This window comes from Schistocerca gregaria, chromosome X, assembly GCF_023897955.1.
Source record: "Schistocerca gregaria isolate iqSchGreg1 chromosome X, iqSchGreg1.2, whole genome shotgun sequence".
In the NCBI taxonomy this organism is placed as follows: Eukaryota; Metazoa; Arthropoda; class Insecta; order Orthoptera; family Acrididae; genus Schistocerca; species Schistocerca gregaria.
The window spans coordinates 770,323,561-770,467,739 of record NC_064931.1 but is presented as its reverse complement, the minus strand read 5'-3'; the positions used below and the strand labels follow the sequence as shown (position 1 = coordinate 770,467,739).

General features: G+C 41.9%; 1 protein-coding gene across 2 annotated transcripts; it reads left to right on the top strand.

Annotated features, from left to right (window-relative positions):
- The first annotated feature begins 41,065 nt into the window (after positions 1–41,065).
- Positions 41,066–142,703, top strand: LOC126298616 (phosphatidylinositol 5-phosphate 4-kinase type-2 alpha). 2 transcript variants are annotated; one of them, XM_049990023.1, is made up of 9 exons: positions 41,066–41,702; positions 41,883–41,980; positions 73,139–73,249; positions 85,357–85,495; positions 97,808–97,938; positions 120,911–121,079; positions 136,266–136,566; positions 136,706–136,918; positions 141,530–142,703. In XM_049990023.1, the coding sequence occupies exons 1-8, from the start codon at positions 41,568–41,570 to the stop codon at positions 136,891–136,893; spliced, it is 1,272 nt and encodes a 423-aa protein (XP_049845980.1). In that variant the 5' UTR covers positions 41,066–41,567; the 3' UTR covers positions 136,894–136,918; positions 141,530–142,703. The 2 variants fall into 2 exon arrangements, with proteins under 2 accessions (XP_049845980.1, XP_049845979.1); XM_049990022.1 differs by having other exon boundaries at positions 41,163–41,702; positions 141,533–142,703.
- The last annotated feature ends 1,476 nt before the right edge of the window (positions 142,704–144,179 follow it).

The following is a 144,179-nucleotide window of genomic DNA, read 5'->3' as shown; positions in this document are numbered from 1 at the left end:
GTTGCTCCTTTCATATTTGATGAAGGTTCAATGTAAGCAATCTTTGCATCTCTCTTCTGACAGATGTTATCCACAATATCGCTACCCCTCGCAAAGCGCACAAACAATCACTTGGAAAAACACAAAGCATGTTCAAGCCTTGCGTTATTCGTTTCATTCCAGTATTTCAACCCTCCACCAGAAGAATAACACATGGTTTCATCTCCATCACCGGTATAAAAGAAACCAGCTTCACTTACTTTGTCAGGAAAATGCTTAATAGCTAATATCTTAGATCTTATCGTATACCGTGTTGTATGCAACCAGTATTAGAAGAATTCATTAAGCGATAGTTAGCGATGGGGTAATAGAGCAAAGCACTAATCCATGGAGTGCAACTGTCATAGTTGTACTGAAAAACTCACCAGATAGGACCAGAATATGTACTATCTGTTGTGTCTACAGACATCTTGACAGCAAATTACACTACTGGCCATTAAAATTGCTACATCAAGAAGAAATGCAGATGATAAACCGGTATTCATTGGACAAATATATTATACTAGAACTGACATGTGATTACATTTTCACGCAATTTGGGTGCATAGATCCTGAGAACAACCACCTCTGGCCGTAATAACGGCCTTGATACGCCTGGGCATAGAGTCAAACAGAGCTTGGATAGTGTGTACAGGTACAGCTGCCCATGCAGCTTCAACACGATACCACAGTTAATCAAGAGTAGTGACTGGCCTATTGTGACGAGCCAGTTGCTCAGCCACCATTGACCAGACGTTTTCAGTTGGTGAGAGATCTGGAGAACGTGCTGGCCAGGGCAGCAGTCGAACATTTTGTGTATCCAGAAAGGCCCGTACAGGACCTGCAACATGCCGTCGTGCATTATCCTGCTGAAATGTAGGGTTTCGCAGGGATCAAATGAAGGTTAGACCCACGGGTAGTAACACATCTGAAATGTAACGTCCACTGTTCAAAGTGCGGTCAATGCGGAAAAGAGGTGACCGAGACGTGTAACCAATGGCACCCCATACCATCACGCCGGGTGATACGCCAGTATGGCGATGACGACTAAACGCTTCCAATGTGCGTTCACCGCGATGTCGCCAAACACGGATGCGACCATCATGATGCTGTAAACAGAACCTGGATTCATCCGAAAAAATGAAGTTTCGCCATTCGTGCACCCAGGTTCGTCGTTGAGTACACCATCGCAGGCACTCCTGTCTGTGATGCAGCGTCAAGGGTAATCGCAACCATGGGCTCCTAGCTGATAGTCCATGCTGCTGCAAACGTCGTCGAACTGTTCGTGCAGATGGTTGTTGTCTTGCAAAACGTCGCCATCTGTTGACTCAGGGATCGAGACGTGGCTGCACGATGCGTTACAGCTATGCGGATAAGATGCCTGTCATCTCGGCTGCTAGTGATACGAAGCCGTTGAGATCCAGCACGGCGTTCCGTATTACCCTCCTGAACCCACCGATTGCATGTTCTACTAACAGTCATTGGATCTCGACCAACACGAGCAGCAATGTCGCGATACGATAAACCGCAATCGCGATAGGCTACAATCCGACCTTTATCAAAGTCGGAAACGTGATGGTACGCGTTTCTCCTCCTTATACGAAGCATCACAACAACGTTTTACCAGGCAAAGCCGGTCAACTGCTATTTGTGTATGAGAAATCGGTTGGAAACTTTCCTCATGCCAGCACGTCGTAGGTGACGCCACCGGCGCCAACGGTGTGTGAATGCTCTGAATCATATGCATATCACAGTATCTTCTTCCTGTCGGTTCAATTTCGCGTCTGTAGCATGCCATCTTCGTGGTGTAGTAATTTTAATGGCCAGTAGTGTATTTTTAAGAAGCAGTTTCTTCGATTTACGGTTCGATAACACTCTTTATCTTAGAGAAACCGGGAAGAAGGATGTATGTCCTGTGCTTGAAATATATTTTTTACATTGGAATACTAACAGCGCTACATTCCACACGACTGATAGGTTGGAAACGAAGGCGGTCTAACATTATAGCCCATTCTTGAGTGCGGAACGTTGTAGCTCTAGGGGTGCGTATGTTTATGTTCTCTCTTACCAATACCTTCCAGGCACTGATCGTAGACTCTAGAGCAATACTTTACAGTATGCTCTGTGACTCTCATACACATTTAGATAGATCATAAATTAAGAATTGTGCTCGAGGTGTTAGAAATATGTAGAGCTCTGTCTGGTACACTTTGATGATATATATGTTCGAGAATTAACACTGAATGGACGTACTGCACAGTCATCTATCTACACTCCTGGAAATGGAAAAAAGAACACATTGACACCGGTGTGTCAGACCCACCATACTTGCTCCGGACACTGCGAGAGGGCTGTACAAGCAATGATCACACGCACGGCACAGCGGACACACCAGGAACCGCGGTGTTGGCCGTCGAATGGCGCTAGCTGCGCAGCATTTGTGCACCGCCGCCGTCAGTGTCAGCCAGTTTGCCGTGGCATACGGAGCTCCATCGCAGTCTTTAACACTGGTAGCATGCCGCGACAGCGTGGACGTGAACCATATGTGCAGTTGACGGACTTTGAGCGAGGGCGTATAGTGGGCATGCGGGAGGCCGGGTGGACGTACCGCCGAATTGCTCAACACGTGGGGCGTGAGGCCTCCACAGTACATCGATTTTGTCGCCAGTGGTCGGCGGAAGGTGCACGTGCCCGTCGACCTGGGACCGGACCGCAGCGACGCACGGATGCACGCCAAGACCGTAGGATCCTACGCAGTGCCGTAGGGGACCGCACCGCCACTTCCCAGCAAATTAGGGACACTGTTGCTCCTGGGGTATCGGCGAGGACCATTCGCAACCGTCTCCATGCAGCTGGGCTACGGTCCCGCACACCGTTAGGCCGTCTTCCGCTCACGCCCCAACATCGTGCAGCCCGCCTCCAGTGGTGTCGCGACAGGCGTGAATGGAGGGACGAATGGAGACGTGTCGTCTTCAGCGATGAGAGTCGCTTCTGCCTTGGTGCCAATGATGGTCGTATGCGTGTTTGGCGCCGTGCAGGTGAGCGCCACAATCAGGACTGCATACGACCGAGGCACACAGGGCCAACACCCGGCATCATGGTGTGGGGAGCGATCTCCTACGCTGGCCGTACACCTCTGGTGATCGTCGAGGGGACACTGAATAGTGCACGGTACATCCAAACCGTCATCGAACCCATCGTTCTACCATTCCTAGACCGGCAAGGGAACTTGCTGTTCCAACAGGACAATGCACGTCCGCATGTATCCCGTGCCACCCAACGTGCTCTACTAGGTGTAAGTCAACTACCCTGGCAAGCAAGATCTCCGGATCTGTCCCCCATTGAGCATGTTTGGGACTGGATGAAGCGTCGTCTCACGCGGTCTGCACGTCCAGCACGAACGCTGGTCCAGCTGAGGCGCCAGGTGGAAATGGCATGGCAAGTCGTTCCACAGGACTACATCCAGCATCTCTACGATAGTCTCCATGGGAGAATAGCAGCCTGCATTGCTGCGAAAGGTGGATATACACTGTACTAGTGCCGACATTGTGCATGCTCTGTTGCCTGTGTCTATGTGCTTGTGGTTCTGTCAGTGTGATCATGTGATGTATCTGACCCCAGGAATGTGTCAATAAAGTTTCCCCTTCCTGGGACAATGAATTCACGGTGTTCTTATTTCAATTTCTAGGAGTGTTCAAGGGTTGCCAAAGGTGGTAGATGTAGCTTTCTCCAACTTCTACTCAGTTCCGACTAACATTGGAACACTCACATGCGCAGAGCTGAAGGGGTGGTAACGCAGGGTCTGAAGGGTAGTTGCAAGGTACATAGGTTCTACCTAATCCAATGTTGGAATTTTACTGTAGCAGATAGGTTCGAGAAAGATGGCTCGTTTTTGAGATGTGTGAGTGCCGGAAGTATGATATGCCATCGAGTCAGAATGCGTTGCACATATCTGTTTCATACCACGCTCCTTAGCCGAATCACTTTCAAAATTTAGTGATTTTAACACGAGATTGCATCGTGGGCTACGTGTAAAAGCGCTGCTGGTGTGATAGTATACACTCCGGCGATCATCGTCTCAGTATTTGTCTGGATAGAAAAACCACACCATTCGTAGCTAATGCCATACGCGGATTTATACAACCGGTATAGCTTTTAACATGGATACTTGCGTGCATCTGTAGAACCAAGACCTCTTGTAACAGTAACATACAGTAGTTTTTGAGATTGGGTTTTTTAACATCTGGCGCTTTGTACGACGATCACTGTCTCGGTATTTGTCTGGAAAACCCATGTGATTCGTAGATAACGCCATACGTGGATTTATAAAGCAAGTATAGCCTTTAACGTGGATACCTGCGTCCACCTGTAGAACCAAGACCGCTTGTGACAGTAACATACAGTGGTTGTTGCGATCGGGTTTTTTAAACATATGAGACGATTACGGCTCTCTTTCTAAGACACAATGGTATCACTCACAAGAAAACCTTATGAGGCATGCCCACCCATCCTTGATTTTCTTACAGTATTATTCTGTACCGTAGTCAGTCATTGCCGAAGTATTATTCTTAGTAGTACGGTTTGCATGATAGGTTTGCCTTAAGCATCAGCCTTATAAAGTATGCCGCGAAAATGGTATAATATTATGGCGAACGATGCGAAAATACGCGTGTTCTTGTAATCCCTGAGTCTGAAGATGTGTGTAGAAAAGCAAGCAAGCAAACAGATCCGGACCAGAAACAGTAACGCGTTTGTGGCGAGGGGAAACGAGTGCGAATTTGTACAACAGTTCTGAGAGTAAATTCTGTCCGCTGATAGCTTTTTGGTCTCCTGTCGCTTGTCAATGAAAGCAGACCTCGCATGGAAATATCCAGTGCTGCGAGAAGAATATTTGGTGCTGTCTGTCTTAGCGGTATGTGTACAGATGATGTAAAAGGGATGATTTTGTATGGCGCAGGATAGGAAATGTTGTTTACTATATCGACACGGTACGTGGTAATATATTGCCGGGTTGTAGAGTTGTTTCACATTCTAAAATTCAAGCTCCTATCCTCAGTGGGAGAGCAGTGTAACTGAGTAAGAATCTTTCGTATTTTACGATATGTAGGGTACGTTGCAGTGTTTAATTGTCGATGCAATATGGTGATCTGTACAAGATACAATCATAGTCCTCTGTTCATTCGCAAGGCATCCATTGTGCCGGGATGTAGGAGTGTCTACAAAGTGATGTGAACAAGATGGAGACAAGGTATTTATGGAAAGTTTTGAGAAAGCAAGTGTTGAAAGACAAGTTGAAGCATACAATCCAACTCTGGCGGGGATGCCATCACTCATCCGCCACTGTGGTATTAGGACATCTACAGACCTGTAGCTGTAAGGTACCGAAAATTACGGCCATTTCTTTCTCTTGCTAAGAATTCTGTTTGCTTCAAATTCTGTTTGCGTAATTGTTTTTATTTCCTCCCTCTGGCTTAGAGAGTGCTCTCTTTCCGAACTACATGAATGCTTTTACGATTAACGGTGTTTTCGCGAGCGTGCACAGGCTTTTAGCGGTGATACCATTTGCGTATGTTGAAAGCAGGAAGGGTAACACGTGATGGACAGGCTGCCACGTTATTCTGCGTTATTTTCACAAGCAGGTTCTGTTAGGGCAAGAATTTCCGTGCATACAAGCCGAGATATCACGAAAACTCCTACAAAAGCGCACGTTAAGTATTTCTGGGACACTACGCAATATGCGAGAGTTTGCCATAGATACTGAGATTCCTTCCAGAACCACAGCCGTCAAGAGGAGACATTACCTATACATCGATCGGTGTCAGACTGTAACAGCAATCGTAATATTCAATTGTAGTTACACTGGTAAACATGGTCCTGGCAAACCATATTCTTGTAAGCCTTGTATGAATTTGATGATCTGAAGACAACTATTGCGGTGTTTAAATGTCAGTGCAATTTAGCGATCTGTGCAAAATAATTTTACCGCTGGAAGTCTCGTCTGCAGAAAACAAAGACGAAAGGATCGCTAGCAATAACGCACCCTGTGCTATTCTGGGAAGCATCGGAACATCTTTCTCGGTGCTGAATCATACAACTGCTATGCGTCATCGTGTATGGGACCAGCGTGAGCGCGCCTTGGAGTTCTGTGACGTCAGTATAACACCCAAAGAATTCTAACTGTATTCGCGAAAATAGACCCAACTTTCGCCTGCAGCAGAGTGAGATCGATGGTTCGCTCTGGCTTGCATAATAATTATGTAAAATGCAGTACAATAGTTTAAGGGAATGGGTGACAAAGGAGAATGCATCAGAAATGGCGTTGAAAAGCATGCGAAATACGAAAAGCGTACCAGAAAATGGTGAGAGGACATAACTGATTACTTAATTCGCTATCAATGGTGGTAGAGTATTTTAAGGAAATGGGGGTGACATGGAAAACCACTTAACAGAACAATAGGTTAAGTGCCGACAAAGGCCCAAACATTAGGTTCAGACACCCAGTGTACAGTGCCAAACATTAGGTTATGTATCATGTTTGCTGCATGTAATTACTTCTTGCAAGACCTACATGTTTCCAAACAGCAGAGAATGATGAGCAAGAGAAGTCCAGCTTCTCAAAATCTGAATTTTTATACATGAACAATATACCCTTAAATTTCCTGTTATGAGATCCTTCCACACTACTAATTTCCATATATTCCATACAATGTCTTGAATCCCCTAAATTGTTTAAATAAACAATATTCCAAATAATGTCTAAATTGTTTAAATCAGGGGTCTCCAAACTATGGCCCGCGGGCCAAAACCAGCCCGCGAGGTCCAGCAAACCGGCCCGCGATAGCTGGCCGGACATCCCCGGTATCCGACCCGCAAAATATTTGAGGTGGTACCTATACTGCCAACAATTGAGTTTAGAGGCCTATCGCGACCAGTACACCGCGACATTGGCTCTGCTACTCGCTACAAGACTACATAACTAAATTTATTGATGCGCCGCTTGAAATAACAATGCGTTGACATACTCTGCCTCTCTTACGTCTTGCAGTGATGGTGTTGCTAACAATGATTTTGAGATTTCGTTAACTTTGCAGGACGCTTTCGTGAAGAATGTGCAGTGTCATACTTTTTTGTCGGTGAAATCCGCCAGAATGAAATACGCCAGACTTCGGTCATATACGTCCACCAATAAAAATTATGTAATTAAATAAAAATCGTAGTTCGTTTCAGTGCTAGCTACTCCCACAATCTTAGATTTTTGCGATTTCATCTTTCCTTTAACCTTATATTACGATGATCGTGGAGTGCTAGGGTGCTTTAATCCCACTAGGTAGATATTGGCCCTTATGGTTTCGTGGAGGAGTCAATGTGGCCCACGGACTGACAATTTTCGAGACCCCTGGTTTAAATAATATTCCATACGTTGCAATCGAATACCTTCCAAATGATCGATAAACTGGGTCTTTTTCCCGCCAATACCTAGGAAAAGGTGGCGGTCGGAGTTGCCCTTTTTTCCCGCCATTTTATTAGGTTAGTAAATGTTGCATTGTCCTGATGGAATCTTAATTTCCTGCCAAGGGGACGTGACAGGGGGGCGTGGCACTTTACTGCCAAAAGCCGCCATCTTGGATAATGGTACATGGGTCATCATCTGATGTCATGACCGCCATCTTGGATGACGTCATGTGCTGTGCACGTTAGTACACGTTAGTGCACGTTAGTACCATTAGGGCACGTTAGTCCGCCAACATGGGTTGATAAGGGGATGTAGCGGTCGGTTGAGGATCGTGGTGGAGTCTTTAACTATTTCCTTCCAAGTACAGGTGGGGGGACAGTCGCAAAAATTGATTCCAAATCCAGGTGGGCGTGGCACGCACGAAAATCTGACAGAATTTGAATTTCCCGCCTGGGTGGCATGGCAGGGGGGGCGTGGCACTCTCCCACCAGAGAGGTTAACTAATTGATCAATTTAACTAAGCAGTCAATCAAATTGGTAAGAGTGAGAGGGGGCCCTATTCCAATAACTCGGGCCTGAAAGTGTACCTGTAGCAGCGATGGGGTGAGGGGTTGGGGGAGGGGGTGTTGAGAAAAAACCGTTAAGTGCCTGTCAATCAAAATGAAATTGAGGTGACATGGAAAAGCACTTAACAAAAAAAAATGGATAAAAATGGCTCTGAGCACTATGGGACTTAACTTCTGAGGTCATCAGTCCCCTAGAACTTAGAACTATTTAAATCTAACTAACCTAAGGACATCACACACATCCATGCCCGAGGCAGAATTCGAACCTGCTACCGCAGCACTTAACAGAACAATAGGTTCAGTTCCTGTCAATCAAAGGTGAACAGTAGGTTCGCCCCTGAGTGCATACCTGCCCCTGATGTAGGCAACCCACACTAACTAAATGACCTCCTACGAACATTGCCCCATTACTGTCATTGACAGTTCCTGTCTCTCTGTAACTTCACCATATCAGAACAACATCGCTTTGGTTCACTCCAAGACGCCTGGACACTTCCCTTGTTGAGAGCCCTTCCTTGCACAATGTAACAATGCAGACGTGATCGAACTGCGGTATTGACCGTCCAGGCTTGGTTGAACTACAGTCAGCACGAGCCGTGTACCTCCTTTCTGGGGGAATGACTGGAACTGATCAGCTGTCGGACGACCCCCTTCAAATATGTGCTGGTCATGCGTGGTTGTTTACATCTTTGGGTGGGTTTAGTGACATCTCTGAACAGTCAAAGGAACTCTGTCTGTGATACGATATCCACAGTCAACGTCTATCTTCAGGTGTTCTGGGAACTGGGTTGATGCAAAATTTTTGATGTGTGTATATAGCACAGATCTTAGCAATAGTACTCTCCTGGGATACGAAATGATGTTTACTACTCCCACTTCTTACTGGAAGCAAATTTTACACAACTGACCATTATCAAAAGCTCTCCCAGTCACATGATGTTCTGTTGCTCCTTTCATATTTGATGAAGGTTCAATGTAAGCAATCTTTGCATCTCTCTTCTGACAGATGTTATCCACAATATCGCTACCCCTCGCAAAGCGCACAAACAATCACTTGGAAAAACACAAAGCATGTTCAAGCCTTGCGTTATTCGTTTCATTCCAGTATTTCAACCCTCCACCAGAAGAATAACACATGGTTTCATCTCCATCACCGGTATAAAAGAAACCAGCTTCACTTACTTTGTCAGGAAAATGCTTAATAGCTAATATCTTAGATCTTATCGTATACCGTGTTGTATGCAACCAGTATTAGAAGAATTCATTAAGCGATAGTTAGCGATGGGGTAATAGAGCAAAGCACTAATCCATGGAGTGCAACTGTCATAGTTGTACTGAAAAACTCACCAGATAGGACCAGAATATGTACTATCTGTTGTGTCTACAGACATCTTGACAGCAAATTACACTACTGGCCATTAAAATTGCTACATCAAGAAGAAATGCAGATGATAAACCGGTATTCATTGGACAAATATATTATACTAAAACTGACATGTGATTACATTTTCACGCAATTTGGGTGCATAGATCCTGAGAACAACCACCTCTGGCCGTAATAACGGCCTTGATATGCCTGGGCATTGAGTCAAACAGAGCTTCGAGGGCGTGTACAGGTACAGCTGCCCATGCACCTCCAACATGATACCACAGTTTATCAAGAGTAGGGACTGGCGTATTGTGACGAACCAGTTGCTCGGTCACCATTGACCAGACGTTTTAAATTGGTGAGAGATCTGGAGAATGTGCTGGCTAGGGAAGCAGCCGAACATTTTGTGTATCCAGAAAGGCCCGTACAGGACCTGCAACATGCGGTCGTACGTTATCCTGCTGAAATGTAGGGTTTCGTAGGGATCAAATAAAGGGTAGAGCCACGGGTAGTAACACATCTGAAATGTAACGTCCACTGTTCAAAGTGCCGTCAATGCGAACAAGAGGTGGCCGAGACGTGTAACCAATGGCACCCTATACCGTCACGTCGGGTGATACGCTAGTATGGCGATGACGAATACACGATTCCAATGTGCATTCACCGCGATGTCGCCAAACACGGATGCGACCATCATGATGCTGTAAACAGAACCTGGATTCATCCGAAAAAATGAAGTTTCGCCATTCGTGCACCCAGGTTCGTCGTTGAGTACACCATCGCAGGCACTCCTGTCTGTGTTGCAGCGTCAAGGGTAATCGCAACCATGGGCTCCTAGCTGATAGTCCATGCTGCTGCAAACGTCGTCGAACTATTCGTGCAGATGGTTGTTGTCTTGCAAAACGTCGCCATCTGTTGACTCAGGGATCGAGACGTGGCTGCACGATGCGTTACAGCTATGCGGATAAGATGCCTGATCTCGGCTGCTAGTGATACGAAGCCGTTGGGATCCAGCACGGCGTTCCGTATTACCCTCCTGAACCCACCGCTTGCATGTTCTACTAACAGTCATTGGATCTCGACCAACACGAGCAGCAATGTCGCGATACGATAAACCGCAATCGCGATAGGCTACAATCCGACCTTTATCAAAGTCGGAAACGTGATGGTACGCGTTTCTCCTCCTTATACGAAGCATCACAACAACGTTTTACCAGGCAAAGCCGGTCAACTGCTATTTGTGTATGAGAAATCGGTTGGAAACTTTCCTCATGCCAGCACGTTGTAGGTGTCGCCACAGGCGCCAACTTTGTGTGAATGCTCTGAAAAGCTAATCATTTGCATATCAAAGCATCTTCTTCCTGTCGGTTAAATTTCGCGTCTGTAATACGTCATATTCGTGGTGTAGCAATTTTAATGGCCAGTAGTGTACAATCGATAGAGACCCGATTCCAAACAACCGATGCATACCCGATCCTAAGCATCATAAAAATATTAACAATCTGAGAACTGCAAGTACTTCTCTACCTTTGATCTGAATTGTGGGTACCATCAGATATAAGTGTACCCAGAGGACCGTCCGAAAACAGCGTTCTCGGTTCCCTGCAGCCATTTTCAGTATCGTAGGTTGCAGTTTGGCTTGAAAAATGTTCCAAAAAAATTTCAGCCTTTGCTGGACAAATGTGGGGTGTTTAAGCTGGAAAGTAACACTGACACAGACACAGGGTCACGACGTTCCACACCGGCAAGCAGCGAACAGGCTGACTTGGAATGTAAGCAGTATGACTCGCAGCAGCGTTATGGTATGGGTTATTTGGTGAGACAACGTGGTTGGGGCTGCGAGTAGTAGTGCCTGCAAAGCTAAAAGAGGAATTGCTCGTGTCCTGTTAGTGCATGACCACGCACTGTTAGAACACTAGGACTGTAGAACAACGAATAGGCTAGTAATGGAACGCTACTGTGAATGCAGCGGGCAGATATAAGCCATAAGTTAAAACCTTTGACGAGACTACCAGTCACAGCAGAGCCTGTCAGAATGATTGGGTTGCACGTCCTCAGGTCGTTAAACAAGACTCCAGCTTAAGAATCGATTTGTATAACCGTTGTTGATCATTTATCTAGATATGTGGAAATGGTTCAAAAATAGTCCAAATGGCTCTGAGCACTATGGCACTTGACATCTGAGGACATCGCCGCGCGGGATTAGCTGAGCGGTCATAGGCTCTGCAGTCCTGGACTGTGCGGCTGGTCCCGGCGGAGGTTCGAGTCCTCCCTCGGGCATGGGTGTGTGTGTTTGTCCTTAGGATAATTTAGGTTAAGTAGTGTGTAAGCTTAGGGATTGATGACCTCAGCAGTTAATTCCCATAAGATTTCACACACATTTGAACAACTGAACATCTGAGGATATCAGTCCCCTAGAACTTAGAACTACTTAAACCAAACAAAGGACATCACACACATCCATGCCCAAGGCAGGATTCGAACCTGAGACCATAGCAGTCGATTGGTCTCGGACTGAAGCGCCTAGAACCGCTCGGCCACCGTGTCCAGCAATGTGGAAATGATTTCTATTACTAAGAAATAGGCAGCAACAGTGCCGAAAGCATTGGTTAACAGCTGGGTGCTCAAATTTGGTGTGCCAAAAACTGTAATCGTTGATCAAGGGACAAATTTTATGTAGGACGTTGCTATTGCACCCTGAGGCTACTCGTAGGTCGCAGAGGTTACATCGTACAGCAGAAAAGATGCTGAGTCACTATGTGGGCATACAGCATAATGATTGGGACGTATATTCATCCTTCGTTGTGACTGCATATATGCTGAAGCGCCAAAGGGTCTGGAACAGGCATGCATATTCAAATACAGAGATATGTAAACAGGAAGAATACCGCGCTGCGATCGGCAACGCTTACATAAGACAAGTGCCTGGCGCAGTTGTTAGATTGGTTACTGCTGCTACAATGACAGGTTTTCAAGATTTAAGTGAGCCTGAATGTGGTGTTACAGTCGGCGCACGAGCTATGGGACACAGCATCTCCGAGGCAGCGATGAAGTGGGGATTTTCCTGCACGCCCATTTCACGAGAGTACTGTGAATATTAGGAATCCGGTAAAACTTCAAATATCCGACATCGCTGCTGCCGGAAAGAGATCCTGCAAGAACGGGACCAACGACGATTGAAGGGAATCGTCCAACTTTACAGCAGTGCAATCCTTCCGCAAATTGCTGCAAATTTCAATGCTGGGACATCAACAAGTGTCAACGCGCGAATTATTCAATGAAACAGAATCGATATGGGCTTTCGGAGCCGAAGGCCCACTCCTGTACCCTTGATGACTGCACGACACAAAGCTTCACGCCTCTCCTGGGACCGTCAACACAGGCACTGGACTGTTGATGACTGAAAACATGTTGCTTGGTCGCACGAGTTTCGTTTCAAATTGTATCGATGGGATGTCCTGTTGTGGCACTGCTGCATGCTTGTGGGGGCCTTACACGATATTTGGCACGTGTACCAGTTTCTTTGGCTCTTCAGTGTAATTCAAAAGTGCATTCTGTGACAGGGTTTTCACCATGTGAGGTAGTTAATGAGAGGTACATGTCATCGCTACTCGACAAAATAGGGCCAAGAAATGGCAAGGATGGGGAGTCCGTTAAGGATGTTACTAAAATGGTGAGGTAAATTTGGAAACGTGTGCATGGAGCAAAGACCAGAGCCCTGAAACGTCAAGTGCGGTTGGGAAATCGTGTGGTCAGAATACCACAGCATAAAATCGGACAGTGAGTAATATCCTTATGTTCCAAAGGGTAAGACCAAGAAAATTGTCACTCGTTAACAAGGGCCCTATCAGGTTGTTGAAACAACTTCGGCGGTAAACATAAAGCTTCAATTACCGACTAGTATAACTATTGTTAAAATGGGACATCTAAAGCCGTTTCGAGCTCCAAATGTTTTGAAATAGGTGTCGTCATCCACTGGAGGTAGACGCTTGGGTAGTAGGATGGAAAGGATGAACAGAAACCTTGCACAACGTTTACAGGAGCTTCTGCATGGGTTGAGGCCAAGGACAAAGAGGGAATAGTCCATGTTTGGATTAGTGCATACATGTTCGTTAGGAACATAAGTAATTGTTATACCAGTTGAAAACGAGAACAGGGGGAAGAAGTTTTAACTTTTATGTTCATTTATGTGTAAGTTAGTTATTTTGTGGTTGAGTTTTCTTTTATACACTCCTGGAAATTGAAATAAGAACACCGTGAATTCATTGTCCCAGGAAGGGGGAACTTTATTGACACATTCCTGGGGTCAGATACATCATATGATCACACTGACAGAACCACAGGCACATAGACACAGGCAACAGAGCATGCACAATGTCGGCACTGGCGCCTCAGTTGGACCAGCGTTCGTGCTGAACGCGCAGACCGCGTGAGACGACGCTTCATCCAGTCCCAAACATGCTCAATGGGGGACAGATCCGGAGATCTTGCTGGCCAGGGTAGCTGAATTACACCTTCTAGAGCACGTTGAGTAGCACGGGATACATGCGGATGTGCATTGTCCTGTTGGGACAGCAAGTTCCCTTGCCGGTCTAGGAATGGTAGAACGATGGGTTCGATGACGGTTTGGATGTACCGTGCACTATTCAGTGTCCCCTCGACGATCACCAGAGGTGTACGGCCAGCGTAGGAGATCGCTCCCCACACCATGATGCCGGGTGTTGGCCCTGTGTGCCTCGGTCGTATGCAGTCCTGATTGTGGCGCTCACCTGCACGGCGCCAAACACGCATACGACCATCATTGGCACCAAGGCAGAAGCGACTCTCATCGCTGAAGACGACACGTCTCCATTCGTCCCTCCATTCACGCCTGTCGCGACACCACTGGAGGCGGTGTCCGTAATTTGCTGGGAAGTGGCGGTGCGGTCCCCTACGGCACTGCGTAGGATCCTACGGTCTTGGCGTGCATCCGTGCGTCGCTGCGGTCCGGTCCCAGGTCGACGGGCACGTGCACCTTCCGCCGACCACTGGCGACAACATCGATGTACTGTGGAGACCTCACGCCCCACGTGTTGAGCAATTCGGCGGTACGTCCACCCGGCCTCCCGCATGCCCACTATACGCCCTCGTTCAAAGTCCGTCAACTGCACATACGGTTCACATCCACGCTGTCGCGGCATGCTACCAGTGTTAAAGACTGCGATGGAGCTCCGTATGCCACGGCAAACTGGCTGGCACTGACGGCGGCGGTGCACAAATGCTGCGCAGCTAGCGCCATTCGACGGCCAACACCGCGGTTCCTGGTGTGTCCGCTGTGCCGTGCGTGTGATCATTGCTTGTACAGCCCTCTCGCAGTGTCCGGAGCAAGTATGGTGGGTCTGACACACCAGTGTCAATGTGTTCTTTTTTCCATTTCCAGGAGTGTATGTCAATGTAATGGCAGACCTTTTGGAAGGTTGAGGAGAGTGATGGAATTTCTCTGTTCCCAGTTTTCCGCAGCTTGAAGTGAAAGATGAGGAGAGCGTTGCATCTCTTCACCAAGAGTGGAATGGGGCCACTGTCGATTCTACCAACGAAAACCGGAGTACTTTATGCAAGGCGAGATGATGTACTCACACGCCTTCGTTGGGTACTGAAGCTGAGTCTGAACACTTGGGAAATGTGTAATGGGCTAAAACGTTTAGAAAATGTGTTTGTGGAGTTACGGAGGGACAGTGAAGAGAAAGACATACTAAAAGAAATGAGGAGTGAGTATGGTAGTAGTGGAGGAACCTACATTTCAGCACAGTCTGCGTTGTTGCCAAATTTATTCAAGATAGCGGTCCCTCCACCATCCCCCGCCTGCCCCTGACGTAGATGCAGCAGTGTCGCACTTTGATATCAAATTAATTGACTAATTAATCAAATGGGTGAATTAATTACCCCTTCCCATCTGGAAAATCGCGGTCCTCCTCCTTTCCCTCATCGATATAAGCGTCAGATTAATCGACTTATTAATTAAACTGATCAGTTAATTACCCTCTCCTCATTGGGAAATCCCCAGCCCATTGGAGAGTCTCTACGCCTTGCCCCTCCCAGCTATCCCAACAGTTTGCCTCTTCCCTTTCCTCCTATCCTCCAACTGGAAAAATGGTGGGAAATTAAAAAATCGGTGGGAAATTCAAAATCAGCAGGAAATTCAAGTTTTCATGGTAAATTCGAATTTTAGCGGTAAATTCAAATGTTAATTACATTGAGTTGTAGAGAAAATAATAATAATAATGTATTCTTCATTTACAAAAACAATTTACGTATCGCTGGCGTGGACGGATGTACGTTAGTCTAATTCGTCATCGTTGGAGTACTGCCGCAGCCTAACTATGATATCACAATACTAGATGGCCGACTCAGAATACTGCCACAGTCTAACTCCCCTCCTCCTGTTGGCAGGAAATTCAAAAATCAACAAAAAATCAAGTTTTTTTCCTCTGGCTGTGAAGCATAGGAATTGGGGAAGGGAAGTGTTGCCATTGACTGAGCACTACATAGTAGCTCTAGCTAGTCTTGTCAATAACTACTGGATGTAGAGTAGAGATTTTCACTATTAGTCTTGCACTAGAGAGTTGCTCCAGCCAGTCTAACCAACAGTCTAACTTGTGTGACACATGAGTTGCAGGTGTGACATTTATGTCGTTGGTGTAGGTGACGCAAAATTCCCTCATCACTAGTTTCATTATAATCTAATATCTAGATTCCCTACAAACGCTGAACTTGAGTATTTAAACCTGAATGGTACTCTGTTGTACACATACTGTTCCCCCTCAAATAGGAAGGTGGTGTACTTTCAACACGGTGCACCAAGTTCAACTTGACTTAAGCTAGTAGTAATATCGAGGGTCGAAAGCCAAGTTTTTCCTGAGAACTGGATGTCTTTGATCAGTTCAAGCCTTGCTCCATCTGTTTCAGTTTGCTCATTTAAGGTCCTTGCACCAAGGCAACAGTGGACCGATCTATCCTGTTTTGCTCAACTGTGAGAGCATTACCATATTCCGACATGGCCCATGAGCTGCTTCCAGCTGCCTCCATCGCCTGTATTGCTTCCCTGGTAGCTTTCCAGTACTTCCTTACGACTGAGTACTCCCTCAAAAATGGCTCTGAGCACTATGGGACTTAACAGCTATGGTCATCAGTCCCCTACAACTTAGAACTACTTAAACCTAACTAACCTGAGGACATCACACAACACCCAGTCATCACGAGGCAGAGAAAATCCCTGGCCCCACCGGGAATCAAACCCAGGAACCCCAGCGTGGGAAGCGAGAACGCTACCGCATGACCACGACCTGCGGACTGAGTACTCCCTCATTGTCAGCAGCCGATCGCACATGACTCTATACCTGGGAACCATCTGCCCTGAATTGATCCCAGCCCAAAGTCAAGTAATCTTGGATACGCCTCCTCAGAATGCTGATCAGATCTCCTTCTGTGTTTGCCACATTTACCTTTGCCTGACTGCTCGTACACTGAAGTAGTGTAGCTGAAAGAGAACGAGCACAGAGTGCTTTGTTGTCAGCTATCCCTCTCAATTATGACATATTTAATGAAATCGTGGGTTGATGTCAAATTTCTCCCCCTCTGGCATAGCCAACTACCCTATATACAAAATGGTAGGAAATTAAAAGTGGTGGGAAATTCAAATAAATGTTGGGAAATTCAATACAGCCTGGTCATCCCCTATTCCTACAACTTCATTGCTGTAAGTAGAGCTGTTGTCCTAGGAATAAAATTCCGGGAAATTCAACAATGCATCCCATTGGGATGAAATTCAAAAATGCAAGTTGGCAGACATGGATATACTGGCACAGGCTGCATTGTTGCCAGATGGCGATCTGGGAATATGATCACACGCTGCATGGTTGGCAGATGGCTGACCTAAGAATATCACCACAGTCTGTGTGACATCATGCTCCAAGATGATGTTCCAAGATGGCAGATCTGGGAATACAAGCCCTGGTTGCATGGTTGGCAGTCGGCTGACCTAGGAATATGACCACTAGCTCTGAGATATCACGATCCAAGATGACAATCCAAGATGTCGGACATGAGTGTACAAGTACAGGGTCTATGACATCACAATCCATGATGGGTAACCTGGAAATATGAGCACAGGTTGCACATTTATCAGTTCTTCCCTGTCCTATGATGTCACAATCTAAGATGGCTGACATGAAGATACGAGCATAGCCTACATGGTTATCAAGTAACTTGTCTTCTAAGTTTGGAATCCTATCCATGCAGAAAATTCAAAAATTGCCAGTAGCTCACACATATAGCGTACAGCACAGGCTATTTCAAATTCAGTTCACCTGACTTTAAAGTCAATTTGAACTCAGTTAAAATCAAATTCAGTTCATGTTCAGTTTATTTCAATTTAAACATAGGGAACCACAGTTTTACTAGCCTGGCTGTCCAAAGTTTGAGCAATTGTCACTCTGATGTCAAAGTTTAAACGATATCACCCACTCCACACCCTTGGATATCATAGTTCAGACGTATTTCACCCTAAGTTTGGAGCTCACTTACCTTAAATTTAAAACTATGTGCTGTCTGGTGGTAATAGAAAAATGGTTCAAGTGGCTCTGAGCACTATGGGACTTAACATCTTAGGTCATCAGTCCCCTAGAACTTGGAACTACTTAAACCTAACTAACCTAACGACACCACACACATCCATGCCCGAGGCAGGATTCGAACCTGCGACTGTAGCAGTCCCACAGTTCCGAACTGCAGCGCCTAGAACCGCATGGCCACCTCGGCCGCCTAGTGGTAATAGAAATGAAATATTTATATCTTTATTTAAGCAAACACCCACTCCATAGAGGGCATCTGCAAGTGCCGTCGTGGACACTTCAGCTGCTGCTGCCATCACTGCCACTGCCGCAGCCACCACCACAGCTGCCAGCATTGCTAGCCTTTTCCACTCTCCCCAAGGTCTTGCACTGTGCCAAGCACAGGAGACTGGTCATGCCACTGCCACCACTGGAATATTTCTGATTACAGTCACAAGTATGTTGTTTTTTGATGGCACTATAGTCATAGCCCATGCGATCCAAGTTAAAATGGTGGGAAATTCGAAAATATAAGTAGAGTTCATGTTTTAACACACATTGAAAAATGGTGGGAAATTCAAAATAGCCCATACAGACGTTTTGCAGCTGCTGCTCAGATGTATTAGGCACTGCATCAGCTGTCAGGGAGCTATCGTGCTAAGGGAAAACTAAAAGAAAGAAACAAGAAAACACACATACACAAACACATATATAGTGAATATTAATAACAAAATAAACACTGAGGAAGACTAATGTGTTACTACTTACAACTGACTGTGTGAATCAGTTTTCTTTTGTCTGAGGGTGTCAAAACATAATACCAAAGCATTTTTGCGGTATTAAAGAGAGTGAGTCTGATAAGGTGCTCAACCATTTACTCCATCTTGATGCATACTCACATGTTTTTTATCCTGTTAACGAGGGGTTCAGATTCATCCCTATTCCTCCAGATATTGCCGCTAAACAGCTGTGTACTAATGTCCATAATCCTCTCCTTGACAAAGCACTGTCTATGCAGGAGGAGAATTCTTGTGTATCCGCAGGAAGCTGAGGGCTATGCCGAAGGTAGAGGACCTACTGCCAGAAGGGCCTCAGCCAATGGATCAGACTAAGACTGTCCCACAACGTCCCATTTTTCCCTATCCACTCTAGTCCTACCCTATTCCCTGACCCAACCCAAGGTGTGATGCGATGCATGCTGAGGGGTGCTTGGCACATAGGAAGATGTGTTGCAAACAGAGCCTCAGGGATACTGAGCGACCTCCTTGAGTAATTAGTCTTACACTGCATGGGTGTGGTGTGGACCTTCTAGATCCACAAATCTCGTGGGACCAATATGGACATGATGATAGAAAATAAATAAAAACAAACTGAGGGGCAAATTGAGACCTCAGATACCCAAACATCGGGGACAGAACCGATGGAAGGCATTCCGCTACTGAATCAGGCTCTAGACCTGAACCAGAAGTGGGAACTGTAAGGCCATATCCTGCCTGAGCGACAGAAGCGAGCGACTTCTGGATATGCGACACTCCAGCGACAGTCAGCAGCATTGGACGAAAAGCGACCATGTCGCACTACAAGATGGCTGTTTAGAGCCAACGAGCTGTTTCTATAAAACGGCGTCCCTAACCTCTAGAATACTGTAGCTTGAGAGTAAGGCTACAAAATAATGTTTACTTATGAAAATAAAGCGAAAAGGAATGCTGTGCATGAAATTTACAAAGGGAAGAACCTCCATGGAGAATTTCATAAATATCATCAACTATGAAGATCACCAGACAAATTCTTCGAATACACATGAATGAGCAGAGGAGCATTCGACTATCTCATCAATAAATTAAATATGAATGTGTTTTTACATGATCAAGAACTTTTAACATCCAATAAATGCGAAGGAATGACTATTACATGACTAACTATGCTAAATACAAACATAAGTACACAGATTCGTCCTGGGGAACGAAAGCTAGCTGGGGTGCAGGGGTAGCGTACACAGTTTGTGGTCACGTTTTGGGAGAGGTCGTGGGTTTGATTCCAAGCTGTTCTTACAATTTCGCTGACTCAGTTACAATCTGTATACTAAGTTTTATGTAAACTGGTTACACTGCATCGTTAAGTATATTTTTAAGGTCTTTCCAAAGAACTTGATCTTCACACCTGTCCCAGTATATCACACACATTTAATTCCTAGTAAATTACAATGAACCATGAAATTTTACTGATATTTGATGTTGCGAACGTAATTCATAAGCAGTCAGTGTTAAGGCCAAGCGTTTCAATTACTCTAAATAGTCTGTAAAAGTAAAGCTTACGAAATTTTTGAAAAGAAAGTCAAGCGTTTTGTGTTATGATTTGTCTAAAAGTATGAAATAAAAAATATTAGCGAAACGTTTAGTGAACCTCGTTTCAATTAGTCTAAATAGTCTGTAAAAGTAAAGCTTAGAAAATTATGAACAGAAAGTCAAACGTATTCTATAATGATTTGTTTAAAAGAATGAAATAAAAATTGTTAGGGAATCGTTTGGTGCACCTCATTTTCTGTTCATGATTTCGAGCATCATTCAAAGGTATGTAGAACGTTTCTCTGACCTACTTATTTCTTTTACACAAATCATTTCATAAAATATTTGACTGATTTCTTTCAATTTTTTAATTTCAAGTTTTATTCAGAAAGCATGATCTTACTGACTACTTGTTTTTGCCTTCCTCACGTACTAGATTCGAAGAAAGCCTTTTTGACATTTAAATACCACACCAATGTATCTTTTTATGTACAAAGTAGCTAGGTCTTGAACAGATGAAATTTTTGACACTTCATTTACAGCAGCTTTTTGTGAAATATTTCAGTATTGCCTCAGCTTATTAATTAAGTAGTCGTTAATTACCCTGATTACTTTCAAGCAGTTAAATATTTTCATGTCAAACTAGAGATCATGGTGGTCGCTTTGATACCCCGTTTACCTGTTGCTCTCCCTTTGTTTGCCTATGAAAATTTGGACAAAATCTCATAGTGTAAGTTATAGGGCGTCTTGTTTTCGGCTCTGCTCACGCGTTTACAAAAACGTATCGAGTGTTAATCATATGATAAAATAGTCCTTTCTGGGTGCTGTAATTTCTAAAAATCGTCGTTTCGATATCTTGAACCTTTTATGAGATACGACGATTGTTACGAGCATTTGATTCCCGAAGCGCAGGAAGGGTTCGGACGCACCATGAACGACCCGTCCGCGGATACAACCAATATCTCAAGAAAGAAAAGAGATATCATTCCAGTCTCAACTTTAAATACAATTTAGATATATTGGTTACATTTCATATGCAATAATGTATGACCTTAAATGAACTATACGGAAAGTCTACGAATTGTGATTTTACCTCTGCAAATTATTAAAACTTTCGTGCAGTCGTGTACTCAATTTGGTGCAGCACCGTAACTATGACGAATAACGAAAATAAATTCAGACCTTTATCGAGCGAAGATATAGGTTGCGGAAGAATAAAATTTTTTCACCAAATAGTTTTCTTCAAATCGTATGTCAAGTAATTTATAGCTGCTGTCGCGTCCTCTCCACTGCTTTGCCGAGAAGACCCATGGCTGTCGCTCTCTGTCGTGCGTAAAGCAGCGACAAGATTCAAACGTCGCCAGTTGCAGTGGGAGACAGACAGCGACACAGATGTCGCTCACATAGGACACTTCCGTAATTACACCTGCGGTTGTGTTTTGTCACCTGAAGCTGTCGCTTGCTGTCTCTCGCTTCTGTAGCTCACGTAGGACACGGCCTAACCGAGAAACTAGACCAGATTAAGATCAAAGGGTTGTCTGGGGCCTAGAGGAGGAAGCTACTCAGGGAACAGAGGAAAAAGGAATGGAAAGAATGACTTCCTGAAGACAAGCAGAGGGGATTAAAGGGACTAGAACCTAAGACCATCAGGAAGAAACTGCCTCAGATGGAATGCGACACGCAGACCCCCACAACGTCAAAGACAGGTAGTAAGTGGATAAGGGAGGAATCGAAGACTCTCCTCCCTGGATAAGCGAGTCCAGAAAAAAACCGAGGCAAGAAATAGAGTAACAGACCTATAGTACTGCAGTCTCGGTATTTAGGATGGCAGTTATCCAGGAAGGTTATCCACTGGTGGCCATCACCTCACAGCAGCAGGAACTGGTACAGATGGCCGTCTTTGAAAAGATTTGGGGGGACGCTGGCCAGGACCCAACTTCAGGAGGCTCTATCTAGATTGTGGTGAGCTCATTTTTGTCTGTGAGGCGGTGCACACGGTGGAATGGCTCAAGGACAAGGTGCCCATGATATTCCCGTGGGAAGATGCGAAGCTGCTGGCTAAGACAGCAGCGGAGCTTCTTATGACCATAAAGATATCATTATGGGTACCTAAGATCCTTAAAGAAGTCTCTCCCAACACTCTGTTCGGGAAAATAGGGGCCCAGAACCCAAAAGTCTTGACAGAAGACTGGAGAGTGATTAACCAGAAGGTTGCTCCAGAAGGACGAACGCTGATGGTTGAGGTCAGTGAGAAGTCCCTGAAGGCGATGGGGAGCAGGACCTGAAACTGTTTTTAGGGTTCTTGCAGGTCACTGTAAGGGTTCTCAAAGACCTCAAAGATGGCAGCAAGATGGAGCCTGGAGGTGCTGAAGATTAATCTGCAGCACAGTAAAGGGGCCTCTGTTGCCCTGAGTCGCTGCCTGGGCAGATAGGAAGTGGATGTGGTCCTGATACAAGGACCATATTTATACAAAGGAGGTGTATCGGGCCTCGGTGGCACTGGAGGTAAGCTGATGTATGCTAGGAATGTAACAAACTCCAGAACATGCATCTATGTAAGAAATGGCATTTCTTTCATGCCAATGATGGATTTCTGCTCTAGGGACTTAGTGACCATTAAAATGCAGCAATGTGAGGAAGGTATCATGAGAAAAGTTATTTTGGCCTCAGCATACCTTCCTTATGAAGAGAGCTCTCCTCCACCTTTGGAGGTGAGAAGACTGGTAGAGACTTGCCATTGGCAAGGTGATCAACTGCTGGTGGGATGCGATGCCAGTGCCCACAACCTAGCATGGGACAGCAGGGACACCAACAGTAAAGGTGAGTACCTTCTTGAATTTCTTTTAGCTAACAACTTAGAGGTCCTGAATAGGGGCAATGAACCTACAGTCAGGAATAGTAGAATGGAAGAAGTAATAGACATAAACTTTGGTTCCATGACAATGGGTAGCTATGTCAAACAATGGCATGTGGTGTTGGAGCCACCCTCGTCAGACCACATGTACATCAAATTCAAGGTTGAAATGGGAATCAGACAGACCATGACCTACAGGAATCCCAGGAAAACAGACTGGGAGACATATAGGAGGGACCTTGACTTAGGCTTATCGGAAATTAAAACCTCCATAAGAATCCAGTAGAATTTGAGGAAGTAGCAGAGGCTGTTACCTCAGCCATAGTGACCTCATATCAGGATATCTGTACAATCACCAGGAAGTGCACAAATAGAAGTTTTCCTTGGTGGAATAACAAACTGGAAATGTAAAGAAAACAGGTATGGCCAGACGAAGTGGCCGAGCGGTTCTAGGCGCTACAGTCTGGAGCCGCGCGACCGCTATGGTCGCATGGGTGTGTTTGATGTTCTTAGGTTAGTTAGGTTTAAGTAGATCTACGTTCTAGGGGACTGATGACCTCAGCAGTTAAGTCCCATAGTGCTCAGAGCCAAAACAGGTATGAAGACTGTTTAATATTGCGAGACGTAAAGGACAATGGGCTAAATATCGTGAGGCCCTTGTCAATTACAATTTTGCAATCAGACAAGCAAAGGAAGCATCCTGGAAGGCATTCCGTGAGGAAATGGAGGGTGCGGCTGCACAAGCCAGACTTCACCAGATTCTCACTAGAGTACCAACCAATACAGGAGGTACATTGAGGAAGGAGGATGGGTAATATACAAAGACAGCACATGAGATGCTGGAATAGCTCCTCAAAACTCACTTTCCTCAATATTCTCTGTCGGACAACACAGACCAGCTTGTGATCCCAGAGAGACAACAGTTCTCAGGCACTCGAAGATAGGACTGCGAATCGGCCAAGTAGTGTGTGAACTTCAACAAACTCCAGTGGGCGGTAGGAACATTCCAACCGTTGAAATCACCTGGCCCAGATTGAATTTTTCCAGTTCTCCTGCAACAGGCATGAGGAAAGCTCACAAGAGTCCTATGCAGGCTATTCAGGGTTAGCCTAGCAGTAAGAATCATTGCCAATGCTTGGAGAGCAGTGAAGATCGTCTTCATTCCAAAGTCACAGAGAATTGATCATACCAAGGCCAAGGATATGAGACCAATCAGTCTGTCCTCCTTTATTCTAGAAACATTGGAAAAACTGGTTAATGTATATGTTGGGGAGAGGAGGCTAAGCAGGGTCCGTCTACACTCAAACCAACACACATACCAACCAGGTAAATCATGTGAAACAGCTCTCCACCAGCTTGTTGGGAAGATGGAAAAAGCACTTCACTTCCACGAAATAGCCCTCTGCATCTTCCTGGATATCGAGGGGGCCTTTAGTAACACGACCTTCGATTCCATGGTAAGGGCAGCAGAGGTGCATGATCTGCAGACTACTATATGTGGGTGGACCAGGGCCATGCTTAGTGGAAGGAAGGCTGAGGCAACCATGATGAACGAAAAGATGGTAATTAAGACCACTAGAGGCTGCCCACAAGGAGGAGTTCTGTCTCCTCTATTGTGGAATCTAGTGGTGAACGAGCTCATTGAGGAAATAAGTCCTAGACAATGCTTCTGTCAAGGATACGCAGATGACCTTGTCATAGTAAAACTTGGCAAATTCACTGACACAATTAGGAATATGGTACAAGGAAGATTGTACATTGTGCAAAAATAGTGCATTAAACAGGATCTGAGAGTTCATCCGAAGAAGACTGTTGTGGTGCCATTTACGAAGAGACATATTCAACGCTCAAGTTGGAATATAAAGCTCTTCGATGAAACTCTACCTGTGAAGGGGATAGTGAAATATCTAGGGGTAACCTTGGATGAGAAGCAAACTTGGATCCCTCACATTAAGAGCATCTGCTCCAAGGCAAAATGTACTCTAGTGGGTACTAGGAGGGCTTGTGGCAAAAACTGGGGCCTAAGCCCCAGGTGTATGCACTGGATATACACCATAGTGGTTAGATCTAGGATTTCCTATGGGGCTGGAGTGTGGTGGAAGAAGGTACAACAGTGGATTGCTGCTAAGGAGCTTGCTAAGGAGCAGAGATTGGTCTGCTTAGCAATAACAGGCGGAATTACCAGCACACCAACCGCTGGAATGGAAGCCATGCTGTAAATGCCTCCACTTCACTTTTGGGTCAAGATGGAGGCAAGAGCTGGGGCACACATACTTAAAACTGGCAAAAACGGGGTCTCATTTGGATATCCAGAATCACACACTAACATAATGAGTGAGGAATGCCTGGGGAAATGCCTGCCGACTATATAATAACTCCCAACTGCTTCAACAAGACTTACGACATAAGAATTGGAAGTAGGGAGCAGTGGGAAAAAACAGTTCGACACCATACGGGGGACATCGTTTGATTCACCGATTGTTCGAAAACAGACCAAGACGTTGGGGTAGGGGTGTACGGGGTTCAGCCAATACTGGAGAGCATCATCTTGCTACGAAAACTGGCCTCTGTATTCCAGGCTGAAATTACTGCAATCAGGGCATGTGTGGAGGAAAATATGCGTAGGTGCTATAATAACTGTAGCATCTACATCTATTCAGACAGCCAGGCAGCCCTGAAATCATTGGCAGCACCTGCAACAAGATCTAAGATTGTTGCAGATTGCCACAGGTTTCTGGTGGAGTTAGGGGGAAGCAATAGGGTAAACCTAATTTGGGTCCCTGGCCACTCAGGGATCTGTGGCAATGAACAACCCATAGATTGGCTAGGATGGGAGCAACAACTACAATTATTGGACCGGAATCTGTTCTGGCAATCACCAAGGTTATGATAAAATTAGAACTACGGAACTGGCTTAGGAAACAGCATGTAGGATATTGGACCAAAGCCCATACACAAAAACATAGTAAGGTAATGATGCCCAAGCCATGCTTTAAAAGAAGCTCTATAATCCTGGGATTGAACAGGAAAGAGATCAAACTCATGACTGGACTGATGACTGGCCATGGTAATTTCAAAAAACACCTACACACAATGGGTATAACAGAAAAGGACCCTAAATGTAGATCTGTTATGATGGTGAAGAAACTGCATCAGACTTAATCTTCGAATGCATGACATTGGAGTATAAAAGACACAGAATCTTTGGGACAACTAGACCTGAATAAATTGTGTCTAACATAAAACTGGTAGAGGGGCTCCTTGCACTATTTAAGGGTACTGGTTGGCTTTACTAGATATACAGGGAGCCACACTACATAATAAACCTAGTTTCGGAGTGGGCAGTGTCGGGTCAGGCCTAAGCTGTTTTAGCTTCCCTGTTAAAATTAAACAATCAATCAATGTCCAGAATACCAAGAAGGGGTATAAATATTGCTTCATGAGGTCTCTTCTGGCTTGTGTTAGGAACTACCTAAAACACCCCTGCGTTATGGATGCATTACAACGACTAATGTCTATGGGCATTATAACTTTGAAGGCATCTCATTCCCCATCACAAATCCAGCCCAAATTCGAGAGGCAGAATCCTAATTACTAGGTGTGTGTTTATGATCTGGATATAGACGAGAAAAGTAGCAACCCAGGAGGTGTGAAGCATAAAGTAACTGGACCGCTCTAATTTTCTAAAGTAGCTGGTCTCCATCCTAAACACGTAGATCTACTGCTGTTTTCCTAAGACGAAAAGCAACATCTTAACTGGATCGAAAACAGGTCCCACCTACTTTCCACCCAAATGCTGAAACATCATGGGACACGCAAACAAACTTTTCGAGGCATTTTTGTCAAGCATGTGTCAACTCTTTTACGAAGCATGATTATTTAGAAAGACATCTAACTGATGGCTCGAGCCATGAACCGCTACATGTAGAAATGCTACCCAGGATAAGAAGTTCTTAAAGTTTAAGAATGCCCACCACAAGGAACGATGCCCCTTTGTTGTATACGCTGACTGCTTACTAATTCCTGTGGCATGTTGTGAAGGTGATGCCTCTCACGCCATAACCCATACTATATGAGGAAACCTAATAATCCTGCAACGCGGTTGCTTTCTGTGCTCGTTAAACTTGCATGGGGTGTTAAACGGCTATATAGCGGAATTATTCCAATGAACAACTCGCTGGAAAATGGCGCTTCCCAAAATCCTTACGATTTATGCAGGAACCTATTCAGAAACCTTCTGAGATGATGCATCAAAGGGATATGGATATCATTCAACTTGCATTTCTCAACAATGCAAAATTTCAGCTTGTAATGGAGAAGAGGGTCTTTCCATACAGATACTGGGATTCGATGGATAGACTCCATGAAACTACATTGCCTGATATAACCACGTACACCAGCAAACTCAAGGTCAGAACAGCTGTGGGATATAGGCATGTAGTGAATGTTAGGCAGGAGTTCAATATCCCTAATTTAGAGATACATGCTGAATTGTATATGGAGATAGATGAATGCTTGCTAGCAGATGTTTCTGAGAAATTCCAGAGTGTGTGTCTTCACACATAAACTCTGCATCCTCCCTTCTATTTCACTGCGCCAGAGCTTTTGTGGGACACAACGTTAAAAAAAGACGCATATCAACAACAACTGCTGACTGATGTTGAGGTATTACATTCTTTGAAACGTGAGACTTCTGTGGGACTTTGGCAGTGCATCCCTAGGCATAGCAAATTGAGTAACTCATGATAGAATGAGGAGGAGTACAGGCCATCTGATGATTTGAGTTATATCTTTTACTGGAATGTAAACAATCATTGTGGATAAGCCATGCAACAGAGTTTGCCATTTGGAGGTTTCTGGAGGGTATCCAAAGATGAAATCGTTGGACTGAATGATAAACTCCGCAGTGTGGCTGCTGATGCTGGTAGGGAATATGTCCTATAGGCAGACCTGGAATACCCCAATGAGTTGTGTGAGGAGTATAGTGACTTGCTGCTGTGCCTGGAACACCCAGTCCCCCAGTCCTGTGAAATGGTTCCGACCTTGACAACAACACAGGGGAACAAGCAGAGATTCATTCTACACTATAGAAACCTCTCAGGTTAGGGATGCTACTGCTTATAATTGAGAGGGATTATGTCACCAGGCCGAATTTTAAGTGGACCACAATTTTCAGTGTAGATGCAGGTGCTATCCTGTGACGGGCTAAGGGAGTGCATCATGTGGCCTCACAGATGCTCACCTTCGAAGACTATAAGGACTGTCTGTTTGCTGATGGTGAGTCTCCTCACATCTCTTTCGACCACATGACTATAAGGTGCATACTGCACTGCTACTGAAACACTTTGTCTGTGCAGATGGGGTAAAATCATTCTGCATTCATACAATCTCTTTGTTTTTAATTTACCGTTTCTGATAATAACCCATGAGTTAATTTGTTGTATCTGTATTATTATTATTGTCATTTTATTGTTTCTCACTATTATAGTGGGGTGGAAGCAAATAAGAACAAATTTATTTTATAGAACATTTTCATAATTTCCACACAGTCATTCAGCTTTACAGAAGTATCCAAATAATTGTTTTTATACAGGGTGTTACAAAAAGGTACGGCCAAACTTTCAGGAAACATTCCTCACACACAATTAAAGAAAATATGTTATGTGGGTATGTCTCTGGAAACGCTTAATTTCCATGTTAGAGCTCATTTCATTACTTCTCTTCAAATCACATTAATCATGGAATGGAAAAACACAGCAACAGAAAGTACCAGGGTGACTTCAAACACTTTGTTACAGGAAATGTTCAAAATGTCCTCCGTTAGCGAGGATACATGCATCCACCCACCGTCGCATGGAATCCCTGATGTACTGATGCAGCCCTGGAGAATGGCGTCCACAATACGAGCACGAAGAGTCTCTACATTTGGTACCGGGGTTGCGTAGACAAGAGCTTTCAAATGCCTCCATAAATGAAAGTCAAGAGAGTTGAGGTGAGGAGAGCGTGGAGGCCATGGAATTGGTCCGCCTCTACCAATACATCTGTCACCGAATCTGTTGTTGAGAAGAGTACGAACACTTCGACTGCAGGAGCTCCATCGTGCATGAACCACATGTTGTGTCGTACTTGTAAAGGCGCATTTTCTAGCAGCACAGTATCCCATATGAAATCATGATAACGTGCTCCATTGAGCGTAGGTGGGAGAACATGGTTCCCAATCAAGACATCACCAACAATGCCTGCCCGAACGTTCACAGAAAATCTGTGTTGATGACGTGATTGCACAATTGCTTGCGGATTCTCGTCAGCCTACACATGTTGATTGTGAAAATTTACAATTTGATCACGTTGGAATGAAGCCTCATCCGTAAAGAGAACATTTGCACTGAAATGAGGATTGACACATTGTTGGATGAACCATTCGCAGAAATGTACCCGTGGAGGCCAATCAGCTGCTGATAGTGCCTGCACACGCTGTACACGGTACGGAAACAACTGGTTCTCCCGCAGCACTCTCCATACAGTGACGTGGTCAACGTTACCTTGTACAGCAGCAACTTCTCTGACGCTGACATTAGGGTTATCGTCAACTGCACGAAGAATTGCCTCGTCCATTGCAGGTGTCCTCGTCGTTCTAGGTCTTCCCCAGTTGCGAGTACAGTACATACTGACGAAACTAAAATGAGCTCTAACATGGAAATTAAGCGTTTCCGGACACATGTCCACATAACATCTTTTCTTTATTTGTGTGTGAGGAATGTTTCCTGAAAGTTTGGCCGTACCTTTTTGTAACACCCTGTATACTCTGAATTCGGCCTGACTTGTATTCAAGCCTATAAGTGCGATTACTTCATGGGCATTCCTACAGTAAATTTGTCCTCCACTGGTTTTATACTTACAGGCTCAGCACACTTTCATAAGGGGGAAATGCAGACATTGATGCATTGCTCCTTTTTATATATATTTATACTGTTATTGCACAAATACTCAACAAATTCATACTTTGCTCCTCTCAGATATGGGCCCCAGAGGCTCAGTCTGTCTGCAGTAATCAATAAAGCAGCGCAAAAATAACTTATATTAAACACACTAGAATGTTTAATGTATATGGTCACATCCTCAAATTTTAACTCAAGAACTAGCCCATCATCCATACTGATAATTGATGCCGCACCCTTTAACATGCTAATGTAATGGATTCTATTCAGTTGTCATGTATCTGTCTACAAACTCCATCTTACTACACATATAGTCTCACTGATACCATGAATACGCCACACTGGTACCAAGACATTGAACATTCTCTATTTAAATCAACACATCAAAGTCACTGTGAGATGCTAGGACAGAATTTACACTGTTAGTCCCACTGGCAGTTAAATTGTACATACTGACAAACAGCAGTATTCTGTGAGACTCAGATTCAGAGAGCTGCTACTGCTGTGGCTGCACTATAGCGTAGTCGAATGGCATCAGGCCTGTCAGGTTGAGAAGACATGCTGTGAACTGTGGCTGCTGTGGTGCTGCAGTAAATGGGTGCATGCTCTCAACGATCACTGGATAATAGTCTGTAATAAAGTATGGCAAGATCAACAGGGTCCCACACTTTAAGTACCTAGGTGCAGTGCTCGAACCGACAGCAAAGGAGAAAATTGCCCAGAACACTAGGTTATTAACAATGAAGAGAGCCTTATACAAAACACAGTGTATTTACAATGAGAAATGTCTGTCCACCTGCACCAAAATTCGTCACTACAGCACTGTTATCAAACCTGAGGTACTATATGCTAGTGAGGCCCTGATGTTACACACCAAGGCTGACCTTGAGAAATTTCTCATACAGAAAAGAAAAATCATTAGGAAAATTATTGGGACAAGACTCACAGACAGTGGATATAGCCTTCACTCCAGGGACACCACAGAGAAGTTCTCCAACATAGCAGCAGACATTAGAAAGAGGCGACTAAAATTTTATGGGCACATAAGCAGACTCCCACAGACCAGACTCACCAATACAATCCTCAGTTTACATTCAGAGACTCAAGACCACTACACCCTGGATGACACAAGTCAAAATTGATCTGCAAAGAGCTCAGACAGATCAGTGGACGTCATGGACACAAGGTGTACAAGTAGGAAGTGATTTCAGAGAAAACAGCACCTAAAGCCTAAAGTTTAAAGTGGATGGAAGGAAAGTAGAGAGCCTTTAGTGAACGAATGAAGGGGTACTGGAAGAACAGGAAGAATAAGTAGTCATGAATGTTTCACATGGTCTGACAAAAGGCCTGTAGCGTGTGCGATAATAATAGTAATAATAATAATAAGAAGAAGAAGCAGAAGAATTAGATGTAAATTGATACAATACATACCAATAGTCTTCTTCGTATGTGAATGCTGCTGCTGCTACTGCCTCAACAGCAAGTGATGACACACATACAGTCATATTATTACAAAAAAGAATGCTCAAAGGATGGGGAACTGAACTCGCACACTACTGGGCAAAGAGTGGTTGCACTGGGGGTGGGAGGTAATTCATGCTGACAACTCACATGCAAACTGCATACCACTGGCTATGCATTAGAGCAAGGATGATGGGGCAGGGGACGGCAGGGTCACAGAGGGTGCTCCCCTTCCCTCTCCCTCCCCTCCTTGGTCTTTTCACATGGCTGCATATCAGATGATGTAACATGCACAGTTATCTCAGCTGTAATATTACAAAACAGATAAAAAGGTACTGAGGGATGCTGCATCAGCATTTTTGGCTTGTATGCTCATTGCTCCACTACTAACGGCTTCCTGGGGTCCTTGTCTCAGACAATGGACCACAGTTCATGCCAGTCAGCTTTCAACGGTTTTGTGCTTCAACAAGATGCACCATGTAAAGAACCAAAGAAGAACGGCGCGTTTCGTCACAGGGTTACTTGGTAAGCGTGACAGCGTTACAGAGATCGTTAGCAAACTCAAGTGGTAGACTCTGCAAGAGAGGCGCTCAGCATCGCGGCGTAGCTTCCTGTCCAGGTTTCGAGAGGGTGCGTTTCTGGATGAGGGATCGAATATATTGCTTCCCGCTACTTATACCTCCTGAGGAGATCACGAATGTAAAATATGAGAGATTCGAGCATGTGTGGAGGCTTTCCAGCAGTCGTTCTTCCCTCGAACCATACGCTACTGGAACAGGAAAGGGAGGTAATGAAAGTGGCACGTAAAGTGCCTTCCGCCACACACCGTTGGGTGGCTTGTGGAGTATAAATGTAGATATAGATGTAGATGTACTGCTCCTTTTCACCCTCAATCTAATGATGAAGCTGAAAGGTTCATTTGAATGTTGAAAAACACACAGAGAATCTCCATTCCTCCCACACATGGCAGCAAGCCTTAAAGGTCTCCCTTTCATTTACCATTCATTGCCACATGACAGAAAGTCGCTGGCAGACTTATTACATGGTTGTTGTCACCATATCCTGTTGCATCTTCTAAAGTCACTATGGGCAGAGTTTGTTCTGCTTGGTCTGACAAAGTTTCAACTGCAGCACAAAGTTTGATTCTGAGTTTATGGCAAGAAACAACGCTGGGAGCACAGTGAAAGGTCTCTGTTGGATTCCTTTCATGTTAATTTCTTAAATCTGTTGTCATTTACGGCATAAATTCCTCTTCTAAATTTACTGTGGCGTTTCTGACTATCTGCGAGGAGATTGAGCAGTGGAACGTGTTACTTTTACACATAAACAAGAACGATCTGTCACACTACTACACTTTAAAGCACAGTTTATATCTAATTCATACGTGTAATTCATGTCACACAGTCTCATACGGAACCTACATCCGCTTTCTTTTATATACAGTATGTGATAAGATACTGTCATCCCCCTTCCCTTCTGTGTGAAAGAATGAATGAGCAAATATATTTCTAGTTGCATGCTGGATGGTAGTAGACAAGCCTGTCTGCTAGAGAACAGTAGGACCAACGTCGGTACAGGTAGCTACGCTTTCTAAAAGCAAAGAGCTTTCTATTCTTAGTATTGTCCTGTCCATCCCTTGTCATGTTGGTATAGGAAGCTGCCTCTCTGGTCACTTCCGTTTTGTATACGGAAGCACCCTTGGTACGAGCGCAGGCCAGTCTGTCCGTGGCGAGCGTCTGAAGTGGTAAGATCTCCGGCTAAGCGCGTGTCTGCTAAGTCCGTAGGACAATGGATTTCTTAAGTTGAGCCTAACTGAAAATTTAATCACCTTTATTTCAGGTTTAGCTCTAAAATATATAATGTTATCTTAAATTGCAACGCAGTGTGATTCGAGTGTAGAGTTCAGAATATCTTCCGGTAGTTGCTTTGTCACTACTTTGTGAGTAAAGTGGAACCACGTGTTGATCAGTAACTCTAACTGAGATTATCAATCTTAAATGCAAATGTGAGTGAATTTATAACGTCTCGTCTTGACAATATTTTTCTATATAGCAACTTTTCTTTATGTTCATCCCACATGGGGTGTACTTTGTGAGACCAGTACTACGTGCTTATACAATTGTTTCACCCATCAGATTATAGTAAGACGATAGTAACCAGTTCAAGGTTTTTCTTTTGTAAATTGCTTTTCGATCTAATTTATTTTAATTATCAAAATTATTGTGGAGTTACACTCTTTGTGTAAACCAAGTTGACCACGTGAAGCATGTGGTGTAAGTATCAAAGTATCTCTCAGCTATTCTTTTCGGGAAGATTTCACAGAGACTTAGTATGAATTTAGTATACCAGTGTGTGGTAATTACATGACGGACAGGATTGCGCTACGAACGTTACTTCTTTGGGTGAAAATTGAATCGCTTGGTTGTGGTTAATTTCCTCTTGCATATGTTTCAACGTTATTCGTGTGTTATTTTATGAATGTAGTGTTGTATTCAGTCTCTCAATCTTGGCTCCATATTTGATGTGTTCCATAAGATTACAAACTCACATTTTCACAATCCTAAATAAGGCACCAGCTTAGTTAGGACTCAAGTTTAACATGCTGAAATTTTAATGATCGATGTTAAAATAAATTTTCAAATATAAACTGATTTATTTCTTTTTATTTAAATTCTCTTTTTTATATATGTATCACTGGTTTTCGTATGACTATTAAAAGATTATAATTAATGTTAGTCTGCTTGGAAATTTGGTAAGCTAGAATGGATACCTGGTGAAACAGTTGCTCAGTAATACAAGGTTAACTTCCTCAGATAGCTCACAGCTTTTAACCCGCTTTTATTGTCTATCAGCACCGCTTTCACATCAAATCAATGCTACAACGTTTCAACAGAATCGTCAGATAAATCTTGCTTCATTTGTCTTATGTCATTAAAGTTTCCTCTTGAATGCACTGGAATCACCAAAATCAGATGTGACACTCTTGTGTCAACGATTCTGCCACAGAATTTTTGCCCATAGATTGCTGCTACGAGCCACAAACGCTGACACAGCATCCCTCAGTACCTTTTATCTGTGATGTAATATTACAGCTGAGATAACAGTGCATGTTATATCGTCTGATATGCAACCATGTGAAAAGACGAAGGAGGGGAAGGAGAGGGCCGACCGGTGTGGCCGAGCGGTTCTAGGAGCTACAGGCTGGAACCACGCCACCACTACAGTCGGAGGCTCGAATCCTGCCTCGGGCATGGACATGTGTAATGCCCATAGGGTAGTTAGCTTTAAGTAGTTCTAAGTTCTAGGGGACTGATAACCTCAGCAGTTAAGTCCCATAGTGCTCAGAGCCATTGGAACCATTTTTTTTTGTTTAGCACGATCGTATCGCTGACGTATTAGAGAATAATCTTTGCCACTGTTGGCATAGTGACTTAGAGTTGTTTACATTTATCGTAGTTTTTCTAGTGTTAAAGTAATAAAAGTTATTCTGAACAATTGCATATTATTCTATAGTTCGGGTTTACTAGAAAGACAAGGCACAGGCACCCATGGAGGTGCTCGAAAATTGATTCGGGGTATACGACGGTCATTTCTGGGCTTCTCATATACTTTGATAAGTTGAAAAATTTGCTACACATGCATGGACATCGTATATTGCGAGTGCGTTAGTGAAAAGAATTTGAATATGTGCTGCTAATAGATTACTCATATTTAAAGAAAGAAAACAAAGTTACTGAATGGAACCGCTTCATATGTTTCACATAAACATTATAGATATGCTTTTAGCTGATTCAGTGAATGAATCAAAAGGATATATTTGTTTGTACTGTATTTTCTGATATAAGAGGAGCAATTATTACACCATGGTTGAGCATTTAGGTTGGAGAAATGAAAGAAAACTTGTAGAAGACATTCACGTTCTGAGAGTGAGTGACATGCCAAACACTGGAGGAAAACGCACTGCATTATGTTTCAACTGTAGAGGCGTCGCCAAAAATAATGACAAAAAAACCTCGTTTAGAGTTAATTGTGATCGATGGAACATGGGAAGCCATCAATACAGTATCAATTGCATCTGATATGCAAGGGACAGATTTGCGATATTTGCAAGCGGAAAAAAATTGTTTCTGGATAGATAGTGATAATGTAGTAACAATTTCTGAAACTTGTCAGGTTGGGAAAGAAGGAGAAATCATCGAAACAGATATCAATAGCTCAACTGCTTCAGGAAGTGCAGTGCCATCTGCCCTGCCGACAGAAGTCCTAAGCCTGGCGATACAGACAGTGATTTGTCGTGGCTTCTGAATTTCAATGTGAATTCGCTGTTCAATACAAATGGCCCCATTAATGGCCAATGCAATCGTCCAGCTAATAGTGGGCGACCTGTGGAAGCTTGCAAGCCGGGTCCGCCACCGGCCGTGGCTTCCCCGAATACGCCGACAGGACCTCGGAAGCCGCCGTTCACCTATACGGAGCTCATCGAGCAAGCCCTGCGCGAAAGAGCGAGCTCACTCTCTCCGGTTATCTACTCCTGGATATCGGAACGTTTCTCATACTACAAGGCGAACGATGACCGATGGAAGAATTCTGTGCGCCACAACCTGTCCATCAACCATCACTCCCGCATCGGGGCAAATGCAGTGCGAAGTGCCCGGTCATTCTAACACTTCCTCTGTGCCAGAACTCGTCGCTACTAATTGGTGCTTACAACAATGCGGGATACACACATGTGTGAGCCACGCAAGAAGAAGTTTCTCAAATGCAACGATTCGTTTGTTGTAGTTAATGTGACAACATCAAAGAAGGACGCATCTTTTCGGAGCATACTTCAACCCTTTTCGGCAATTACTCGCCCGGCGAGCGCCACCAGGAAGTGCTTTCACAAGACACAGTATCACATCCGCAAGAAGCCCAGCCAACCAGTTGCATTCCGTCCAAGACGTCTGTCTCCAGAAAAACTACTTGCGACGCAAACGGAGTTTGATCGACTTTTGGCAACAGGTATAGTAACTAAGTAAGACAGTGCGTGGGCTTCACCCATCCACATGGTTCGCAAAAAAGACAATTCTTGGAGGATATGTGATGATTATAGGGCACTCAATTCTCGGACAATTCCTGTTCGGTATTCTGTTCCCAATGTGATGGATTCCAATTATAATATCGGCAATGCTACCATCTTTAGTGTGATAGACTGTGCGAGAGCGTACTTATAAATTCCAAAGGCACCAGCAGATGTTCAAAAACTGCAATGATCACACCGTTTGGCCTGTTTGAATACAAATACAACTTTATGCCATTTGGTCTTAAAAACGCGGCCCAAACTTGGCAACGGTTTATGCATCAAGTGCTACGAGAGCTGCCATTCGTTTTTTGCTACATGGACGATGTTTTAGTTTTCTCCTCATAAACAGAAGAACACAAAAAAACCTACAGCTGCTTTAACAGCGTTTTGAACGCTATGGCATCTTAGTTAACGAGGCAAACTGTGCATTTGGGAAACAGGCAGTCAAATTTCTCGAATATGTGGTCTCGGCAGCAGGTCCATCACCGCTGTGGAAGCAGTTCAACGGATGCCCCTCCCATTAACATGCAAAGGACTTCGCTGATTCCTCGGCATGCTCAACTACTACTGCCGCTATTTACCTCACTAGCGACAGCCCAAGAACCACTTACGGCTCTACTCATAAGAAAAAATAATACAGGAAACCGTGTAATACCATTGACATCAGAGGCTGAATCAGCGTTCCCTAGATTAAAGGAACATTTGTCACAAGCTACCATGCTGGCTCACCCAATAGTACATTCGTCCTTGGCGATTATGGTCGATGCAGGCCAGACAGCAGTAGGAGCGGCACTACAACAGGAACTTAATGGTCAATGGCAGCCACTCGCCCTTTTTTCAAAAACCTTGGACCAAAGGCAGCAAAAGTGGAGCAGTATCGACCGCAAACTGTTAGCCATGTACCTTGCAGTCAAGTACTTTCCGCTCATCAATAGAGGGTCAAAATTCCACAATTTTCACAGACCATAAACTGCTAGTGGCCATCTTTAAGCTTGACACAGACCCCGCTTCACCACGGCAATGTAGACACATAGAATACATCACTCAGTTCACAACGGATATACGTCACATAGCAGGGAAGAACAACCTGGTAGCAGACTGCTTATTACGCAACTGTGCTAGTCTGAACGCCATACAATGATCAGATATAGCAACAGCACCACATGAGCCTTTCCTGCGCCGTCTCCTACAGGGCCAGTCAACGGCATTACAGCTTAAACGCATTTCGATTCCGAATGCGCCAGAAGGAATTTGGTATGATGTGAAGAAAGGAAGACAAAGGCCGCACATACCAGAAGAATACCGCCGAGAGCCGTCCGGTGTGGCCGAGCGGTTCTAGGCGCTTCAGTCTGGAACCGCGTGACCGCTACGGTCGCAGGTTCGAATCCTGCCTCGATATCGATGTGTGTGATGTCCTTAGGTTAGTTAGGTTTCAGTAGTTCTAAGTTCTAGGGGACTGATGACCTCAGCTGTTAAGTCCCATAGTCCTCAGAGCCATTTGAACCAATACTGCGGAGAGATCTTCAAGGTCTTACACCATCTTTCTCACCCGGGAATCCGAGCAACAGCAAGACTAGTATCCACCAAAGTAGTGTGGCCAGGAGTACAGAAAGGCTGCCACGACTGGGCACGCGTCTGCTTAACGTGTCAGCGCAATAAAATCGGCAGGCATGTTTTTGCACCAGTAGCTCAATTTCCGATGCCATCAGCAAGATTTATGCACCTTCAAGTCGACGTTGTGGGACCACTTCCACATGCTGAGGGCCGCCAGTATTTACTTACGATCATCCACCGTTTCACTAGATGGCCAGAGGCCTACATCATAAGAGACATATCAGCCGAGTCAGTAGCAGAAGCACTGATATGTTCCTGGTTGTCTCGGTTCGGTGTACCACACGACATTACCATGAATCAGAGCAGACAGCTCGAGAGCCAGCTTCTTAAGGAACTTTTGCAGTTATGCATTTTCGTACAATTAGTTATCATCCAGTTAGAAACAGGATGGTGGAGGGGTTTCACCTCACCCTCAAAACTGCTCTAAGGCGTAGTACGTCTGAATGGCCCGAAGCACTGCCTCTGGTCCTCCTCAGATTAGGACCAATCGTGAAAGAAGATTTACTGTGCTCGCTCCCGCAGTTAGTTTATGGCGAAGAGTTGCAAGTCATCCACATTAACTTATATTTTTCTACGTTTAACGCTCGCTGTCATTTATCACACCACCTAGAAATTTTATTTAAGTCATCTTGTACACTCCTAGAGTCACTCAACTTCGACAACCTACTGTATACCAGAGCATCATTGGCAAACAACTGCAGATTGCTGGTCATTCTGTCTGCCAAAACATTTAATCATACGCGAATAATAGAGATACAATCACACTTTCCTGGGACACTCCTGATGATGCCCTTGTCTCTGATAAACATTCACTGTCGAGGACAACATACTGGGTTCAGTTAGGTAAGAAGTCTTTGAACCACTCTCATGTCTGTGAACGTATGCCCATATGCCATGTGCATATACTTCCTTTAACAGCCTGCAATGGAGCACCATATCAACCAATTTCCAGAAATCTAGAAATATGGAATCTGCCTGTTGCCTTTCATCCATAGTTCTCAGTACATCATGTGAGAAAATTGCAATCTGAGTTTGGCATGATTGATGCTTTCTAAAAACATGCCTATGTATGGCCATAACCTTCTTGGTCTCAAGAAAATTTATTATATTCGATCTGTATACATGCTCTGCTTCTATACAATAATGTGGTATATTATTCTATCGATTGTTGGCAACACGAAGTAGTTGTTAGATTAGATTAGCTTAGATGTACCTTTCGTTGCAGTAAATGCATAGTGCAGAGAATATAAAATATGTATTGACAAAATAAGTACAGATATGCTAATGTACCATGCACAGATCACAAATGAAATTGCCCTTGTGGATGTGGAATTGGTGAAAAAAATAATTCTTAACCCTATGATATTTAAAAGGACACAAAACCTGTCACCAAATATTAAATGTTCAATACACTTAGGAGCATATGATAGTTCGTAGGCTCTTGTAACCACATATCATAATTAATTACAATGATCGTGTTACTGCACAAAATTTGTACAGAAATCAGGTAAGCAATATTCATATTATGTCACATTGTCATTAACATACATGCATCATTGGTATAGTTTTGAGCTTGGCTTGATGAGTTACCCCACAAATAGACATGTATAACATTAAGGAATGCAAGTAAGCACAGTATGCTGGCTATTTTATTTTTATATCATCTATGTCTGACAACATTTATGTAGCAAATAGAGATTTGTTTAGATACTTCAGCAGTTCTGTGGTATGCTGATCCCAGTTAAATTTATTATCAAGCTGTAATTCCAAGAATTTAACACTGTCAAATTCTTCTATCTGCTTGTCATCAAATTATATTCATATACTGGCAGGAAACGTTTTACAAGTTCTGAATTGCATATCGTATGTTTTTTCAATGTTTAGTGAGAGCGAATTGGCTAATACCCATTTGTTAACGTCGATGAAAATTTCATTAGTAGATCTTTCGAAAGCTGTACTTGATTTACTATTTACTGCAATGTTTGTATCATCTGCAAACAAAAACATACTTCGCGTCTGGTAATGTTAATGATGGAAGGTCATTCATACATACAAGTTAAAGTCAGGGCCCTAAGATGGAATCTTGAGGGACACCATATGTTATTGGTACCCAGTTGGATGTTGCCTGATAGCTTAGTATACGTCTCTTTAGTTTTGACACCCTTTGTTTTCTGTCGAAAATGTAGGATTTGTAAGTACTTGTCCAACGCTTGTGCTGTATAACCTAAACATAAATTACGAAAATACTTAAATGTTTCAGTCTTATTTGTTGCTTCTTTGTACTAGGTTGGACTCCGAACGGCCGTCTTATTGAATATTTCGGCCCCAGTGAGTCTGTATTGAAAATTTCAGTATATCATTTACCTGGGCATATTCAATCGGAAGTTTTTTATTGTGTAAATGTAATCATAAATCACTCTTGATCATATCATTTAGTAAAGCTACTGAACACTGGCCATATAATCTAGAGTACAACGTTTTAAATCCTCATTCTCTGTCGTGATTTATGTATGTAATTGCAGTGCCTACCTACACATGTACATTCCCCTATGCACGCTGGAACATTCATTAAAAATGTGAAAGTCAACACCTCCACTGATTCTTGTCATATTTTACCTGTTATTCGACGGCGATAATGATACTACTGACAGAACGAAAATCATGCACAGAATGAATTTATTATCTGCTGCTCTTTAAGGGATATTTATGTCAGTAATTTTTGAAATTGCTGGCCATCCAACAGCAAATATTGTTAAGAGGGAACGCCACTGAGTTTTAGATGGCAACGACAATTCATGTAACTCCGAGCGTAATTGGTCCATTTTTGTATAGAAATTAAAGATGTTAGTTCCTTCAGTTTAGTTTAGAATTTAAATTGAAAGCGAGTCTTTTTTGTGTATTCGAAAAACAATATTTATTAGCGCTGCTATTGACTTACGCAAAGTTTGTGATTTGAAAATTACAATAATAGAAAAGGACTGCATAAAGAAAGCTCCTCTAGTGATATGAATATTTACGCTTTAATGAAAATCTTTGAAAAAGCGAAATTGATTTTCACTGTGATGTGACTGCAAAATCTCTTGGTTGTTGAACTCCACGAAAATGTTGATACTGGATATCTTTGATTAGTTTCTTAGTTATCTGGGATTGACGCAGTTAGCAACCAAAATAAAACAATGAGATGTGATTAGATGTGTGCGTTTGCTTCCCAAACAAATGACATAGTGCGGTGTATGCAGTTGTTTCGCGTTGTGGATGGAGGTTTCATACATAAATACGAAATGCATTATTTATAGTTTTCTCTGAGGGAACTTTAGTGTGCAATCACTTTTGGTGTAGTGCGAATAGTGAATATAATAATGAGCGTCACTCAAGTTCAAGGAGGTTTGAGTAAACTAAAGAAAAAACACTTTAGAGTTAAACATCAAAAAGTCAAGCTCTTTAGGGCCAATGAACCGTTGTTGTCAGTATTTATGTGGGGTGTGAATCATACTGTAAGTATTGTTTTATATTCAGATAGTACAAAATGTTTTACGTCAGTTTGTTGTGATCTCTAATACTAAACGTGATGTGTTTTAAGCGGTCTTTTGTTGACATGTGTATATTGTGTTAAGCAAGTTCCCACCCTTCATTTATACTTTTGCCGTTGCTATTGACAGTGTGTATGCTTTCAGATTAACGAACTAAGTCATGTTACGATCCCGGTAATGCTACTGCCAGATGATTTCCGAGCCTATTCCAAGTTGAAAGTGGACAACCACTTGTTCAACAAGTAAGTTTCCCAACAGTTCTTGGTGGTAGAGTTCTATTAGTAATTAGCATGCCAACAGAACTCTTGCTACCTGTAATGCATTCTCACATGGGACATTTTTGTCTTGAGGACTGTGTCAGTGATGGTTACTACATTACCAGCAGTAACTGTGCAGTTTTGCAGCATATATTTCACTCTGAGTTTACGGGCTGTCTCATGAATTGTTTTTATAGTACAGAGTCGGTCCCTTGATGTGGACCGCTTTTGAAACACAGTATTTGTAAATATGTGAAGGTTTTGACCTAATTTTGAATACTACATTGACTGTTCAATGTTCTTCTCTTGCCAGATAGCACTAGGTTCTTACACAGTACCAGTCCTAAAATTGTAAATATGTAATTTTTTGTTACTCTCATTGGCAGTGATGTCATGATCGCTTTTACTTGGCAGATTGTTAAGCTATAATAATCATTTCATGTACAGGTAACATTTGAGAGATTAGCTGCTTGTTAATGTGTGTGTCGCATAGGACTGTATGTAACACTGGTATGTAAAATATTTTATTAAAAACAATTAGGTTGAAGTATATTGTTGGTATTAGTTACTTGACATATTGCGTCAGTGTGTTTAAATAAACTCTTAAGTGCCAGATATCACAAAGAACATGTTTTCTGCTTTGAGACAACTGACAGTCAAGTCGAACTTCTGTGTGCAATGTTTGAACATGAGAATTAAAATATGCACGAATGCAGTACTGTAGTTTAAAAAAAATGAAAACATGTGGCATTAATTATCAAATCAAATAGAATTTACATTTTATACTGTGTCTGGCTATAGCGGGTGGAAATCTCCATGTATTTTTAAAGCTGAATTTGGCGTCTTCAGTTCACACTGAGTGTAGCTCCAACATAATAACTTAGGGTAAGAGTTATGTAGTGGCACCTCCTTTTCTTGCATTTTTCATGGTCTGTTGTGATACATGTATACCCAACAAAATTAATGAAAATTCTCTCTTATCACATGCTGTGAATGTATCTTTCTGCTATAGTTTCTACAACATAAAGTGTCGTAATTACAGACATAGTTATCAAGCTGTAGTAAAGATCAGTGGGTTGTCACAACATGTATTTTATGTTCGTATTCTGCCTGATTCAACTCTCGGCCAAATTATCACATTGCAACCTAATTTAAACCTTGAATTAAGCTGCAGGGTTTTCTGTCACCACAACCAACAGAGTTTATCGAAAGGCATTCTTCTGATGCAAAATTTGTTAATGGAACTATGAAGGGGGAAAATGATAGTGTTAATAGATGCGCTATGTGTCGCTCACTATAACATGGGTTGTGGAGTGTAGATGTAGACATTGTGATTACAACATGGTAGTGGCAAGGGGTGGGGGCAGGGGGTAATGTTGCTTTAATGCAGCCAGATGTGTTTGACAAGGCTGAGCATGTATCTACGGAATATGCAACACTGCAAGAATGTAGCACTTAAGAAACAACTATGATTGGTTGCCACCCTCTACCACTCAACTCTTTGAAATGTCAATCATGAAGCTATTTTGTCATAGTATATTGTGTAGATATTAGTGAATAAATATAAGGGGCTGTATAATTAAAAAACATATCAAGTGGAGCAGCCAGTAGCCCAGTCCAACATTCAGTTACACAATATGTAATATGAAGAATGTTTGTGAATTTGATGGTGTGCCACCTGGAGTAGTAGTGGGGGAGGAACTGGAGAAATTGGTGTGTAGATGTTTAGGGAGCAGTCAGAGTACTGAAGAGTAGACCATTAATTACTGGGAACAGTTTGTGACAGTGGTAAATGTATTTGATATTCCATTATCATTATTCATATTTAAAGAAATTGCTTCACAACTTAATTGATGGTCTCAGAAAGTGTATTTAAAAAAATATTGGAATCTAAAACTGTGGTAATGATGGTTACGTATTGTTTGCTTGAGAAGAACTATAAGCAATAAATAATAAGTATTCACGAAAACTGCTCAAAGTAATGTGACTGACAGTGTTCAGAGCCATGAAGGAACACAAATAATTACACAGGAATTATTTCATTATTTGTTTCCGAGGGTGTGTAACAGAAAGATACATTTAGATTACAAGCAGTAAGGGTGGATGGGTGTGGAGTATAAATATGACCTCCTTATGAAATAAACCAATCTTCCACAAACACATATTATGATTGTTATTTGAGTAAAGACATGGCAGCAGCTCATGGACACAACTTCAGTTTGAAATTTGAGAGGTCTTATAAATTGGATCTAGTAGTTATGTTTGAAGGCTGTTGTAGCAGCTTACAGTGAACCCATTGTCTCTTGCTCTGTTTTAGGTATCCTAAATTGTCTGTAATTATATACCCCAAGAGAAAAAAGGGCACACCACAAAGGAATTATCTGAATGGGGCAGAAATCAGTTGATGAGGTTTACATGTACAGGCAAACAAATGTTTACACCTTCAGAAAAAATGGACGACTGTTTCATTCAAGAGAAAGAGCTTCACAAGTTGAGTGAGTCAATAATGTTTTGATCTACCTCTGTCCCTTATGCAAGCAGTTATTCGGCTTGCCATAGGTTGATAGGGTTGTTAGATGTCCAAGTGAGAGAAGGATATTGTGCCACATTCTGTACACTAGATGCATTAGATTGTCAAAATTCATCACTGGTTGGAGAGCCCTGCTCATAATGCTCCAAATGTTCTCAATTGGGAAGAGATCTGGTTAACTTTTATTGGCCAAGGTAGGGTTCGACAAACACAAAGACAATCAGGAGCATTATCTTGTTGAAATGTATGTCTTGGATGAAGGACAACTAAATGGGGTATACAATATTGAGGGCATACTACTGTGCCACTACTCTGACCACAATCTATTGGTTATGACCTGTAGATTAAAACTGAAGAAACTGCAAAAAGGAGGGAACTTAAGGAGATATGACCTGGATAAACTGAAAGAACCAGAGGTTGTACAGAGTTTCAGGGAGAGAGTAAGGGAACAATTGACAGGAATGGGGGAAAGAAATACGGTAGAAGAAGAATGGGTAGTTTTGAGGGATGAAGTAGTGAAGGCAGCAGAGGATCAAGTAGGTAAAAAAACGAGGCTTAGTAGAAATCCTTGGGTAACAGAAGAAATATTGAATTTAATTGATGAAAGGAGAAAATATAAAAATGCAGTAAATGAAGCAGGCAAAATGGAATACAGACGTCTCAAAAATGAGATGGACAGGAAGTGCAAAATGGCTAAGCAGGGATGGCTAGAGGACAAATGTAAGGATGTAGAGGCTTATCTCACTAGGGGTAAGATAGATACTGCCTACAGGAAAATTAGAGAGACCTATGGAGAAAAGAGAAACACTTGTATGAACATTAAGAGTTCAGATGGAAACCCAGTTCTAAGCAAAGAAGGGAAAGCAGAAAGGTGGAAGGAGTATATAGAGGGTCTATACAAGGGCGATGTACTTGAGGACAATATTATGGAAATGGAAGAGGATGTGGATGAAGATGAAATGGGAGATACGATACTGCGTGAAGAGTTTGACAGAGCGCTGAAAGACCTGAGCCGAAACAAGGCCCCCGGAGTAGACAACATTCCATTGGAACTACTGACGGCCTTGGGAGAGCCAGTCCTGATAAAACTCTACCATCTGGTGAACAAGATGTATGAAACAGGCGAAATACCCGCAGACTTCAAGAAGAATATAATAATTCCAATCCCAAAGAAAGCAGGTGTTGACAGATGTGAAAATTACCGAACAATCAGTTTAATGAGCCACAGCTGCAAAATACTAACACGAATTCTTTACAGACGAATGGAAAAACTAGTAGAAGCCGATCTCGGGGAAGATCAGTTTGGATTCCGTAGAAATGTTGGAACACGTGAGGCAATACTGACCTTAGGACTTATCTTAGAAGAAAGATTAAGGAAAGGCAAACCTATGTTTCTAGCATTCGTAGACTTAGAGAAAGCTTTTGACAATGTTGACAGGAATACTCTCTTTCAAATTCTAAAGGTGGCAGGGGTAAAATACAGGGAGCGAAAGGCTATTTACAATTTGTACAGAAACCAGGTGGCAGTTACAAGAGTCGAGGGACATGAAAGGGAAGCAGTTGTTGGGAAGGGAGTAAGACAGAGTTGTAGCCTCTCCCCGATGTTATTCAATCTCTATATAGAGCAAGCAATAAAGGAAACAAAAGAAAAATTAGGAGTAGGTATTAAAATCCATGGACAAGAAGTAAAAACTTTGAGGTTTGCCGATGACATTGTAATTCTATCAGAGACAGCAAAGGACTTGGAAGAGCAGTTGAATGGAATGGATAATGTCTTGAAAGGAGGATATAAGATGAACATCAACAAAAGCAAAACGAGGATAATGGAATGTAGTCGAATTAAGTCTGGTGCTGCTGAGGAATTAGATTAGGAAATGAGACACTTAAAGTAGTAAAGGAGTTTTGCTACTTGGGGAGCAAAATAACTGATGATGGTCGAAGTAGAGAGGATATAAAATGTAGACTGGCAATGGGAAGGAAAGCATTTCTGAAGAAGAGAAATTTGTTAACATCGAGTATAGATTTAAGTGTCAGGAAGTCATTTCTGAAAGTATTTGTATGGAGTGTAGCCATGTATGGAAGTGAAACTTGGACGATAAATAGTTTGGACAAGAAGAGAAAAGAAGCTTTCGAAATGTGGTGCTACAGAAGAATGCTGAGATTAGATGGGTAGATCACATAACTAATGAGGAAGTATTGAATAGGATTGGGGAGAAGAGAAGTTTGTGGCACAACGTGACCAGAAGAAGGGATCGGTTGGTAGGACATGTTCTGAAGCATCAATGGATCACCAATTTAGTATTGGAGGGTTCAAATCGTAGAGGGAGACCAGGAGATGAATACACTAAGCAGATTCAGAAGGATGTAGGTTGCACTAGGTACTGGGAGATGAAGAAGCTTGCACAGGATAGAGTAGCATGGAGATCTGCATCAAACCAGTCTCAGGACTGAAGACCACAACAACAACAACAACAACTACTGTGCCATAAGGGTGCCGTATATTTCAACCAACGGGATCATGCTATGATACAAAATGGCATCCCAGGCTATCACTCCTAGTTGTATGGTAGGTAATGGCCAGGCAGGTATGCAGCTTCTGCCTGGTTTGTCTCCAGACTTGTCTTTGCTGGTCATCAGGGCAAAGTGGAATTCATCAGGCGCAATTCAGAGTTACTGAAGACAGTAATTCTACTCCAGTCGATGAGATTGCAGGCTGAAAGTGCATGATGCCACTGCAAATGCTCTTGTTGGTGTACATAGGTCAATGGTAGATGGTGCAAGGGTTGCTGTGAGCTCAGCCCCTTTTCTGTGAGCTACCTATTAATGGTCCTTGTGGTCACTGAAGTACCAGTTGCACATTGGATCAATGATAATGCTGAATTTATGGTTTTGAGTGCCTCTCTGATTATTGCTTGGTCCTCATGTTCTGTCATATCTCTAAGTTGACCGCTTTCTTCTTGATCATGTGTTTGGCCGTGATTCACACCTTCCTGTCACCTTTGTTGAAAAGTGACATTGCTCCTATTCAAATGCAGGGTGATTTGCTGATTAGTCCAACCGGCTACTTTTATCCCAACTACCACATCCTCTCTTAAATGCTGACATCTGTCACATTGTTCAACTGCCTGCCTGTGAGGCATATCCACTGTCCATCTGAGTTTCCGGTATGGAATTCGCAAAAACTTTATGCCCTGGTACCAACATGTTCCCTGTTACATCCTTGCCAGTTGCGGAGTGAAATTGTGCTGCAGTATCACACATGCATCCATTTCTGCCAAAGTTTATAATTTTGCATTTACCTTCGATATCTGTAGGAGTATCGATTTGTGACAAATTAGCACGATTTGTGACGAATTTGCATAACTCCTTCGTGGTGTGTTGTTTCTTTTTTCCATAGAGTGCATTTTGAAATACAATGACAAAGTCTACAAATGACAACCTTTTTAGCCCTGATTACACCATTAACAAACACAAAATATGTTTTGACGAACTGTAGCCATATTGTGATGTTGCAAAGAAGTAGCTTATGCTATTTAACTGTTTGTGAATTCTTCATTACTTTCACTGTTGCATCTAATTTGAAAGTTAAGTAGTTGTTATTGTGGTCAGTCATAGTCAAATTGTATCCTCCCCATTTCAATAACCTACATCTTTGTTTGTTAATCAATCTACCTATCTTCTTGTCAGTGCTGTGTGGTGTCAGTTTTTCAGTTCCATATAAGGCTACATGCCAGGCAAATAATTCTGTAACACTTAAATTTATGTTTAATGTTAACAGATTTCTCTTTTTTAGAGATTTTTTCCTTGCTATTGCCATTCTGTGTTTTATATCCCCTCTAATTTGGCAACCATCAGTTACTTTGCTGTCCTCATTATAAACTCACCTACTATTATTTTGTGTCTCATTTCCTAATCCAAGTACTTCAGCATTGCCTGATTTCATTTGACTCCACTACTTTATTCTTGTTTTATGTATTTTGGTGTTCATCATGTAACCTCTTTTCAAGACATCTGTGTGAATTAGAATGCATCTGTGTGAATTAGAATGCCATTGGTAAACCCTAACATTTTTTATATTTTTTCCCTCTACTTTAAAGAAGTGGCATTTGGATAAGTTGGAAATTATTAATTTCCTGTCTTCCAGGTTTTCTTCTCTCTCTCTCTCTCTCTCTCTCTCTCTCTCTCTCTCTCTCTCTCTCTCTCTCGACAACATTCTTGGTAGTAGACCCCACCTAGAGCTCTGAAAAGGAGGCTATTTTACCCCTTGAATATTTTAGGCAGGGTAACCCTCATTAAACTGTACATAAAGTGCATGAAATTGCTTCCTGCAGCTAATACATTTAATTTTACTGTGTGAAGTATGTATTTGGGGAGAGGGGCGACTTGAAATGTAGTTCTTACCAACCTGACATGTTTGTCTTACAAGTGATGAAATACACCTGGAGTATGTTGCTGATATTTCTCCAGTACTGTGCAAATCCAGATCATATTTGGGTTGTATTGTTTGAGTTCTGGAACTGAAATTGCACATTTCATAGATTGGCTTCAGGAGGAGCTATGATATAATATGGTCTAGTGCTTGGTCTTTGAACTTTTCACCACATTATCAAGATAGTAATTGCATTAATTGTGAAGAATTTCAATAAATTGTAAGTGGCATATAAGAATTTGTGTCTCTTTCTCTTCACTATCTCCTGCAGAGCATAGAATTGAACAATTGTCATGTTTATAGTAGTACTGTTTATTTGCACAGTGATAACTCCCAGAAAAAGGTTCGAAGATCCCTTAAACTGTGACACTCAGCTCATTGAAATTACTATTACTTCATTGTGCTGATTGTTCCATCATTGCTGGATATGATGTAAAGTGCATTACAAAAGTGGCATTTCATCGTGAACAGTGGGAGAGAGCACTGACTGCAGTGTGCAGACTCATTATGTCCAACATGTTTGCCAAGCATGAAACTTTTGTTCTCTTAAGTCTGTTGCTGGAGATAGTTTAGTAAACGTTATGATAATTGTTAAAATATATTTTCTCAAGTTTTAAATATTTATTATTGATAAGAGTTATCAATGTTTTAGATTTTCTGTTATTTATGTTGACATAAATTTGCCTTTATCAGGGATAGAAAGTAAGTTTAAACAGAGAGAGAGAGAGAGAGAGAGAGAGAGAGTAAAAACCACCAATGTTTGTAAGTCCCGTTGTGTGCGCACATGAAGTTACTGTCTGTACAGTAGAGTAAATATGGTGCATATGACATATGTTATAAAAACCATAAAGGGGCTCTGTTTAAGATTGAAGCATGTTTCAAGTCAGATGAATCCACAGGGGCCTAATGAAAAACAGCTAATATAGTATTGTGTAATATTGTATGCAAACCTCATTCCATTGCTCACCTGTGTGTCCGCTTGACGCTCCTGCTGTGAAGTTACGGTGGCAGCTCTGTGTATTATGTTTAAATGGTACATTTCTTGGTGACTGCCCAAGGCTGGTATTCGAATCCAGATCTCCTGCTCACTAAGCAGATGCACTAACCTCTATGCCACTCTGGCATAGTGGCTTCTGGATTGAGGAGGGAGCCATGCTAGGGTAGTCAATGCAGTTGTGCCAAGACACTGCCACAGTGGTGTAGTGGTTAGCTCATCAGCCTAGTGAGCAGGAGACAGTTCCAAATCTTGGTACAAAGTTTCGTTCGTCACTTGTGTCTGCATATGTACATCATAGATGTTTGAGACTTGAAAATGTCTCTGAATCATAAAGTTTCATTTGATTAAAGCACCTGTGTCTGGGTTTCAAGTAGGATTCCCCAATTTTGTTCGATGCTGAGCTGCTATTCCGATACAGATGGTGAGCCTCTGCTATGCTGTTTGAGTTTAGGGAGAATATCAAGTGGGCTGAGGGATGCATGCCAGGGTAGTCCGTGCTGTTGTGCAAAGCCACTGTGCGAGAGCAGTGTAGTGTGTAGCGCATCTGCCTAGTGAGCTGGAGATCTGGGTTTGAATTCCGAGCTTGGTACAAATTTTCATCCATCCCTTCAGTTTACATACATAAACAAAATTAAACAATGTTAAAAGGCCATTAAATCTGTAAACCATCAGGCGAACACACCTTAACTGCAAATGAAAAAAACAGTACAATGTAGAAGAATTAACAAATTTATCCAGTTATATGAGTGTCCTCATGGGTGAGGCATGATGACTGTGGGGTGCATTGCACTTCATATGTCTTACAGCCGCATGCTGTTCATTTAGTAATGCTGTTTTGGCGTTATCTGTATTGAGTTACTTTGAGAGACAGTATGGGGCATGAGGCATGGATATCAACAGCTGAATTCCCTAGGTATCCTTTGCCTTCCTATATGTATCATGCTAGTAGTATTCGACATGTAGCTGCCTGTGGTTATATGGTAAGTTACTTTTTGCAATTTGGCAGAGGGCATTTCAGTTTTTTGTAATGTCATTTATGCTCTGATGTTGGCTTCGTCAAGCCCGTGCCACATCTCTGGCTGTTCATAGTAGATCGTGAGGTGCCAGTTTTCCCTGTATGAGTACATATTTGTGAATTTAATTCTGTGTCTGGTCAGGCCCTTTTTAACTTATCATACTGCTTGACCCCATATCTTACATCCTCACCCACACAGGTTGGATAAATTCGTTGATTTTTCAATGTGACTTGTGCAGTTTTGTCGTGCTCAATGGAGGTATGTTCTATTGATGGTTTACAGCCTTAACAGCTCTTCTAATGTTAATTAATTTAGTTTAGTATCCTACTTAATCATCTTTAGTTCTTATGACACCACATGAAGATGGTCTCCCTGTGGGTCCGTGGGTTAGAATAGTCCCAAGGTATTCCTGCCTTTCGTAAGAGGTGACTAAAAGGAGTCTCTCACTTTTTGGCCCTATGAGTTCAGGTCCCATTCTATGGTTTGATCCGCCACTTTAAAAATTCTACAGAAGAGCGGGCCATAAGGGGAAGGATGCCTTACGTGGTGCACGAGTTATCCATAGTGCCATTAGATTAGATGTCCTGATTCTCTTGTCATGGCTTTGCATCTCCACCTGTGATTCAACTATTTGGGCGAGGACACTTCCAGTGTCTCCTGTCCACTTTCGCCCCCATGACAATATTGGATTTCTCTGCGCCCAATATCCAGCACGGTAACCAGCCCGTTGTGGTGGGGCTGTCATGTACCCATTTTGTGGTAGCCCCCTGACAACTCAGGGATCACACTGCTGATGATGCCTGAGCTGTAAACTCCCCACGTATGCCAAGGAGTAGATGCCTGTCTTCCTGGGGCATCAGAACTTCTGGCAACGGCTGTCATGGTAGTTGGCTTTTGCTGTGACTGGGTGGCGCCCATGGGGAGAGCCCCTGATCGGAGTGGGTGGCATCAGGGCGGATAACCCGCAATGAAGTGGACTAAGTCATCTCTTGCTGGCGACTGTACAGCGCCAGCAGTCTCTAAGAATGGCAAGATCAAATACAATGCTGACAGGTACGACCCTAAATCGTTTTCCTCCCTCGCTATACCATGGGAGGAACGTAGGGCTACAGAAGGGAGAGAGCCATATTCGCCTCAGTTTTTAGTCTGTAGCAGAACTGATGGAGACTCCTTTCTACCTATGAAGCCTCAGATTTTCATTGAACACCTATAGGATAAGTTTGGAGAAGTGACAGCGTTGTCCAAGATGCGAAACAGCGCAGGAATGTTCAGACAACATCCCCAGCCCAATCCCAAGTGTTACTCACCTGTGACAAGCTGGGTGATATTCCTGTTTCTGTCAGTCCCCAGAAAAGCCTCAACATGATTCAGGGGATAATTTTCCATCGCGATCTCTTGCAGTTTGATGATGAGCTCTGTGCCAATTTAGAACGGTGGAGTGCTCATTTCATCTGGGGCATTTACAGGGGACTCAAAGACAACAGGGTTGCTACCGGTGCCTTCAACTTGGCTTTTGAGAGTGATTCGTTGTCTGGAAAGGTCAAGGTGATGGTTTACCGCTGTGATATTAAACCATACACATCCCTCCCCTTATGTGGTGCTTTAGGTGCTGGAGGTTTGTGCACATGTCTTCCCGCTGCACTTCCAGGGCCACATGTCGAGACTGTGGACGAGAAGTGAGAGAGGAAGCCAACTAAGAAGAAGTCTGCTAAGAAACAGGATCCCCTGGTGGCCACATCACCACCATTCCCTATCAGTTCTACATCTGAGGATGCTGTGGAGATCTTACAGCATCCCCTGTGGACCTGGATCTCACTGATGCCTCATCCACCATAGAAATGGCTTCAAATACTCAGTTGGTCGCAGCAGGTGACCCTGAGGCGTAACCTACCTCCTTGCACGCTTCATGCTTTCCCAGCCTCGCGATAATGTCATCCTCCCATGGAATTGTGGCAGTTTTTCCACCACCTAGCTGAGCTACAGCAACTCTTAAGGCTACTTTCTGCATTGCCCTTGAGGAAACCTGGTTCCCAAAAATGCGGACCCCTCCACTCCACGGCTATAGGGGATTTTACAAGAACTGAAGTGACTATAATAGTGTGTCAGGTGAAGTTTGTGTCTATGTCTTGAACTAAGTATGCAGTGAACCTTGACTCCTTCAAACCCCTCTTGAAGCTGTGGCTCTCAGAACCAGGATGATGTAGGAAATAACTGCCTGCGAAGTATATCTTCCTCCAGATGGTGCAGTACCCCTGAATGCATTGGCTGCACTGATTGATCAACTCCCATAAACCTTTCCTATTTTTGGGAGATTTTAATGCTCATAACCCCTTGTGGGGTGGCTCCCTGCTTACTGGCCGAGGCAGAGATGTCGAAAATTTACTATCACAACTCGACCTCTGCCTCTTAAATACATGTGCCCCCACACATTTTAGTGTGACACAGGGCACATATTTGGCCATTGATCTCTCGGTTTGCAGCCCTGGCCTTCTTCCATCTATCCACTGTAGAGCACGTGACGACATGTGTGGTAGTGACCACTTCCCCATCTACCTGTCACTGCCCCAGCGTCAGGCTCATAGATGCCTGTCCAGATGGGATTTAAACAAGGCAGACGGGGAAGCCTTCATCTCTGCTGTCACCGTTGCATCTCCCCCACATGGTAACGTCAATATGGTGGTTGAGCGGGTAACTACAACAATCGTTTCTGCGGCGGAAAACCCGATCCCTCGATCTTTACGGTGCCCCCAGAGAAAGACAGTCCCTTGGTGGTTGCCGGAAGTCGCTGAGGCAATTAAGGAGCTTTGGTGAGCTCTCCAGCAGCATAAGCTGCACCCTTTGCTTAAGCACTTCATAGCCTTTAAGCGGCTCTGTGTCTGCATATGCCAGCTTATCAAAAGATGGAAGCAGGAGTATTGGGAGAGACACATCTCGACCATTGGGTGCCCTACATCACCTTCTAAAGTCTAGGCAAGTTTTTGGGTACCAGTTCCCAACAGGTGTTCCTGGTGTTAACATAAATGGCGTGTTATCTATTGAAGCAAACTTGATTGCCGAGCACTTTGCTGAGCACTATGTTCGCGCCTCTGTGTCGGAGAATTACCCTGCAGCCTTTCGCATTCTCAAACAGCAGATGGAAGGGAAAATCCTCTCATTCACGACACACCTCAGTGAACCCTATAATGCCCAATTTACAGATTGGGAGCTCCTCAGTGCCCTTTCACATCGCCCCGACACAGCTCCTGGGCCAGATTGGATCCACAGTCATCTGACTAAAAGCGACATCTCTTCGTGATCTTCAACCGTATCTGGTGCGGTGGCGTCTTTCCATCGCACTGACGGGAGAGCACCATCATACCAGTGCTGAAACCTGGCATAAACTTGCTTGATGTGGATAGCTATCGGCCCATCAGCCTCACCAACATTCTTTGTAAGCTGCTGGAATGTATGATGTGTCGGTTGGCTTGGGTGCTGGAGTCACATGGCCTTCTGGCTTCGTGCCAAGGTGGTTTCCGCCTGGGTTGCTCTACCACAGATAAGCTTGTGTCCCTTGAGTCTGCCATCCAAATAGCCTTTTCCAGACGCCAACACCTTGTTGTGCCCAAGTTGGTGCCTCCTATAGCCCCCTCCCCCCCCCCCCCCCCATATCCAGGAGTATGGGGTCCCACAGGGCTCTGTGTTGAGAGTATCTCTATTTTTAGTGGCCATTAACGGTCTAGCTGCAGCTGTAGGGCCATCCGTCTCTGTATGCAGACAACTTCTGCATTTCGTACTGTTCCACCAGTATTGGTGTTGCTGAGTGGTGCCTACAGGGAGCCATCCACAAGCCACAGTCATGGGCTCTAGCCCGTGGCTTTCACTTTTCGGCCGCAAAGTCGTGTGTCATGCACTTCTGTTGACGTGGCACTATTCACCTGGAACCAGAACTTTACCTTTCTGATGATCCCCCTCACTGTAGTGGAGACATATTGATTTTTATCACTGGTTTTCGATGCTCAATTGACTTGACTTCCTCACGTTAGTCTGCTTAAGCGGAAGTGCTGGCAGCACCTCAATGCCCTGTGCTCCCTGAGCAACACCAACTGGGGTGCAGATCGCTCTATGCTGCTGCAGCTCTACAGAACCCTTGTTCAATCCTGCCTTGACATGTACCGAGGCCATGAAGTGGTTTACACCGATGGTTAATGGTCATGTAGGCATTGTGTATGTCCATGGAGGACATATTGAACAGCATTCTTTGCCAGATGACTGCAGTGTTTTCACTGCAGAACTAGTGGCTATATCTCATGCTCTTGAGCACATCCATTCATGCCCTGGACAGTCGTTTCTTGTATGTGCTGAATCCTTAAGCAGCCTACAAGTTGTCGACCAGTGGTACCCTTGCCATCCTTTGGTGGCGCCCATCCAGGAGTCTGTCTATGCCCTGGAACGGTCCAGTTTAGTGGTGTTTGTGTGGACCCCAGGACACGTTGGAATTCCAGGCAACGAAATTGCTGACAGACTGGCGCAAGAGGCTACACGGAAACTGCTTATGGAGATCGGCATTCCAGTGAGTTACCTGCACTCGTTTTTATGCCGCCAGGTTTTTCGGCTTTTGGAGACAGAATGGCGTAGTCTCAGTAGGCACAACAAACGGCGTGCCATTAAGGAGACTATTAATGTGTGACAGTCCTCCATGCGGACCTCTTGCAGGGACTCTGTGGTTCTCTGCCAGCTCCACATGGGCCACGCTTGGGTGATGCACAGCTACCTCTTGCGCCATGAAGACCTGCCTCAGTGTTGATGCGGCGCTCGGTTGACAGTGCCCCATATTCTGGTGCACTGTCCCACTTTGACTGCCCTGTGATGAAATCTTCAGTTACCGGACTCGTTGCTGCTAATTTGATCTGATAGTGCCTCATTGGCTGATTTACGAGGGTAATCCCAAAAGTACGGTCTCCTATTTTTTTATAAGTACATAGACCTGTTTATTTCTACAATGGTTTACATCTTGAATATGTATCTATTTTTCGACATAATTTGTGTCTATCCAATTTTGTAGATGCTGTGGCAGTTTTTGTATGCCCATGTCATACCAGCTCGCCGCCATGCTGTTCAGAAAACCATGAACCTCTTCTTTCACCTCGTCGTCGGAGCTGAATCGCTTTCCGGTCAAATGTTCTTTTAAGCTAGGGAACAGATGATAGTCACTGGACGCCAAGTCAGGACTATAGGGTGGGTGGGTGATTATGTTCCACTGAAACTGTTGCAGGAGAGCAATGGTTTGCTGAGCGATGTGTGGGCGAGCATTGTCATGGAGAATGTGTACGCCTTTGCTCAACATTCCTCTTCTCCGGTTCTGGATTACCCATTAGAGTTTTTTTCAGAGCCTCACAGTACCTGTCAGCATTAATTGTGGTCCCAGCGATTCAGCTCCGACGACTAGGTGAAAGAAGAGGTTCATAACTTTCTGAACAGCATGGCGGTGAGCTGGTATGACATGGATATACAAAAACTGCCACAAGGTCTACAAAAATGCAACGACAGAAATGGTGATTATGTAAAAAAAAAATAGCTAAATGTTCAAGCTGTAAACTGATGTAAACCATTGTAGAAATAAACAGGTCTATGTTCTTATTAAAAAAAAGGAGACCTTACTTTTGGGATTACCCTCGTAGTTTTACGCTTTATTCTTGAGGGTGGGATTTATCATTTGATCTAGGCTTTAGCACATGTCCTTTGTCCCTCTGTGTCCTCCACCCAAGTGCTCTTAGGATGGAGGTTTTAATGTATTGCAGAGTGACTGGCTTCTCCTTTTTATACTCATGGTCAGCCAGCCATGGTTATCTGGTTCTTTGTTTTAGTCTCTTCTCCCTGTTACTTGCGTTTCTGTGGTTTTCTTCTTTCCTTTTGTCCATTTAAGTGATTGTTGCCCTTCTGTTGTTCTTGTAGTTTTTCCTTTTTCTCTGTTTTGTGTTGTCAGTCTCGCTTGTTTTCTTCTCACCCTTGTTGCATTGTTTTATTCACAACGAGGGACCAATGACGTAGCAGTTTTTTGCCTTCCTCCCTCTTTTAAACCAACCAGCCAACCTGAAGATGGGATTAGTGTCCTGAAATGCCGCCTGGAGTGGCCAAGCAGTTCTAGGCGCTACAGTCTGGAACCCCGCGACTGCTACAGTCGCAGGTTTGAATCCTGCCCCGGGCGTGGATTTGTGTGATGTCCTTAGGTTAGTTAGGTTTAAGTAGTTCTAAGTTCTAGGGGACTTATGACCTAAGATGTTGCGTCCCATAGTGCTCAGAGATGGTATACATCCCTTTATCCAAGTAAAGGAACTCCGATATTACAACTACAGTGGATTTTATTCACTACGGACAATATGTTTTATAGCTTTATCACTGTCTATTATTATTATTATTATTACTATCATCATCGTCGTCATCATCTATATTGGCTGAAGGTTACATTGAAGACACAATGAGCTATAGGTGTAACAGTACAGTGTTAAAGCAACTTTAAAGTTAAATTTACAGAGTAAACTTAGCTGTGGGGATAACCAATATGCAGAGGAGACTGTCTCCATAATAATATTTGACCTCTTGGGCTTTTAGTACCAAGTTTGAATATGTATCTCAGCTTCATTTAAATATTCTGTATCAGTTTGTAGTAACTTATAATGAATCGGTAGAGTAAGGTGGTTGCACTTGTAGGTAGGGGAAAACCCCTTGCAACCAGTTTCCTGTGCAGTACTTCTTGTACTTCTTTGTATGTAATGTATGTCAATGTTACATTCACATGGCAGATATGAATCATGTAAATCAAAAGACCAATCTGTATATTTAAAAAAGACCAGGAAAAATATAAAATTATTTCAAAACTTGCTTTCTGTATAACATACTGTTGTACAAATTTGTTTCCTGTCATCAATTTACCAAAAAAACGCAATAAACAAGTAAATTACATACAATTTTTTTTAAGTATTACTGATGTAGGATGCAGTAATTGCAGTAAAACAAACACTTAAATGTTTTGAGTCAATCCACTTAACATGTTTATAGTCTAGTGTCTCCCTGTTTCCCTCAGCATCTACGTTTTCCATCAGCTCACTTATGTTTCAAAAGAGGACATGCAGAGGTTAGTAGAGGTTAGAAAAGATTAAATGCATGAAGCATACAACAGCTACCACCTTAATACCTTGGCCAAAGATCTGGCTGAGGTGACAAAAAAATTCTGGTCCTATGTAAAATCTGTAAGCGGGTCTAAGGCTTCCATCCAGTCACTCACTGACCAGTCTGGCTTGGCAGAAGTTTTAAATTCCATGTTTAAGAAACTGTTCATGCAGGGGAATTGTACAAACATATCGTTGTTTGACCATTACACAGAGTCCTGTATTTTTGTGAACAGTGTACACAATTTCTCACTTCTCTCCCTTGCTATATCAGTGAGTGTGTACTGTAATTTTATCTGGTTGACAGGATAGTTCTGCAAGTCATGGAAGGAAGCTCTTAATAGTTGGGAAGGACTGCACATGCATGACTAGTACTGTAGTGTTGCCCTCACATTGTCGATGTCAGTGTAAAAGGTTTGACTTTGTTGATGGAGTCGCAACCTCACCTCTGCTTGCACCGCTTCATCACTATCCAAATGAAGTCTTCAAAGGTGTTCTTTAAGTTTTGGAAACAGTTGAGAGCCAAATGGGGCCAAGTCTGGACTGTATGGACGATGATCGATGACAGTGCACCCAAAGCGTGCTGTTCCCCACACAATGACACAATTACATTACACACTGCCATGTTACACATTACAATTTAGAGCTACATACAATTTGGAGCCCTGTAGAGGCAGAGGGCTGCAAATATGTAGACATGAAGAATAAATACGTAGTACGTTAATAACATATTTTTTGTTTAAAAAGTTAGTGTGTCACACAAAAAATTCGGAGGCATTACTTTTCAGCGTTTCCTCGTTCTTGGAGGCATAATATCCTTAACCACTAATGGAATGCGTCTTCAGCAGTTGGTTGCAGCCATTGAGGTCTTTTGGGATCTGTGTGACAAAATGTCTTTTAGAGATGGGCGCTAGAGTCATGCACAATGCAGGTTTCAGTCTGCCCAACCTGTGCCATGTGCATGCACTGTATGGGGTGAGCTAGCTGGCTAGCCCATCAGCCTGTCAGTTCACCAGCCCACTGCACTACATGCTCTGCTTCCAGATTTATTGCTCCAGCTTTCTGCTTGTGCTGTGAAGTGCATTGCTTCTGTTTGCAATGTTCTGAAATGTGTGGGGAGAAAATACAGTTTTGACAGTATATTCTACTTGACTTCTATTATGTGTCAGTGGATTCTTACGTTGTGATTATCAGTGATTCCACCCACCAAGAGTGCAGTGACTTACATTCCATCCATATGCTTGATTGGCACTGTTTGGAAATTAACAAGTGAAGTTGGAAAAATGTATCCAGAACATTGGTGTCACATAACCTCCTGTAATTGTAAAATATATGTTGTTGTTACTGTAACTGGCTGGCAGTAAAAAGGATGGGTGAACTGGCAATGAAGTGAAGCATGCACACTCAAAGATTCCACCTGCCCTTGCATAATTAATTAAAATAACAAAGATACATATTCATTCAGGGCATAATGCTGGAAAAGCCGCAGGCTGGCCCAATGAATAACTTCAGTACATTGCTTTGCAGGCTCGTTAGCAACAAGCCGGCAAGGGGTGTCAATGCAGTTGAGCTGACTCAGTGGGCTGCACTTAGCCTTGCAGTTGTGCAAGCCAGCTTGGCTGGCCTATGTACCATACTGACCATATTGCAAAAAAAAGGATCAGGCAGGCTGAAACCTGCCTATGTTTGTCTCTAATGGGTGCGGCTGATTTAAAAGTTTTACGCTGAAATATGAATAGGTCTTCTTAAGAGGTGTTGAATTATTTTGTAGTTGACAAATTTTCAAAAGAAATACATTTCAGATTTAACTTTTAAAATTTTAGTGGAGTTTGGACTGACAGTTTGAAGCTCATGATCTTCAATTCCTGGTGAGTTGTTTTCCCCAACCACATCTTCAGAATTCGCCTTTCCAATGAGAACACTGAATTTACTGCAGAGCTGCATGCAATTGGAAAGGCAATAGAGTAGATGACGAAACATCAAAGCAACTACTTTCTTACCTGCTTAGATTCCCTTAGTGCCATATAAGCTGTACGCCAAATGTACCCAGTAGAAACAAAATTATCCAGAAATAAATCTACATATATACTTCACAAGCCATCTTATGGTGTGTAGCAGATGGTATTTTATGTAACATTCTCATGTATCCCATTTCATGTTAACCATGAGTGTTGCGAGAGAAGAATAATGGCTGTTCCGTCCCTTTTTCTAAACCACACTGTCATGTACAACACATATCTTGTAGTTTCTGCCACTGGAATTGAATGATCCTTTCTGTGATGCTTTTGTGCTTATTAAATGAACATGTGCTCAAACACGTTCACATATCCCTCTTGTTTTGTTCTGCTGTGTTTTGTCTATCAGTTCTATCTGGTAAGGGTCCCTGACTGCCAAGCTCCGGTATATGTTGAATGAAGGTTTTATAAGTTATCTCCTTTGTGGGTGGACCACACTTCCTGAGAATTCTTCCAGTTAATCTCTTTTTGGAATCTGCCTTTCCTATGTTTGGTTTTATTTGGCTGTTCCACTATATCTTGCTCTACACACATACTTCCAGGTATTTAATTCATACGACTGTCTGTAGTGGTTATTTGACAGCTGTGTTATCAGACAGTAATGCGTCTTCTCCCTTATTTGTGTTACATTTGTTTAAGTTGAGAGATGAGGAAAAACAAAAATTGGCTGAGAAGAGACTGCATCATAACAGGTACATTACAAGGGAAAGTGGCATGGAAAAGGACCGGAGGGGCAGTGCAGCTGCAAAAATAGGTTTGTGTAATCATGATCTTACAAAACTGTCTCTGTAAAAATCTTTGGGAAAGTAACATGCACTACTTAGTCCACGAAACATTTAAATTGTCAGACAAAACAAAAATTTATACACTGATACTCTGCATTCCATGGAAGGTGCTGGACCACCTACAAGCTGAATGGTAAATTATTGTTCTGAAAGGAAGCCACAATGTTGTGTCACACATTGGCATGCAGGAAACGACATTTGCGGCCTCCATGTTTTGGCCCTTGTTAAAAACTTTAGACATCATCTGGTGAGAATGCTAGATATTTTTCAGCATTGGGAAGTTGTATAGGGGCATGTTCAGCATTCATCACAAATTACTGTCCATTCCAGAAAAGTGTGACCTACTACCATGTTATTGTTTATGTAGCCAAGAAATGTCATTGCTCTCTGGTGCTTGTGGTTGTTTATCAGGTTCTTTGGCCTGCAATTGACACTGACTCCTGCAAAATTCAGTTACCCAAGTCCTTTATTTTGCACTTTAGCATAGAGATTATGGAAACTCTCTGTAAATGTTCCCATGTTATTGGTCTACCTGCATCACATCTCAGACATTTGTCAGTATCGTAGTATTTACTAGTGATACAAATTGATGCTTAACAAAAAGGCTGACACTGCCAACACCTGTGCCGACAGGCTGACCAAATAGGCTATGCGGAAACCACTTCTGGAGATGGGCACCTCTAAACCTGACCTGCGTTCTGACTTATGCCACAGAGTTTTTTGGCTTTGGGAGACGGAATGGCATACAGTACGCGCAACAGACTGTGTGTCATTAAGGAGACTGCGAATGTGTGGAAGTCTTCCATGCGGGCCTCTCAGAAGGAATCAGTTGTCCTCTGCCGGCTCCACATTGGCCACACTTGGGTGACCCATGGTTACCTCTTGCGCTGTGAAGACCTAGCTCAGTGTCAGTGCGGTGCCTGTTTGACAGTGGCCCGATTCTAGTGCACTGTCCCACTTTGACTGCCCAACAACGAAATCTTGGGTTACCGGACTAGTTGCCGCTCATTTTATCTGACAACGCCTCATTGGCTGATTTAGTTTTACGTTTTATTTGTGAGGGTGGATTTTATCATTTGATTTAAGTTTTAGTGCATGTCCTTTGTCCCTCTGTGTCCTCCACCCTAGTGTTTTTAGGGTGGAGGTTTTAATGTGTTGCAGAGTGGCTGGCTTTTCCTTTTTATTCTCGTGGTCAGCCAGCCACTGTAATCTGGTTTCTTGTTTTACTCTTTTCTGTTTCTAGTGTCTGTGTTGTTTTCTTGTCCTCTTTTGGTCCGTTTAGTGTTCATTGCATTTCCTTCGTTCTTGTGACTTTGCCTTTCTTTTCGTTTTGTGTTATATGTCTCGTCTGTTTTATTCTCTCACTTGTGGTGTTGTTTTATTAGGAGCGAGGGACTGATGACCTCATAGTTTGGTCCCTTCCCCCCTCTTTTAAACAAACCAACCAACCAACAACACCTAAAGACATGTACAACGTGGAGATGTTGGTATGATCTTGGGCACCTTCCACATTTGAAGCATTTCAGTCCAAATTCCATTAAGACTATGTGCTTCCACTCACAAAAGCAAACTACAGCTTGTTAGTCATCCCGTGTAGAAGACCTTACCACATACTCCATACTTGGCCATTACCTCATTCTGTTGCATTCAGGGTGGTCCTACTACTCTAACTCATGATACCTACCATAAGATAATGAAACTACTTGTTTCGTAACTCCCAGATCTTTGATCATAGTAATACAGAAAAAAAGGAAGAGTTGCATACAGGTTTCCATTCTCCTCTTGCAGTTACATGATAGGCATTGAAAACATATGATACTCGGGTGGATTTGGGTATTTCTGGTGTCAGAACAGAAATGTATTCTTTCTACATCACAACAGTCTCCCTCTCTGGCTGTGTGGGTGGTTGGATGAGAGAGAGAGAGAGAGAGAGAGAGAGAGAGAGAGAGAGAGAGAGAGAGAGAGAGAGTATATTGTTATTATTATTATTATTATTATTTTCTGCACGATGCAATTTCAGCTGTGGAGATATTTTCAAGTGAATGAAATACATTTCAAGTATAACATAGTAAAAATGCGAAATGCAAAACAACTGTTGATATTTAGTTGAAAGAACAGAAAGAAGACTGGCTTGGTATAACCCATCAAATGGGCGTTCTTGAGCTACAGTGTAGGGTTTCATCATGTCAGACAAAGGTAACAAATGTAAGGGATTGGCCTAACATCAAATAAAAATTAAGCATAAATTTAATAGAATTAAAAATAGTAGGCATAAGGTAAAGGGCAAAATCAAATATTAAAACATTTACCATATTACCAGACTTTACAATTAAAAACATGAGACCAAGTGTTGAGCAGCAGTGGTGCTATGTAACACTTGGGACTGTAAGTATGTGTATTGGACATAGAGTGGACAACTTGCGGCCAGAAATAAATTGAAGCAGCAATATATACCCTGTGTTACTGAGAAAATGTTACAAAAGTATTTGTTAACATATGAAGGCGACAGGGCAGTGTATGAATAGCAGGGACGGAAGAGAGAATTAGCTTCCCCACCCCTGCAGTTAGGGTTCGTAGGGAGGTCACACCTACATTTCTCTTAACATAGAAAGAACACAGTATTATAATTACTAAATGTTAAAATAAAATATTAAATGTGATAATATTTTTGTGAGAATTTTGTTTTGCACATTATACTACAATAGTACAAGATAAGCCTGTGCACAATTTCACGTCTTCTTCCTCCACAGCAACAGCAGTGATGGGACTTCTGGATATAACAGTAGTCAATAATAGTTAAATCTGACAATATTTTCTTGACTATTTTTTTCCATCACACTTTGCTAAAATAGATGAAAGATAAGTCCACATACATTGTCCTATCTTCATCCGTAACAGCTTTAGCATTGAAAGAACATTTAGATAAAACATGAACCCAGTAGTACTTAAATTGTACTCAAACTCTGCTATGTATCACATGAGGCAAGGCAAAGAGTGACATGAGGAATCAGTCGGAGGACTCCATTGAAAGCTGTATGGCATGTCACGTAGAGACAAGTCTTGTACCTTGAGAATACAGGGGGCAAGTCTTGTACCTTGAGAGTACAGTATTTAAAGCACTCACATAATTCTTCACAACTTAACAGGTGCCTGATTCATGATAGAGAACTAGTCCCTGCCATTATACTGGATGTGTCTCATAAAAGTTGTCAGACATGTTTTCTCTGGTGTTTCAGCAGATTTTTCAGTTTGGTTTTTGTGGTGTGTAGTTGGAGTCAGTCCAGCCAGTTATTGTTCATCAAGTCTTTGATGCGACGCCCTGTGTCAACAGAAAGTGTCAGTTTTTTTACCCGTTATGAACAAAATGATAAGTAAAGCAGAATTATTCCTGTTTGATAGAGAAATCCCAAATTATTGTAGTGTGATATTTCTTTCATTGAAGTATATTAACAGGGACAGTAAAACACAAAGAGTGTCCAGTACTCCAGCAAAGTATCGCGTCCCACCCTGGCCCACGCTGTCTGCTACCACCAAGCAGTAGTGCTGCTCAGTTGCTGCTGGAGTACTATTTATTCTTCATATTTCATTGTCCCTATTAATAAATATTGATAAAACAGTATTATACTATGCTAATTTGGGACTGCTCTATTGAATGGGCACATAGAATTCCACTTTAAAAATAAATTTGTTCATAATGGGAAACAAACTGATGTTTTCCCTTGACACTGAGCTTTGTATGAAAGATGTGATGAGTAGTATTCATTTTTGGGACTGAATCGAGCTACAAATTACAAAAACGATATTGCAAATATCTGCCAAAGCTCCAGGGAAAATATGCCTGACTTGTAAGGTGTGTGTGTGTGTGTGTGTGTGTGTGTGTGTGTGTGTGTGTGTGTGTGTGTGTGAAGTTCCAGTTTCAAAATGCTGTGTAAAGAGAACCACTGCTCAAAGTGATGTCAAGTTCGAACAGCACCGTATTCACGCCTGGGGAAACATATCATACTAAAAAGTAATGAAAATTTAACCAATAGATAGTGTGTGTACTGTCTCCATAAAGGTTTACACACTGCTGATAAAGCTTTTACAAGAACAGTGGCTATGTGCTAGTGGCTGTGCAGAAGTTCAGGACAACCAAGACTATGAGAAAAGGCTTTGGTCCGATGTCTGGTAAGGGTCTGGCAAAAATAATTACAGAATTCGAAAAGGCAAGTTCTTTTGAAGTGCAGTGTTGCAGAAGGAGAAAAGAATTGATCTGACATCAGTTAAAGATGTGGTTACACTGTTGCAGGAGAAGTTGAGCAGAAGTGTGGTTTAAGTGGTTTGCCTGAATGTCAAGAATGTCGGAGATGCCTGGGAGCATGCCGCATAAAATCGTGTGAAAAATCCTTAATTGCTATCCATATAGAATCATTCATGTTCAGGAGCTGCTTTTTGCTGACCAGTCAGCAAGACAAACATTTGCTCTGGAATTTTTTGCTCACATGGAAGCGGACAGTGAATGGCCATGGAACATGCTGTGGACAAATAATGCCCCCTTCTAGGAGATGAGTCCTGCAGGTCCTGTTACCTGTACCATCATGAGTAAACACTATGAGAGTCGTTTGCACACTGACAACATTCAAATTATTCAACAGACTGGTTCTGTAGGTAGAATTGTTTTTCTGTACAATGGCACTCTTCCAAACATTGTACAGTCAGTGAAGTGTCTGCTGAAGAGGAATTTTTGAAATGCTAGAATTATCAGCTATCATTTCCCTACAGCCTGGCTGTCCAGATCATCTGATCTTGATCCGTGTGACTTCTGGATGTGGCGTTATGTGAAAGATCTTGTGATCAGCTCTCCAGTTACGAACATAGCTGAACTGAAGGTAGGCATTGTGCAACACATTCTATACATGACCCCAGAGACACTCTATTCTGTTGTGGAACATGCTGTTTCTCGATTTCAGCTTGTGGCAGAAAATCATGGACAGCATATTGAACATGTCTTGCACCAGTGCCACGACAATTAGAAACCTGTGTCATTTTGTTTTATTGCAGTTTTTGGTGCCAAGACAGTTAAATACTGATATTATTTTGGCTTTTACATGGTTTTTTGGCATCAGGAAAATTAAAAAATCAATATTTCCTATTTAATGTGGTGCGACCTTGTCCTGGTAGATGGACTTACCTAACTAACTGTGCCATGACTGTTGACTGATGAACTTGCGCAGTCATGCACACTGAACAGTATGGATATATTATGAGCAACTCGAACCATAGCCATTGTATTGCGATTCATCTCTCACTTCTAGCTGATTCCATTTTATGGTAAGGAGCTTATGGCACCATCTATTTCTAAAATTTACATTAAATTATTTTTGTTCCATGATGTTTCTCCCTCTGTCAATAATTTGTTGCTGAAAATGTCATTCAGACCAGTTGTTCTCTTCCTACAGCATTTTGGAACTGGAACTTTAATTATGGACACACACACACACACACACACACACAGTGTGTATCATAAATAATGGTGTGAACACATGCAGTTGAAAGTACATGATACTAGAAGCAAAAAGTAAACAATTATTAGAGATACTTTGATAGAAGTACAAGTGTTTTGAACGAACAGGACAACAGTTACTGACAGTACTCATAGTTAAGGGAGGTTTTCAAAGTTTCATTCATGTACCAGAATGCAGGGCTGTACCAGTCACTACAATAAGTTTCGAATCCTTTCAAACATGCCGAGACCAGTTTGATGTTCTTGATAATAATTGACAAGTCTTCTCTAATTCTTCAACCATTTTGACTGGAATGATTGATGTACACTACTGTTTTAAAGTGGCCGTAAATGCAGAAATCATGGGTTTCAGCTCAGCTGATCTTGTGTGTAAGCCACGGTACACGTCCTCCTCCCCCAAATCATCTTTCATCATATTGGCACATTAGATGTCATCTCGTTATAGCAGCAAAATGTGCCGGTGCTCCATCATGTGTGTGCCACATCCTCTGCCGTTGCTCTAAGGGAACATCATCAAGCAATCTTGCAAGATGATGCCACAGAAGCCGAAGGTAATTCTGTCCATTGGGTTTGTTTGGTAACATGTACAGATCAATAAGACAATCACCTGTACTCCGTTCATCATAAGAATAAACCTCATGTAAACATTACACTATGTATTCTTCCACATTTGCTGGAACCTCATTGCATTTTGTTTCACGTGGAGTGAGAGCCAAGCTGCAGCGAATACCGTCAAGTACGGTAATGAGGATATGTTTTATGCTGTGCGTTGTGTGTACATAGACTCAGAGATAGTAAGTATGGTGCAACAGCTTTACCGGTGCATTTAACTTGGACACCATCAGCCAGGCAAGTGACCCAACTAATCTGCAATGATGTGAACAGTTGTACTAAATATGTAAAAAGCAACGAGCAGAGAATAATATAGCTTTGAATGTCATTTAATTTTTAAACAGAAGGAAAAAATACGTGGTAAAACTCAGATTATATGCTTCTCCGGTGACCAGACGGAAAACATAACATGCTCTCAATCTTAGCTAACATGTTATTGTAATTAAAAAGAAAGAGTTATGAAAATTCCTGATTTTAAGAAGGGTAATTTTTCTGTATCGGCTATATGTGACATAAAAATGCACTACTGTGATTTTTCCATCTAGTTAAATATTGAAGCCACTGAAGGTATTACAGGCGGTCGTCTGGTAATCTTTGAACTGCTTCCATATCAGACTCAGAGGAATACATTACATACTACCACGTTGGTAACAGGGCAATCAGCAACAGAATCCCAAGCCACCAAGGAGTCCACATTTCCTCCTCCTCTTTTATGATGTGCTGTTCTGCATTTTCACAAAGCTTCGTGCATTAGTTCCTGTACATTTGGCAGCTTAGATGTCTTATTATTTCTAATGACAAATCCTTTAACTTCGCTCCAGATCAATTTTATTGGGTTCAGATTGCAGTGTTATGGAGACAACTGTAAAACGCAGCATTTATATCGTTTACTCGACACTGTGAAAATTATTGTTTTCCATGTTTATATGACGCTTTTCACTGTGGCTCGTGTGAGACCACAGCTGTCCTAGAAACCAGTGGTCATATTCTAACAAAGAGTATCTGATTTTTCATTTTTTTCAAAAAAATTCAATTGTATAATTTTTCTAAACTTCAAAATCTTTATCAATCTTTTATAAAGTATCAGTAATTAAGAATGTGTATTTGGAATGAAAAACAGAATTTTGCATATGATATGTAATTAGAAACTGCAAGACCTGCATTTTTCTTGAAAAAAAATTATGGGTAAGTAGGAGTTAATTACCATACATTTGATAAATTTCATATTTAAATGATTTAGGTATTCAAACAAAAAAAAAAAAAAATTATAGAACACAACAGGTCTCAAACCGTCACCCTCCAGCACACTCGTTTGTAAATCTGCCACACTTACACTTATGCCATGAAAATAATTAAAATACTCCTCCTTATATTTGTTACATATTCTTGAAAGCAGTCAGAGCTGGTTTTTTCTCTGTAATCTTGTGAAAAACATTAACAACAACTTGTTTCCAGCAGTTAACAGTGTTCCGCACGTGTATTTCACTACGAGGTAGGAAGCAGTCTCATCCATTTTTGCGGTACATTTGAACAGCGAACGACTGGAGCACAAGTAGCGCTTACGGAGACTGTAACTGTACACGATTTTAGAAATAAAAATTATGTAGCTAAAGTATGATTAATAAAAACATCGATGGCTGTTAATACATTAGAATGTCTTAAAGTTTCATTTACAGTGACATAAGATATGTAATACATAACTTGGACCTGCTTCCAAGAGCGGAACACCACCAGTGTATGAGGGTTATGACTGCTGACCAATCATCGTGTTTGTTTACATCAGGTTTATTCTTACGATGAACAGATTATAATACCCCTAACCACACGTACAGTGAATAACATCACTGATGTAGAGACTAGTGCACAACATGTAGGTTGAAGCCTAGATGATTCCAAAAATGAGAATTTTGATTACTAAACATACAATCATGAGTACCTTGCTTCATCTGTAAATAAAATGTAATTATCAAACATAGTGTTGCCTGCAGCTTGTTGTATCTACTGACAAAATGTTAGTCTAGGATTAAAGTGCAAGTCACTAACAAGGGAAGCTCCCCATTGTACCCTCCTCAGATGTAGTGGTAAGTTGGTCGATTGGATAGTCCATCAAAAACTGAACACAGATCGGGCATGAAAATAGGAAGCAGGTCTACTGAACTGTGGAAAAAAGAAAAAAAACTGGAACAGTTAATGGTCCAAATTTAATATCTGCAATATTGAGCAATTGTTGTGTGGTCACAGTGTTGGATTGCGAAGCAGAAGATCCAGGTTCAAATCTCACTCAGTCCAATATGTTTATTTTTTCATAAAATTACGAACTTTCCATCCAGTCATTGACGTGTCTGTTGGCTGTATTCAAATTTGTGTGTATGTCATGGCGTAATGTCTGTCTGTATCACAGAATATCAGCCATGTGGTAAGAATATATTACTATCGCAAGTAAAAGTGATGAATAGTGACAGCAAGCGAGATGATGAATAGATCTCTCACAGAGATGAAAACAAGAAATAAACAGGTGTGAATTATGTTACAATGAAGGAATTCAAGAGTCTAAACTTCCAAAATGGAATGCTAGAGTATAACATGTAGTGCATGCGTAGAACAAGTAGGAGGTACGTACTTCTGGAGGTTTGTTTGTTACATGTCGCAGTTGCAAACTGTCATTATGCCCTGATGCATATACAAATTTGAACATAGCCAGCAGACACATCAATGACCAGACGGAAAGTTCGTAATTTTGTGTGTGTGTGTGTGTGTGTGTGTGTGTGTGTGTGTGTGTGTGTGTGTGTGTGTTTGTGTGTGTGTGTGTGAGAGAGAGAGAGAGAGAGAGAGAGAATGAATTGGATCAAGTGAGATTTGAACCCAGATCTCCCATTTCACAGTCCAACACTGTGATCACACAACCATGGCACAACGATCATTAACGTTGCTCATCATTGCAGATATTAAATTTGGACCATTCACTCCTTCTGTTTTTCTTCTTTTCTCCACAGTTCAGTATGCCTTCTTCCTGTTTTCATGCTTGATCTGTTTTTAGTTTTTGATGGGCTATCCAATGGGCCAACTTACCACTAAATCTGAGGGGTTGTGATGGGGTGTTACCCTTGTATGATGCTAAACTCATTGTAGGTGATACAGGTACATTGCATTATTCTCCAAACACTACTGTGACTCATCCCAGGAGTGAGTGTCAAGTCTCCTTGTCGAGATTCCTGGAGAGTATTCGTGCAGGCCTGCATGCTTGCAGTATTTGCAAAGCCCCCAGTTCAATCTCTCTGAGGCACTGATGGACCCTCATAAACATTCGACTCTCATGGTGCCTTCGGGCAGGGTATGCTTCTTGGCACAAGTATGCAGCATGCAGCCTCCTGTGCATTGCCATTAGTCCCACCATGCATGAAATGCATATCTGCATACTTGTTACTGTAATGTTCACCAACACTTCCACAACACAACTGAACAATTTTTGCAAACAACTGACAGGAGTGGCGCTCTGTGTATTGTACAGTCATATCCACTTTGTTTGCCACTCTGTGTGTTGAGAATGAAAAAGAAAACTACACAACGGTCTGGTGTGTGGTGTTTACATAGAATCTTGTCAGTAGTGGCTACTAACCACAAAAATTCACAGTCATATCGCAAATGATTCATTTGCAGACCTATGTTTACTGGGACTTTTTTGCTTAGAGGATCATGTACTTTCGTCTGCATGCGTTGCCACCATTAATTTTGATATCTCTGTGTATTTTTGTTTACCTTTAATTGGGTATCGGAATTTTTTACTTTGATGCTGCTGTTAAGGAGAGTGATTTTTTTTTGTGTGTGTGTGTGTGTGTGTGTGTGTGTGTGTGTGTGTGTGTGTGTGTGTGTTTCATTACATTATAGGCCTAACGTCATTATATATTGATTTTTAAATGTATTATACACAATTATTAAAGTAACTGAGTCATCGTATATTTTTATCCAGAGGTTCTTTCATTGCTTCTCTCTAAACTGTATGTACAGAAGGAGGAAACACTAATGTTTGTTTCTGTTCCTACCTTCATATATTGCACTATGTCATCTTTGGAGGCCAACAAAAATTATTGTAATGTATTAGAGTGATACGCAGAGTGTATTGTACCCCTGAGCTTTATATCCTACCAGTGGTCCACAGGGTGTTGTACATAGTTCAGTATGCTCTTACACTCATAAGTGGTGTGCTACTTCACTGTTATTCAAGAAACACTAGGTGTTATGCTTGTAATTGTAAAATCTGGTATTGTGCGAAAATGTTCTCATTTTTTGTACGCCTACCATTTTTAATTCTAAATAACTTATGCTAAATTTTATTGTATAATCAGCTTATCATCATTGCGTGACTTAATGAATACCTTGACTGTAACCCAAGTACTACTTACTGGTTTATACTTTGTTTGTCTTCTGTTTACTCCTTTGACTAAACAACCAATGATTGTTTTGTATTTTATATTTTAACTGTGTTATGACTTATATCACGTTTGAAGTATACAGTATGAATGTGAAGCAGTGGAATATTTTAATCCAACCAATGACAGACTGTACAGGGAACATTGTTCAGAAAATTTGTGGTAGCTGTACGCAGTATTTCGAGTTAAGTTTTATTAGGTAACCAAATCTCCATTGAGCTTACTGCATTTGGTGGGATGTGATTTCAATTATTTTATACATTTAGAAGAGAAATTGGTGTATGCCTTAGTATAATACGTTACAGATAACATATTGACTCATCAGAGATCTTATCTCTTGAATTCATATTTTGGACTTGGACAACAGCACAGCAAAACATAAGATGGCTCCAAATTTGGGGACTTGGATGAGTAGAGTACTAGTTCAAAATCCAGGTCTTACACTATTGCCAGCCAATGTGCAAGCAGGTGCAAAAATGTTTTTTGTATGCTATAATAATGTCTGTTGTTTATTCTTCAAAAAAATGTACAGACAGTCTCATAATTTTGGGAAAAGCCAGTGTTTATTCATGAAAAGGTAATCAGTCACATCAACACCTTGTGAGTTTCAAAGCAGCCAGAATGAGTTTTCTAAAAAAGAATGATTTTTTAAATGCATTTTCACTTTCATCAGTTGACTGTTGATGTGTCTGATTGCTATAATACTGGATTTGTGTTTTGCCTACAGTCACATAACAATACTTTGGATTATATTTCCAATTTTTCAAATGTGGCTTTGGGATGTCCTTCTTAGAGTGTTTTTGTTTTCGACCATTTTGTTTGAAGAAAACTATTTTGTGCATCTGGCATGTCCAAAATCTGCAGTGTTCATAGTACTTTTGTAATGCCTTTGCCTATTAATGAATAGTCTCAAGTGGTGTTGCTAAGTCTCCATGAGCTTCCTCAACACAGTTTGTATCTGGTTTGCAGCCCATCTTTGTAAATAAAAAAAAGTTTATTGTTGAAGAAGATGCAAGAACAGTCAACTTGGTTGCATTGTGTTGACAAAACTAGTTGTTAAATAAATTAAGTCATTTGCAGCTTCTCAGCAGTCATGCCTTCTTTTTTCAAGTTACAAGAGTCAGTTGTACCTAATGATGCTGGCAATGAAAATTCCTTCTAATTCATTTACATCATGGATTTTCCCCACTCAGTGTTGTGTAGCAGTAATTTTATTTTTATTAATTCTGAACAGAAGACACCCTAGCCAGTATATTGTCCTCGTATTTTCATTTTATTCTAATGAGAGCCCTACAGTAACATTTTTCATAATGATTTTCAGCTCAGTACAAGAGAATAAAAAATATATATAGACAAAAATCCTCAAGTTAACTGCTGACACTAATACTATTGCCACGCAGTTCAGTGCCCGTGACAGAAAAGCTGTCACACACCATAAGGGACTTTTATTGTAAAAAACACACACACAAGTGTAAAATGGAAGAAATGTATGACTAGGAAAGGGATACATGAATATTATAAACTATATCCCACTTGGGACTTTCATTATTAACAATAAATGCAGTAGTAACATGATGAAGATAGACAAATTAATGAATATTACAGTTATTTATGTCATTATGTTCTGTGATTTCACAGTGTTCTTTGTAATTTATATTAAACCACAAATGCCTTTTTTTTGCAGGGAAAGTATGCCCAGCCATTTTAAAGTGAAGGAATACTGTCCATTAGTTTTTCGGAATCTCAGGGAAAGGTTTGGCATCGATGATGTCGACTACAAGGAATCAATGACACGGTATGCAGATATGCACTTGAAGGTTTCTTACCAACATTTTTTTGTCTTATATGTTGATTCTGAAGGTGTGTGGAAGAGCAGATGTCATAGTGTAGCTTCTGTTGTGCATATGATTGTCAGCAGACTCATTGCAGGAGTCAGTTGTGTAAGATTTGCTTTTTGGAGATGTTTCCACTTATTCTTCAAATTGTTCATGTATATATTACTCTGAAATAAAATGCATGTGTATGTTCATAGTTTTAACACATTTCAAGTGAAATTCTTACACATAAACAGTTTTTCACTAAAATCGCTATTTTTTCATAATTTTTGTAACAGTCTTTGAACTTACTGTTAATAGAGTAAGTAAGATGTTCTTTGAGCTGTCTTTTGTCAAGAGTAATTATGGAGGAGTTTCGTCAATGTTTCCTTTCACATATAATATTGTAACTTACTCGCTGTTTGAGGTAAATGTACTTAAATGAATCTGTTTATATCCTGTTTCTGTCCAATTAAAATTAAAAACTCTCATGACCATGTGACTATCAAAGAACTATTATCAGTATTCATAAACAGATGGTCTTCAAAAAACAATAATAATGAGTAAAAGACTAGTTAAAAGGAACTTCTCCAAATTTAAACTAATTTTGTATTGTTAAATAAAAGATGTAAAAAATAAACTGAAATAATATAGTGTATAGAAAATTCCGATGTAAGTCATACATTTTGAATTGCTACTTTTTTTCTCATCTTATGGAGGCTTTGAAAATAGTGGTAACAGCTACGAGGTATGTTTGTTAAGCTAATTCCATTTTTATACTAAGCAAAAAAGGCATGTGAACTTAAAAACAATTTTATTATTACATGAAAGCAAAGTCAATAATTTACTTCTTAACATAATTTCTGTCAATATGAAGGCACTTTTCCTAACAACAAACAACAAACATGTGAATTCCATGATCATAAAAATCTGCTGCCTAATTTGCCATTCACTGCTTTTGATGGCATTGTCATTGTCATGGTGCTGACCACATAAATGGGGAAATATGAGGAAATGCATTAGATAAGAATGATATTGTAAAGCGTCTGTTTTCTTGAACTTTTGCATCAACCTTCTGCACGAAGCCCTCAGTAATGACAGATCATTGTCCGGTTTGAACTTCTTCATGAACATTATTAAGGCTACCTCTAAACATTCTAACTCATCTTCTTACCATTCCATCACTCACAGCAATTTTTGCATAAATGTCACTAATCTGATAATGAATTTTGATTGTTTCCAAATCTTTTGCACACTAGAGTCCAGATACTTGAAAATGGCCTACGACAAAAATAGTACAGTAGTGCAACAAATAAAGTAAAACTGACAATTGCTGGAATGCAGTCATTTAAACATTTCAGGGTGTTGGTTTCAACTTAGTGTGGTTTCTGTGGAACATCCAAGTTGTTAGAGAGAGTTCTCAGTTATGACAACTGGGAAAAACCTTGAGGTCTGCATTAACATAGAATGCAAGTGCTATGCTCACAGTACAATATAATTTGAAAGAAATAGCTCCAATAGAATGTGTTCTTAAGTCTTACGTTAGTGGGAGTGGGACAGATTTGAGGTTCTCCACTGTGAGAACTGTTTGAATTGTCTTGCTTAAATCCTTGTCGCTATGCGTGTATATTAGTAAATAAGATGATGTCGAGATTTACTCATATGAATATTGAAATATTCAGGTTAGAGTGTCTCAGAATTAACGTAGTTGGTTACAAGCTATGCTTGGAAAATATTTATTGAAAACTTTGAAACAGGCAGTGATGTGACCACCTATTTGTGGACGAACAGCTTATTTTATTTTGTGGCAAGTGTGGCATAAGACATTACATGGTACAAAATACACTGAAACATTGTCTGAAGATTTTTTTGGAATTATAATTTTAAAAATACATGCGACATTAGACAAGAATGTTACGCAGTGTCAGAAGCTTCCATTCCAGTCTTAGTAAAACTTCATTTGCATTTCTTCAGTGTAATTATCTGATATGCTCCAGTTAAATCAAAAGTGTTCACCTTTATTTCTTTAATTAATGCATTGTTAAATTCTATTATACTTTTTGTCCTCCAACTGTATCATAGTAGTTGCAATTATAGACAGACTTATTACTCACTCTTTTAAGACAACGGCTTACAGGCAAGATATCTTTCTTTTCTCATTCATTGCATTGCACTGGCAAGCATTCATTGTTAAGTGTGGTAGATTTACCAAAAAAATCCATTTCAGATCCTGTTGCAGGAAAAGTGTGAAGCAGGTTTGATGCGATGCACATCTTGCGTGATCAGAACTTGGGATGCAGCACAACGAGGGTTCACTTTCACCTGAGAACTATATTAAAGTAAGCATTGGGAAAAAAGTCAACCAGTCTGTAGTCAGTGGCATTGACATGACTGTGTACATTATAATACAAGGAAAAAAGTGTCCACAGCCTGTTCAGTAGTGTTGAAGTTACTAGAGGCTGTGCTGCTGGAAAAGAGAAGCACACCTGAGTGCAGCCTTAATTATTATCTATAACATTGTGTTTCCTTGTAATGTGTCTGTCACCACTTGCCCTAATTATGGTTTAACTAATGCAAGAAGTATATTTGAAGAATGAGCATCAATTATTTTTGAAAAAGGGAATATTATTACTGTGAAGTAGGCAGAAATTAGTTTATACAATATAATACATTAGTCTCTTCAGCATATGAATATCATAAATAACTCCAGATTTGTTTTATTTGTTGTTACTGGTAATGGAAACAATGTTAGACTGTATTTTAGTAAGAATATAGAAATTCTGTCGTGCTTCGTAACATTTCTACCATTACACATCATACATTGGAAACAACTAATGTGAAATTTTGATGTCTTATAGTTTTATGTGAAAAGCTTAAAGTAGTCTTAGCCACAGGTGAGGCTGTACAGATCAGTCACTTGCCATTACAGTTATATTTTGTGAAAAGCACACAATTAAGGGGTTCAATTTTTTTTTATAAATTATAAAAGTTCATTTTTCATTTGACATTGTCACTCTGAGAAGTAGATCGAATGAAGTCCTAGCAGGACTTGGTTGCTTTTGCACTTAGTTCAGATACAGGATACAAGCTCATTTTTTGGCTGTCATTGGAATGAGCTATTATATACCATTTTACTTTAATGGTATTTGCATTTCGATCGAAAACCAGTATTAGAAGCGTAGTCTAAGGGATTAAATGCTAGAAAAAGTACCTGCCAAATGTAAGTTAATGAGATTTTGCGAATTTTATCTCACATATAGGGACCTTTTGTAGACGTCACATTATAAGTGTTACCAAATGAGAAATTAAAAATATTGGTGCTTTCCTGTGTATGATGAAATTCTGAATTTATATCTACAGGTGCTGGAATATAGATCAATTTTATATTCTCAGGCAGAACCTCACACTTCAGTAATAACTTGTGGAAAGAAGTTTTGTAATTTCAGGAAAACAAAGAGTACAACATTATATGTGTACTCGTACAGAAAGTTGATCTTTGGAGGTTACTAGGAATGTTAACTTAGATATCCAGTCATCTCATATGAATGCTTTAGACAATGAAATTGTCTAAATAGGCTATAGGGTTGGTGATGAGCAGTGAGTATGCACCTAAACCTTGAACATTATAGCTCAACTTGAGCTCAACTTCCATTTCTCTCTCTCTCTCTCTCTCTCTCTCTCTCTCTCTCTCTCTCTCTCTCTCTCTCTCTCTCTCACACACACACACACACACACACACACACACACAAAATAAAGAAAGAGCAAGGGGAGGGGATTGACATACAAGGATCAATGAGTGGAGTGTAGTTAGCAAGATTACAAAATGAGGCAGAAGCCACTCTTCTCTGGACTTAAATAGAATGAGGTGATGTTCCTGTGTGGTGGTGCTGGGCCACAATTGGTTGTACTGCTCTTGATGAATGGCTGTCAACGATGTCTGAAAGTGTGCCTCCTGGTAATTGAGCTTAGTCGCCATGCACCAACACACGACGGGCGATGCCTCTCGTCAAGCTGAACTTTGGTGCATGGTGAGGTGCCAGCGCGATTGAGATGGTAACTGCAAGTTACCACATTCCACTTCTTTGGTTGAGGCATCTGTTAGCTGGTACCACTCCAACATCCCTCCATCGCAGCATGGGATAGTGCTCGGTGCTCAAGAAGGTGATGTCCATGTCTTCTGTGATGCCACTGGTAGATGCTCTATTTGTGCTGCAATTAGGTGGCACCACTGCAAGTGAATGTCTGGTGGCACTGACATGGGAACCAGATCTGTGGAGGTACTCGGGGTGGGAAATTGCTACGGAGGAGCTGTCCTCCTCCTGCTGCTGTGTGGAGCCATCTCCACCTAGGCCTTGACAAACTTTCAAAGGGCTGACAACAAGAAAACAGGAGGATGATTAAGGCCTAGTATCATATGGGAGCAGAATCAGCAGAAGGGCCATTGATGGTGGAGGTGATGCAGGAGGACCAGATGCAGGGAAAGTGGACAATCTCTTATGTGTATGAGGAGTTGGTGGCAACTGAGGCACAGGTGATTGGGTTGGCAGGTCACCAACCAGTGTTCAGCCTGCAATGTGAAGATGTTCCAGTCATGCTGGCTGTAGATGACTGCCAGAATCCAATGCCCATGGCAACCAAATGTGTGCGGCCTGACTGGAGTCCCAGGCTTGTAGAGCACCATTGAAGAGGCACTGAGAGGCTATGGTATAGGGAGCAGTAGATTCAGCACTGTTTTTGGCTGGTGGTCATGCAATAGCTCCGCTGGTCTCTTCTAACTGATGGGTGTGGACCTATAGGCACTAAGAAAGTGTGCGAGAGCCTTGTCCATGGGTGCACGTCCCAAATATATTTCATTATTTGCTTGTGATAGTGTGAATGAGGCATACACCTCCCTGTTTGACTGAAAGTGGAATGAGAGAGGTACACAAATATGGCGAACACCACAGTGTGCACAAAAATCGTGAAAAGTCTGAGAGATGAATTGCGGACTGTTGCCAGTTATCAGGGTGCAGTGCAAGTCTTTGATAGAGAAGATCCAAGAGGTAGCCCACGCCATTGCCTCTGCTTTGTTGGAGAGCAGTTGACAAAATGTGGAAATCAAGAATCTGGGTTGATGGCCACCAACTGAGGCTGTGATGGTTCAATCCACAGTGAAGAACATTGCTGGGGAGCAGCCTGATGACATGCAAATTTAGAAAAAGCAGTGATTAAATATTCAATCTCACGATCACTTCCAGGCCAGTAGACATGATGCTGAGCAGGCTTCTTTGCCCCAGTGATCCTGATGCAAAAGGCGAAGAATGTCACACTAGAGAGATATCAGTATGACCACTCTCGGAACAGTGTTTTTTGTGTACAAAAAAATAACACCTTTAATGAATGTGAGTCTGTGTCTTAACAGAAAATAATTGCAGATTTGATCCGATGCATGATCCAAAACCGCAGAGGCCATCTTTGCTGAACATATTGTTGCACCTGACAGGAGGAGGTTGACGGCGATGGCCTGAGAAATGCAAGAACTGTTATTAGGGAATCCATCCAGTGTCTGCCAACTTTGAGGTAAAAATGAAGAACTTCATCCTGATCAAAACCAGGACCAAGTTCAATTGCTAAAAGTGAAAGAACATATGTGTTTAAGTGCTGAGCCGTAGGACAGAAATGAATCTCATAATAATATTTACTAAGGAACATGGCCCACCTTTGAAGTCTATGGGCTGTCTTGTCCAGCAAGTGTGCTACGAGGTTAAAGAGAGAGATTAATGGCTTGTGATCATTCGCCAAATCAAACTTAACATCATTGGGAAACACATGAAACCCCTTGATACTGGGAGCCATTTCCTATATTTGAGAGTAATTCTTCTGCTCATCATGAAACATGTTTGATGGAAAATCAACGAGCAGTTCTGAACCGTCTGCACGACAGAGTGACAACACAGCTCCCACACCATACTGTAATGTGTCCATTGCAACCACAAGCTGGAACCCTGAGTCCCGGCTGATAGGTGGCCAAGCACAAGGCAGTATGCAGACCATCCTTCAGCATCTTGAATGTGTGGTCACAGGCAGGGATGCACTAAAATGCTATGCCTTTCTTAAGCTGTTGATTTAGAGGATAGGAAATCAAAGCTGCCTACAGGAAGAACTTGTGGTAATATGTGACATTGCCTAAGAAACCCTGGAGTTCTTTCACATTTGTTGTCTGTGGAAGAGCTACAGTAGCTGCTATGTGACTTTTGGCTGGTTGAATCCCCCGACAAGAAATAACATGCCCCAAGTATTCTATAGAGGGTTGGAAGAAATGTGACTTTTCCAAATTGCATTTAAAACTTGTCATGCAAAGTCTGAAATAAAAGACGATGTTTGTGAAGATGACCCTCTGTAGTGTGACCAATAACAACAGTGTCAGTGAGGTGATTGATACAAGGAATTCAAATGGATAAGTTGCTCCAAACAGCCTTACATCTCCAAAAACCAGTTGATTGTGACTAGAGGCTTTAAGGCATATTAACAGTAAGGAGCCGACGTGATTATTCATAAAGTGTCAGCTATAAATATGCTTCTGAAAAATCAAGTTTAGAAAAATGTTGTCCACCCAGCAGCTCCGTCATATGTTCATCTGGCCAAGGAATGGGGTATGTAATGTCCATGGACTGTGAGTTAACAGGTGCCTTAAAATCATCACAGAGACAGAGTTTGCCTGCCAGCTCCTTGATAATGACTGACTGTGAAACACAGTGAAGGGACAAAATGGTTTCCATGATGCCTTAAGTTGTCGACCTGTCTAATTTTTCCTTGCGCACAAAGCATGAGCAGTACAGGTCTGGCACAGAAAAAACAGGGTCACACCATAGATTTGAGAGTGAAGTGTGCCATGTAGTTAGTAGCCTCCCTGAACCCGAGTGATAAAAGAGCAGAATATTCCTTGCACAAATCTTCCAACTCTTGATAAGGCACAAGATCTGATATGTAGTTAATGGAATTGGAGACTGCAAATTTGAAAGCTCGGAAAGCATCCAAGCCAAACAGATTTTCTGTAAATGCACTGTCCTCTACTAGAAATGTCTGGCCAAACCACTGCCTTGTATGTTGTTTCTGTGGTAAATTGACAGAGGATTGGAAACTGCTGTCTGTTGTAACTGACAAGACTGCAAAATTAGCCAACAGTGGAGATAATACTAGAATTTGTTCGTGAGGTGGCTGCACCTGCATCCACCTGGAGGCATAAGGGGGTCCCATTAATATGCACATTGATGAACAGTTTGTTAGAAACACTTGTAATATCTTCACGCACATGACTGACCACATTAATTGCCATCGGCTGAGATGTGAGAGGCACAGTAAAAGCTGACCAATCGTTGCACACAGATGCAATGTGACCTTTCTTATGAAACAGATGGTACGATGCCCAATAATAAGGACAAGCCAGTCAGTCGTATTGGAACAAAATAAGCCCAAGAATCTAATTGACAGCCAGCGACATGAGAAACTTTAAATGCTAGTACTATCTTGAGCTCATATTTTAAAGAGGGAGCTTCAAACTGGAATGCTCTTTGGGGAACTTCCTTATTGGGGGCTGTCCGTATGATAGCACCTCTAACCATAGTACTGGCATTAGTTCCTGAGATTTAGCAGCAATGAAACGGCAATTGCGACTTTATCTCTGCAATTCTGCAGCCCAAGTTCAATAGGATTGATGAGGTTGCTTTCTGCATTGATAAAACTCCACTCTCGCAGCAATCACCTGACAGCTTCCAGTAATAGGCATTCAGCAAACAACATTGTGAAGTGTTGCTGTAGGCCTTTCTCATATGATTCCCAGTCTTTGGCTGCTTCGTTATAGGCTGGGAATGGATGTTGGTAGGCCGGCAAAGGTGGAGGCCGCATTAACAGACCCTTCAACCCCCTGCCTTGCATGGTCATGTGTTGCTGTTGTTCCATTTCTAAGTGCCACAGGTTATCCAATTGAGGCTGTAGTAAACTCTGCAGAACAACCTCCAAGAATGGATCTGTTGGCATCGCCACATTTTTGCAGGAAACACACGAGGAATGAACCTTACTCGGTGGCACCTTTGTAGTAACACCCACAGCTAAGAACGCCAGTAAACATACAAGGGTGAACGACCGTCACCAAACTGTGGCCAAGAGCAAAGTACCCCACCCTGTGGCGCAATGTGCAGTATGAACATAACATGCTTGATTTCAATGGCTGTTTCACTGCCCAAACCATCTTGACCATCCCACCATCCACCACCAGCTTTTCTGAACTGTGCAGATGGGAGTTATTCTCACAACACATTCTCCAATCCCAAAATTATCCCTGTGTCAACCTACAGTAACATACTGTCCCCACACCCTCTACCCAATGATTTTCACCCTTTCTGTCTTATCACCTCCTTCCTATTCTCGTCTCACACCCCCTTTGTGTGCTGCCCTCAGCCAACACACCGGCCTATCTTTGCCCACTTCTCTCCTTTTTTGCTCTGTTTTCCCTACCTGTCTGCCCCCCAACCTCCTGATGCTGTGACTGTTGACAGTCTAGTCTCTGTACATTCCACCAAACAGTGATCCTCTGTCCTCCTAGCCAGACACTGCTATCCTTTCACCTTCACTGCCCCCTGCAGATTTCTGCTTCCATTCCATTTTACAGCTGCATTGTGGTTCGAGCTGCGAGACTTGGCAGTCATGTGTTCGTGAAGTGTGCTTGCTTGAGTGAATGTGTGGTGTGTGTTTCTGTTTCTTTTTCTGATGAAGGCGGTGCTCAAAAGCTAGTATGTAAGTGTCTTTTAATTGTGCCAGTCTGCAACTAAACCCATCATCTTTATGGTAAGCAGCAAGTTGTGTTTCCCTTCCATTGTTGATATTCCAGTAAAAATACAATCACTTTAATGCCAAAACCATAAATATATGGAATACATCATCATCACACATAACTGAGACGGTACCAGTTAAACATAAAGTGGTCTGTGAAAGAAGTGATGTCAACAAGAGCATAAACTACTACACAATGAGATAGAAATCACTCCACTCCTGGGTTAAATAGAATGACTTGTGCCATTTCCATGTGGTGGCAGTGGGCAGTGGCTGCACACACTGCCCTTGATGCACAGGTGTTAGGGCTGCCTGAAAGTGCTGCCTCCTAGCTACTGTGTGCTAGCACAGGCTGATTGAATAACACGTAATAGGTTGGCGCCTTGTGTGCGGTATTTGTGGATCTCTCTCTCTCTCTCTCTCTCTCTCTCTCTCTCTCTCTCTCTCTCTCTCTCACACACACACACACAGAGATAGATAGATAGATAGAGAGAGAGAGAGAGAGAGAGAGAGAGAGAGAGAGAGAGTTTGTGAAAGCTGAAGTACAATGGTGAGCTTATTGTTGTGTTTTTGTGCATACCCACTGCTCTGCTCAGCATCTCTTTATATGGTGAGTGATTCCCTTTTTTTTCATCCACACATGATACTCCATTAGAATATTAATTCTTATTTAGTTCATACTTACTCAGCTGTAGTATTATGTTACTCCCAGAAGTTCTCTAAATAACAGTAGCATATAGAGATTGCAGCATGTGCTACTAGTTGATGAATTGCCAACACCCAGAAGTGCGGGTGTTAGGAGAATGAACTTTAGTGCACAGAATACCATGGATAAAGGACACTTACTACATTTTCAAAGCTTTATAGTCTTCTCATGTCATATAATTTAATAGAGGATTTATGGGTTACCTATAACAAAGCATTTACAAGTTGCCCGTACCTTTGAAAGTGTACTGGTTGTAACTAATAACTAATGTTGCAGCCTAACTCCGCGATGAGTGTTCTCCGTATTTGTGAATCAGAGAAATACTGTCACAGTGCAGGCCGAGGAAGAAAGTGTAACATTCAAATGATCTGAATGGCTAGGCTGTTTCGATCCTATACCAGGAAAGAATTGCAGGAAGGTTGAATACCTGGTTGTAGGCTATTGGCTATTCATTCAAACTCAATTGTGCAGGGTCATGAACATCACCCGGCGACATTCCAAGTATCAGTAGAACTTTGTGTAAAGTGGGTATGTCAAATAAATATTCAAGATACTGTTAACTACAAAAATCATTCAACATTAAAGTCTTTTCAACAGGAAACAAGACCATACAGGTACATGATTGTCGGTCATCTGTCTTCTTGTATGTTTACATTCTCATTGCAGTAGGACACATACAGGCTGAAATGTAATCCCTACTGTGTTCAGCACACATCCCATTGTTCCCATTTGACATTGTATCAGTCAGTGGACTTACTGTGGCCATTTGTAGAAATCCCTAGTTTACTAACAAGCTGTATTTCTTTATGTGTGATGTAACTGGCAGCAACTTGAGGTGATCATTTGTCACATACGGCATATGTCCTTTGCTTGTCCATTGCTGCCACATTTTCATTCTTCATATGATACACATAAAAATCTGCGCAAGATAATGTAAGTCTTCACAACCCCTTAATCAAAGATTCACAATCTGCCAGTCATTTATAATTGCTCTGTGTTGCTAGCAGGAGGCTGTGCAATTAAGAAACACTTTGTTTAGTCAAGATAGTCATCACTGAACATATACTTTTCAGCACATTTACTTCCAATGTGCTTCCACATTGTACACCAGAAATGGAAAAAATTCTTTCTGCAAGTAAATATGATCATGTTAATGTACTTCCTTATCCTTCCTGGCAGAAGTTTGGAACAACTTTGCATATACTAAGTATAGGCACATTTACATTATTTCTTTTTTCTGTCACTCCTCTTTCACTTATGAAAGCTGAAGAGTCAGTAGTGTTTATAAAGTTAGGAGGGGCCTTGCCTTGTTCCAGTTGTTCAGTTTTGGTAACAGGTAAGTTGTCACTTTTCCTCTGACATGAGCTCTTGAAGATGCTGGTACCATGCAGTAATTTTCAGGTTTAAAGTAGTGCTTCTTGTGGGTGTTCAATTTTCATGAACATTAGTTTAATATTTGAGTGTGCCATCATGGTATGTAATTTTTTTAGTTAAGAAAACTTTTGACACTGAACATGATTTAAACTGACACATACAACATAGTATTTTAGGGGCAATGGCATTCTTCACAGAATCACTAAATGTAGCCTATCCAACTACCATGAATGAGTTAGCACAAAGCACTATACTTGTGTTCAGGAGGAGTGAGGCTCATATCCCCAGCAGTTCATCCAGACATAAGTTTTCTGTAATTACCCTAAACCATTTTAGATGAATACTGGAATTATTCCCTTGAAGGGAAAAAAAAAGCCCGTTTCTTTAATTATGCTTGCCCCCTCAGAGCTTGTGCTCGATGCCTAATGACTCTGTCCAAGTTGGGAATTTAAACCCTGACATTCCTTTCTTCATATATATATATATATATATATATATATATATATATATATATATATATATATATATATATATATATATATATATATACTGCTCATTGTATGGGCAAAACACTACAAAGAAGACTTCTAATTCTTTGATCTGTACCCTCTAATATGTAATAGCAGAGAAGTAATCCTCCTTCTCTCTCACCTGCCTGTTCCACAACAGCTTCATTGAAAATATGCCAACATTTATTCTTCTGTGCTGTGCAGAGTGGTTAAATCATTAATTGAATGCATATTTTTGTTTGTGTCCGGCATTAGGATCACAGATAACTTTTAACTTTAGGAGATGTATTTCAGTTTAAAGCAAATTATTTTACTATTTCTACACACCGCCATTCTTTTAATGCACTTAAAATGGCTTGTATCTTGGACTTCATTGGAAGATTGAAGATGAAGTAAGTTGCCTTGGTATGTTTTGTATTTCACTGAAGAATGCTTTCAAACTTTAAGAAGTAGATAATATGAAATGTGCATGATATAATAAATGCATGTGCAGTTGCTAAAAAGAAACCTTCTTAATTTTTGTGTTTACTACCTCTTGCTAATGTTGATTTAAAGATTGTTAATCAGCACTGAGGAAGCAGCGCAATTATGTTTTTAAGTAAATAGAAATACTCTGTCAATGTAGTAAGTGTAGTTTCCAGTTTACAAATTATGTGTTAACCCAATTACAGATTAGTCTCCTTTGTTTCAGATCTCAGCCTGTTGCAATTGATTCTCCTGGAAAAAGTGGAGCAAAGTTCTACCAGTCGTATGATCGTTTGTTTATAATAAAATCATTAACAAGCGAGGAAGTGGAACGCATGCATTCATTCTTGAAGCACTATCATCCTGTAAGTATTAGTGAAATTATTTGTTCTTCACATACGCACAGGAGAAACCAACAAAAATTAATGACAAAACACACACACACACACACACACACACACACACACACACACACACACACACACACACACACACACACACACACACACACCTCCCCGTCCCCTTTCTCATATCATTCAATATTATCATATGTCACAGTTTCTTAAGCTGACCTCTTCTAATGTCTCTTGTTGGGATATGACAGGAAAACTATCATCCCAAGCAGAAAAGTCTAGTAAACACAGGCTTAAAGTGCATACCTTAAGAGCTATGAGCACTTCATATTTGATACTGTGGAACAAATTAATGCAAACTCTTTGCTTTCCATATTTTGGGAGGAGGTAATATGGACCAAAACATGAACAAATTTGCCAAGTACCCATGGGCTTTAAAATGCGTACCCGAAGAGCTGTGAGCTCTTGTTAAGTAGAGGAGATGTGTTCCACAGTAGCGAAGTTGAATAAGTGCTCATAACTGTTAAGGCAATGGTTCTCAACCTTCTTCTGTTCATGACGTGCTATACACTGTAGTAACGTCCAATGGCAGACTGAAGTAAAAGTTAGCAACAGTGAGAGGAGGCTAACGTACAAGTCAACAATGATATGGCAGCCTGGGTCAAGTGCATGCACTGCATGTCTTCATCAATCAGTTGTTTGTAGACTCATAGTCCTAGAGCAGTCTCTGTTGTGGCATATTTAGAGGTTGATTTTTAGTTACATATAGGCATTGTCCAGTTAATGTGTTAAATTTTCAGTATGGATAATTTTTTGAGTAAAAGGAAAAAGGTTGAAGATGGCACAGTGTCAGAAATAAATAACAAACAAAATTTAGAATGAGCTAATTCCAAATGTACGTCTCATGAAAGCAGTGCAATCTACTGTGCTGGTACATTTTAGTAAGCACCAAGAGAATTATTTAAACTTTGGATTTGCAATCAATGAACTCAAAAATTGTCCGTTCCCGAAATGTTCATGTGTAGGTAAAATTAAACAATAAATTTGTGGTCTCTGAAAAGACCTTTGAATAGTGAACCTATTCAGTTATCTGGAAAATATAAGAACTATTTTAGCTGATTGATTTTATCAGCAGAGAAGCAAGCCAAAGTTATGGTATGGAGAGCATTTCTGTCTGAAAAAGCGCTAGTAGCCAGTTATAAAGCTGTCAAAATAGTAGCAAAAATATGCAGTGCTGTACTGTTGCAGACAACACAAGTTTTCCTGCGTGTAAGGAAATAGTGAATAGTGATAGCACTGAGAAGAAAATATCTTTGGTTTCGATGTCAAGCAATATTATTTCCTGTAAAATTGTATGTCTTTAGATATCCAGCCCAATGTCCATGAAAAGCTAACCATTGGTCATGCATTTTTACTACAAGTCAATGAGTCAACTGGGGTTTATAGGTAAGAAACATCAATTGCTGAGTTGCATAAGATTTGTTGATGAGAATTCAATTATCGAGCAGTTCATTTTGAGTACTGAAAAGCCATCAATGTCAGCTGGTTCAGACATCTGTAATTATCTATCCAGCACCTGTCCTGGGAAGTTGTCTTTTTGTTTGCACAGATGGTGCATGAGCAATGACTGAAAGATTCTGAGGTTCAAAGGATCTGTTGCAAGACTGAAACAAGGTGATTCCCAACTGTAGATTCAGCATGTTGATTCATACATTCTGAAGCTCTGGTGGTGAAGATTGTTCCAAGTGTTTCACACTTTGTCATTAAAATGGTAAATTTCGTTAGTCCTATGACTTTTAAGACAAGACTTGTCAAACAGTTGTGCCATGAAGTGTATCACGATGTGACACTTTGGTTCTGCACAATGAGTTCTGCTTAGTGTCAAAAATTAGAACCCTGGAAAGATTTTTTGAATTGAGTAAAGAGCTTTTAAATATATTTAGCATCAAAAAGCCAGACTTTGCAGCTCAGTTAAATCACTAGGAGTGGTGTGCAAAGGTAGCCTATTTGGTTGATGTTTTTCACCATTTTGTTATCTGAACAAGAGTGCCCAAGGAAAAGAAAAAAGGTTGATGACTCTTAAGACTTAGAATATGAAAATCACTTGTGGTAAAGAGAAAATCTTAAGATGTTTCCTCTTACTTTTGAGGTGGATCCACATGCTGATGTAATGTACAAATTCATTTGAAATTACCTCACAGTTCTTGAGAATAACATGGCACAATATTTTCCCTCTATCATTGTCAACAAATATGACTGGGTGCGGCATCTATATGCTGTGTCTCCAGAATCCACCACCGACCTTTCTTCGGAGGAAAAAGAGCAGCTCACAGAACTTTAGATAGACGGAACACTTCAACTTAAATGTGGTGAACTACCACTTATCAAGCTTTGGATGTTAGCAAAGAAAGAGTACCCAGTAACAGCAGTGAAAACAGTTAATACCCTGTTGCATTTTACACCATCAGTTTGTGGGAGCTGGGATTTTTGGCACTAACCAACATAAAAAACGAGAATCAAGAGAGGCTTCTCTCAGTTAATAGGAAATTAATGCCTTCAATTCCGCCATTAATTGAACTTTTGTGTAAGAAACCGCTGGCTGAAGTTTGTCATTGATAACTCAAACTTGAAAGGAGCAAACCAATAAATAATTTCAGAATGAGATTTTCACTCTGCAGCGGAGTGTGCACTGATATGAAACTTCCTGGCAGATTAAAACTGTGTGCAGGACCGAGACTCGAACTCGGGACCTTTGCCTTTCGCGGGCAAGTGCTCTACCAACTGAGCTACCCAAGCATGACTCGCGCAAAGGTCCCGAGTTTGAGTCTCGGTCCGGCACACAGTTTTAATCTGCCAGGTAGTTTAATAAATAATTTATAAATAAGTTTAAGTTCTGGAATATTACTATATATTTTTACTATATATTCTGTTGTTATTTTCTAAAAATAAATATTCAGTGAAATTATTTCAGTTACTTTTATTAGCCGTCTCATAAACCCTCAGAAGTATCATGGCACACCTAGCTAATGTCGCAGTACAGTATTGTTCAATGGTACACATGTTGAGAACTATTGTATTCAGGTATGCACTTTAGAGCTCGTGTTTACTGGACATGTTTTTCTTGTTTTGATCTGTACTACCATCTCTCAAAATATTGAACATGAAGAGCTTGCAGTAGAAGAGATTTGTCTCACAGTGTCGAACATGTAGTAGTGCTCATAACTCTGAAGGTATGCATTTTAGAGCCCAAGTTTACTATATTTTTTGCTTTAAATGATTGTTCCTCTAGTATCACTGAATATTGACCATTCCTCCTGAGAAAATCTGGATACTTTTCTTCATGTCTCTCTTTGTTCTAGTAGTTTTTAGTTTCTGCAGTGTTGTTCCATATTTATTTTGTCTATCATTATAAAGGGAGTTGGCCCAGAAGCAACTTTGTTTCTCCATATTTCTTTTGAGATGTTGTATATGTTGATTATTCTACGCATTTCAGTATAGTACACAATCAGTGGCTGAAACTCTTGTTCATAGTACTGATTGTATTGGTTTCTTGGTGATAAGCCTGTATGTGGAGGATACATATATAATTCATCAGTAGCAAAAAATCTTCTTAAGCAATGCTAATTTCTCAGCATGTGCTGGTACTGACTAAGAGGATAATGAAGGAGTACTGTTGGCTTTTACTCTGTACAGGCATAGTTTCATTGCAATTCACATTTAGAAATTTATCATCAATTTTACTGGATATCACAGAATCAATATTCATTGTGGACATATTGACAGGAAAGTGCAGTGTTATTCAAAGCAAAAGATGTAAGTTCAAATCCACTGGAGAAATATGTTACGTAAAAGTACTTAACAAACCAACTATAGGGAATATAGTTATTGTCAGCACTTAATAAATGTCAAGAACTCCTGTAACAACTACTGGACACTGGGGACAGAGTTTGTGAAATGATGTCAGATTGAACACTTTGCTATAAATGCCTTTCAGTTGGTTGTGTGCGAGCATGATCAGTGACTTTCCTGCCAGGTAAAGACACACATTCAAAGGCTGACCATATTTGTCTCAACAACAAATCTGCCACAGTTTATAAGTTCACATGTAGTACCGACAAACCAACCACAGGAAGTTGAGTAAGGCAAAACAAAAACCCTCTACTAAGGAAGAAGGGTAACAGAAACACAGACTTCCTGAATATGAGTGAAAATGAATAAAAGAAGTGGATTCCGTCATCTGCACACTTGCATAACCGTAGTCTTCAGGCCTCTGTCAGTCGTAGTGCTAAGTGAAATACTATTAATGACCAGTGCATACTTTGATTTTATATTGCATAACTATTATCTCATCATAGTTGTGAGAGTTTTTTTCTATTATAGTTCTTAAATTAATTGCGTCACACAAGTTGCTCTCAAATTTTCAGATTAATAATTTTCAAATGTTGTACTAAGTGCTGATGGTGTACGTGCACATGCATATGCGTGTGGGTGTCTGCAGGTTTGTATATGCTAGATAGAAATGTTTACAGAACAGGCTTGGATTAATATACACTGTTCAAAGCAAAGCGGCACTTAATAGCTGAACATGCAGCAGTACTGAGGCTGCCCTTTACAGAGACCAAAACAAAGTCCTCAAAAACATTGCTGTATCTAGACCACTAGTGTCCTATTCTTTTCTGTTTTAAATGTAATAAGTTTTGTCTGTGGCAGTTCTCTCAAGAAGAATACCTGTGAAACAAATTGAGTATTATTCAAAATATTATACGCTGCGAAGAGAGGGCACTTCTGCCAGTGCTTCACTTATAATAAATTCAAATTGTTGCCAAATTTTGTAATTGAAGAAAAGTTGGAATAAAATTGAGCTTATTTTCTGAGTCCTTTTATATGATTTTTTTTAATGGTTTAAAAAGATGAGATAAAGTGATAGGTTGGCACTGATTTTTCAGAGCATGGTGGTTTTCAAAATACAGTAGTATCTGGCATACATTTATTTTTAAAATTCTGAGAGAATTCATTCTGGAACAGTCATTCAATAATTTGTTTCTTCTCTATATACTTCATGAAAAGACTATGAAGGAAAAATTGGGTAGATTCAAGCTAACACGGAGGCTTACCAGCAATCATTTTTCTCACACACCATTTATGACTGGAACAGGAAAGGGGCAAAGGACCCTCTGCCACACAACATAAGGTAGATTTTGGAGTATAGCTATAGCTATAGCTGTAGCTATAGATGTTCAGTGGTCACCCAGCCTCCCTCAGAGTCCTTTTCCATGGTTCTGGTGCAATATCCAGAGCATTAACGTTGCTGCTTCTTCCTGAAGTGCCTTGATAGGTGCTTTCCGTATCTAAGTTGCTGCAAAAAGTCATATTTGAAAATCAGACTTCTATAGAATTTTGTACTGAACCCACTTTTAACTGAGAAGTTCATTTCAAATATTCTTTACTGCAATGTCAAAATTTCTTGAACCAAGTCCATGCCATCCACTGAATTGTCTGCAACATCAGGAAAAAAAGTTGTAGGATTTGAATTAAGAGAGAGTATATTCAAGAGACCAGTGTACATGAAGGTTCATAGGATCAGAAGACAATTAATTTGTACTAAAGAGAGGGCGCTAGTGAATTGAGTGATGACAGGTGAGGAGCGAAGGGATGACAGTAATTGAGGGTTTTGTGCCAAGTAAATTAATAAGAGACAGATTAGATCACCCATGGTACAGAAAATCAGTCACATCACAGCTGCAGAAGCGACAAGAAAAGTATGCCAAATTTAAAAGAATGCAAAATCTCCAAGATTGGTGACATTTTATAGGTGATTGAAACTTAGCATGGACTTCAGTGTGAAATGCTTTTACGATACTGATGAAATTGCCACTTAAAGTTACTAAACACAGTTTTATGTTATTCTTTCACTAAAGATGATGCAGTAAATATTCCAGAATTCAAATCACGGACAACTGCCATTGTGAGTAATTTGGAAATAGTGTAGTGAAGCACCCTAGTTACTTAATAAAGACAAGTCTTTCAGTCCAGACTATAAACAAATTAGGTTCCTTTAGGAGTATGCTAATTAAATATCTCAGTTTTTAGCAATCATATACAATTGCTCATTTGAGGAAAGGCCCATATGTAAAGACTGGAAAGTTGCCCAGTATACAAGATAGGAAATAAAATTATCAACTAAATTATAGACCTATATCACTGACATTGATCTGCAGTAGGTTTTTGGAATGTATACTATGTTCCGACATTGTGAAATATCTCGAAGAAAATGTTCTATTGACCCATAAACGGCACGCATTCAGAAGAATTTTTTCATGTGAAACAGAACTGGCTCTTTGTTCAAACAAAATAATGAGTGCTACCAACAGGCGATATAAAGTTGACTTCAGATTTCTAGACTTCCAGAAGGCTTTTGATACCACTCCTCACTAGCAGCTTGTGATCCAGTTGTGTGCCTGTGGAATATTGTCCTGGCAGTTCAGTTGCATTTGTGATTTCCTATCAGAATGATCACAACTCATAGTAATTCATTGGAAGTCATCTAGCGAAACTTGATGTTTTACTTGGCATTCCCTAAGGAAATGTTAGAGACCAAAATATTTAGGAGATAATCTGAGCAGCCCTCGTACTAAGTAGTTTTCTGCAGACAATGCTGTGTTGTTTATCATCCAGTAAAGTCCTCTCGAGATCAAAATTAATTACAACATTATATAGACAAGATATCTGTATGATGTGGAAAAGTGACAGTCGACCATGAACAATAAAAAGTGGGAGCTCCTCCACATGAACAATAAAAAGTGGGAGCTCCTCCACATGAACAATAAAAAGTGGGAGCTCCTCCACATGCCTACCTAAAAATTCTCTCAAGTTTCTGTTACACAGACTTGAAGGTTATCGATTCAGCTAAATACCTGGGGATTGCAGTTATGAACAAATTAGATTGGAACCATCACATAGGAAATGGTGTGGGAAAGATGAACCAAAGATAATGTTTTACTCTCAAAACACTTAGAAGATGCAACAAATCTGCTGTAGAGAATTCCTGCACCATTGTTGTCCATCCTCTTAGGGAGTATTTCTGCGCAGGATTGAGGGATGTCATTGAAGAAGTTAAATAAGGGCAGCTCTTTTGGTATTGGTGTAAAATAGATTGTGTGTGTGTGTGTGTGTGTGTGTGTGTGTGTGTGTGTGTGTGTGTCAGTGTCACTGATATGGTGAGTTGTGATGGCCATTATTAAAACTAAGACTTCTTCATTGTGGCAAGGTCTTTTTAGAAAATTACGGTCACCAGCTTTATCCTCTGAATGCCTAAATATTTTGCTGACTCCCACCTACATAGTGAGAAAAGACCATCAAGGTAAAATAAGAGAAATCGGAGCTCATACGGAAAGACACAGAAAAAATAAGGTGTTCATTTATTTATCCACGTGCAGTCAGAAACTGGAGCAGATGAGAAATAGTCTGAAAGTGGTTCTGTGAATCCTGTGAAATACCTCAGCGTGAATTACAGAATAAATAGGTAGATGTAGATGAAAAAGGGCTGGAGGCAGTTGAACACAGAACTAACTCAGAGAGAGAATACTTTGTTAATAGAGAAATTAAGAGGTTCAGTACAGATTGTTGCAAGATACACTATAATCACCAAATTTGGCAATCTGTGAGTTTCATCTATTGGCAAACCTAAAGGAATATGTGTGTGGAAAAACATAATGTAGCTACAGATGGTTATTTTGAAGATCTTGCAGTATCTTAGTTCAGGCGTGGAATCTACTGGTCCTTATTTGTAATCTAGATTTCTTAACATACACTTTTTCATCTAGTTTACCAAGAAGACTAGTGCAGTAGTTACCAATTATTATTTTATTCTTTGTCGGGTTATAAATCAGAAGGGGCCTTTTCACTTCACATGAAACACTGGACATAACCTTTCTGGCACATAAATTGAAGTACATTTTCTTCTGATTCAGGTTTATTAGCTTCCAGCCCCACTGTCCTATCATTTCATTTCTGGAATGAAATGCTGCACTCGTATCGTACACTCCTGGAAATTGAAATAAGAACACCGTGAATTCATTGTCCCAGGAAGAGGAAACTTTATTGACACATTCCTGGGGTCAGATACATCACATGATCACACTGACAGAACCTCAGGCACATAGACACAGGCAACAGAGCATGCACAATGTCGGCACTAGTACAGTGTATATCCACCTTTCGCAGCAATGCCGGCTGCTATTCTCCCATGGAGACGATCGTAGAGATGCTGGATGTAGTCCTGTGGAAAGGCTTGCCATGCCATTTCCACCTGGCACCTCAGTTGGACCAGCGTTCGTGCTGGACGTGCAGACCGCGTGAGACGACGCTTCATCCAGTCCCAAACATGCTCAATGGGGGACAGATCCGGAGATCTTGCTGGCCAGGGTAGTTGACTTACACCTTCTAGAGCATGTTGGGTGGCATGGGATACATGCGGACGTGCATTGTCCTGTTGGAACAGCAAGTTCCCTTGCCGGTCTAGGAATGGTAGAACGATGGGTTCGATGACGGTTTGGATGTACCGTGCACTATTCAATGTCCCCTCGACGATCACCAGAGGTGTACGGCCAGTGTAGGGGATCGCTCCCCACACCATGATGCCGGGTGTTGGCCCTGTGTGCCTTGGTCGTATGCAGTCCTTATTGTGGCGCTCACCTGCACGGCACCAAACACGCATACAACCATCATTGGCACCAAGGCAGAAGCGACTCTCATCGCTGAAGACGACACATCTCCATTCGTCCCTCCATTCACGCCTGTCGCGACACCACTGGAGGCGGACTGCACGATGTTGGGGCGTGAGTGGAAGACGGCCTAATGGTGTGCGGGACCGTAGCCCAGCTTCATGGAGATGGTTGCGAATGGCCCTCACCGATACCCCAGGAGCAACAGTGTCCCTAATTTGCTGGGAAGTGGCGGTGCGGTCCCCTACGGCACTGCGTAGGATCCTACGGTCTTGGCGTGCATCCGTGCATCGCTGCGGTCCGGTGCCAGGTCGACGGGCACGTGCACCTTCCACCGACCACTGGCGACAACATCGATGTACTGTGGAGACCTTATGCCCCACGTGTTGAGCAATTCGGCGGTACGTCCACCCGGCCTCCCGCATGCCCACTATACGCCCTCGCTCAAAGTCCGTCAACTGCACATACTGTTCACGTCCACGCTGTCGCGGCATGCTACCAGTGTTAAAGGCTGCAATGGAGCTCCGTATGCCACGGCAAACTGGCTGACACTGACGGCGGCGGTGCACAAATGCGGTTCCTAGTGTGTCCGCTGTGCCGTGCGTGTGATCATTGCTTGTACAGCCCTCTCGCAGTGTCCGGAGCAAGTATGGTGGGTCTGACACACCGGTGTCAATGTGTTCTTTTTTCCATTTCCAGGAGTGTATTAGCCTACCAAATCACTTGGATTAATTTAAAACTGTCTGAACCTTTCTGAATTATTAATTTTTGTCTGTTTTGCACAGATCTTCCTTATTTTTCAAGTAAAATGTACAGCACACTTCTGTTTGGGTAAGATAATGCCATTGGCTGTTTTATATGTCTTTAGTGCCTAATAATTCAGTGCTATGTTTTGCACTTCTTTCTCAGGGTTTAAATTTGTGTTTGTAATTTTGAGACATCCTTCACATATAAGATAAAGGAAATCGGAGCTCGTACTGAGGTGTTCAGACATTTATTTTTCTGTCACGCTATCTGTGAGTGGAACAGAGGGGGGGGGGGGGGGGAATATGACTTTGGCGGGAATAGTGCCCTCCGCCACAGACTGCTTGGTGGCTAGCGGGGTATGTATGTAGATTTAGATATGTAGATGTAGATTTAGGTGGATCACCCTCAAGAGATGGATGATCTTTTTTGATTTAGTTGTCCATTTCTTAACTGTTGAAAATGAGGGGAACAAACTTCCTATAAACCACCACTGGTGATAAATGCTTAAAAAAAAGATATTTTTATTTTCTTCCAATATCCATCACAGTTGTGATAATTGTCATTTCTTTGCGGTGATTATTGGACCATCATGTCCATTTTAAAACCATAACCTTAGACGTAAGTATAATCATACAGTCCACCAATGTACATGTAAGTAACCAGACATTCATTACTTGTCACTAGAAGTCATTATGCTGTGTTTGATGGGAAAGAAATTGCATTATATACTCTTACAAAGTTTAATGTTTTGTGTTCATGTAGTGATTTCTAGTGGCAAGTAATTAACATTTGGTTGCTCACATGTGCATTGGTATACTGTATGGTTACACGTAAGTCTATGACTGTGGTTTGAAAATGGACATGATGGTCCGAAACTAGTCACCACTTAGAAATGACTATTATCGCAATAAAAATATTTAATACCCAAGTTGCTGGCCCTATCTTCCATCAGTATATTGGAAATTCATAAAGAATTTGATGATGGCACAGTATTCCAGTTACCCAGTTGAAAAACACACACACACACACACACACACACACACACACACACACACACACACACACACACACACCAAACCAAGAAATTTCTACCTTAATAAAACAAAAATACTCTGAGAAAATGTTGCTTAGGCATGAAACTTCAAAATGTTTCTTTGAGCTGTGCATTTTGACGTATAGAGTGTGGTGATATTATTCCTAAATGTGTGTTTGCAAATAGGGTTTCACTAAAGATATCAGTGGGATTTGGTATAGGCACATTGTGCAAGTCCAGTACCACACATGACAGGACCACGTCTTAGGATTTAGCCTATATTTTTTTAATGTGCTGTTGTCCATCATGATAACGATTGTGCCGTTATACCATCTTTTATCATGGTTCTCAACTGAAGAGACTGATACATGATATTGCTTCTCTTTGAAGTACCCTAATAGCACTCCAAATGTAAGTTTGTGTAATTCTTATTCTGAGTGTTCTTATGAGGGGTGGTCAAATAAAAATGAGGGAGATGGAAAGAAGTGAGTAAACTGTTTATTATCTCAAAAGTAATCACAATAACTATTAATACATTTATCCCACCGAGAGACAAGATGGTCAATGCCTTTGTGGTAAAATATTTGCAGTTGTCTATGGAACCACAATTGTATGGAGGTGAACCCTTCTTCCAAAGTAAATTGACAGCCACAAATGTCTTTCTCCATGGCTTGAAAAATATGGAAATTGCATGATAAGAGATCAGGACTGCATGGAGGATGTGTAACGGCTTCCTAGTGAAACTTCTGGAGCCTGCTCAAAACAACCGTGGCAACATGTGGATAGGTTATTACATTGGCCAATGTTGCCCTTGCAGGAGTTTTTCAAGTGCAGTGTACAAAAATGAAAAAAGGCAAGTTTATATTTTGGTTACTGACATAAAAAATATTGTACAATTTACAGCTTAAAAATTTTTGTTCTTACAGGTGTAATCTTGCAGTATTGTCCGATTACTAAACAGTGGATGTAACAGTTCTGAGAGCAGTCACATAATGTGCAAGGAACAAAATTAAAAGCAGAATTTACTATGAGCAGTAATAATCAACCTTGAAACTAATGTCACATTATAAGTCACTGTGTGAGCACACTTTGGTTCTGTAGGGGAAATAACTTCGGCATCATGTGGGCCCACCCAAGTGTTGCCAAGGTTGTTTAGAGTGAGCTGCAGAAGTTTCACTGGGAAGCCCTTACACATCTTTCATAAAATCTTGATCTCTCCTCATGGAATTCCTGCATTTTTGGAACTCTGAAGAAAGACATTTGTGGGTGTTGTTTTGATTTGGATGAAGAGGTGCCCACCAGGTACAATCACGGTTCTGTAGGCAACTGCAAACATTCTTTCATGAGGGCATTAATCATTTTGTCTCATGTTGGGATGAATATATTTAACAGTTGCAGTGATTACTTTGGAATAATAAACAGTTTACTTAATTTTTTCCATCTGTCTGATTTTCATTTGAGTGCTCCATATACATGTCAGATGGAGTTACATCTACTGCAGGAACACGGAGTGACATTGTCTCTGGCTGTTTTCTGTAAGTTTTGTATGCATTCATTCTCTTTTTCCATTTGCCCTTGCGCTGTGATGGGAATTGTTTACATTTCTATGTTTTAGGATGTAAAAGTCCCAGAAGAAAAGAGAGCAAAAGATAAAGAATAAATAGACTTCTCTCACTTAAATTATTTGAGGTAGAAATAAATCACACTTCAGGGTAAGGGAAGACAAAATTTGATAAATTGTCAGTGTATTTTACCAGGTGCAGCTTCTGGTGAAAACTATGATTATATCTACCATAAAATGATTTTGATTTCTTTTTTCAGTACATTGTGGAACGACATGGGAAAACTCTGTTGCCTCAGTATTTGGGAATGTACAGACTGACAGTTGACGGAGTGGAGCATTACCTTGTTGTCATGAGAAACGTGTTTAGCAACCATCTCCAAATACACAGGTAGAATCTCAAATGCTTTAAACTTATAACGCAAACCATTATAAATTAATGCTGGGAATTTTAATGTTAAACATTGTGAGAGCAGTACCTATCAGTATACTACCAAGTAGTTCACAAATTTTAATTAAGGTATTGTGAACTGGTTACAGTAGATTAGATTTTTATAAGTGATGAAATGGGGGCTTTTCTCAATTTTTTATCAGTTGATAGAAAGGAAGGCCAAATTACATGCCCTTTATCTTAATGTATTGTGTGTAGAAAAGCTGTACATGCCACTGTTTAATTTATTGTGCCATTTCATGACATCCAAATATTTCTGAAACCATAACAGACATGTAGTTCTTATTTGAATAATTAAAAAAAAATTGTGAACTAAGACGTACTTGAAATATCTCATAGCAGTTGTGAAACCAGGCAGAACTATGCTGTAGTTTGTGTATACTACCAGAGATGGCATCCCAAAATAACATAACTACAGCTACAAATCGAATCCTATCTGTCAAGTTGGACTGCTAATAAACTTCCTCTGGTTCACAGTATATCAGCTTGCAGTGAGAATTGGTCTATAAGTAAATAGAAATTGTGTCTGAAGAGGCCTGCCTTCGACTAAATATGAGTGTAATTCACATTAAGAGCTACTTCATTCAAGTCTCCAATTACAGGAAGATAAAAATAGCCACTTTGCAATGCTAGTCAGTTTTTCAGTTGCACTACACTGCATTTCTTTTGATGGGTGTTTTTGCATATCAACATACTAAAAGGATACTCTTATACAGCTCTATGGTAATTGTGACTGGAGGGTATGCTTTGGGGTTTATATCCAAAGTACGTCTCTGAATGCCACCAGTGTTTCAAGCTGTGGTTGCAGCATTTCTCATCTTCATGCCCAGAGCAGTACTTTAGTTTTTGACCATCTCCTTGCAACGAGTGAGAAATTTTTTCTGCAATTTCATTAGCTGATTTTCCACATAATAGAATGAAGTATATAAAGAATTACTCTACTGTGACTTGACGTAAAGCCTGGCTGATGGCTGACCTTTGCAGTCTTAAGTCCACGCAGATCGTGACATGGGACAAATAACATGGCCATGCTGATAATTTTTAAGTCCAGGTATCTGCACAATCTGGCAACACAGTAGGCTGTGGCAGTTCCTGCAGGAAGTCTTTTCTTCTGTTCAAGTTATTATGCTATATCTGTGCCCATGGTGTAGCAGCAACCAATGTGTCACCTGAATGCAACCTCTTGCTGTCAAAACCACCCTATGCCTAAATTTTTGTAGTGCCTTTTGTGTGAATGCTGAGACTGTGAGTGTAATGGAAGCACAGCTACAATGTTTTTCTCTTTGGCATACCAGTAGTAACAGTTCCATTCGATAACATTTTTGTGACAAATTTCTTGGCAGACTCTCTGGCTTTGTACACTGCATGCATAAGACCTGTCCAGCAGCTGCTGTGTCAGAGTTGCACTCCTTCGCTCTGTGTAGAAAGTGTCAGTTGCTCATCGCTTTGGAGAGTATAAGATGTTTTACTATTGTTGAGTGATGCTCAACTAAAAATGTGTGTGATTTGTGTTTCACACTTAGTAACAGTGTAGCCAGAAGATCCATTTTTATATGGTGAGTATTGTATTATACTAATATGCAAGAGATGATTATGGTCCAAAATTAATGTTACACTCTGCGAGCCAGTCAGAATACCTCATTGTGTTGTTGAAAGTTATTATTAATGCTTTACATCTAGTTTCTTTTCCTTTTAGAAGTGATTCTTCATACAACTTTTTGTCGGGAATTTGTATGTTTTCGTCAAGCCACAGTGAGTAACTGTGGTCTAATGGGTTTAACTTTGTATTTTGATTTCTTTTAGTGAATGTATGCAATAAACAATGTGAATACATTGCAGTGCAGGCTCTATAGCAATGTAGGCACATTCCACATTTTGAGGCCCATGAATGGATTCATGGAGAACTTAACACTGTTCAAAACTGATATTTAAGGTATTGAATTAGGTTTAAAGCAACAAAATTGCCCATTTTTTAAGCTACCAAGTGGAAGGGAGTCACCAATGCCAGTGTTAGCTAACATCTGCAGGGGTGCCTCATTACTCTTACATGGATTTAGCACAGAGGAACTATATTCACTTCATTCTTCCCCTGACATTCTGAACTAATTTGTGTCATTGACGCTTGAGTTAAAGTTCTTCAGAGATGTTTGTATAGTGAAAAAGTTTTATTCACAAAGCAGACATCTATGACCATTAACACAGCTTACTGACTGTACCTTGTGAGATGGCTTAATGTGTAAAGGTTTTCTTCAGAGTTTGTTAAAGAATTTCTTTCAACAATTTGCAGCTACATTAAATAAAATGGAAATAACAGCCTGGAATGCACTGGTCTGCACCGCGATTAGAACTGACAACTCACACTGCACTTGCATCACTAGACGTGTGCGGAACCACTGAATTAATGAGATGGTGATAGGAGGTGAACTCTCTTGTCCAGTATTGGTTGCTGAGCCTCATAATGCTACGTTGAAGGTAAGAATAGTTGTTACTTATTTGAAGTGCAGCATTTCTGGAGTCCAAAAATTAAATTTTCTGTCTCTGTGTCTCGTTTCACATGAGGATTATGTAGTATAAGTCATCAAAGTGGAAAGGGAATGCCAAGTGATTTTAGAGGATAATTGAGGACCACATGCAGAAGTAAATGCACTATCTCAGGGTTGCCAAATATTTGCTGTGATGTTGCCAATTCTTAGCTGTGGTAGAGGCAACTATGTGGCAAAATGCTTGCTGTGCTCATTTTATATGGACCCACGGAGGGAAGACGCGAATGCGTTTGGTATTTATGCAGCATTATCTCCTGATGCTTTTTAACGTCACCTTTCAGGCTATCTATATTTAAGGCATTGAATTAGATTTAATCTAGAATTTCTAATTTTTTGAAGTTTTCTGGTATGGAAGGGGGCTGTTAATGCCAGTGTTATATAATTTTAGCACAGGGATAGCAAAGCTAGTGATATTAGTTCCGCTTAGGCTGCATACAGTATGTGAAATATTTAAGTATATAATTTTCCATTACGATAAAATTTCCCCAAAATAGAAATGAATAAAACACGTACTTTGACAGTTTGGAACAAAAACTTATTTCAGTGGTATAAAAAGTAATTGGAAATCAATCGTATCCCCCACCCCCCTCCCACCCCGCCTCACACATGTCATGAAACAATAAGATATCGAACACTTTTGCACCTCAGTATCGACTGTGTCTGTATAGTCTTGTGTGCCACATACAAATATAATTTCATGACTATCATGAGAATGCAGAGGTATTTTTGTGGGGATGGAAGCAAGAAGAAACACAGTTAACTAATTTTTTGGATGCCACACAGTAATCAATGCATTTAAGGATTCACAAGAGAAGAAACTAAGAATTATGTTCATTAACAAAGAAACTAAGCTGTAAATTTTGACAATGTGCAATTCTGCGCCTTTATATGTTTTTCACTTTGAGCTCTATACATCTAATGAATACTAACTATCCTGTTCACCCAATCTAGCAAGAGACAGTGTGCTACATCAGATGTCCAGATCCGATTATGCACGATTCCCACTACAGAAATGCATACTTCTCGCCAGTAACGTAGTCAAAACTTTTGTAACGTCATAGGCATTGTTTTGGCAACTCTGTTGTCATAACAGATTTGTGGGTGTGGGGCCAATTGATCCTGCTAAATTCACTTGACTTTTTCTTGTCACGTCGATGAAATATTCTGAATAATTTCCACTTAAGAAACCAGATTGGGTTAATAAAGTAATATTTCTTGATTCCAAAAAAGGTTGTTTCATGCATGAGTTACCACTATTCTCACCTTTCATGTTGTGAGGTATTTACCTCTGCTATGATTGTGGCAGTGAAAGAATGTTTACTGCAGTAATGCCTTGTCCACAAGGTTGTAAAGTACTCACTGGAAAACTGTAGCTGCTTTTGAAGTAAGTTACAATTTTGTTGCAAAAGCTGTATCGTATCACATCCTTTCACTACAATTTGAATAGAGCTTTTAAATGTTTGAAGTAAGTGACAAATCTTAACCCTCCATGCTAGTTGTCTCCTGGGAATCTTTCAGGGGTAGTCATAGTTGTCTGCTTCGTGAAAACCAAGTTACATCATCAACAAAGCAAGAGAATGTCTCTGAACAGATTCAAAGCAACTGCCAGTGACAAGAATCTGTATTTTGTTCATCAATTCAGTATTGAACAAGATGGATTAAATCACGGAAGCAATAAATGAGCTTGTTAGTATGCATTACCTGTGGTAGATATTGAGGTGAAAAACGCATGAAAGTGCACAACTGCAAATTTGCTGCCTATTTTTTCTATTTTGTTTCTGCTTCAGTAGTCAGATATTCAGTTTCTTCCTGTAAATTCACAACTGGGTTTATTTCTCTGTGACATCAATGCATTAAGTCTATTATCCGTAATATCTCAACATTTTGGTGGTATTCTTAATATTACAGTTGTGTGTGACACAAGACCAGACACAGTGTGGGATCCTTACCATATAGGATTGACAGAGTAAATTGAAAAAGTTCAATGAAGGGTAGCACGTTTTTTATTATTGCGAAATAGGGGAGAGAGTGTCACTGAAATGGTACAGGATTTGGGATGGACATAATTAAAACGAAGGCATTTTTTGCTGTGGAGGAATCTTCTCATGAAATTCCAATCACCAGCTTTCTCATTCTAATGTGAAAATATTTTGTTGATGCTGACCTACATAGGGAGAAACGATCACCATGATAAAATAAAAATAAAATAAAGGAATGGAAATTAGAGCTCGTATGGAAAGATATAGGTGTTCATTCTTTCCGCGTGCTATACGAGATTGTAATAATAAAAAATTGTGAAGGTGGTTTGACGAACCCTCTGCCAGGCACTTAAGAGATTTACAGAGTATCGATGTAGATGTAGATAGTCTGTTTGAGGCTAGCAGTGCATAGTATATTACAGTTTCTTGACATTTTGGGCAAGGTCATTTTACACAAGTTTAAGTTTTGTTAAAACAAGCTGTGCAACTCATTTGTATTTTTCATGGGTGTAATTTGCTGTCAGTGTGAAGCCTTTTCTTAGATCTGTGTCTGGTACCATTGCTGTACTGAGGGCTGGCTGGAGCTGGCTGTATATAGCAGTGAGGACATTGTGGATTGTCCGTGAAGTTCTTCGTATTGCTAGTGCATTTGATACTTGTCAATATTGCTGATGATGTTTGGCACCTCGTAATTGTTCACTCACTTTCGGGATTGGTGCTGAGTGATCCTGCTAAATTCTCATAATATTTTCTTTTCATACAAAAAATGTAATCTGAACAGTCATCACGTTTGTATGACATCAAGGTTGTAAATTTGATTTTTGACCCTAGGAAGATAATTTCACACTTATATTTCAGTTGGTTTGTGTTTCATGTTGCGAACTGGCTGTGTTAACTACCGCCAGAGCATTGGCAGAGAGTTAAATGAAGCGATGTCATGTTTGCTCCAGGGTGCCATGCTCTTACCAGGATCAGAGACAAGGGTTAGTTGCTAATTCAGATCTCATTGGACTACCAATGTGCATCATCTCAGTTTTTCCTTTTCACTCATCAAATAGCCAGAACAGTATTCAGTAACAAAATGCTGAGAAAACTTTGCATTGCTTCAAAAGAATGATCAACCTATTTTTATTTATTTTTATTTTTAATCATCAACCTTCTTCTGTGATGCAGTAAATTTCTTTCGTTATTAGTTTGTTAGTATTACTATTACTATTACAATAATAATAACTATTATTGTTATTTATTCACTTGCAAGGGCTTTCCTATTGCTATTTGGTCCCGGTTCACAATGCCATTGAATCTGGAAGAATGGAATGTAGGTTGTTTTCCACACAGGATGCGCACATTTACCTTAGCATCTCATTTCATTTCTAGGGCAATAGGAAAAGCCCAGTAATTAAAGATGACAACAAGAGGCCAATGACACATGCAGAACTCCGCAACAATTTCTGTTGACTTAACGCCATGGCGACAGACCGTTATGTTATAGTATATTAGGCAACATTCGAATGTGTTGTATGGGCTCCGCTACTGCTGCAGATAGCTATTAATTTGTGATCATGACCAACATTTACCACTGACTCAGCTCCTGGTTATAGTGTTACAACTAAATAGAAGACTGTTTGATAACACTGCTGTTCAAATGAGCTATGCCAATGAATAAATTATACAATTTGTAAGATTTCTGTCAGCCTTGATCAGATCCCTAGTGGGAGCAGGCATAGTGATCTGCTTTACGAATAACAAGCAACAACACACAAAAAAGTCAAAAAGTCACTGGAAATATTCGGAGGAACCATTAGTGGCATGATATGGATTTTTTTTCATCATTGAGGGACAAAACAAGAAGGGGACATTACGAAAGCAATGAACAGGATACGTGTTTGCATTATACAGGGTGTTTCAAAAATGACCGGTACATTTGAAACGGCAATAAAAACTAAACGAGCAGCGATAGAAATAAACCGTTTGTTGCAATATGCTTGGGACAACAGTACATTTTCAGGCAGACAAACTTTCGAAATTACTGTAGTTACAATTGTCAACAACAGATGGCGCTGGGAAACTCTATAGTACGATATTTTCCACATATCCACCATGCGTAGCAATAATATGGCGTAGTCTCTGAATGAAATTACCCGAAACCTTTGACAACGTGTCTGGCGGAATGGCTTCACATGCAGATGAGAAGCTGTTCAATTGTTTCTGGATTCTGGCGGTACACCTGGTCTTTCAAGTGTCCCCACAGAAAGACGTCACAGGGGTTCATGTCTGGCGAATAGGGAGGCCAATCCACGCCGCCTCCTGTATGTTTTGGATAGCTGAAAGCAATCTCACGATCATCGAAATATTCATTCAGGAAATTAAAGACGTCGGCCGTGCGATGTGGCCGGGCACCATCTTGCATACACCACGAGGTGTTCGCAGTGTCGTCTAAGGCAATTTGTACCGCCACAGATTCACGAAGAATGTCCAGATAGCGTGATGCAGTAATCATTTCGGATCTGAAAAATGGGCCAATGATTCCTTTGGAAGAAATGGCGGCCCAGACCAGTACTTTTTGAGGCTGCAGAGACGATGAGACTGCAACATGGGGCTTTTCGGTTCCCCATATGCGCCAGTTCTGTTTATTGACGAAGCCGTTCAGGTAAAAATAAGCTTTGTCAGTAAACCAAATGCTGCCCACATGCATATCGCCGTCATCACTCCTGTGCACCATATCGTTAGCGAATGTCTCTCGTGCAGCAATGGTAGCAGCGCTGAGGGGTTGCCGCGTTTGAATTTTGTATGGATAGAGGTGTAAATTCTGGCGCATGAGACGATACGTGGACGTTGGCGTCATTTGGACCGCAGTTGCAACACGGCCAATGGAATCCCAAGGCCGCTGTTGGATCACCTGCTGCACTAGCTGCGCGTTGCGCTCTGTGGTTGCCGTACGCGGTCGCCCTACCTTTCCAGCACGTTCATCCGTCACGTTCCCAGTCCGTTGAAATTTTTTAAACAGATCCTTTATTGTATCGCTTTTTGTTCCTTTGGTTACATTAAACCTCCGTTGAAAACTTCGTCTTGTTGCAACAACACTGTGTTCTAGGCGGTGGAATTCCAACACCAGAAAAATCCTCTGTTCTAAGGAATAAACCATGTTGTCCACAGCACACTTGCACATTGTGTACATCACACGCTTACAGCAGAAAGACGACGTACAGAATGGCACACCCACAGACTGCGTTGTCTTCTATATCTTTCACATCACTTGCAGCGCCCTCTGTTGTTGAAAATTGTAACTACTGTAATTTCGATTGTTTGTCCGCCTGAAAATGTACTGTTGTCCCAAGCATATTGCAACAAACGGTGTATTTCTATCACTGCTCGTTTAGTTTTTATTGCCGTTTCAAATATACCGGTCATTTTTGAAACACCCTGTATGTGGAGTTCTCAATGTGAAAAAAATATGAAGGTGCAGAATTGCACATTTCCAATATTTACAGTTTAGTTTCTGTATTAATGAACATAATTTTCAGTTTCTACTCTTTTGAATCCTCAAATGAATTGATTAATGTGAGGTATCAAACAATTAGTTAACTGTGTTTTGTCTTTCTTTCCTTCACCACCAATATACTTCTGCATTTTTGTGGTAGTCATGAAATTCTGTATGTATTTGGCGCAAGACTGCTTGTAGACACATTTGATTTCGAGGCGCAAAGTGTTTGATATCTTACTGTTTGATGGTGTGTGAGGGAAGATTGATTTCCAATTATTTTTCATTCCACTGAAATAAGTTTTTGTTCCAAACTGTCAAAGTAAGAGTTTTAGCTATTTATATTTTGGGGGAATTGTAGTAGTGATGGAAAATCATATACCTAAATATTTCACATGCCTTATGGTGCTCAAGCGGAGACTGGTATCATTAGCTTTGCTATCCCTGCATTGAAATTATATAACACTGGCATTAGTATCACCTTTCCACACTGGAAAGCTTCAAAAAATGAGGAATTCTAGATTAAATATTATTGAATTCCTTAAATAAAGATAACATGATAGGTGACATTCAAAAGCATCAGGAGAGAATACTGCATACATACCAAATGCACTTACACTTTCCCTCTGAGAGCCATATAAGATGAGCACGACAAGCATTTTGCTACATAGCTGTCCCAGACACACCTAAGACTTGGTAACATTGTTGCAAATATTTGGCAACCCTGTGATAGTATGCTTACTTCTGAATTGTTCCATTAAATTCATTTCAGTTTGATGATATAATCCTCCAGATATAATCCTCATGTAAGATGAGACATAGAGACAGAAAATTTAATTTTCTTCTCTCCAGGAGTGCTGTACTTCACATAAGTAATAAAATGGATGAGACAGACCACCTCCCAGCAGCATCACATTAGCTCAGTGGTTCCACACATGCAAAAAAAATTGATTGACGAATCGCTTCTAAAAGAAATGGAAACGAGATATAAAGCATTAGTAATAACATTAAACAACATAGTGAGGTATTCTAATTGGATCAAAAACTATAAAATTAATTTTGAGCTATACTCACGTCTTGCACATTACTATAATACAGTACTCATCATGTAAAAATAGTTCATCTGCCTCTGTTGCTATTAAGTGTGAAATGAAAATAATAGACTTTTTGTGGAGTGTCACTCAACAGCAATAAACTATTTTATACTTTTCAAGTGGTAGCTGATGCTTTCTACACAAGGTAAAGGAAGGCAGCTCCACTGCAGCAACCACTGCCAGGAGCCAGCAAATGGGTCCTGGAGAGGTCTGACCCATGCAGCGGTCAAAGGCAGACAATCTGTCAAGAAATTTGTCACAAAAATGTTATTGTATAGAAGAGTTATTATTGGTGTGTCAGAAAGTGAAAAACAAACTGTACCACCATAACGTTTAGAATTTCTGTATTCAGACGAAAGGCACTATAAAAATTTAGGCAACAGGCCGGTTCAATTGCAAGACGCATTCAGGAAACATGTTGTGTACTGCTAGACCATGGGTGTAGATGTAGTATAATAACTCAAGCAGAAAACAAGGCTTCCTTCAGGAACTGTCACAGCCTACTGTGTGCCAGATTGGGCAGATAGGTGGATATAGAGAATTATCACTGTTGTCATGTCATTTGTTCCATGTTGCGATCAGTGCAGACTTAGACTTTGTGGCAGGCAGTTACCAGCTGGGTTTTAAGTCAAAGTGTGTACATAACGAATTACTGGAGACATTTTGTTGGTATGTGATATATCTGGTGTACAATCAAATATGATAGAGAAATATGTAGCTTTAGAAATTTTCATTAACATCTCTATTCTGCCTTGATGTCAAAGTAGTTTGGTGAATTTGCTTTGACTCCATGGAGAAAGATGGGACACACCATAGCTGTCGGTCTGCTGAAATTTGTTAAGATGATTCGCAGTTGGTTCAAATTCAAGTTGCTTGAAAGTTTTGAGGAAAAATCCAGTTATTACTTCCACAAAGATCTTATGAGTGTCCACGCAAGGGTAAAGATTATCTGGCCAAATACAGTAATTTCTTGTTAGTACAGCCTTCCAGTTCCAAGTGACATATTTTTTGTAGTCTCATTTTAAGTGCTCTCCAGTTTTCAAATGCTTCAACACAGTGACAACTTTTGTCAAGATCTAATACCCTGGGGTTAGCTTTTTCCACGTTTTAAAACCACGTGGCTCTACAAAATGACTTCACCCTTTATTTTTTCAAACCACACAAGAAAAGCAATATATAGCATATTTCACAGGAAAATACGACAACCCTGTCCTTAAAACTCAGTTGCCATTTTGTAACTTCATATAAAATGAATCCTTAAAAAAGTGTCTGCCAGTATTATCTGTTGGAAAAAAATGCATATAAACAACCAATGAATAAACACAACTAGTTGGTAACTAGTGTAGAAAATGTTTAGTCGTCATAGTGGCACTACTGAAGGCTAGAAGGGAACCAAGGCTACAGTAGGTGGTGGTGCATCTGTACCAGTCAGAAAGGGAATGACAAACAGGACAGAATGTGCACAATAAGCCCTGTAGCTAGCCAGAAACCACTGTTACGAGAAATGCTGAGTGGGATATTCATGCTGCCCCAGCCTATTTATTTAGATTATGAAGTTTTCTAGACTACATTAAATACAAAAAAAAGTGTCTTAACAGACATTTAAGTGGACAAATACAAAAAATACAGTCCATTGTTTGCAAAAACTAAAATAATTATGAAGAAAACACTTGCTTGGGGTTACTCAGATATCCTTCTCGGGCATGTAACGGATAAGACCAATCTCAATAACTACTGTTTCTTGTGGGAAACTCACTAAAACTGCAGGCTGTATGGACAGTTTCTCCCTGAAGCTTTTTAAGAATATTTTTATTACACAGTTTTACAGGTTTCCTCCCCCTCTCCCTCTCTCCCTCTCTCCCTCTCTCCCTCTCTCCCTCTCTCCCTCTCCCTCTCCCTCTCTCCCTCCCTCCCCCCTCTCTTTCTCTTTGTTTTCTTTTCTTTCCATATTTTTTTCTTCAAAAAACACCTTGCTGCACTTGAGTGAATGATTTGCATAGTGATTTGTTCACTTTTCCAGTATTTTATATGGCATCACTGATTACGGGATCATTTTTCAGTTCATCTGCCAAAACTCTCCATGAGCTCTGCTGTCTCTTCAGGGGGTGACCAAGTTCATTCCTCATGAACACTTGAAATAAGCTGTTTTCTGTTGTGTGAACAAGGTTCTTTGAAGACTATATCCTGTAGTCTCGTGTACAGGTGTTCTATAGGTTTAGGTCTGACCTGTTCCAGGCAGCTCTTTGCAAACAGTAGGGAATGTTCTTTCCATAAGTGCCATTGTTTGTTTGGTTGTGTGAATTGTCACTCCATCATACATAAGAACGGAATTTTATAGATTTGTGAAAATACCATTCTGGACTGCTTGTGCTCCCTAGTAATTATCAGCATTGATGGTCCTTTCTGCATCAACCATGCACAGTTCAGTTTTTCCGTAGCCACAGATGCCGTCGGCAACCGGACCACCACAACATCACTTGCCAGTTGCAACTGTGGGAATGTGGTCACTATGATTAATCAAGTAATACAGACTAGCATAAAGTTCACATAGTCAGCACCATCTGTTTGTGTAAAGTGGTACTACCTCTACAGAGCATCAAACCTTGGTGATTCTGTTAGTGACAAAGAACTTCTTGTCCACCTGTACTCTGGGAACAGCAGTGCTCTTATTGCAAAGTGTTGCCAGTAAAAAAGCTGCTGTTTCTACAATTCAAAAATGAATTTATTACTAACGAAACTTTCTTATGCACCATTCTATAATATAGAAATATTATTTACATGTGCATTACTTTTTTATGTCTTTCAGTCCTGGTGTAGGCTACTAGGGAGAACCTTTATTTCCGAACTTAAACGTAATAATGGAGTCATGAAGCAAGCAAGAGTACTTGTTTTGCGCATACACTCCAAGTAAAAGTGGGCCACTCCAACAAATCGGAGATCTCACGACGTGCCTTTTTGAGGATGGAGCGACCCCCACTCCGGTGACTGGACATGTCGATTAATAATTATTAAAAAAGCAGTGAAAATAGAAGATCAGTTATTATATGGACTATATGCAAGTCCTTGCAATTTTTGCACCTGGGGCATCCATCAGATACCTCACTCTGTATGTATGAACATCAATATTGTAACACAGAGCACAGCTCAGTAAGCTACACTGACTAATAGAAGTTTTACAAAGTTCACAAGTTGTGATAATTAACATAGATGTTTGTATAATACATGATGTACTGTAATGAGAAAGTACTAGACATAAGATGTGCACATTTCAACTAAGTGGCGCCAAACCTGAAAATACCGAACAAAGGATATGCACTAATTGATGCCCAGTTACAGACTCAGAACTAACATAGATTTATACATTTTTTACCACTGGGCACTAGCTGACTGGCATAGTAACTGTGCTTATTGAAAACATGTCCACAACTGATAGAGAAATGTCAGATTTTGGGTTAATTTTGGAAATGCAGTGTTCCTTCTCTGTGTCACTTTCTACCATACACTGTCCAAACTGTAAGTTCACACAATTGTGTCCTAAGTTATCTGGTCTCATTTCAATGAATATAAATATTATATATACATTTGGTGTAACAAAACCACTGTGACGGTGTTACAACTCGTGATGTATCTGTATACAACAGTTTTAATTCATAAAGGATATTGAGCATGTGGGAGAGCATTTAGATTTAATCTTAGATATGTAGCCAGTTAACAGTCTTCCTATGAAGAAAATCGTCAAAAATGCCATGGCCAATCAAAATGTATGCCACTGGACAGTATAGCTAGGCAACTGTAAATCACTACGGAAGTAATTTTTTATGTGAAAACAATAGTTCTTTGGCAATGTCTCTTAAAGTGTGATTCATTTGATTCATTTCACTGCACCAATCACCTATTTTTGTTTCAATGATACCAATACAATTTGGAAAGGTTTGGGGTTAATTATTACACCAGGGCTTCTTGTTGTTATGGCACAACTGTCCATACCAGTTGACCAATTTCTGGTCAAAAGGTACACTGCAGCTTGACCAACAATTAACAGCATTGTATCTTGGTAACATTTGTTTCATGTTGAAGAAAGTATATGAAAGTCCTCCCCCCCCCCCCCCCCTTCCCCCCTGCAGCCCCTCTTTCCCCACCTATTATTCAACATGGCAGAGATCCTGAAAGAAAGCCTGCAATTCATCAGATTGTTTTCGCTCTCAAAATTGAAATCAAATATCCAGATTTCATCACACACTATGATGCCATAAAAAAATTCTGGAGTGACTACTTATAAATTTGAAAGATTATTATATTCTGTCATCCTGGTTTTCATTGTCTTCCTTGTCAACAGTTATGGGGCCTGGCAATCATAACTCTTGCTTTACTCCAATCACTCAGTTAATATTAATACAGATCCTTTTCCCATACATGCATGCTCCACGAGATGTTTTGTATAGGCAAAAACTATTCACTGCTCCAAAGAAAGTGGTTAGAGTAATGTGTGGGGCTCATAGTTGCATATCTTGTAGGCATATGTTTAAAAGGTTAGGAATTCTTACAACAGCCTCAAAGTACATGTACTCAGTAATGAAATTTGCTCTCAACAACATGGACGAGCGTGACATTCATTATTATAATACCAAAAGAAAGACAGGCTTACACTATCCTCTACTTAACCTATCTTTGGCACAGAAAGGGGTAAAATATGCTGTTGTAAAACTTTTCGATAAATTACCAGATGAAATAAAATTTCTGACAGACAGCAGTAATAGTTTCAAAAATAAATTGAAATCTTATCTCCCTGACAACTCCTTCTATACCATAGATGAATTTCTGAATAGGAATAACTAATTATATAGGTATAATATATGCATTTTGTGCCATTTAAGGGATAGAGTAGGTAACAAAAAAAAAAAAAAAATTTAAGGATCCATGATTCGTGTGTGTATTTCGTATGCACATGACACATTCCACATCATAATTGTCACTGTAAGGTTGATCAATGAAACATGTAATTAACGAACTATAATAGATGTTTGTAGTACGAATCTTTAACTCTGCAGTAGAATGTATGATGTTATTGTATTTCCTTTTAGATTGTAACTCGTTGTTAAACTGGGACTCAGATCTGGGTCCGTGTCTTCTTTCACGGACAGTTGTGTGGGTAACACATTTGTCAACATGAACTTTTTTCCAGGACTGCCAATCCAGTAAAGAATATGGCAGGGTCTCTGTAAAGTTTCTGATACGCAGGTTGAAGTTGTGAGACATGTTGAGTGTCATATCTGGATAGCACAGTTGTTAACAGTATTGCCCATGAAGTTGATAAATAGAGAGAGAGAGGGGGGGGGGGGGGGATGGACTCAGTTAAATAAAGCTGTACACAAACAATTTTTATCTTGAGTATATCTTAGTGTCTGTTAAAATAAGGCAAAACTGTCATCAATCTGAAGGTGTTTTGAACACCACAGTGCTTTACTAGACATGACTGTTGGAGAAGGTATGCAACTGCCTTCCTTTTTCCAATTTACTTGCCAAGCCAGTTATAGGGGAACATACCATTGTAAATCAACTCCGAGCTGCTGTGCAACTAAACTTTTTTCACCCTAACAAACCCTGCCAGAGATGGAAGTAGTTATTTGAAAATCAAATGCCTGCTCACCAATATGAGCTTGAGGACTAATACTTACTGCCACGAGAGAAATTTAGTGCACACCATGAATGTAAATGTTAGTTAAGTAACAAAATTAAAATTCTCCCTGCCTCTGTCACTCCTCCCCCCCCCCCCTCCGTCGTGCTTCCCCTCTCTCCCACTCCCCTCTTCCTCCTCCCTCCTACTTACCCCTCCCTCCTACTTCCCATTTCTTCTCTCCCACTTGCCCCTCCCTCTCAGTTTCCCTTCTCCACTACTTCCCTTTCTCTCCCTCCCATCCCACTTGGCCCTCCGTGCCACTTACTCCCCATCCTAGTTTCCCTTCCCTCCCACTTCCCCCCTGTCCTACTTTCCCTACCCTCCCACTTCCCCCAGCCTTGTAATCGTCCATTCCCTCCCTCTTCCCCCAGCCTTGTACTCGTCCATTCCCTCCCACTTCCCCCAGCCTTGTACTCGCCCACTCCCTCCCACTTCCCCCAGCCTTGTACTCGCCCACTCCGTCCCACTTCCCCCAGCCTTGTACTCGCCCACTCCGTCCCACTTCCCCCAGCCTTGTACTCGCCCACTCCCTCCCACTTCCCCCAGCCTTGTACTCACCCACTCCCTCCCACTTCCCCCAGCCTTGTACTCACCCACTCCCTCCCACTTCCCCCAGCCTTGTACTCGCCCACTCCCTCCCACTTCCCCCAGCCTTGTACTCGCCCACTCCCTCCCACTTCCCCCAGCCTTGTACTCGCCCACTCCCTCCCACTTCCCCCAGCCTTGTACTCGCCCACTTCCTCCAGCCTTGTACTCGCCCACTCCCTCCAGCCTTGTACTCGCCCACTCCCGCCCACTCCCTCCCACTTCCCCCAGCCTTGTACTCGCCCACTCCCTCCCACTTGCCCCAGCCTTGTACTCGTCCATTCCCTCCCACTTCCCCCAGCCTTGTACTCGCCCATTCCCTCCCACTTCCCCCAGCCTTGTACTCGCCCACTTCCTCCAGCCTTGTACTCGCCCACTCCCTCCAGCCTTGTACTCGCCCACTCCCGCCCACTCCCTCCCACTTCCCCCAGCCTTGTACTCGCCCACTCCCTCCCACTTGCCCCAGCCTTGTACTCGCCCACTCCCTCCCACTTGCCCCAGCCTTGTACTCGCCCACTCCCTCCCACTTGCCCCAGCCTTGTAATCGTCCATTCCCTCCCTCTTCCCCCAGCCTTGTACTCGTCCATTCCCTCCCACTTCCCCCAGCCTTGTACTCGCCCACTCCCTCCCACTTCCCCCAGCCTTGTACTCGCCCACTCCGTCCCACTTCCCCCAGCCTTGTACTCGCCCACTCCGTCCCACTTCCCCCAGCCTTGTACTCGCCCACTCCGTCCCACTTCCCCCAGCCTTGTACTCGCCCACTCCCTCCCACTTCCCCCAGCCTTGTACTCGCCCACTCCCTCCCACTTCCCCCAGCCTTGTACTCACCCACTCCCTCCCACTTCCCCCAGCCTTGTACTCACCCACTCCCTCCCACTTCCCCCAGCCTTGTACTCGCCCACTCCCTCCCACTTCCCCCAGCCTTGTACTCGCCCACTCCCTCCCACTTCCCCCAGCCTTGTACTCGCCCACTCCCTCCCACTTCCCCCAGCCTTGTACTCACCCACTCCCTCCCACTTCCCCCAGCCTTGTACTCGCCCACTCCCTCCCACTTCCCCCAGCCTTGTACTCGCCCACTCCCTCCCACTTCCCCCAGCCTTGTACTCGCCCACTCCCTCCCACTTCCCCCAGCCTTGTACTCGCCCACTTCCTCCAGCCTTGTACTCGCCCACTCCCTCCAGCCTTGTACTCGCCCACTCCCGCCCACTCCCTCCCACTTCCCCCAGCCTTGTACTCGCCCACTCCCTCCCACTTGCCCCAGCCTTGTACTCGTCCATTCCCTCCCACTTCCCCCAGCCTTGTACTCGCCCATTCCCTCCCACTTCCCCCAGCCTTGTACTCGCCCACTTCCTCCAGCCTTGTACTCGCCCACTCCCTCCAGCCTTGTACTCGCCCACTCCCGCCCACTCCCTCCCACTTCCCCCAGCCTTGTACTCGCCCACTCCCTCCCACTTGCCCCAGCCTTGTACTCGCCCACTCCCTCCCACTTGCCCCAGCCTTGTACTCGCCCACTCCCTCCCACTTGCCCCAGCCTTGTACTCGCCCACTCCCTCCCACTTCCCCCAGCCTTGTACTCGCCCACTCCCTCCCACTTCCCCCAGCCTTGTACTCGCCCACTCCCTCCCACTTCCCCCAGCCTTGTACTCGCCCACTCCGTCCCACTTCCCCCAGCCTTGTACTCGCCCACTCCGTCCCACTTCCCCCAGCCTTGTACTCGCCCACTCCCTCCCACTTCCCCCAGCCTTGTACTCACCCACTCCCTCCCACTTCCCCCAGCCTTGTACTCACCCACTCCCTCCCACTTCCCCCAGCCTTGTACTCGCCCACTCCCTCCCACTTCCCCCAGCCTTGTACTCGCCCACTCCCTCCCACTTGCCCCAGCCTTGTACTCGTCCATTCCCTCCCACTTCCCCCAGCCTTGTACTCGTCCATTCCCTCCCACTTCCCCCAGCCTTGTACTCGCCCACTCCCTCCCACTTCCCCCAGCCTTGTACTCGCCCACTCCCTCCCACTTCCCCCAGCCTTGTACTCGCCCACTCCGTCCCACTTCCCCCAGCCTTGTACTCGCCCACTCCGTCCCACTTCCCCCAGCCTTGTACTCGCCCACTCCCTCCCACTTCCCCCAGCCTTGTACTCACCCACTCCCTCCCACTTCCCCCAGCCTTGTACTCACCCACTCCCTCCCACTTCCCCCAGCCTTGTACTCGCCCACTCCCTCCCACTTCCCCCAGCCTTGTACTCGCCCACTCCCTCCCACTTCCCCCAGCCTTGTACTCGCCCACTTCCTCCAGCCTTGTACTCGCCCACTCCCTCCAGCCTTGTACTCGCCCACTCCCGCCCACTCCCTCCCACTTCCCCCAGCCTTGTACTCGCCCACTCCCTCCCACTTGCCCCAGCCTTGTACTCGTCCATTCCCTCCCACTTCCCCCAGCCTTGTACTCGCCCATTCCCTCCCACTTCCCCCAGCCTTGTACTCGCCCACTTCCTCCAGCCTTGTACTCGCCCACTCCCTCCAGCCTTGTACTCGCCCACTCCCGCCCACTCCCTCCCACTTCCCCCAGCCTTGTACTCGCCCACTCCCTCCCACTTGCCCCAGCCTTGTACTCGCCCACTCCCTCCCACTTGCCCCAGCCTTGTACTCGTCCATTCCCTCCCACTTCCCCCAGCCTTGTACTCGCCCATTCCCTCCCACTTCCCCCAGCCTTGTACTCGCCCATTCCCTCCCACTTCCCCCAGCCTTGTACTCGCCCATTCCCTCCCACTTCCCCCAGCCTTGTACTCGCCCATTCCCTCCCACTTCCCCCAGCCTTGTACTCGCCCACTCCCTCCCACTTCCCCCAGCCTTGTACTCGTCCATTCCCTCCCACTTCCCCCAGCCTTGTACTCGCCCACTGCCTCCCACTTGCCCCAGCCTTGTACTCGCCCACTCCCTCCCACTTGCCCCAGCCTTGTACTCGCCCACTCCCTCCCACTTGCCCCAGCCTTGTACTCGCCCACTCCCTCCCACTTGCCCCAGCCTTGTACTCGCCCACTCCCTCCCACTTGCCCCAGCCTTGTACTCGCCCACTCCCTCCCACTTGCCCCAGCCTTGTACTCGCCCACTCCCTCCCACTTCCCCCAGCCTTGTACTCGCCCACTCCCTCCCACTTCCCCCAGCCTTGTACTCGCCCACTTCCTCCAGCCTTGTACTCGCCCACTCCCTCCAGCCTTGTACTCGCCCACTCCCACCCACTCCCTCCCACTTCCCCCAGCCTTGTACTCGCCCACTCCCTCCCACTTGCCCCAGCCTTGTACTCGTCCATTCCCTCCCACTTCCCCCAGCCTTGTACTCGCCCATTCCCTCCCACTTCCCCCAGCCTTGTACTCGCCCATTCCCTCCCACTTCCCCCAGCCTTGTACTCGCCCACTCCCTCCCACTTCCCCCAGCCTTGTACTCGTCCATTCCCTCCCACTTCCCCCAGCCTTGTACTCGCCCACTGCCTCCCACTTGCCCCAGCCTTGTACTCGCCCACTCCCTCCCACTTGCCCCAGCCTTGTACTCGCCCACTCCCTCCCACTTGCCCCAGCCTTGTACTCGCCCACTCCCTCCCACTTGCCCCAGCCTTGTACTCGCCCACTCCCTCCCACTTGCCCCAGCCTTGTACTCGCCCACTCCCTCCCACTTGCCCCAGCCTTGTACTCGCCCACTCCCTCCCACTTCCCCCAGCCTTGTACTCGCCCACTCCCTCCCACTTGCCCCAGCCTTGTACTCGCCCACTCCCTCCCACTTGCCCCAGCCTTGTACTCGCCCACTCCCTCCCACTTGCCCCAGCCTTGTACTCGCCCACTCCCTCCCACTTGCCCCAGCCTTGTACTCGCCCACTCCCACCCACTTGCCCCAGCCTTGTACTCGCCCATTCCCTCCCACTTCCCCCAGCCTTGTACTCGCCCATTCCCTCCCACTTCCCCCAGCCTTGTACTCGCCCACTCCCTCCCACTTCCCCCAGCCTTGTACTCGTCCATTCCCTCCCACTTCCCCCAGCCTTGTACTCGCCCACTGCCTCCCACTTGCCCCAGCCTTGTACTCGCCCACTCCCTCCCACTTGCCCCAGCCTTGTACTCGCCCACTCCCTCCCACTTGCCCCAGCCTTGTACTCGCCCACTCCCTCCCACTTGCCCCAGCCTTGTACTCGCCCACTCCCTCCCACTTGCCCCAGCCTTGTACTCGCCCACTCCCTCCCACTTGCCCCAGCCTTGTACTCGCCCACTCCCTCCCACTTCCCCCAGCCTTGTACTCGCCCACTCCCTCCCACTTGCCCCAGCCTTGTACTCGCCCACTCCCTCCCACTTCCCCCAGCCTTGTACTCGCCCACTCCCTCCCACTTGCCCCAGCCTTGTACTCGCCCACTCCCTCCCACTTGCCCCAGCCTTGTACTCGCCCACTCCCTCCCACTTGCCCCAGCCTTGTACTCGCCCACTCCCTCCCACTTGCCCCAGCCTTGTACTCGCCCACTCCCTCCCACTTCCCCCAGCCTTGTACTCGCCCATTCCCTCCCACTTGCCCCAGCCTTGTACTCGCCCACTCCCTCCCACTTGCCCCAGCCTTGTACTCGCCCACTCCCTCCCACTTGCCCCAGCCTTGTACTCGCCCACTCCCTCCCACTTGCCCCAGCCTTGTACTCGCCCACTCCCTCCCACTTGCCCCAGCCTTGTACTCGCCCACTCCCTCCCACTTCCCCCAGCCTTGTACTCGCCCACTCCCTCCCACTTGCCCCAGCCTTGTACTCGCCCACTCCCTCCCACTTGCCCCAGCCTTGTACTCGCCCACTCCCTCCCACTTGCCCCAGCCTTGTACTCGCCCACTCCCTCCCACTTGCCCCAGCCTTGTACTCGCCCATTCCCTCCCACTTCCCCCAGCCTTGTACTCGCCCATTCCCTCCCACTTCCCCCAGCCTTGTACTCGCCCACTCCCTCCCACTTCCCCCAGCCTTGTACTCGTCCATTCCCTCCCACTTCCCCCAGCCTTGTACTCGCCCACTGCCTCCCACTTGCCCCAGCCTTGTACTCGCCCACTCCCTCCCACTTGCCCCAGCCTTGTACTCGCCCACTCCCTCCCACTTGCCCCAGCCTTGTACTCGCCCACTCCCTCCCACTTGCCCCAGCCTTGTACTCGCCCACTCCCTCCCACTTGCCCCAGCCTTGTACTCGCCCACTCCTTCCCACTTGCCCCAGCCTTGTACTCGCCCACTCCCTCCCACTTCCCCCAGCCTTGTACTCGCCCACTCCCTCCCACTTGCCCCAGCCTTGTACTCGCCCACTCCCTCCCACTTCCCCCAGCCTTGTACTCGCCCACTCCCTCCCACTTGCCCCAGCCTTGTACTCGCCCACTCCCTCCCACTTGCCCCAGCCTTGTACTCGCCCACTCCCTCCCACTTGCCCCAGCCTTGTACTCGCCCACTCCCTCCCACTTGCCCCAGCCTTGTACTCGCCCACTCCCTCCCACTTCCCCCAGCCTTGTACTCGCCCATTCCCTCCCACTGCCCCCAGCCTTGTACTCGCCCATTCCCTCCCACTTCCCCCAGCCTTGTACTCGCCCACTCCCTCCCACTTGCCCCAGCCTTGTACTCGTCCATTCCCTCCCACTTCCCCCAGCCTTGTACTCGCCCACTGCCTCCCACTTGCCCCAGCCTTGTACTCGCCCACTCCCTCCCACTTGCCCCAGCCTTGTACTCGCCCACTCCCTCCCACTTCCCCCAGCCTTGTACTCGCCCACTCCCTCCCACTTGCCCCAGCCTTGTACTCGCCCACTCCCTCCCACTTCCCCCAGCCTTGTACTCGCCCATTCCCTCCCACTGCCCCCAGCCTTGTACTCGCCCATTCCCTCCCACTTCCCCCAGCCTTGTACTCGCCCACTCCCTCCCACTTGCCCCAGCCTTGTACTCGTCCATTCCCTCCCACTTCCCCCAGCCTTGTACTCGCCCACTGCCTCCCACTTGCCCCAGCCTTGTACTCGCCCACTCCCTCCCACTTGCCCCAGCCTTGTACTCGCCCACTCCCTCCCACTTCCCCCAGCCTTGTACTCGCCCACTCCCTCCCACTTGCCCCAGCCTTGTACTCGCCCACTCCCTCCCACTTCCCCCAGCCTTGTACTCGCCCACTCCCTCCCACTTGCCCCAGCCTTGTACTCGCCCACTCCCTCCCACTTGCCCCAGCCTTGTACTCGCCCACTCCCTCCCACTTGCCCCAGCCTTGTACTCGCCCACTCCCTCCCACTTGCCCCAGCCTTGTACTCGCCCACTCCCTCCCACTTCCCCCAGCCTTGTACTCGCCCATTCCCTCCCACTGCCCCCAGCCTTGTACTCGCCCATTCCCTCCCACTTCCCCCAGCCTTGTACTCGCCCACTCCCTCCCACTTGCCCCAGCCTTGTACTCGTCCATTCCCTCCCACTTCCCCCAGCCTTGTACTCGCCCACTGCCTCCCACTTGCCCCAGCCTTGTACTCGCCCACTCCCTCCCACTTGCCCCAGCCTTGTACTCGCCCACTCCCTCCCACTTCCCCCAGCCTTGTACTCGCCCACTCCCTCCCACTTGCCCCAGCCTTGTACTCGCCCACTCCCTCCCACTTCCCCCAGCCTTGTACTCGCCCATTCCCTCCCACTGCCCCCAGCCTTGTACTCGCCCATTCCCTCCCACTTCCCCCAGCCTTGTACTCGCCCACTCCCTCCCACTTGCCCCAGCCTTGTACTCGTCCATTCCCTCCCACTTCCCCCAGCCTTGTACTCGCCCACTGCCTCCCACTTGCCCCAGCCTTGTACTCGCCCACTCCCTCCCACTTGCCCCAGCCTTGTACTCGCCCACTCCCTCCCACTTCCCCCAGCCTTGTACTCGCCCACTCCCTTCCACTTGCCCCAGCCTTGTACTCGCCCACTCCCTCCCACTTGCCCCAGCCTTGTACTCGCCCACTCCCTCCCACTTGCCCCAGCCTCGCAATCCCCCTCCCTCACACTTCTCCCAGCCTCTCCCCCCCCCCCCCCCACTTTTCCCTTCCTCCTGCTCCCTCTTTCTCCAACTTATTCTTCAATCCTTCTGCTCCCACCCTAACTTGTACATAACTCCCTCCCTCTTCCACCTCCCAACCCTATACAGCCCTCCCCCCTTCCCCCTCCCACTCCCACTCGCTCGCTCACTCACTTCTACAGCCTTCCCTCCCCCCTCTTCCATTACCCAAGCCCCCACTGCCTGCCCTCCCACTCTAGTTTCCCTTTTGATGTTTCACACCCTCATCTTTGAATCTTTGCTTTAAATAAATATGTATGCCCATATTACGATTGTAAAAACTGACTTATTTAACAGAATTTGCCTACATTACCTACTACAATAATTGATTCTTTTATAGATAAAAGACAAAAAAAAATACTGAAGAAGATAGGATGGAGGGGACAGCCATCTTATATTTCAAATTAATGTATTCTTTCATAAAATGTAAATGTAGTTGTTGTCATGGTTATCACATACTCAAAGAATATGATTTGTGAATTTAAATAGATTTCTGTTATATGTGCCTGTTTTTCCAGGAAATTTGATTTGAAAGGTTCCACAGTGGATCGAGAAGCCTCTGACAAAGAAAGGGAAAAGGATTTGCCAACACTTAAAGATAATGATTTTGTCAAAGAAGGGATGAAAATTTACATTGGTGATGACGCAAAAGAGAAATTGCTGGAAACACTAACTGCAGATGTTGAGGTACTTTTCTTTGATATTACTACTTTACCACGTATTTATCAGAACATTTGGTTCTTGCATTTACTACTAAAATTATGAGAGATTTTTTTCCCCAATGTTTAATTTTGAGGCTGAAATTAGCAGATTCATTGGGGAATCTGCTTATCTTTTAGGTTTCTGTGACTTAATATTGAAAAGCAATACCCATGAAAGGAGCCTGCAGTACGTATTGCTCACTCTACTAATTTCAGCATTAGGATGTAACAGTTGTCAGATTGGCAATAGTATTTTGCATCGTGTGTTGTAGTGTGGAAAGTGGGAATAGATATTCTATCATGTCATACTTAAGGGAAGCTAATTGTTTTGAATTAGGGAATACTGTTTGAATTATGTGAAATAATTCTGAACTTTATGCTATATTATTTTAAAGGTTGCCTTTTTCTGAAGTTACATGAAGCCACAAAAAATGCATTTTGTCTTCCCTTTTTTTCTCCATTTTAATCTTACTACTAGATCTACATCTCCATTCCCTCTCCCACTACAACTATATATGTATTGTACATAAGAAGTCTTTTCAGAAAATTCCTGAACATTCATAATTTTGCACCAATTCTGTGTTGGAGCAAAATGTGGGTGGCATCCCTGCACACACCTGTATTTAATGTGAGACTGCCGAAAGTTTCATCGTTGTATGTCTTTTAGTTATTGTTCAGTGCTGTATGGAATAGAATGTTGTGTTGTACAATTTGTGAATTTCAAGATGGCAGAGTTAGAGGAGCAGAATGTAACATTTCTGTTGGATCATATCATGAAATCCTGAGACAGCATCTTGGAATGCATCATGTTGACACCAGGTTCATCCCACGGCTCATAGTCGAGATAAGAAAGACATTCGCCTCACAATCTGTGAAGAGCTTTCGTATTGTGCAGATGACAACTAGATGTTCTTTAAGAGAATCATAACTGGTTATGAGATGTGGGTCCACGGTTATGATACTGAGACCGAGGTTCAATCTTCACTATGACTCAGGAAAGGTTCTCCAAGACCAAGAATAGGTCATCAGGTTAGCTCAAATGTCAAAGCCATGCTGATAGTTTTGAAGGATTAGTTTGTCATGAATTTGTGCAACAGGGACAAGCTGTTAATCGATAGCAGTGTGGGACATGCTGCAATGCCTGTTGGTAAATGTGAAACACGGCGAGACAATTCGTGGCTCTTGCATCACGATAATGCACCTGCACATTCCTCCCTTTCAGTCGGTCAGGGAAGGTTCTCCAAGACGAAAAAAAGCTCATCAGGTCAGGTCAAATGTCAAAGCCGTGCTGAAAGTTTGCTTTGACATTTAAGGATTAGTTCATCATGAATTCATGCCCCAGGGACAAACTGTTAATCTATGGTACTATTGGGACATGTTGCAATGCCTGCAAATAATTGTGAGAAGGAAATGGCTCTTGCATTGCAATAGCATACCTGCACACTCATCCCTATTGGTGTGTGGCTGTGGCACAAAACACGAAATCACTGTTCTGCCTCATCCTCCTCACTCTCCAGACCTGGCACCTGTGAAATCTTTTCTTGTTACTGAAGTTTAAAACCCCATTGGAAGGACAAAAATTTGTAACAATAGACGAGATAAAAGAAAATTCCCAGAGAGCGCTTCACACTATCCAGCAAGAGGTGTACCAAGACTGCTTCAAGAATTGTAAACTGTGTTGGGAGCAGTATATTAATTGTGGAGGAGAATACTTTGAAGGAGACTGTGCACAATAATAGGGTGTATACGACCCAGGACAACCGGGAATAACCTGGGAATTTTTTCATCAGTGCGAAAACCTGGAAAACCCAGGAATTTTTTAGAATTCCAGGAATTATTCATTGTTTTAGTTTTCAGTTAATTTTTTTTTTATTTTGACTGGTAAGAACTGATACTCTAACAAAGGATATTACTGATTACTGCTACTGCAGAATAATACTTCAACAGTAAAAAAAAAGAAAGAAAAAGAATGAAAAAACTTAAATTGCAAAAGAAATGTGCCATATACAACAATGACACACAGTGCTCATGCAAGCGTGTGCCAACAGCAAAAGCTGTCAAAGGCTTTAGGGAATCTATGCAATGCATCACAACAACAAATTGCCTCCGAGGAGCATGAAGTCACAACTATGTACTTTAGATTCGGTTTAGCATTTACGAGCGGGCTCATGTGCATGCGCAGTTGAGTCGCGTTTGAGAAGTAGATTCTCCCAGTTCTGGCTAGAGGAATGTGGCTGTTGGCTGTGCGAGCAGTCACAGCAAGCAGCTAGATGCTACCAGGAAAAGGGGGTGCCAAATTCATATTCTTGAAGAAAAAAACTTGTTTCACAAAGTGCCTAGTGTCCAGCGCATGTTTGTCTATCGATTATTCATATGATTTTGAAACGCTTCCCTGTTGGGTTTTGAACACATTTTAAGTTAATTTCTGAATTAATCATAAGTAGATATTTGAATGTGTGCATAGTGTACATGATGTCTCTGTCAGGAAAATCCTCATTGCATCTAGAAATAAACTTTCTGCAGACAAAAGGGAACGGGGCTATACGAGCTTGCGGAGTAAAGCAGAACGGATGAATGCCAATCACTGTCTGATTATGTGCTTGATTGGGTTTGCGAATGAGCAGCGTTGTTATAATTACTAGCAAAATCCATAGATTCAGACTACCAGAATGGGAATAAACAACTGACAGTAATAACAGTTTGAACTATGTGCAAGAATGTACCATGAATTTATTAAATCACAGAGCATTTTGACTCTCATTTAAAAATCAACTCTTTGATAATGAGCCATTTAGAAGAATTTTGAACCATAAAGATCAGACATTTATGTCATTATTAATAATTTTACTGGCTCATTTGTGTGATATATCGTAAAATGTAGCACGTGTAAAAAGGTCATCATTACATGCGAAAGCTTATCTTCTCTTGCAGCTTATTAACCTTAGAGACCAATAATATATGTGAAAGCTTCTGCTATTCTTGTAGCAATACTATGTATACCAATTTAAAGTATTAACATTCCCTATTTGTGTGTTCATGCTAGTTCAGTGATGTTGCTGTTGGCTGACTACATAATGTGTCCTGTGCTCTGAATATCGGTTGGCAAGATCACGTGACATGAGCTATGACTGGCTTACAAAAGCACATAGAAATCTCAATTTTGATGATTCGGAATGTAACATGCGGTGTTTGGTGGAATTCCAATGTATATTTTCGTGATAAAAAAATATGCAGCTTACATGTTGCTGCACATCAAAGATATTTCCAAAACGTGTCTTTTTCCCTGAGTTTCATTTTCTAAAGACCCGGGAAATTTTACATTCGTGTGTAAAAGCATAACCAGTCAAAGGATTGATAAGGGAAAATATGCTGTCACTTAACACGGAAAAAGCGTGTTTTCATCCAGGAGAAAGGGTGTTTTTAACTGGGAATTCCAGGAAAAATAGGGAAATTTTCCAGAATGAGATTTTCACTCTGCAGCGGGAAATTTTGTTTCCTTGTCCTCGTATACGTCCTACATGAGTAAAAAGTAAGCATAGAAAAATTTTGTGGACCAATTTCCTTAATTCTTTGAACAGACCTTGTACTTTCCAGTCCACCATGGCAGAGGGTAGGTTGTACCACTACTAGTCAGTGCCTTTTTGTTCCACTCGCAAATAGAGTGAGGGAAAAATAGCTATCTATATGCCTCAGTATGACCCATATTTTTTCTTATCTTATCTTAACTTTGTTTTTCTTACACAAAATGTACACTCTTTGACATAAAACTCGACTGGTGGGCGGCCGCTGCAGAGGCTAAGTCCGCCGATCGCAACATGGGACAAATAAACTGGCCAACTCGCTAATTATCTGAGTCTGGCAATCTGCACAATCTGGCAACACTGTAGACTGTGGCACTACCTGGAGGAAGTTTTGTCCCATATAAGAGAAACCAAACGCTGTTTACGCCCGTGGTATAGCAGTACCGTTCGTTGTTTCTGTCTACAATGTCTGTGGATCGAAACTAGCTGGCGCAAAAAAATTTTTATAGCCTCTTCCGACTGAATGCTGATGACATGAATGTAATGGTGATGCAGATTCAATCTATTTCACTTTCTATCACACCGATAAACTTGTATCCAGTAACCATTTTGCGGCAGATTTCTTGCAGTGTGTCCTCCTCTGGGCTTCGTATGCGGCAAAGCTCCGAGATCCATTTGCTGGCTACTGGCAGCGGCCGTGGCGACAGAAGCGGTGCAGCATTCCCCCGTTCTTTATCAAAAGCACCTGCTACTGCTCATCACTTTTGAGAATTTAAAATGCTTTATTATTATTAAATGTTGCTTGATAGAAGATTTCTACGATTTCCATTCACGCTCGAAAGCAACATAGACCGTCACCCTGATTAATTCAAATGGTTCAAATGTCTCTGAGCACTATACGACTTAACTTCTGAGTTCATCAGTCGCCTAGAACTTAGAACTAATTAAACCTAACTAACCTAAGGACATCACACACACACACACGCACACACACACACACACACACACACACACACACGCCCAAGGGAGGACCCGAACCTCCGCCGGGACCAGCCGACAGTCCATGACTGTATTACATTAATTGGCAAGAGTTACTTATGGTCTGAAATTAATTTGACAGACTTAGACGAAATTAAACCACCTCGCTACATTCGATGAATTTATAAATGCTTCATACCTCTTTTATTTTCCATTCAAAGTCTATTATTTGCGCAACTTTTTGCCAATATTCGTATGTTTTCGTCAAGCCTGAGTGAGCGTCTGTGGTGTAAAGCGTATTACAGTTTTTGTTTCATTCCTTATGGTAAGTCTATGCAATAAACTGTGTGAATACCTTGCAATGTATGCTCTGTAGCAGTGCAGGAACACTGCACATTTGGAGTGACATGTATGGATTCAGGAAGTATTTAACGTTGATCCGAAGTGATAGTTAAGGTCGTCAGATTTAAACCAGAAAAAGTTATCGATTTTGAGGTTTCATAGAATGGAAAGGAATTGCTAACGCCGGTGTCAGCAGACGTCTACAGTTAAATGCTATTGCAAAATTTAGAAGAGAGGAACTATATTTATCTACATGGGCACTTCATAAACAACCTCCTGACATGTTAGACCTATATGACAAACAAAGCTCAAATTCGAACCGTTGACAGTAGGTTTGAATCTTTTCGGAAACTATTTTACAGTGAAGCACCTTGGCATTTGCAAAACAGACATTCATGATATTAACATAATTTACGAAGTTGAAATTGCAGGAAGATTGATGTGTAAAGGCATACTTCAGATTTAGCAGTTTGCAACTCCATTAGTTAAAATGGAAAATAAAATGTTGTGTTCAGCGGCCTTCACCGAGATTGGAACTGCCATTTCATATAGCACCAGCATCACAAGGGAATCGCTGAGCTAACGACACACTGGCGGCAACAGCTGGACTATAGTCATTGCGATATTGCCTGAGCCTCAAAACGCAACATTAAACACACAAACAGGTGTTAGTTATGTGAAGAATGCCATTCTTGGAGTCCAGAAATTAAATATACTTTCTAAGTGTCTAATCTTACAGTGGATTATATCGTATGATGAGTCTTTGATGTGAAAAACTAATTCCAAGTGAATTTAGCCACGTAATGCCGGGCTACACCCGGAAGTAAATGCACTCTCACTGTGTTGACAACTACTTGTTACGACAATGCCAATTCTCAGCTCTCGTACGAGGCAACTCTTTAGCGAAATGCTTGTCGTGATTCTCCTATACGGTTCTTCAGAGGGGAGACGCGGGCACAAGTTTGGTTTTCTCCCCTGATAGTTTCGACGTTGCCTAGTGGGCTATGTATACATTTGAGGCATTCAATTATTAATCCAAAATGAATTAAGTTTCAGCTTCCGTTGTGGAAGAAGGCTGTTGACGTCGACATTATATCATTACAACGCAGGGAACGCAAAACGGATGATTCAGTGTTTCTCATTCAGCACAAAGCATGTGAGATAATTTTCTGTAACGTTTATAATCATCTCAAAATACAAACGAATTAAAAATACATCTAAAGCTTATTTTAATTGAATTTAATGTAAGATATCAAACACTTTGCACATCGATGTCAAATGTGTTCACTTGCAATCTTTTTCAGCATACATATAGAATGTCATGATTACCACGAGTCTTAATAAATATGTTAGTAGGGATGGAAGCAAGAAGAGACGCAGTCAACAAATATTCTATTCCACATGGAATTCATTTCATTTGAGATTTAAGAAGTTAACACGAAAGATGTGCCGCACATATGGACAACGAGGAAGTCTGTGTCTTCACATGTTTCCTCCTTGAAATGTGTATGCTCTATTATATACTAAGTAGCGTGATCATTGTTTCCGTGATGTTATTCTCTTGTTTGGCCCCTAAACGATGAACAGATTTCAAATGCATGTCTCTGGATGAAAGTAGTTGTTCGAACCCTCCTGAGTTGTTTTTTGTGAATTTGCTTGGAATTCATTTAGCATACCCCCTCGACGGTTAGGTCTCCGAACTAAACCGTTTTTTATCCACTAGCATGATTTATTCAGGCAGCATGAGCACAAGACATCAAACAAAGCCTTCCATTTACAGATGCAACACTAACCAGCAGCTGACCCAAGAGTAATTCACGGCCATGGTCTGAAATGAGCAGCTCTCTGCTACTGTGGCATAGTCTGTACTACATTTATGATTCCGCAACACCAGTTTATCTGGTAACACTGTTAAATCAACAGGAGTAGTTGCAGAGTTGTGCCAGCGTATCTGTCCTCCTATTGACATCTTCATGTATCTCACTTCTCCTGAAGCGTTGATCATGAGGTGCCGAAGTAAATGAGTGTATTCTGCATGACATAACATTCATTATTCCTTTCTTTCATAGCAACTTTTCATGTGCATCGATACCAAATAGGGATGTGAAAACTTGCGTGTGAATGTCAATAATAATCGTAAGAAGAACAAGCAAGTAATGAATGTAGTTTATTGCAATGGAGAATGAGAATAGCTGTGAAAATAAAAATCTATGAAAACAGGCTGACCGTTGAACTGGCATAGCATTTTGTTTCTGAATTTAGTTCTGGATGTTTGTAGAGAAAAAGGAAAATTCGCTACTTCCCGCTGGTGTAATATAATGTGAACCAGCAACTACCCTTTTCTTAGAACATGACTCAAGCAAGTCCCCAAGTAACTGCAAAGGTACTGATGCATTCTGCTCCCTGACATTGTTCTGATGACGGTTCATGTAGATAGTTCTGATTATGAAATACAAAACATATTGCAGGTTAGTTCCTAGGATCGTAATATTAAATTTGCGTTGTAGATGGCACTTGAACATGACGACTAACCAGATGACTCATCAACATAAAAAGACAATATTATGACAATTTAGGAGGATTACTCAACATGAAATTGGGTGACTGACCACAAAGATGCTAAACATCGTCAAGATTATACAAAGTCTCAATTGCGCTAATAATATGAAGATCGTCTTCGACAGCTCGCCACTTTCACATTGCTATCTCGACCCCACTCCAGACAGCCCTTGGTGGAGCTGCACTGAGCTGCTGATGTAATTGAAGGCCTTCACACTGACAACAGACCACAGATTGAAAAATACAGTGTTAGTAAAGTACTGTAAGGTATATTTTATCTTACGCTTAACTTTAAAAGAAAAATCTGCCAAGGCATTCAACAGTGAATAGTACAGCATGCCTCCAAGAAACATCTGAATATCGTACAATTTTAATGAAAGGAAATATAGACAGGTTTATTGGGGCAGGCCTATTAGGGAACAAAGTAAGAATAACTAAATCAGTTACAGGTTTGTATGTGCTGCTAGTTAAAAGAGAACAAATGAACCGATAAAGAAATAATTCCTTCATTGATGTAGGAATGGTTCGAAATGGAAGGTATAATTTTACTATTATAAAAAAACTGGCCTGGACTTAGTTGATTGGTACCAATTTTTGAATACATTAGAGCCCAATAACAAATACAAATGGAATAAAATAGGAATATAAAGTCTGGAAATGAGTATGGACGTCCTTTGTCTTCGTATCTGCTTCGAATACAGGGTATTAAAAACAAGTAATCCACATTTCGAGAGCTGATAGAATGGACAGAAACAAGACGAAACATATCCACTAAACAAGAGAAATGAGTCTGAAATCAATATCTTAAGAGCAATGAGCACTTCTTCACTTTTCCTACTGTGAAATACATCTGTTGATCTACTTAAAACACTTCTCTTGTACTGAAGAAGTGCGTGTAGCTCCTACAATATGCAGGTTGTCTTCTTTTAGTCCATACTACTGACTTGCAAAGTATGGAATACCACTTTCCTTAACACACACACACACACACACACACACACACACACACACACACACACACACACACACACACACACACACACACACATATTAAAAACAAAGATTCCAAGACTTACCAAGTGGGAAAGCGCCGGTAGATAAGCACAATGAATAAAACACACACACACACACACACACACACACACACACACACACACACACACACACAGAATTTCGAGCTTTCGCAACCGGCGGCTGCTTCGTCAGGAAAGAGGGAAGGAAAAGGAAAGATGAAAGGATGTGGGTTTTAAGGGAGAGGGTAAGGAGTCATTCCAATCCCGGGAGCGGAAAGACTTACCTTAGGGGGAAAAAAGGATAGGTATATACTCGCACACACACGCACACCCATCCATATACAGACACAAGCAGACATATTTAAAGGCATACTAATATATATATATATATATATATATATATATATATATATATATATATTACAGAAGCAATACAAGCAACGGAACAGGAAATATTACCAGTTAAATTCAATTGTGAATAGGTACACTGCATCACATTTCTTAACAATTTCACAATTGTTCCATATTTAGATAGAATAAACAACATTTTGCAGGTATTATCCAAAATTCGAGAAAAGAATAACACTGTAATGTGAGAACAACAACAAATGGTAATGGCAATGAGAAAAAGTAATAAACATATGAACACAGCAATAAAAACTTATGACATTAAAAGTACAACACTTCAGGACCAGAATGAGAGAGAAATAGATGCTTAAAAAAAGTAAAGCGAAGAATAGCGATAGCAAACCATTTATGTTTATGAATAATATTCTTTGAATTTAACATACAAGTGATTGAAATATAAAAACACACTGCAAAAGGGATGATATGGAGTACTCTTTTCTTTGGAAGTGGAAGATAGGATCTGGAAAAGTAAAGTATGGTACGCCTACAGGTCACAGGATACTGAATGTAGCGGAAAATGACCAAAATAAGGTAGAATGAGATAGAAATGAATCACAGAGTCGTATAAGAATTAACTGTGGAGAGAAGCCTAAGAAGAAAAAATGTAATGGCTGGAAGCATTGTCCTCATGGGCAGTATACCAAACGCTAAAAACATTTGCGTGTTAATGCAAATATTCACAAATTCAAGGGTCACATTTATTTATCAGATGAGGGATGAACTACTAAAATCATGATATATGGAACTGTTTATATTTATTATTTTGTGCCTACTACAAATGTAAAGTCACTAACAGCATAAACTGATAACTTTATGGAGAAAATTTCGTGTTTCACTTGAACAGGGGCGTCGCTACAGGAAGAAAATACTTTATCATCTGAAAAGATTACTCTACTCCAGTCAAAGTCGATATATCCTGCTGAAAAAGCCATGCGGTCTGCCATCTGATAATCAGTTAATTGCTGCTTTATAACAGCTCTCTGACAATATAACCCAATGCCTTTCAGTCTCCTCGTAACAGTCTTTCCGCTGCCAGGAAACAGACAGCTCTTTCAGGGCACGGCTACTAAGGAATGGATTAGCACATATATTCGCCAAAACACGTTGATCATCTGCTGCGGTAGAAGCACGGAGCCGTCCTCTTCGTCTTTTCCACCCTATATAGCCCCTTTCCTTGTACCGTTTCCACCAACATCTAGCTGTTCTTGCTGGTACTCCACACTTTTCTCCAGGTTCTGATGAGGAATAGCTACCATGCTCAATCAGTGCAATTAAACGCATCCAGGTCTCTCGATTCCACTGCGACTGCATTGCGACAATTGCCCTTGTGACGCTACTACGCACTTTATAAAGAGAACCATTTACAATTCAGTGGAGAAAGGAAGACTGACAAAATAGAAGAACATCTTTTTTCAGTTATCTGTCACACACAAATATAAACTTTGTTAAAATGCTTTGTCAAGGTTCACTATTAAGAAAGAAATGACAGTCACTAGGCAAGATATTAAACGAAGGCCTTGTTTGATACTCTTATGCTGATGCTGTCTGAATAAATTATGCCAATGGATAAAAAACGGTTTAGTTTGGAGACCTAACCCTCGATGGGGAGGGGTGGAAGGGCACAGCGGTCTGCATCATGAATTCCAAGCAAATACACAAAAAACAACTCAGGAAGGGTTCGAACAACTACTTTCATGCAGAGACATGCATTTGGAATCTGTTCATCGTTTAGGGGCCAAACAAGAGGATAACATCACGGGGACAATGATCAGGCTACTTATTATATAATAGAGCATACACATTTCAAGGAGAAAACTTACGAAGACACAGATTTCCTTGTTGTCCATATGTGCGGCACAATTAAAATAAGCTTTCGATGTATTTTTAATTCGTTTGTATTTTGAGATGATTATGAACGTTACGGAAAATTATCTCACATGCTTTGTGCTGAATGAGAAACACTGAATCATCCGTTTTGCTTTCCCTGCGTTGTAATGATATAATGTTGGCGTTAGCAGCCTTCTTCCACGCCAGAAGCTGAAACTTAATTCATTTTGGATTAATGATAATTGAATGCCTCAAATGTATACGTAGCCCACAAGGCAACGTCAGAAACTATCAGGGGAGAACGCCACATAAAAACCAAACGTGTGCCCGCGTCTCCCCTCTGAAGAACCGTATCGGAGAATCATAACAAGCATTTCGCTAAAGAGTTGCCTCGTACGAGAGCTGAGAATTGGCATTGTCGTAGCAAGTATTTGTCAACACAGTGAGAGTGCATTTACTTCCGGGTGTAGCCCGGCATTACGTGGCTAAATTCACTTGGAATTAGTTTTTCACATCGAAGACTCATACGATATAATCCACTGTAAGATTAGACACTTAGAAAGTATATTTAATTTCTGGACTCCAAGAATGGCATTCTTCACATAAGTAACACCTGTCTGTTTGTTTAATGTTGCGTTTTGAGGCTCAGGCAATATCACAATGACTATAGTCTGGCTGTTGCCATCAGTGTGTCGTTAGCTCAACGATTCCCTTGCGATGCTGGTGCTATATGAAATGGCAGTTCCAATCTCGGTGAAGGCCGCTGAACACAACATTTTATTTTCCATTTTAACTAATGGAGTTGCAAACTGCTAAATCTGAAGTATGCCTTTACACATCAATCTTCTTGCAATTTCGACTTCGTAAATTATGTTAGTATCATGAATGTCTGTTTTGCAAATGCCAAGGTGCTTCACTGTAAAATAGTTTCCGAAAAGATTCAAATCTACTGTCAACGGCTCGAATTTGAGCTTTGTTTGTCATATAGGTCTAACATGTCAGGAGGTTGTTTATGAAGTGCCCATGTAGATAAATATAGTTCCTCTCTTCTAAATTTTGCAATAGCATTTAACTGTAGACGTCTGCTGACACCGGCGTTAGCAATTCCTTTCCATTCTATGAAACCTCAAAATCGATAACTTTTTCTGGTTTAAATCTGACGACCTTAACTATCACTTCGGATCAACGTTAAATACTTCCTGAATCCATACATGTCACTCCAAATGTGCAGTGTTCCTGCACTGCTACAGAGCATGCATTGCAAGGTATTCACACAGTTTATTGCATAGACTTACCATAAGGAATGAAACAAAAACTGTAATACGCTTTACACCACAGACGCTCACTCAGGCTTGACGAAAACATCCGAATATTGGCAAAAAGTTGCGCAAATAATGGACTTTGAATGGAAAAGAAAGAGGTATGAAGCATTTATAAATTCATCGAATGTAGCGAAGTGGTTTAATTTCGTCTAAGTCTGTCCCTTATCTGGTGCAGCCGCCACATCTTGGTAGTACTATAAAAATACCTGCTTCTAAAATGAAAACTGTTTACACAGGGTACCAGGACACCCTGTTATACCAGTGTGGTGCTCCTAGTCACTTTTTCATCCGTACCACTAAAACCCGTCAGTAGAGAAACCCCTTTGCCTGTAGTACAAAAACTGCGCCTTAATCCTCCACTTGCAAGTTTTATCAAGAGATGCGTGACATGTCTCACAATAAATCAACAACTCTGTTACTGTAATGGGAATGCCAACACCCTGCATTCACTGGCAGCCAGTGGTTGCTGTGGTATTTCACCACCACATTCCCACAAATTTGTCCATAAAATAGTAGTGGCAAAGGAAAGGAAATTACATGATCAGGCTCTGAAGACTGCATGATAGTCAACTGAACACCGTGTCATCCTCAGTCATTCATCATCAGATGCGGTACGGAGGGGCGTGAGGTCAGCACATCCCAGTCCATGCCATTGTCAGTGTTTTGACCTTGAAACTGCTAGCTCTTAATCATGTAATTTGCATCGCAAGGCTGAATGCTCCCCAGGCCAGTCCTCCCTCCATGGAAAAATCACTGACAGTACCACATATCAAACCCACCTCCCCCGCATAAGGGTCTGTCACATTGACCACATGGCTATGGATACAGGCAGATGGTAGTGGCTCTACAAAATAAACCAAAGTTGGCCATTCACCATTCCTACTGCAGTCATTATGTGCTCATTCCATTTCAGACTACCTTGCAATGTTATGCCCATATATTTAATCGATTTGACTGTGTCAAGCAGCACACTGCTAATGCTATATTTGAGCATTGATGGTTGGTTTTTCCTACTCATCTGCATTAACTTACATTCTTCTACATTTAGAGCAACATACTGGGTTCTATTACCTAAGAACTCTTTGAGCCACTTGCATATCTGGGAACGTAATCCGTATGCTTGGCCTGTCATTAACAATCTGCATTGTGCAAGCTGACTTCCACACAAACAATGGTTCCTAAATCTTTGCTGCCTGTGAACAGAAGCTTTTCTATGTAAAGGAAATTTATTGTATTCAGACTTAGAATACGTTCAAGAATTCTGCTGCAAACAGTTGTAACAGTTATTGGTCTGAAATGTTGCGGGTGTTTTATTTTATACTCATTATATATAGTTGCCACCTGCGTTTTTCCAGTTGCTTGGGACTTTGTGCTGGGCAAGAGATTTATGATAAATGGAAGCTGAGTAAGGGACCGATGCATTCTGCTGTAGAGTACTTCTTTAGGTTTTTACCTTTTCTATACTCAGTGTGTGTTTTCCAGCATCCCAAAAGTAATACACCTATAGGCCAATATGCCAGATGAATAATCATTAAGCCAACATTCAGATTTGCTTTGTAGATATTGATTATCTTTTTGATGAGAAAAACACTAAAATTTTAGTGACCTGAAAAGTTAGTTAACCTCTACAAAGGTGGTGTGTTAATTATATTGATTGCAGACACGAACATATACATTCGTATCTCCATCTTGTATTACTCAGTCTTCTTTGCAAACTGCCATTTTTGCTGAATTAGTCAATCATATACCTGAAGATTATATTTGTAGCAAAATATTATAACAGCCATATGTTTCTGACCTTATTAAGTCTTTGATATCTTCATGGTGTGTAAATACATGTCTCACAGCTTCATTTTTCATTCAGAACTGTTTGTAATCAGTTACTTTACTAATACCTTTTTTCTCAAAAAAATTCACTTTGACTAACTGAAACTAACCATGAGAGTTTCATGGTGAAAAACTTGTCCTAATTCTATTCATGAAGATTATTACTAAATAAAAATCATACTCTTCATGTGGAGGACCACAGCCTTATATTTGTTGAAAGGCACCTTTAATGTTTCCTCCTCAGCTGTTGCATATTCACTTTATTAAAACTTTCACAGTTGGACAGTTTTGGCCTTCCACACTACTTTCAGCTGCACCCTACTAAAAACAGAACAAAGATACAGCAAGTTCATATTTGGCTTACTGACATATAAAAAATATTTTTACAAATGACAGCCTAAAAAATTAATCACTGTCAGTTTGCCTCAGATGAAGGGGCTCTCTCTGGGATAGCAAACATTTATCCATGAAGACAGTGACCTTATCTCACAGTGGGATAAATGTGTTAACTGTTATGGTGTTTACTTTTGAAATAATAATAAACAGTTTACTCATAATTTTCCCATCTGTCTCGTTTTCATTTGACTGCCCCTTATACATTAACAGGTGTATTAGGAAGTTGAAATTGTAACATACAAGGCCAGTACAAACTGTGTGCCAAAGCAGCAAATGCATCTGCAGAGTGGGGTGAAACTTAGGAAAAGAAGAGAGGAATTCTTTATTGCATTTTTGAATCTAAAATAATTAAAAATGTAACTCTGCCGGATGGTAGATTAGCATATGATAACAAAAGCAAGTCACTACATATACATTCATAAACACAACAGTTGAGGTCTACCTTATGTAGAAAGAGACATTTTACAGCTGGCGATACCATGCATTCACTCATAATAGTTACAGTGATATATTGTTCTACCACATAACATATAAAGGTAAAATATTACATAAACTCTAAATATGATGATATATTTAGAAAAAGTGACAACAGTTGTAAATTTGTACAAGAATGACTAATTAAAGTCTTAGTACATATGAATTTTTCTCCAGATCCTTTAACGTATTGTTTTACAATTTACCAGTTTAAATAAAAGAAGAGTGACTCTTTGACAAATGTTATCGTGCCTTTCAAACATAAGTCATATAAAAACAAATAAGTAAAAACATTCTTCATTGTCATTGAAAAATTGGCAGTTACGAATGTGAGAAACTTTTCTTAGGCTTTACTTATGCAAATGAATGTTTCAGCATTTCTCTTACATTTTAAGTGTATGAAATTAGTGATATGGAGTGACCGTGCAAAAGTTCGTAAAAAACAATTATTGGCTGTGATTATATGTTGTTAGCTTGGAAGTAAAATACCTATTACTGATTCCAGTTTCTCACAAAACTGCATCTGATGGACTATTCACTACTCCTTGGGATCCATGACTGTGCAAGGGCTGAACAAGAAAATCGAGAACGAACAGATCAGGAAGAAGAAGAAAATAATGGCATGGAAGAGGATGAAGATTCAGAAAGTGGATCAGCGGTGGAGAAAGGTACTGGAGACAGAGCATGGGGACCTTTGTCATCTCCGCCTGATTCGCCTCATGCGGCACTTATGCGAGAGTCAAGTATTCAGTATGAAGGTGGAATTGTACCAGAGTTGGATATATATGCCATACCAAGTTCAGAAGGTAACTGTTCCTCCCTACCTTGTATGTACTCTTTTTAACAGTTCTCTTGTCATTTGTATATGGGTTTAAGACTTCTCTGCTTGTGAAACCCTACATTTTAATTGAGCTCATGATGTGCAACTTTATTTCTACTTCACAGGTGCTCCCATTAAAGAAATTTATTTCCTGGCTCTGATTGATGTGTTAACACATTATGGTGTCAGGAAACAGGCAGCTAAGGCTGCAAAAACTGTGAAATATGGAGCAAATGTTGATGGCATATCAACATGTGATCCAGAGCAATATGGGAAGAGGTTTATTGATTTCATGAGCAAAGCTATTGAGTAAATGCCAAGAAACCAAGCCTTCATCGGTAAGTTTTCATGGTTTTCACAACTGATGTCAGTGAAGTTATCTTTGTCACTTCTGTTTTTAACATGTTTAGAATTCCTTTGGTCCTCTTCCAGGCAACTTTTTTTTAAAGTGTTACTGGACTTCAGCCAGAAAAATAAGTAAAATACAATTGGCATTCAGATTGCATGAGTTTGAATGAAAGGCTTGAGCTTTCTGTGCCACCATCTTTAAGGGTGACACTACTAACTGCCATTACTGGCACTTTGTTATTCTCACATAGGCAAAGCAGCGATGTTGAGAACCTTCCTCTCAAAGGCTGAAGAGATGCATGTATGGAATGAGAATTGGGCAGCTTGTGGCAGCTCAGGTCTGTGACAGAGTCGAATGATGTACAATCATTTTTATTATTCCACTTTTAAAGACATGTTTTGCCTTTAAATGTTTACTCTGTTTTCTTACGTGCACTACACTCCCCTATACTTTCTGGTCCATTTTCAGCAGTGCTTTCTTTTGCTTCAGTCATACCCATTCTCGCAAAGCAGTAGTACCAACTGTCATGCTCACCACTTTCATGTCCCTTAAATTTCTTTGTTTCATAACATCTCCATTGGGGCTAGCTACCTGCTTCACAGGAAATGATGAAACTCAGTTCATAATAATCATTACATCATCATCATCATCAAGTGAAAATTATTTTTTCCATTCTATTATTATTATTATTATTATTATTATTGGCTACATCAGTGGATACTTGGAAAAATCTTGTGCTGTTTTCCCAGTGTAAATAAACAATTACAATCAATCCTTTCATGAATGACATTGATGGGTTTAATAATGTTGAACAAAAGCAGTGTTTCCACAAGCTGTGACTCACACATACAGCTGACCACTTGTTGACACGGCTGAGAACATTAGCCATTTTTTGTAAAACAACATGGGTGATAGTATAGCATGCATAGATGTCAAATCCATCAACATTATTTTGACCCCCGGTGCATCTGATAACAAGGCTGAGGTTACTGTCTGTGAAAATGCTGCTAAGTATCCTGATCAGTGTCATCCAGCCAAAAATTTGTTTCATTGTTTGGAGATTCGCTGTTGAGAGACAGGTTCACTCCTTCCACCATCGTTAAATAGAGGTTGTCTATGTCTGTCTGATGAAGAATCTGTTACAGAAGCTATACCCCAAAAGCCTCAACAAACTACACTACTGGCCATTAAAACTGCTACACCACGAAGATGACATGCTACAGACGCGAAATTTAACCGACAGGAAGAAGATGCTGTGATATGCAATTGATTAGCTTTTCAGAGCATTCACACAAGGTTGGCACTTGTGGCGACACCTACAACGTGCTGCCATTAGGAAAGTTTCCAACTGATTTCTCATACACTAACAGCAGTTGACCGGCGTTGCCTGGTGAAACGTTGTTGTGATGCCTCGTGTAAGGAGGAGAAATGTGTACCATCACTTTTCTGACTTTGTTGAAGGTTGGTTTGTAGCCTATCATGATTGCGGTTTATCGTATTGCGACACTGCTGTTCGCGTTGGCCGAGATCCAGTGACTGTTAGCAGAATATAGAATCAGTGGGTTCAGGAGAGTAATAGAAAACGGTTCGCGCTGGATCCCAATGGCCTCGTATCACTAGCAGGCACCTTATCCACATGGCTGTAACGGATCGTGCAGCCACGTCTCAATCCCTGCGTCAGCAGATGGGGACGTTTGCAAGACAACAACCATCTGCACGAACAGTTCGATGACGTTTGCAGCAGCATGGACTATCAGCTCGGAGACCATGGCTGCGATTACCCTTGACGCTGCATCACAGACAGGAGTGCCTGCGATGGTACACTCAACAATGAACCTGGGTGCACAAATGGCAAAATGTCATTTTTTCCGATGAATCCAGGTTCTGTTTACAGCATCATGATGGTCGCATCCATGTTGGCGACATCGCGGTGAACGCACTTTGGAAGCGTGTATTCGTCATCACCATACTGGCATATCACCGGTGTGATGGCATGGGGTGTCATTGGTTACATGTCACGGTCACCTCTTGTTCGCATTGACATCACTTTGAACAGTAGACATTACATTTCAGATATGTTACGACCCTTGGCTCTACCCTTCATTCGATCCCTGCAAAACCCTACATTTCAGCAGGATAATGCACGACTGCATGTTGCAGCTCCTGTACAGGCCTTTCTGGATGCAGAAAAGCTCTTCTGGATGCAGAAAAGTTCGACAGCTGCCCTGGCCAGCACATTCTCCAGATCTCTCGCCAATTGAAAACGTCTGGTCAATGGTGGCCGAGCAGCTTGCTTGTCACAATACGCCAGTTACTACTCTTGATGAACTGTGGTATCATGTTGCAGCTGCATAGGCAGCTGTTCCTGTACACGCCATCCAACCTCTGTTTGACTCAATGCCCAGGCGTATCAAGGCCATTATTATGGCCAGAGTGGTTGTTCTGGGTATTGATTTCTCAGGATCTATGCACCCAAATTGCGTGAAAATGTAATCACATGTCAGTTCTAGTGTAATATATTTGTCCAATGAATACCCGTTTATCATCTGCATTTCTTCTTGGTGTAGCAATTTTAATGGCCAGTAGTGTATGTGTGAAGCAGCAAGGCAACTGCATGTCTTAGAGTACATGGTTGTTGATGTGTTGCAGGGCTCCCCCCCCCCCCCCCCCCCCCCTCACCCTCCCCCCTGCCCCATCATTTTTGTTTTCACAAAACCAGTATCCTGAAGCTCACAGTTTTGTAACAACTACAGGAAGGCAACAGTAACTTCATACCAATTGTAATATGGTCTGATGAATCTGCATTTACACAACATGGTATCTTCTGTATGAACAAACCCTACAATCCCCATGACACCAGCAGCCATCAATAATAGGTCTGTTTTAGCATCAACATATGGGCCTGAATATTGGGAGACAGTATCTTATATCCCTACATGTTTCCAGAGCACTGAGTGAAGATATTGCACATTTCTCACAAACAATTTGCTCAAAGCAATAGAGTACATGCCACTTCATGTTCAACAGAGCTTGTATTTCAAATACAATGGTGCACCTGCACGCTTCAGAAGAAATATGCAGCAGTATTCATGAGGGCTGCTCCCAGGAAGTGGTAGCACACTTCCGTGTTGATCTTGTAACTGTGGATGCAACTGTGTTGTGAAGAGTTCTGAGAAGCACCATCGAGTGAATCACAAGAATGTCGCTTTGAGCCTCTGCTCTGAAGACTAAATACATTTTTCGAGAGATGTGCTATTGCTGATAGCGTATTTAATGTATTACAACAGGCTGTTCTTACAGAATGTAGTATGTATGTTTAACTTCTCCACATTGATAAGTTTTGTAGTTATTACTGTCTTATGACTAGTAATTTATTTCAGAATGACTATTATCCCGCATGAAAATTTCTGACCAACAATTGTTGTGTTCATTGTTAGAAAAACTAGTTGTAGAATGTATATTGCTCGAGAAACAATGTATATTACAGCATTATTGGCCAGATCAAAACTAGAAAACAAAAAATTTATAAAAATTCTACATAATTCCAAAATCCAAACCTTGAGTCCTCTAATGCAAAACTCTGTTCACTGTACTAACTGAGCAGCACAGCTACACAGTATTGAATGAAGAGAGTTGTCGTATGTGTAAGTGTAGTGTTGCCAAGCTGCCATTCTTTGGCCTCCATTTCCTACTGAAAATGTGCACAGGATGAAATTTTCTTATAGGTGTATTTGTACTGTTTGTATGTAAGGTACTGTGATGTTTCATCTGAGTGCATGAATTTTGGTTCACCTGTATAGGAGAGGAGAGGTAACAGTTGTCTTCAGTGAGTGAAAAGCTAGTTTGAAGTGAGAAAGTTACCTCTTTGAAACACCCTGTTTACCCTGTTGTGTTGGGTTGGTTGTAACTAACATGCAAACTTTGTTTATTGTCTTCTGAAAGCAATGCCAGGCTGCTTGTCAGAATATTTTCATATACACAATTTTGTCTGTCCTTTCTGTTACCTTAGTTATTTGCTACCCCACCCACCACCCAAGAGAATTGTGTGCCAGACATAATGATAGTACGTTCCGAAATACTTGGAGTATAGTGCACGTATGCCACCCCCCCCCCCCCCCCCCCCCTCCCAACACACACGGGACCACAGCGCATCAGGGTTACTGGAGGACCTAAGTTTAACATGGATTCTAAACTAGTTTACAACCCAGCATTTTTCGCATTAACAAAAATTGCCAGTGGAGAAAGAAGTGATAAGTGACAGATAAAAATCCCATGAGATTTTACCACTGAGCCACCGACTTGTGCAACAAGTCAGGCAATAAAAGGGTATACATATTATTTCATTTTTCTCAAAAATACGACACTTTACAGCATAGCTGTCATTGCTAGACCTTTCTTCTGGTTGAGATAAAATATTGATTTTTACAGAGTTCAATTAAATTAAGACTATTGAAACTTTTGCAGCAGTATAAGAAATGTGTTTTACCTCTTGTGTATTTAAATTTACTGTAGGTGTCTAATGGTTATGTCATTGTGTTCTGATCTTTCTCTATGAGAATGAAATGGTAGTTTAATACAGCACTAATTTTTATGCTTTCAGCAGTTTTCCTGTGGGAGCCTTCAAAAAGAAAATTAAGAAGAAAAAAAAAAATAGTTCAACAGATCTGAAACATCGCCTTATGATGTGCATTAGAAGCTATCACGCAAGAACAGTTTCATATATCTTAGCTAATAGAGTTTCCAGTGACTTGTGTGCTGCACGCACTTCCAAAGATTAGTGAAGATAGATTGACAGCTGAGGAGATTGTCTTTGCTCTTGAATTTGGCTGTCTTTAAAGTACCAGAAATATTTTCAAGTGAAAATGCATTATGTTTGTTTTTGTTTTGTTATTAGTGACAGTTTTATAACTAAGCTTTTTATTTTTAAAAAGCTGTTATTTGACATCCGTGATGCTTTTAGAATAACATTTATAATCTTGGCACAATATGTCACATTTTTATGCAGTAGCTAATGGACAGTGAACAGATTTTAACATCTTTGCATATCACATCATGCACAAACAGGACAAAGTTTCTACATTAAAGGGCCATATTTTTCTGCATCTTGATATACACTGTAATATGTATCCATTTAATCATCATCATCATTATCAAACTATCATCATGATCTTCATGTTCAAATCACAGTGATGTGTGAAGCATAATTGTTTTCTTTCATTATTTCTTGTATTCTTGACAGAGGAGGAAGGTGTGAAATTCCAAGTGTTCAAGAAATAATTTTGTGATGATTTTCCCAGATTTCATTTGAATTTTAAATGTGTATTAGTGGACTGAACTCAGTATTCTATTTGTTATCCATCCTTTTAGTAACTTGTGTTCTGTTAAATGGAAACATTCTATGTGAAGGAAGCATAGAAGTGTAAAAGTTGGCAGGATGGTTCCTGCATGCCATAAAAGTTGAAAGTCCTGTTAGAACTGGTGATAGCTCATTTATAACTATAGTAGCCAAGTGATATTGTGTTTTATACTTGTTTCTGATGGAGATTTTGAGTGGAAGTAATTTAACTTGTGCTACTACCTCCTCCCCACCCCCTATATACAAGGGAAAATAATTTATTTATTTTGAAGAGTGAATCAAGGTATTTTCATTAAATGTTATGGTTTTCATATTGTTATTTAATGTGGCAATATTTTTAGTTATGTCCATTTCTGAGTTTACACCAGTAATGATGCATGGGGCAGTAAAGGAATTTAAAGTTTCTTGCAAGTGTTTGTGCATTCCAGCAGACTGAAAAAAGTGAGAGTTGTAGTGTGGCAAGTAAGGATCGCTCTTTTATTGGGTTGAGTGAGGAGGGACAATGGTTTAGCCACTGGACTTGGATTGAGGAGGAGAGCAGTTCAAATTCCTGATGGGCTTCCAGATTTACATTTTCTGTCCTTTCCTGAAGTCTTTATTCATATGAAGAGGACATGTCTTATTTCCTTCCTCATTGTTCCCCAGTCCAAGACCGAGTGAGGTGGCGCAGTGGTTAGCACACTGGACTCGCATTCGGATGGACGACGGTTCAATCCCGTCTCCAGCCATCCTGATTTAGGTTTTCCGTGATTTCCCTAAATCATTTAAGGCAAATGCCGGGATGGTTCCTTTGAAAGGGCACGGCCAATTTCCTTCCCAATCCTTCCCTAACCCGAGCTTGCGCTCCGTCTCTAATGACCTTGTTGTCGACGGGATGTTAAACACTAACCACCACCACCACCACCACCCCAGTCCAAGCATGTGCTCAGTCTCTAAGGACATCATTGTTGATGGGACCTTCTACTCTAATCTTCCTTCTTATACAGAAAAATTTCAAACCCCTAAAAAAATAAATGGGAGACATGCTCTCAGTTTTTAGCTCTTTGATGTGAGATAAGTAATTGATCAGATAAGAGACTACTGTGTAGAGTCCAGAACTAGTGCCTGTTGCTTCATTTTATCTTAAGATGGCCCAGACAGAAAGCTGATGTCATTCAACAATTAAAATCACACAGGTTCACAATGAAAAAGTTTTTTTCTATGTATTTCAGTGACATTCTCGTAGAATTTTTTCAAAGCAAATTCATAATTTGCTAGTGCATTTCTTTATTTGGCAAAATCATGTTACAAACTCCTGACTGACTTGAATGTCCTACAATTTTACATCAGATGTTTGAAGGGGGTTGCTGTAGCTACATTTTCTGCTGCTGATAACAATGACAGGTCCACCTTTCTCAAAAATAAGATGTACTTTTCCTGCTTCTTTATAACATATTGGTTAGACCTTCTGTAATATCAGCACAGCAAGAAAGTTAAAAATGAACAAGAGTATTTTCAGAAAAAAAATGGAATGTGATTCATATTTGTTGTCATTTAAACTGATGATGCTGTTCTTCTGGGTTCCAGCACTGGCATTTTTATTGAACTGTAGCTAAAGCAGGCCCCACCCCCTTTCTGCAGTCTCTCTCTCTCTCTCTCTCTCTCTCTCTCTCTCTCTCTCTCTCTCTCTCTCTCCCCCCCCCCCCCTCTCTCTCTCTCTCTCTCTCTCTCTCTCTCTCTCTCTCTCTCTCTCTCTCTCTCTGTGTGTGTGTGTGTGTGTGTGTGTGTGTGTGTGTGTGTGTGTGTGTGTGTGTGTGTGTGTGTGTGTGTAGAGAGAGAGAGAGAGAGAGAGAGAGAGAGAGAGAGAGAGGAGAGGGGGAGAGAGAGAGGTGGGGGAAGGCATCGAGAAGAGAGG

Coding starts and splice junctions, on each gene's coding strand:
- LOC126298616 (XM_049990023.1), top strand. CDS start 41,568: ATGAGCGTCACTCAAGTTCAAGGAGGTTTGAGTAAACTAAAGAAAAAA. Junction 41,703..41,882: donor TGTGGGGTGTGAATCATACT/GTAAGTATTGTT, acceptor GTATGCTTTCAG/ATTAACGAACTAAGTCATGT. Junction 121,080..136,265: donor CACTAACTGCAGATGTTGAG/GTACTTTTCTTT, acceptor TACTGATTCCAG/TTTCTCACAAAACTGCATCT.